The following is a 114,176-nucleotide window of genomic DNA, read 5'->3' as shown; positions in this document are numbered from 1 at the left end:
TACTGGCTATATGCAGTTTGCATAGTGACTCACGTAAAATGGTTACGATTCCATTTTGCTGATCATTTTAGACGAACACTAAAAAATCTTCCGAAACTTAGATATATTCTCCCACTATATTTCTATATATACTATCGTGAGAGCCACGATCATCGACACATTATTGATGTCCTAAGTATTATTTTGCTTCATTTTATTGCTAATAACTTAATCCTATTTGGTAGACATCTGACTCTGGTTAGCATGACGATTTGTTCTTGATAAATTCTCCACGGTGGACTAACTAACCTGACAATACTAATTAACCTGCCATTAAAAAAACCAGCGTATAAAGTAGTGTAGCATTATTTCATTATCCATAAAAAGCAGATATTGAAATTTTCCGCGCGGTTATAGATTAGAATAGAATTTGGTTTTTTCACCTCAGGATGTAAGAAGGGTCTAACGGAATAAAAGTATGAGTAGATCATAGTCAGACAAGAAAACTTCGTGATAAAACATAGCTTCTTTGCCGTAGTGGTAATAGTGGTCTAAATCATGAATGTTATATGAGGCATCTATCGCATTTTTATCTTATCTGCTATGTATATACTTACTTGGCTTTAGAATCTACGTCTGTATGAGTATGTCTTTTTTAATTCAATAATATAAATTATTAGAACATTAAACCTTCTTTTATATAATTTACTAGCGACCCGCCCCGGCTTAGCCTGTGTGCAATACTGATACTAAATATATCTAACTACTACAGAATGTCCTTATATAATGATTATATTAAGATATAGACATATACTATGGACTTATTTGTTGACATTTTTAAAATGTATAATACTGTAGTACATTATTTTGATTTATCTCGTGGGGTTCAGCCAGCTTTTCAATGTAAGCCCAAAAAATGTGTTGTGTGTTGTTTACGACATTACATTAGAAATCTCTAAACTTATCAGTGTTTCTCTACTAGGTTATACATATAAAACTTCCTCTTGAATCACTGTATCTCTATTAAAAAAAAACGCTTCAAATTCCGTTGCGTAGTTTTAAAGATTTAAGCATACATAGCTATTATTTGTTTTTAGAAGTATATATTTTTATATATTCTACTAGCTTACAGATAATAAAGATACATGAAACATTTCATTGATTAAGATTGAGCTAAGACATAAATGTTTTATTAAATATAAGTATATATCTCTGACCTGAATCCTAGGTATATAAAGAGAATGTGCTTCAATGAACATCTAGTCAAGTTTCCATTATGAGTCTCGTCTGTTGTCTGTACCCTCCGGACATAATAATAATTAATTTGATTTCATCTTTCAGACTGGCTTATAAACTTTTATCTTGTCTCAATTATTATTACAGAAGTGAGTCAATATCAAAGTTAAAAGTATTTGGGTTTGATTTGAACGTATCATGACTTTTGTTTAGTATCTATTGATCCCTATGTAGATTTTATACAGGAGTACATATATTTAATGATCATACAATAAAATGTCAACATTATAAATATTCATTATAATTCTACATACTACACGAAAGCATTTCTAAAATCAGTTACTGAGATTTAAATGATATCTGAAATTTATTAAAATTGAAATAGCAAATACTAACAAAGGGCTCTTATAATAAATTTATTTTCGGTAATACGACCTTGAGGCAACTTAAGTATTTTTTAATCTTGTTATTGCATGTTGTGAACGCCACGTCAAACGTTTAATTAATACATACGATGATGGTAGGCTCGCCCCTGCCATATTGGCTTATAATTTATGTAGTCGGTAATTATTTTTCTACCATTTTTCTAACGATTTTAACCATTACAAACAAACACACAGATTGACATAATGGTGAAGTCTGATTACTCTAAAATTATTTAGGTAGAATAGAGTTCTTAATATAAGTAAGTTATAAGGTAATACTGAATACATTTAGCTGTATATTAAATTAATAATACATTGTCGGTGTCTGTATTCACCCGATAAAAGGGATTTGATAATAATAAAGCCATGCCTCGCTGACGTCAGATTCACATACTGACTGACTATATTAAGCCATGTAGAAACTACTTATAAATATATACTACTTTTTGGTAGATAATTAATATTCGTGATACAGTCTCTCGGATTTATGACATGGCTGAAGTTAATTAAATATAATTATTTTATATTATGTTACACACATGTTACGTACACATTATTACTAAAGGTAACTAGCAAAACAAATCGAAAATATGCCCGTGAAAATATTCTAAATATTCTATGCAGTGCTGCCAAGTCACGTAAAATAGATAATAGTACTATCTAACATCATGTTATGAAAAGATAATAAGATAAAATATAATAGGTCGTGAATAAAGTTATAGCAATAGAAATGTATTAATACAACTACATATATGCATGTCCATTGTATATCTATCTCTCTTTATATTGTATTACTCGCGACATGCTTTTTGTGAGACAAAAGATTACCTATATCCGTCCTCGTGATAAGGTCCATTCAGCTGTTTAATCATGAAAAGATATCAGATAGATAAAACGACAAATAGATAGATATATCTATATATATCTATCTATTTGTCGTTTGTCTATACAACACAGCTGTGAATTCAAAACATTACTATGGAAGGATGCATTAAATTAAAACACTATATTCGCAACGAATGAAAATCATAATAAAAAGGAAAGAGGCAGAATAGCTCAGCGAGCCGGCTAATTTGCGGCGGCTTACAAACTTCCCTTTCAGAGTTGAAAATACGTACAAAAAGATCAAAAATCAACCAACCAAGATTTCATTCAGCGGAACGCGGAGAGGTGTTACTCAGTGAATGCAACGCCCGCTCATTCTCCACAATTGAAATGGTAATGCGACCCCGGCTCCTGTTCTAATTGCCATGCAAATGTTCTTGTCGTACCTAGCTGTGTATTTATGCAGTGGTCGTAGAGTTAAGCAGTCGTAAAGGGAGATGATCACACGAGAAACAACGTCTTTACGTCGTTATCACTATTACAGGAACGGAAAAGGATCTCTAGACTTAACAACTCTTGGGTGATAGTTATTTGCTTTTACATTAAGGGTCTAAGCATAGAGTTGATATAGTTTGTTTCAGGAGTATAGTTTCAGAATGAGCAAGTACTCTACCGTCTCGGAGGTACAATTCATATAAATAGACACTTAACGCGGTCAAGGTATATGATATCTACAGTGAAGTAAGTAGAAATAATTTCATGAACTTACGGTACCAATTATTATTTGATTTTGTAAACTTTTCTTCTCGATTTTCGACTTTTCAAAAAATTGTAAGGGTACATAGATACTTCAGTCTTACCTATTTCAGCCGCTTACTGTGTAAGATATGTATGTTTAGGCAGTGAATTTATAAGAAAACGGGCATGACATCTACTAGAATAGCAACGTATGAGTCGTGTAGCGGGTATATAGGCGACATTACCACCAGGTGGGCCTTGGCCTGTTTGTCATTCCAAGACTTAATAATATTAAGATTTATTTAAACATTATGATTATTATAATTCATATTTTTACAGTTGGATATTGTGATAGGAATAGAAAAGGACTAGGTTATTATTAATTGTTAATATTACTATTAATATAGAATTAACTTTGGTAGCGAACATGGTTTACAGCCGTACTTCTTTACGGTTATAACATTTGGTGCCGTTGGTGGCCTAGTTATCGAGGCCGTACCTTGTTTCATATATACCATGGAAAACCAGACGTGCCGTAATATTTTTTATTGAGTCTATAAATCTTCGAACTACATTTATAGACACATTTAATGCAACACACAAATATAACAAGCTAAAATGTAGATAAATCTTAAACCCATTATGATTTTGATTTAGCTACAAAGCATTATACATATATTGTACATACGTACATTGTACGTATATACTACATAGTTTTTACAAAAGTTAAATTCCAAGGTATTCCTAAAAATAACTTGACAGCCACAGCTCAGCTAGTTTTAAACAAATTTATAGAGCGAAGGAGCGATTGATAGATTTGCTTATTACTGTGTTGATTTTATAGAACCATTATGAAACTTGATCCACTTCACGCTAAGTTAAACTATACTAAAGATAAACTAACCAACTTTTCTTTATCTTTATATTGGAATTAAGATAAAGAAGGAAGGTGAAAATAAAACATATTAAAGGATTGTGTTCATAGCTTTTACTGTAATTCTATGTAAAAAAATTTACACTCGTTTCGTGTTATAATTTATCCTCTATAATGTTATTACAAACAGTGGTACACAATTTTATTTATTAATAAATGAAATGTATTATGATATTAAAGAATTTTTTATATATCTTACTGACCAATAGATTGTGGATATGATTAGGCGCTTTCTACGATAGTTTTCATTTATGTATATCATAATGTAGAATAATACGATGACTACAAATTATCATTATTGTGATAATAAAAATGATAAAGGACATTTAATACACTCACCTTGCATTAGTGAGACAACAAAGGACCCGCTCGCTAAATGGGTAACAGGCATCTTTCATCAAACTGTCATGGTCGGACATGGCGTAGGTAATGTGAAGACGGGACAATGTGAATGCCGCGTATTGTTTGAAAACTGCGAAACAAAACGGGAGTGAGGCGAAACACAATAGGAACTTTATCACAAATAAACTATCCAACCTGCTAGTCGTCTGCAGTGATATGAAATCAGACAAAGTTGGTGGCAGCTGCTGGCGTATTTTCTGCGCTTAAAATTTTAATTTGTTTAATTTAAAAGTCAAATATTTTCCCTTCCTTGTAACTTTAGTAATTAATTATCTTTACGGCACTTAACATTCATAGCTACTGATACTGTGGACAGTTAGACAAGGTAATAAATGATTTATGTGTAACAAAAGTGGGTAGCATAAAGTGTAATTATTTGCTATTTAATATTTTATTCTATGCAATGTATTTTTAATTGGATCTCACATTCAGTCACTAGTATAATATTTTGTGATTGCATTAAATAAGTATGTCAGTTAAACTAATAATTTGATTTTTGTAATTGTCGAAGAAGATAATATTTCAAAATGATATATAGAATACGAAAACATATATTAATCAATACAATATATTTTTTAAATTTATCTTAAATAATATTGAGTATATGAATAATATTGTTTCCAAATAATATTGAGCTTTCTATGTCGACCATTCTGCCTGTAGATTAGAAATATAGCTTGTAATATATTTAATATGAGTCAAATCAATGATTTTTTACATACAATTAAATTATATATACTACGATGAAGAATTACAAAAAAAAGTACTCTCTATTACGCGATTAGAAAAGTATTCATACTAAATTAAATTATAGTACCTACATAAATCTTTATAAAATCGTAATACTACGGAAATTAAATCGCGCTTAATAGATATTTCAATGTATAACAGAAAGTTCCATGTTACTCGGTGCAGTAATCCCAGTGCGGATGCATAATATAGAGTGCGTCCCGATGCACAGAATATTATAGTCGGGCTTAATAGAAATTCATATAATATTCGCCGTGTGGATTCTAAAGTGAACATAATTTACTTACCGGTTCCCAGTGAGTAGGTACAAGTACGAGTAGAAGTATAAATTATGTAAAATTTAATTAAAAATTCACTTCGCTATTTTGTTGAATAAAAGCAGGAAAAATCGTGACCGTGATAAAATTCTAAGATTGTAGAATCAAAGGATAAATAAAGATTAGTTTATTAAAGGAAAATCCGTACAAGCGCAGAAATGTGAAAAATTATTTTATTAAATCACGAAAATGTACATGTAATTTTCCATTACAATATTCCCTTCACTAGGTACTCGTGGTTTACTCAAAAACGCCGAATAGTTTTATGTCCGTTAAATGTATTATAGCGTAATATGTAAACTTTTTAAATCTTGACAAAATGGCAATAAAAATTGTTTATAATATTTTTGACAAAACCCGGCTAGAATTTGTTGGTAGCTCATCTAAACTACCAGCAAATTCTAGCCGGGTTTTGTTACTCTATTATAATATATTAATAACAATATTAATTAAATTAAGTTTACACTACACTACACTACACACTACTTTAGTACAAAATGTACTTGTATTAAGTACAATCATATCGTATAGTCATGGAAATTTCAACTATTTATTGTAGATAAGTTATGTAGAAGTAGTGTATAGTAAACTAAATTTGAATAATTGTAAATCTTATTCTGATGCGTTAAATGAAATATACGGGTGTCTGTATTTCACAAAGGTTCTAAACTTATGTACGTCAATTTCCTCACTTTTAGGAATATTTTTGCATATTTCCGCTTTTCACGATGCCTTCGATTTACCGGAGTTACCCCGATTGAATTTTCGCTGACAGTATAAAACGCGTGATTTCAGGTCTCGCTCACTGAAGTGCGGCGAAGCAAGCATCCTAAGCAATATTGAAACTTAATGACGCGTGCCACTGTAGTGAAATAATTCAACAATATACTTTTAGCTTTTTTCATATTATTGCCAATAATAATGATTTTTTTCCATTATGTGAACTGGACATAATGGGCTCAGTAACCAGTAACCAGTAACCAGTCACATGTATATAATAAATTGATACTTGTTGGGCATTTATTAGACTCTTTGGCGCGCGAACAGGACATTTATCTCGAGATTTAAGTGTAGTCGAGACTAAAAAATAACATTTTACTCGTTAAAATATATACTTATGTATATGTAAAATTTGGAAGCTTTAGTAAGCATTTAAAGCTTTTTTTATAATATACATTTTAGTCTAGTTTTTTATAATATGGATACAATATTAGCTTCTTTGAAATCATCTAAAAATAAATTGGACCAGAATTAGAAAAGATACAAACTGTGAAAGAAACATTTTATTTCGAAGTCAGTTGATTAATATAATAAACTCTTGTAGTGAAAGAACTGAAAGTTTAAGGTTATATTTAAAACAGTGCACACGGTCTATTCAGACTGAAACTAGACTAGTTAGTATTTTTATTATTTTTATTCTGAGTTCAGGCACTCCTGTTGGCACTCGTTGCATGGAATTGAAAAGAATAGTTCACTAACTAAGCGCCGAGTTACGGTGTTTTTCAACCTGGGAACCTTAAATGTGAGGGGCTACTATTGAATAAAATAAACAAGTAACAAGTAGTATGCAGTTTCTAGAATGTTTCTTACCTATCTATCTTATTTACCTGTAATTAATCAATAGATAATAAAATTGGAATATATATTGTTGTGAAATATAAAATATCTATATAAAATACGACTTAGTCGTTGAAAATTTACACCGACTAACTTGTTTCTCCGATATGGTAGCAGAGCGCTAAAAATTACGATCCATACACGCTAATCATTTTGTAATATATATTATATAGGTATATTGTTATTATTCTTTCTTTAGTTTCTATATACCTGGTTCTATATTTTAGTTTTTTTTAGTTCTCGATGAAATTTGGTCATATGTCTAAAACCCTAAACGGACGTGTTATATACTCGCCCCTTTATCATATGTAGATATAAGTATAAAAAATCGGATTCTTTCAGTCGTATAATTAAAATGTAATAAACAGATTAACAGACAGACACACTTTGCGTTCATAAAATTTTTAAGGATCTTCCATTATACTGGTTAGTACATCTAAGGTTACTAACATATAGTTAAGTAAAGATATTACGGTTTTAAAGTAACAGTAAAATGTTTGAAGTATAAAAGTCAAATAGACTTATATTAATTATATGTATTTAATTTGAGCAAGACTCACCTCACGCATGATTAGTTTCAATCTTAGATATTGTGTTTAGACTACCTCAAATACTTTGGATACCTTGTATTATATAATCATCAATCATTCATGAGGGCTACCTACATACATGATTGATAACATATATATTTTTTACGTTCATCTACTTAATAATTCAGTGATATTCCATAAGTATTCTTCTTTAGATTAAGTTAATGATTGGTTTGCTCGACCTCCTAGTCTTTGAAATTAAGATGTTATGAATCCTTCGTAAATGGGATACTAGAGCATAACAATATTTAACTTTAAATATTGTCCTTTGTATTGTTTATGTCTATAGATCAATATATTGATGATGATTAATTATAGTATTGACGGCCCCGGTCTAGTACATCGCCTTATTTCTGAAGATCGTGGGTTCTATTCCTTACACGGTACAAACATTACATGCGTTATTATTACTATTATTATGTTAAATAATGTCAGATTACCATCTGCTTGATTCCCATAATTTTCACACCATCATAATAATTTTTCAATATCCATTACTCACGAAAATATTAATTCTAATAAAGTATAGACTTCAAATAGATATACGGGTTATATAAACAATTGAAAGCAATTCCATTTTACTCATGATGATATTGGATAACCAGAGAAAGGGCGCGCATCCCTGAGGCGTTCTACCAACTAAAATATTTATGTTTAAACGGTATCAAAGGAAATCCTATGTGTTTCTCTATTGATATAACCAAAACTTGAGGCAGTTTCTTTTATCAGCCCCTCTTTTGTAGGTCCATTGGAATGAGCTATTAAATAAATAGCTGGTGGCCCTCACCGCACCGTATAAAAGATCACGGCCTTTTATATAGAGGGTAGTATTGTGAATTGAAAAATAAATCGCATTTCTTTAGAACTCAATAAGTTCTGCTTGCCGGCACCGCGGCCCGACTCTCATGTAGGAACTTAAGTTAGGGCTTGTATATATTTAATCTATACAAATGAAAATTCATATTATCATACATATTTTATTTCAGAAATAGAAAAAAAACTACAGAATTGGTAACTCAAAATATATCACATAACGAAACTAAAATCTAAATAAAACAATAACAACAAAAATACAAATAACTTTGTGTAGAAAAATATTAAATTAGGATACTTATAATGGTAATAAGAGGCCATGCATAAATGATGTCATACGAATATCATTCTTTTGTCTCTTGTCACAGTTGTGACATTTATGAGACTCCCACCTTTCTTGTGTCACATATTTTAAAACTGCACACTAGTAAACCAAGTGTAAATTCGTAAAAAACAGATGAAGTTGGAAATATTTTTAAGTTATTCGTTAACAGTTCAAATTTTGTGTTTCAATACTTAGTTATATTTGAAAATGTGACATCATAAAATTTTGTTTAAACTTAGATTTCTTCACAGCTTGTCATATAATGACACACTTTGTCGACACTCTCCCTTCGCCTCAATAAGGGACGTAATTGTGCATGGCCCCTAATATAGTGTTAAGCTCATTGGGAATGTTTCATAATTATTCATTACAATATTCGTATAGTAATTATTATATAGTCGATATTACAATCAGAAGCTCCTGGTTAATTATAGTCGCGTGAGTACATTATTATCACAGTGTTGTTGGGCAATAAAATACAAAATGGTTTTACAATATCGTTAAAATATAATACTACATTGTGATGAAAACTTATATTAAAAATGTATAAAAACTTACATTTAATACTGCAGTTAGTGAAACACTGAACATAACGTTTATTCCGTTATTGAATTTTAAATATAGAAGCAAAGTCATAATATAAAAAATGAATTTCAGTCTAATAGCGATGGTTTATCGAATTGATTTTAATGTTTTGATATGCGTTATTGTAGTTTCACACATGTAAAAATAGTAAAAAATACACAAAAATTACATTAAAAATTTCGCTACATCTAGCTCTATGATATAGGTACTTCGCTTATTTTATTGATATCTGCTATTACATTTTTTTATTAGTAAACGGCAACAAATACGCCCACCTGGTCTGTAATGGTTGTAGATGCCTGAGACAAGCTTACATATTTTGGTATTAGAGTTATGCCTAACTCGTATTTTAACGTAACTCAAAGAGTTTGTATTGAGAATATATGACGTTAGGTTTACAAATTAAGTTCCTGAGAAAAGTAGTTACAGGTTGTGTGTAAGTACATAGATTGCTTTCTAATTTACTGTTTTTATATTTAGTATTTGTTCTCAGTCTGCAATAATGAGGTATTACTGTCATTCATCTTTTACTAGTTCTATGTAATCATCACCTATACAGTCCTTTAGTTGAATTAGTAAATATAGAGCCAAATTATTATAATTGTCATAATATAAAACATCTAGACTGATGTTTTTGTGCAGGCGTTGATGTCACCGATACTCTTCACTCTCCTATGCCGCTTCTGTTTGACACCACTGTCGTCCACAGACTTAGCTGGTAGGGGTGAACTCACACGGTGGGCGTGATCCGCTTTTTGGCCATATCTGGGGAATTTCGGGTCATGTTATGATTGTATAAAGATTGACTACATCAGTATATCATATTTACTAAAGTAGTCTACATAGGTAAAGTATTTTTCGCCTATTTATCAAAACAAGCAGCTTGCTTTGTATGATGTGTTTCAGTCGAATGGTAAGATACGGTAGTGAAATTACCGGATACGCAGTCTCGATATTTTAGTACTCTAAATTGAGAACGCATGAGTGGTATCGCACGTGCCATATCATGACGTGATGTTCGTGCGTAAAGATGACAATTACCCTTTATTATCAGTAACCTCTATTTAACTAATGTTATTTTACAATACATTTTTAAGTAGGACAAAAATTTGTCTAAGACAAAGAATAGCTATTAAGTTCCTGTACTTGGAGAAGATTAAAGGAAAATTTCTGTAATGAACAGTGTAGGCGGTAGCTGAGAGGGTTATAATTATGTTCGGAGCATAAAGGGAATTAATATCTACTTAAATTAATATTTTTTAATAAACATTAATAAATTATATATAATTCACAAATATAGGATAAGAATTCCTTTATCATATTGGTATATAACAGCAGAAAATGGTGAAGAAGTTAATAAAAAATCAGAACAGTAATTGTAATAGATATATTTCATTCTACCAATGGCTTCTTTAACAGTAAAGAAATATGTTTATTGGTTTTTTTTAACAATTATTTATGTAAAACTTCGTGTCAATTATTTTTAGGACGGACTCTCTGGTGAAGGAAATAATAATAAACCAAATCCGAGAGGTGGTGGTAAGGTTCGTCGTCTGCCATAATTAGTTTTATATAATTATTCAAATATACCAAAATTACCGTCGTATATATTGTTGTTATTTTATGTTTATATTTGTATTTCTTCCCATGGTGTCCATGTATTATCTGTTGACAATACGTAGCTAATACTAGTAAACTGTAATTTACTCACCTATGCATAATTCCCGAGTTTTCCTTAATCTCATTCAGTCTTTGTAAACTGTCTCTGGTAGAAACACTAGACTGCGAGTACAAACTTAATGGTGTGTATATTGGTTCGTACTCTTGCAGTGTCGGCGGAGGCGCGTACGTCATACTCAGTTGTGACAACGTTCTCACCGCAATAGGCGGCGAGTATGACATCTGGTATGGTTGTGTTGACAAACTTAGTACGCTCGAACTCTCACTCGAACTTGAAGGTGAGGTCCGGTCGTGCTTTGGTTTCAGCACTCCCAGAGCTCGGGTAATTGAACCCTAAAACATTAATGTGTGTTTGTTATCTGCATCTTCGTCTACTTTTTTTATGACAAAAGCTGGAATGTGGACATATCGTCTTCATGATACAATCTATCTTTACATCATGTTCAAGCGTTTAGTTGTAGTAAGGTAACGAACAGACATACAGATAGACATTATTTTTTACTAGTAGGAATTATTAAAGAACTCTTTTAAAGAATTCTTTATTTACACTTGTTTCATTATAAAAATTTCTTTCATTAAAGATCTAACAAAAGCAAAAGTAATAAATAATATATAACAAGTTTGTCTATATCTGTCCTCATGCGTTGTTCATTCAGTCAGCCGTTTAGAGCCTCAAAATATGAGTATGTCATCTGCTTAATCATTATCAATATATATTTAAGTAAATAAATCTTGGATAAATATATCTCTTCATAACCACGATGAACGAAATCCATTTATTTAATTTTACGCTTTCTGATAGATGAATGATGAGTTGACATAATGTCAAGTTAGCCAACCATCATAATTGCAAAATCAGTGTAAATGACACATGTCGGGACTGACTTACTATTACTTACCCTCAAACTGTGTCTCCTGGAATCACTACTTAGGTCTATTCCAGGTAAACCAGTAGCAACTGATCTCGAAAATGGTCTACCCAACATTCTGATTTGGTGACCAAACATATTCCTGAAAATCATATTTATTCTTATTGTACATATACAGTGAAAATATGCAATATATTAACGAAAGCCAGGCAGAGCGCTGTTTGCTTTTACTTTGATAATAAAATATCTTTTTAGACTAAAACTGTAATATCACATAAAAAGCTCTCATGCAACTTTCGATATTATTTTACATTATGGAGCTCACTTATTACAAGTGCCGTAGTTTTAATATAGACATTTAAGACACTATGCTTGGCATACTCGTATAGTCGTGTCTTTATATTCACAATAAGCTCTTCAAAAACTTGTTGTTGAATAAATTTATTCTTATTTTGCTTAGACATCAAAAGCATGATGCACTTTGCTGGAAAATACAAATCATGCTGACGGTGTATGATAAGTATGTATGATTAGAAAGAAAAGAACGTGGTAGACATTGATTTTGAAACAAAGAAAAGTACTGACTGTAATATAATATCGTGTATAATATTATAAATCAAGGTATAAAGATTTTTATTAGAGCTTGAAAAACAGTACTGTTCTCTGCGAGCTCACATAAATAACAATAATGATAATAATCAAAATGTTGAAACCAAACCAGACAAGCACGACACGTCCGTGATGTGATCGAAATTATTTCCACAAAATAAAATGATTTAAATGGAAGGAGAAACAGTGAACAGAGCCTGATTAAAGTGCGATCTAATGATGATGACAGAGAGGCATTCATGACTTATCGATAAAATGATCGTTACCGTTCTGTCTCGATGCAAGGACGCCAAGTTAGGGGTGATGGATAATAAAAGAATCTGACTCGATGTCCATTGGGCATTATCATTTTTTATCAGGATTTATTCACATTTATATGTCAATCGATCTCGTTACAAGTGAACTAATATACAATGTTATCAACTTTACAATATGAATGTATACAAGTCAAAAACATATTTTATCTTACAGTATGGGTAAATGCTATTATTGTTATAACCCCTAAAGCTATTGTGAATGGTTCTGTTTTTATATCTAATATAAATTATTGTGTAATGGTTTAATCTTCGATTTCTACATATAATTACTTTTCAAATTTAATGAAAATTTTAAAGTAATCCTTTCCGATGAATATAATTACTCAGATATTAAGAATGGGTTATGATTCACCCCCTAAATTTAATACGAAGCATTTTATGCTTTTACGTCGATATAACTAATTGTAAGTTGTATACATTTACTAAATTTATCAAATTTATCGATTTCGAATAAACATTGATGTGACGTATCTATACTACTGCAAGTTGGAACTCTAGGGGGTTACAATGCAGAACATTGAATCTAACATTGACGAAGGCGAAGGGCACAAAAGAATGTTACTGTTCCGATCACTATAACTTTTCCAATTACTTTACATACAAACCACGGTTTCTACAATAACTTATCAGTCTTCACTGCTCGTAAAATTTCCAATCAAAAAGTCCCACAAACGAGCGAGTCACGACGGAAGATCTCTAAATGTCTTTTTGCAAAGAAAATGTTTTGTGTAAAAATAGCAACTTTACAAACATTTTAAATATAGGAAATTTTACATAGATACACAGTTTGACGAAACTGGACGTCGAACGAAGCTAAGACTTATTTTTTGAATGAGAGTTTTTTAATTTTTGTCGATTTATCTTTGTTTTGTGGACAACATGGATGCTCTGGCAGCCTCCACTTGCAGTTCTTCCACCTGGCAAAATATCGTATACCTGCAGGATTGCACCTCATATTATAATCAACTACAGGTTGCTCACCTACTGGGACTGTGAATCTGGTGACAGCTATACATGCAGTGCGCAATTTTCCTTTCAATGTTTTATGTTTGACACTCACATAGTATTTCAGTTAGTATGAGTTATGGGTAAAGTAGATTACATTGGACAGTGCTTTGTCATCAAGACATGACAATAATAGACATGGTTTAATAAGATCACAATTTGAAGTAATTTTGGGAGACTACAAATAGGAAATATAATATTATAATTTTTTTCTGAAATATACCTTACGCAAATATTATATTTCCTTTCGATAAGACGAGTGTATATACGACATTACTTACCTTGCAGGAATTACGAGAGCGTCGAATTCGGCTACCAAATGTCTTCGTATAATACTTTTGGATGGCGGTATTCCAAGAGCGGTTGCCATGGTTTCTCCTGTAAATGATGGCTCTAATACTACCAGTCCACCGTGTACTCCACTGTCTGTTAAGTGTAGAAGGCACGTCAATAATAAGTTAATGCAACCTAATTTAAAGTAGGTAATAATAGCCCAGACCATTGTAATGGTACTTATAAAATAAAACTCACCTTTCAGATTATCAGCAAATTCACCTAAGTCAATATTATGAGCCCATCGCATGAATCTTTGGTTGGTCCAAACCAAAGGATCTGCGTCGACGTTCTCGCACTGGTGACGCCTCACAGCCAAAGCCTACAAAACAGTTCACAGATGTAACTAAGATTGATTTCACTCAGCCAGAAGTAATTTATTACGTTCAGAATAGGGATGTAATAATAAGAGATATTGTTGGCCAAATTTGGATCCAACGACGAATTCGAAGGAATGTACCGGGATGATTAATGGGTGCACATTATAGGGGTCACAGCAATACGATACGAAACATTTTGTAGCGGCTCACTGGATAATCGTTTATTTGTTTCTGTCTTATCTTTCGCCTCTTTATCGTAAAGAACAGGAAAAATTTTTTTTCTTTCCCAGATTATCTTATTTAATATAAAATGCGGAGGAATTCACTGTACCGTGTAGAGGCTCTTTATTGACCCGTCTTGGCAGTTATCCCTAGTCATTACATTTCGTAGATTTATTTACTTCATCAAAATAAAGAGCGTTAACTACAGAACAGGTATATAACTATTTTTTTATGTTTTTCTCAATATTTCTGACGCGTCTACATTTCAAATTATAAAGCAAAGAAAGTCAGTGATATAAACTGTTATTCAATTTTGTTGTCGATACATTCTTTGTCTTTATCAATATTATAAATATACGCTTAATTTCTCTCAGTTGTATTTAACTATAATATAAAGTTACTTACTTGTCTGTCATACTTCATTATCCTAAGCAAGTGAATGCCATGGACTATGGAAGCCTGGTGAAATTTTCTTGTTACGCCTAGATATTTCTCTAATTCTTTCTTGCTAATTGTATCGAGCATTCGAGCATCCACCAAGTTTGCCAAGAAGGACTCTGCGTACTGTTTACAAACAAACATTTATTTATTTCAACACGATTATAAACGTATTTTATTTATAAGACCCAATTGTAAAACCACAGACTTAGAAATATACCATACTAAGTACTAGTATGACTTTTTAAAAATTTATATCATTTATATGGTCAATTATTACAAACATTTCATGGCGAAGACTAAAGGAGGACTTGTAATAAAAAGAAAATGTGATTAAAAGAATAAAGGACTGAATATGTAAATTATTACCTATTTTTATAAAAATTACTCATAAATTAAACAATGATATGACTATGACCTTTTGTCTCCATGAAAAAAAATCTCTTCTTTAATGGTTAATTAATATTTTTAAATATACCTGCGATAAACCCAAGTCAGGCAACCACTCAGCGGCGACCCATGCATGCGTCAGCTGTCCTATACTCGGATTCCTCACGAGGTCAGGTCGTCTTCGTTCTTCTATCGCTAGTCTTAATTTCTTGCGGTGCATTGGCTGCGTGATCCCCAAGCCCACTTCCAAGTCCGCATCCGATAACTCGAGCAGAACCTGCCCATTCAAAGCACGGATCTAGAACCAATCAGAACACAATATTTGACGCTACTATTGCGTCAATTTTGCTACCAGATACTTTAAAAAAAAGGTTGAAACTTGCAAATTTACATAATTGTGTTGGCGCAGTGAATTATCACGTAACACTTAATTTTATTCATTAAATCAGGAACTAATTGAAGTTTTGTTATTGATATCATTTAACGCGAGAATTGCTGGCGCCAAAAATTAATAATCACGCAAATGAGTACCTACGGATAAATCGGAGATCAACGTGTTTTGAATAAACAAATATAGCGATGAATTTATCAAGGGACTCTGTATTGGGGCTTAATTTCCATGGAAATCTAATAAAACGAGCGTATTTCGTGTAATGAATGGATATGGGATAATGAAAATGGATTTTTTGGTTCCATTCGTTACATCCAGAAAGATAAGCCGCATTGTGTTAGACGAGGATTACGACCCGTATAAAAATGTAAACGTCAATTTTTTTCATTTTTTTACATTACGTGCGTTACATTAATTTTAAATATAACCTTAAACCTATGACCTTATATTTTCATTGTTTATCTGGTTAATGGGTACAGAGATTAAAAAAATATTCGTATTTTCTTGATTCAAATGTGAGTTTATACCTTTGATTAAAGAATAATTTCGAAATCAACTTTGTTTATAAAGTTCAATACAAAATATTTACGAAATATGGAACAAGTATTAAGATTTGAAAAAACGTCCTAAATCCTAAAACAATTATTAATATTTCTTTAATAACATTCCATTATTTAAATGCTTTAATAATTAAAAAAATAATCTGTAGTTACGTGAATTAAAATATACTCGAATTATTGTTACTTAATGCATAATCCAAGTGCAATAAATATATTTTTTAATATCTAAAAAACCTAACCTTAATATTAATACACATCAAAAATATTCTTCCGACCGCAATATATTTCTGGTAAGTTACAACATCTGTTCACTTCAATGTATGCTTAGAATTCTTTTTTATGTTCATTTATGCACATTTAATCCTCAATCACAACATACGAATAGTTAACGAATAGGGAAGGTAAAATTCCGGGCCTTAATAGATTATTATAGGACGCTGATTGCATTGTGAGGAAATACCCTAATACTCGAACAGACAGATTAGTTGTTCGGATACGATGTTAGTATCTGATCATTTATCACTATGTCTAGCTTTTGTAACTATCTCTAACTGGAGATAGACGATGTTATTGTAATGATTAGTCTAATCACTTTCTAAGTAATATTAGTAGGCACTTCTAAATTCGAAGTCATTCTACCATTCAACAAAATCTGAAAATAAACTACCATATTTCTAAATTGGATTCAGTATACAGACTTGACTATTTCTTATATTCAAGTCTGTATAATCAAAACGAATAAATATATAATATTTATTTATGACTTGGTTTCATATTCTATTTGCACAGAATGATAATGTCTCCATCTCTTGTTTACTCTTTGTATAATATATATACATTAAGGTACAATACTTAAAAAAATTAAAATGACAAATTAAAATTTTCTGGTTTCAGAATCTTAACTAAAATTCAGAAATCATTCATATAAATGTAGTTAAAACTACTATTAAATGTAGTTGTTACTAGGTTTACGCAGAATTTTACAAATCGATTCGCTAGGAGTTATTTGTCGATTAATTGTAACTACTAAGTACGTATATATATTTAAAAAATAATAATCTAAAATAATAAAGTTTCGAAACATTCTTATTATATAAAAATCGTTACACTAATGTTGGAAATCCTATTAAGTTCCTTAGTATTTCATAAAGAATATAGAGTATTATAAATAATAACATACATTGTCGTATTAAATTGCTAGTTGGTTAATATTGTATGAAGAAAATAGGTAATTATTATAATGACTTAGGCTGGTTCTTGTATTAAATTAATGATTGGTTTGTAGTCTATTGTTTTTTTTTTCTGTAACCGAAATTGCAAACAATCTGTCGGCTCACCTGATGGTAAGTTGAAACCATCGCCTTTATACGTGAACAGCATAAAGGACATCACATCATTATCTCAGTTACTATACAAGCAATACCCTTCATGACGGCTAAAATGTTTTGTCCCTATAATTTCACTATTCATAAAACAGATTATATTTTTATTACACAGAAAATGTAAGAGATTATTACCGCCAAAATCGACTTCGTACAAAGTTGTTTCTCGGTAATATGTAACAAACCTTTCCACTTTTGACGTTGTCGGCTACTGCAGCAGCATACTGAGGCATGCCTAGAGCCAGCTCTAGCCATGCTATGATAGCAGGGGCACGCCATCGCGCTAAAGGTAATGAGGCTGCTTCACGCAGGGCAGCTTCGCTACCAAGTGGAGACCACGCACGCGTCGTGCTTCCTGTTCCAGCGTATACAGGTTCTAGGGGACAATATAGTACATGTTCACCGTATTAATTTGCCTAATAATAATTACTAATTTCATAAATGCGAAAGTAACTCTGTCTGCTGTGTCGCTTTCATGCCTTAAGTAGTTTAAGAAACTTCGATAGAAATTAGTAAGTAATATGAAAGTCTGTTTTGTTGCCGTCTGTCATCTACCCACTATATAATCATCAGAAACAAGAAGTAATGAGCCTAAACTCGATTGAGTTGTTTAGTCTAAAACTACTGAACGCATTTATATTAAATTCGGTACACAGATGGTCTACTTCCTGAGAAAGTACATAGGCTACTTTTTTATGCGAACAAGGGTTGTAAGGGGTTCAAAAGGGAGATGAAAGATTATATGTAAGTATCGTCATTTTAAAAGTTAGAAGCATGCAGTATGCAGTCTGCAGTAGCAGCAAAGCATGAAACTCATTTTAAGGCTGTTGATTAAATATAAATAAATAAGATATTCAAAGTTTGTAAAAATGTTACCTTAAGGGGGGGGGGGGGGGGGGTAAAATAAGGGATATAATTTGTCACAAAAATAGAAAAACACTCAGACCAATACAAACATGATTATGAATATATTCGGGAATATAAATAAGCAGGAAAAATATCAGCGAATTTCCTAAGGGAAGTAGTGCTAAACTAACACTAACAAGGTCATAAATAAAGTTTATTCATTAAATATATCTTTTAGTACCATTCAAAATATCAGTGATATCAGTTCCTACAAATTCTACGGCCCTCACGACGTAGAGAATTGACAATACCTATTTACCTCATCTAGTCGTGAAGCCATATTATTATTGGGAATTCTAACGCGATCATGCTTAGAATAAAAGTTATATAATTAACCTGACCTTCCTCTATATACATATTATTCGTATTAGTCGTTATACATAAAGCGCTAAAATATTTAATGAAACAAAAGTAAACATAGTAAATATTTTTATATTTATTATGTTTCATAATTACACTATAATCCCTAATGGTGGTAAATATCTCTATTACGATTATTTTTATAATATACATAATAATAATGAATATAACAGTTAAGTACCATTCGCCAAACGACTCGCATTTCCCTGAACATATTCAAATGTAACATGCCAAGTGCTTGGTGACATAATAGATTACAAATAGCAATATCCAATTCGATTACTCGACCACTCCATTTGTTGTTGGTAAATGAAGCTATAAATCTTAAAACATGACATTTGCCTAAAGTTGGACCTCAATTTACACATACTTGTAATAACATTGCATCTGTGAATTATTAATTTTAAAATCAAACACATCTTTTTTAAAATTTCATTAAAATCATTCACAGTTTTCTAGAAAAATATCGGAATTTAGATTTTTTTTTCAATTTATATGTTTGCGTGATGCCTTTACAAGGCATCATCATCACGCAAACATATATTTACGTAAAGACTATTGAACGGAGTTTTGAACAGGAATGTATTGTTAGAGGTCAAACTTAAAACATACGTACTTTTAGCGAACAGAAAAATATCTTACACAGTGCGAATGAAGGGCGTGTTGCTAATATACAATAAAAGTTAAAATCAAAACATCTCTTTGTCTCACCGCTCTCGTGTCCGCTGACGACGGCACTACCAGACTTGGTGCGGTGCCTACTTCGAGCAAACACCCGTGATATGGAGCCCCAGGCGGAGCCCCGTCCTCTGCCGCCCTTGCCGGTGGCCCCGCGGGCCCTCAGCCCACCCACGAGGGCCGCCTCGCACTCACCCGGACTCGACAGCTGTTCCACTGACCTGTTTACGTTTATTATTCGTGAATAAGAGTTTTTTTTGTTATAGACCATTAAAAGTTTTGAAATTATTAATATATTGCGTCGAAACCTTTTTTTAATAAAATAATTTAGGCGTTTTGGATTCAGTGATTAGACATTTTTAGTACGTACGTACAATAACGAATGTTACAGCAAGTGCCAATATCATTTTATAAGACAAGACAACACTTACAAATTTTTATTGATGGTTGGTTATTTGTAGGGCGAGGAATTTTAAAAATTCTTCACATTTTTATTAATCCAAACAATGAAAGTAAAACCGCTGGGACGGCTAGTTTGTAGAAGTTATTATAGAATATTAAAAGCAATTATAATTTCGACAATTTAACTAAATGAAATACTCTATTATTCAACCAACAATTCCCCGACTAAAAACTTTTTTCTCTCGGTTTAGGGTTGAGGGGAATTGATTGTGAAAGTATACGCTTCTAAATTTAATTACATGACTGGGTTTTCAGCCAATAGCCTGAAGTCACTATAAAATATAAAGTAAAATGTAAACTATTTTTATGTTATATACCTACATCAACTATATGTTCTTCTATATGTATGTCTATGTGTCGTTTTATGATGACTTTTACGTTGATATGGATTCTACTATGTTCTTCTTTTATACAATGCATAAACTAAAAATAATTAATTAAAAAAATGTGGTTAATAATCACGATTCGGATAATGATGAAGTTTTTTCTATAAAGTTCCATTCATTCAGTCATTCATTAGTTATTTTTATTATCATATAAGTGATAAATAATGGTTGATTTACTAAATATTTTATTCAAACCTTGATAGTGATCCGGCGTCTATAGATCGCGTGAACGGCGAAGCGCTATTGTGTGGCGACAGGGTGGGACTGCAATCCCGCGGCGTGCTCACTACAACAAAATCAATATAATTTACTATAAATATTAAATATATTATTCGAGGATCTCAATCATAAAATAAAGTTGTGGAATGCAAAAAAGAAAACGTAGGTAAGTTTATTTCTTAAAATATAATGTGAATCCAATTATTTCACATTGGCGTATTTTATATAGTATTTTATTTTTGGCCTATTTTATATAATATCAGTGTATTTTTATATTTGATTATTTGAACAAGTCATCTCGTGAACAATCTTTAAATAAAAAATAGTTAGACATGGACATATATTTTCGCATTTATAGTATTAGATATATAGGATTGGTTTAGTGACAACAGGAAATAAAATCAGCTAGAAATTATTTTGTCAAAAATAAAATTACGGTGGTATCACTATTTATATTTCATTCATTGTTAGGAAAACACAAAACAAGGAAAATAGTTTTAGATTTTTCTTGTATTTCTAAAATCAAGAAATACATAATAATAACACAAGAAATAAAGACAAACTTGTTATACCAAAAAAGTCTAGTAAAATCTATTTACTAATTTTAAAATTTAGAAGAACTGGAAAGAGGAAGACTTTTTTTTTAAATATCACCATAATGAATGTATGTCTAAGTCAAATTAAAATTTATGTTAATTTTTACATTGACTTATAATTTTGTAACTGACGAGATAAATGTAATCCGTTTTACATAGCAAATAAATAAATCTGAAATTATGTAGGTTACTTTAACTTTAAAAATGATAAAGTGAAATTATATTAGCAAATGCTATTTTATATTCAGATACCTATAGCGAATCATGTCGAATGTCTTACGAGCCGTTGTATAAATTTTATCCTAATCTTGTATAGTATTAATAAATTTAATATTAGGCATATTGAAATATACCCGAGCCGAGACCGTCATTGAGAGGCGTATAAACGACGCAATCTGATCGTTAAGCAGGGCTTTTGCTGTAATAAAACGGTTGTCGCGTAATCGGAAATTTTTACAGCTCTGTTTTTTACGTTATATATTGTTTGATAAGAGCGGAATGGCGAACCCTCTAATAATTAAACAGATAGGATTTTCCGTGAATAAAGTATTTGCCTCCGAAAAATAGGTTTATCGCTCATAGAAGAGCTTGAAATATCCAATTTACTTTTATGTTTGTATACGGCAAATACAAAATTGGTTTGTTCAGTTCGAAAATATATAGTATCTTGTGAATAATTCGAGATAGATTCTCATGTATATTACATTATTCATTTATACTAGTAACATTTTTCATCTCAATTTATAAAGAATTCACTTATTCCATTTTTTAGACCGCTCAATTGTGTAGGGTTTCAGATATTCTGTGATATTTATTGTATGATATGTAAGTACCTATTATTTAAATTTACTTTGAAGATACAAAACCTTACTAACGTTAACCCATGCAAATTTCTTATTTCTAACATTATTACATGATATCTCATACACGCGGGCTGTATGGTTGTTATCTACAACTTGGAATGGAAAAACTCAAATAAATAACAAACAGTTATCGCCGAAAAATATAACCTATATTATAAATATGGAAATATAACATCTTTTTCCTTAGGAATCGAAACAGCAGAAGGGTATTAAGTTGGCGTCACTTGATGACATGTATGATGTTTTATATAAATTTCTAGTTTTTAACCATTTCATAGAGGTACCAGGATTGCTAACGTTAAAACATTAACCTAATTTGGCTCTTTAAGCTCGTACATTATAGTATTTTCGTAGGTAAAAATCTCGTATCAAACTTAACTTATAAAATCTATTATTTGTGAGGTTTCTTATAGGGCTGACATTCCTGATAGATACGCTGTATTGAAGAACCTTGATTTATAGTATTAGTTTAAAATACGTTACATTGATAAATGTGGTGTGCAGATGATACAAGCGAGGCTGCGTCCGTGTCGTATGCATCAAGGGTTGGGGGTGCGCCCTCCGCTGTGGAGTCTGACAGGTTGCCACCGCAAACTGAGGTAGCGCCACCGTCGCTACTGCCTGTTACTGACACACGTTATTAGGTTACAGTAGGTTCTCTAAATGATTATCTGAAAGATTGGTTTACGATATAACAGGCTTATAATTGCGATTTTGTTATAGTGACTAGTATTACTATAAAAAAAATAACGTTATGGTTTATAAAAGTAGTAGAAATCTAACACAAATACATAATTATTCTGTCTGCTTAATAATGAAATAAACCTGTCAAATAAAACTATACGTTTATATAAATAGTAACATATTAACAACTATATCCAGTTGAATATATTTTTAGCAGATGAATAATTATTATAATATAATGAACAAGTAAAACAACTGCCTGTAGAGATACATTTAGAAATGCTATAAATTTAAATAAAAAATGGCGGTAGTTCTTAAGTTTCTACCTCTGACACCTGAGTCGGCGCTGCAGCTGCCGCGATCTCCGATTAGACCTGATGGTCCACCCAGCATCATGGGTGGCCCTATTCCAAGAGATGCAACGCTCTCGCCCTCTGACAGGCATCCAGCGGCTTGGAGCTGCCTACGCGCCTGTTAAATAAACAAATTTTGAAAAGAATTCAGATTATCTATAAGTAAATAATATAAATTTCTTGACATGATTTATTTGTTGTAGTTTAAAATTATATACATTAAAAATTTTCTAATTCTATTATTCCTTATATTTATTTATACTTTACTATACTTATATTTCTGAGAAAAATAACTAATGTTGTTTTAGTTATGTAATTATTCAAATATTAATTTTATATTCTTTAACTACTATTATTATATTAACTTATGTTACCCGCCATTTAGTTTGCATAAACTTCATAATATTTTTCACTCACTCTTTTTAGATTATGTTTATAATGAAGTGAACAAAATGTATTTATAAGTACAAAACGCAATTTCTTTCTTATTAGAATTAAAAAAATATTATATGTCTATCAAAAAGTGTTCATATATTTGAATAAAAATTTATTGTCTCTATTTCTATGTTTGCCTGCATAATGTTATATACCAATGTCAAATTTTCTTAGACCTATTTCGTCGTCAAACGTCCTTAGTAAAGGTAGGCCAAACTAACAGATGCACTGACCGATTTATAACATTAGTATGGGTGATCATAAATTATTTTACTTGTATTCCATTTTCATTAGGATGATTATCACTAAATATAATTAAATAATAAGTTACTCCTTTGAATATTGCTAACGTGAATTGAATTTTGATTTTGGAAAACGTTATTTTAGATATCTAATATATCACGATTATCAAGTTAAGCAATTATTGTGAAATGGGTATTGTTGGGTTTACTAATTCTGCCAAATTTCTGCCCAGTTTCACGCCTCGATAAATTTAGATTGGGGCTTAATTTGGGCAGGATTTGGCCTTTCGATTGGGTAAGGCTATTTTATCGCTTAATATCGGTGTAATGATGTTACAGCAGTGGTAATATGATTATAATATTATTTAGATTACTGTTAATTAGGTGGCATAGTCGCAAACAGGGTTTTAAAAATAATATGGGTTAACTGATTGAATTTAAAGTCGTATTTACAATCGTACTACAATACTTAGCGTCAGCAATATTCTCGAATTTATTTTATTATCTACAAATACTCTTATACACATGACAGAATGATTTTTAAACAGATATTTTATCTACCGTAGAAGAAATAGACGCATATTGAAAATAGGTTATATCCACGTGATATATTTGAAAAATAATTCTACTTGAATTCGCGATTGCAGTTAATAAAAAAATACTTATTTGATTTCATTGTAAACCAACGAGACAGAAAATCGGCTGCAGTTGAGGTTGAACGTACCACGTTTAATTTTCTCCGCAATTTGGATTTGAAGGAGCAATTTGAAATGGTAATTAACACCGCATGTTTGTGATGGATGGCCGCCGACCGCTCCGCACAACCGATCCATCATAACACTGCCGAATGCTATTTATTGGATGAATGTAGTTTGCAAACTGTATTCCACTCGATCATAATCGTAATAAATATCAAGCAATACACTAGTAAAGTTTATATATATATATATATATTGGTAATGTAGATATTTTACGAGTGTATTAGGTAATTAGTTTCTCCGTACGGGATCTTACATGGAGATAGTTCAAATTATATTTATATTATAAAAACGTCTATACATACTCGTATTATGTCTGTATATCTTATAGTTATATGTATACAGTAAGTCATTCTAAGCAAAACATCTGATTCTTTATTCCATATTTAGTATTTCAAAAATATTTTTTCTGAAATATTAGTGTAAAATTAGTATAATAGATACTCATTTCAAATGTTGTTTCAAACGTACGACGTCTGGAAGAGTCCTCTGGAATACTAAAGCAAGAGTGGTAGAACGAGTTACACATGATAACGTGATATCCTATGTTCATATTACTTCATATACTCTTATATAAGCGACGGTTGCCGCTTAGTAATAAGTAGGCCGTCAGCTTGTTAGCCACTGGAATTATATAAAAAAATACCTCAAATAATTGTTCTCGGGCGTGTCTAAGCTGGGTATCTCGTGCACTGAGCGCAGCAGCAAGTTGCAACGAACGTTCGGCTTCGTCGCGAGCATGACGCAATAACGCAGCCCTCTCTCTTTCCCGTTCTGCTCTCTCTGCACCCAGAGCCGATGATGCACCGCCTCTTGAGCGCATCTGTAGCAAATGGAACCTTATAATATAAAAGTTATGTCACATATTTGTGACATTACCTGGCTTCGCAAGGGTACAATCATTGCAGATATCTCATTTTTTTCACATCTTAATTATTCTATTCCTCACCGTATTTTAGACGGTAAATGTTTTCTTTTTAGTTTATCCATTACAAACATAATAGATATAGATTAATATTGTATAGTATAGATTACTTTAGAAAATTATTGTATTTTTTGTCTATTTTGCCTTATATTATACCATATACTGTCTTTTATATTATTACATTTTGAAGGAATACGATTAAATATAATTACTAAATATTGTAGTACTTATTTATATAATGTTCAAACCTGTTATATTAGTTAATTAATTGACGGCAATTTAATGAACTTACTATGTTGTAGTTTTCCGACAATTGTTGCGAGTTCATCCGGAAGTCTTCATGAGGATGCATACGATGCATTCGCGGCAGCGTCTCTCCTCGCTCGAAAACGATAACATAGTAAGTTCATTTAATTTCAAACAATATGTGTATAAAAAAGCACTGCAATTTAATACAAGTTTCAACCAACCTGTTCATAATTTCGTATAAAGTCTCGCAGTTCTTTCTCCTTATCTTCTAGTGTAGCGTAAAGCTGCTTCATCTGAGTCAGTAAGTCGAACTTTTCAGCTTTCAGCCGCTTTTTATCGGCTTTCAGAGCTAAAAGAAATTTAAATAAATGAAACCACTCATATCTTACATTACCACTTAGATTTTAATAATTATGAAAGATATGAAAATTAATGACAAGAACCTAAATAGAAATTAGAAGACAAACGTCTTTTTGCGGTCACTATATACCATTAGACACGCATTATTCATACAATTTAGTCGTAAAAAAACTGAAATACTTTTTCAATTATGTTTGCAATCGCAAATAGCCCTTTAATGTATTTAAGATTATAATTTTAATATTTCAAATTTGGAACGTCAGGCACAGAACATCGATGTTATTTTATATACAATTTTGCACTCAAAATCAACGTGCAATATATTCAAAATATTTTTTTTATTCAATTTAAAGAAATCAAACACTGCAATATTCCTCCAGCAAACAAATTGTGTAAATAACTTTTGATATAAGTAATGTAATGGAAGTTTTTTATTTAAATTAACGATAAGAGAAAAAATATAGAATAGACTGATATTTGTCATATATATAAAATAGTTATTAACATTCAAATTACGGGGTGATGTATTAATTTTACCATTTGCTAATTAAACAGTATAATTCTAATTTCCTAAATAATTGTTTACTATTCCAATAACGCTAATATTATATTAATAATTTGGATTCATTCATTATTCAGAAGGATTGCCATATTCAATAAATTACTATCTATTACGATGACCCAATGCGATGAGCTAAGAATTTATATATCTGCTGCGAGTATATTTCGCTACGTGTGTTGAATAAATAAATTGGCTCTACACGGAGATTTGAAATAGAAATACGAAATGTTGCCATCCAGAACTAAGTTCCCCACACAATAGTGTTTGCTTTGTGCGATACAATTCAATGCAATACTTCAGCGCTACGTCTGGTACGAATCAAAGTAAGTTTATAGGGAAAGGGTTTCTGTGTACACTACGAAATACTGTGCAATCTCACTCAAGCTCAGCACTCTGTGAGGTTGTTCGTTTTCGGCGCTTTGTCGAATCTATGTAGCATTAGAAAATCTAGCATCTTCACATACAAAATAAAATTGATATTTTGGAATGGATTATAAGTCTACCGTATTCGTAAAGTAAACCGGATATAACACAGTTAAATCTACTATTAAAGTAAGCAGAACTCGTATTATGATTACTCGACATCTTATAAATATTTTAATATATAATATTATGTCTATGCCAGAAATCATCAACACAAACACACAATCGTTTGTATTGTACGATGAAAGAAACCGCATGTGAAATAGATTTAAATGCTAAACCATAACAAAATAAATTAGGTAAATTGAAAACTGTATTAAAAATATAATATGTAATAATATTGAACTTAGCTAAGAATTCATTAGATGTGGTCTAAAAAAATATTGTTTCAGGTAACGGCTTTGATGTAGTACTTAAAATATAAGTACAAATAAAATCTGTCACTCATACTTATATATTATCAACATACATTCAGTTTGCGATGTCGAGTAATTACTTCTCTACTATAATATCTGTATTTATATAGGAAAATATGGTAGTGTAGACAGGTATCGTTTGTTTAAATGATTACTGGGGCTCGCTGTTCAGACGGCAGCCCTTTGATCGATGTTTCATGCAGTGCTTAGCTTTGCATAAGCTCTAGTACGTATCGTACCCTCTTCTATAAATAAATGCCACCTACTTCGCTCTGGGAAACATGGCTTGTTAGTAAAACAATAGAGCGTCTTTGGGCATCCTAACTTTAGAGAGTTTCCTATTACGTATGTAATGTTGAAGTGTGTACATAATATGCTAGCTAGAGAATAATAGGACTATGAATTAGTGAAATAATGTAACATAATTCATAAGTATAAGTGAACAACTTCAGTATCAAACTCAGTCAGTGTCGAAACTCGATTATCAGATATAATTGATATTTTATTGTCGACTTAAACAATTAATTGAATTTTTAATGTGTTTCCGCCATATAATATACAGAATATAATTGAAAATCATAAAATTACGTACTTATTGAATAGCATATTAATGTAAATTATATATCATATCTTCATGCTAGAGGATTCTTGCGAGGTAAGCAGATAGAACCGAATACTAAATAATCTATTTTAATAAGTGAGCATGATTCTTGTAAATAAAACTATATAAAAAGTATCTAGTACCGTTCAGTAGGCTATTTTTATAAAAATGTAAAGAGTAATAAGTAGTAAGTAGTAAACATACGGGTATGAAAAAATTAAAATAAACTCCAAATATACTGATCGCTATTTTCTATTTCTAAGAAAATATAATTAGGCCTTTGTATTCATATGTAGTGATATTACGGCATCGAGTTCGCTTTCGTCAGAGTAATGATGTTAGTGAAAATGTCAGCCAAAGTTACAGTAGCACGCCCTAGAGTACGTGACACGTTTACCGATTTCGCCCTCCTAGGCCCAGGTACTCCGAATGTTATGTCTAGTTTATCAAAATGTCGGCTCACTACTTCTTTCTCATATCATGAACGGCACTCAACAAATTGGCTCCTTTTATAGGTATCATTTGGATTATTATTTGGACTAGCCTCTTTAGTATACAGAATTTATTGAGGGATATACATTTTCTAGTCATTCCAAGCTTATTCATAAATATTTCTTCGTTTATGTTACATCATTTTGCGATACGGTATATTTGAAAAACATTTTGTTAGATAAAGATTATGACTATTAGTGAGTGCCTTAATTTATTACTTATAATATTATGAGCACAGTATTATATGCTTTATATTTCAATACAATGGGAAGGCCAAGATATTAATTTAATAACATAATGTCAAGTCATAAGTCATAGTCGTGATAATTTTTTCCTATGTAATTGGAACGACATATAAGCTAATAGCCCGCCTAATTATAAGTAGTAACTGTCGCCTATATTCGTAAAAAGCACTACAGATATCACGTTATCATGTGATACCCGCGATACCACCCATACATTGTATTCTGGCAATGTACCAATTATATAAAAAATAATACTGCCAATAATCTGTCAATTGTATTAAAAAATATACATCCTTCGTATGTGTATTAAATAACCACCATTTATGTATTAAATAACAAACATCCTCATTAACTAATATGGTACAAAACAGTTGAATATTATACACATAGAAATACAATGAAAGAACTGTCTACAGTTAAAACGTCATACTTACAATTGACAGCTTCTCTAGCGAGTAGCAGCTCTTTTTCTAACTGTTGTGGGTCAAGAGGTGCTGCATCTTGTTCGCCTTCCCCCTTTGCCCGCTCTATTAAGGCCGTACCAGCTTCACCTCGTTCAGCCGCCGCCACTAACAATCGGCGTACTCTTGTTAACTCCGCCTGTGTCGGATGAAAGTAAAGAATTAAATCAGATTTACAGTAGGAATTTTAACTCAAGAATTTGAAGAATTAACAATATCTACATAGAAGTGATTGGTAGAAAAGGCGAGATTTGGTAACAATAAGACGACTCTTATGATTTTAAAGTTAAATTAAAAAAATATATTTGTGATTTTCAAAAGATGTGATGATTGGGAGTTGTGAGTAGCATCAAAATATTATCGCTATATTGTAACCATGTACCAGAGATTTTTCCTAATAAAATATAATACTTACTCGGTTATTTTCTTTTTATAGTTAGTTATAATATAGTTAGTTAGTTTAGTATAAAGATAATCTCATAATTATATATTATGATACAAAAATAAGGATTAAAATATACCGAGCTAAATGGCACGTTTAGTGTTGCGTTCTCCTTAATGTTGATAATTGATAATGATGGGATAGCAGTCGTGTAAACATTATTATTAATAAAATATAAATTATAGGCTAGGTGCTACACTTAACGATCATATAAACGCTATTAATTTTGGCTTATCTCCAAGGACAACAATGTTCAGAAATACCGCAAATTACCTCCTGACGAACTTTAAACGCAGAGCACGTTACCTGTAATCGTTCGTTCTCTAGCCTCAGCCTTCTGGCCAACTGTGCCGCTGTGAGCATCCCAGGAGAGGCCAATACTTCCTCCTGCCGCGATCTGTCAGATCTACCGCCAGGGGACGCCGCTTCTGTTGTTAAAATGTATTACATTGTTGAGTTATTAAGAATGCTATAAATCTGAAACCAACAAGTTAATAAGACCCCAGGAATATGAATTTCGCTCAGGAATTTGAGCTCAGAAAAAATTTAAGTATTTCAAATATTATTCCAATCCATCTAGGCTGAAAGAGTGTTTAATCGTGATATGCAAGAATACAAGATCTCTATAAAAAATCGCAGTGTATGCCGAGTAAATCGTAGTTCGTTTTTCCTATGTAATATTAAAAAAAGAGTAAAAACCTATTTCGAAGAGTTATTCCGCTCTTTGTCTGTAAATATCTACGCCTCGTATATAAATTGAAAAAGAAAACTAGGACCATTCAATAAATTAACGTAACCGGGTGACTTAATCTACGATTTGTTATAACTTTGACTTCCTGTTAATAGCTTAACTTTCAGAATCGTCGTTCCTGTTCAACAATCAAGTCTCGGAATATATTCTTCATTATTAGCATTCTATACTATCAAAAGTTTGGTAAAGTGCGATGTTGCCGCTGTCATAGAAATGAAATTGATTATAGCGACGTAAACATCGTAATAATAACGGGGAAGTTGTTCACGAAAACAGCACCCGGTCCAGACAAATCGATTCCTCGTGTGTAACACGCGCCGGGTAACGGTGGCAGGTGTGCACGACGCCTACTTTATTGTACCATCGTGCATCGCTGACAAAAAGATGTATGATTTCAATAACAGACTAACCAATTAATTACTATAAAAGTAATTAAATTATCTTACTATTATGCTGCCTAATTTTGCTAATGCCCGAAATAAATATCTATAGAAGAAGATAATCATTTCCCTAAAAATCCCTAAAAAGACATAAGAGATTAATAAGCTCATTCGAATGAGAATTTGAAAAACTAAGACGATATACTCTTTTTGCTATGCGCATGAATTGCTTTCCTTGTATTCATGAGTATGTGTGTTGTATTGATCTAGGTATTTTCTATATATATTATTTATGCATTTACAAAAAATAATATATTTAAGTATTTGTATCAGTTGTCTAAAACCCTTAACACAAGCTCTGCTTACATGACGCTGTGTGATAAGTCTCTGGTTATTATTAATATAATATTTTATTATAATCATATTAATACAATAATTTATCCCTTTCGAACTTCGGTTACAAATATTATTTAATGCCATAGCTTATGTTTTAAACATAACAGCGGTTTGAAAATTAAACTGCTCAAATCGGCGACCAATATCTCTATTACACAAGAAAAACAGCAAGACAAAGTTTTATGAAACAAGTACAAAAATAATGTAAAACGTGACAAATAAGCCGACACTGAAGAAATTAGTTGTAGAAGCGTGAAACACTCATTATTATGAGCTGAAGTCCTTTGGGAAGCGGATATATTGAACGAACGCCTCGCAATTCCGGCGCCATTATTCCGCTTGCTTGTAAACTCTGTACAACAAAGGACCTCACATTTCGACGGCGAAAATTAAATTCAAATTAAAGAGTAACTGCAGTTATTACTTTGATGAAAATATTTATGAGTATTAGCTGTTATTTCCTTCCGTAAAATTATAATTTCATATGAAAAGTACAGGTACTTTATAACTCTAAACGGTTTTAAAGCAGTCAAATTAATTTATGGACATAGGTGGCTGAGGACCGTGCTTTATGATATACTAATAGATATGTATAAGGTTATAGTTTTTGCAATTTCAGAACAGTAATCCTATAGACAAACTTAAGTAAATGCAAATGAAAATCTTTTGAGACGAATACTCTGTGTGAAAAATGAAAGAATAAACGAGTCCTAAAAACTACTCATAGAACGTTTTTAAACGTTACATAAATAACTTTTTGGCTCATTCAAGAAACGCTATAGGGACTATCACATTGTAGTATAAAAGTTTCCAGTTTGCTTTGAGTAAATTGAAAACCTAGGAGAGTAATTAAGTGATATATAACAAACAGCTGCAGAAAGTTTCTTGCAAAGTCAGTTGGATGTTCAGTTAGTCCGCAAATGAGTGTTCCCCAAGCTATCTACTGCTCATTAGTACAAGATGCATTCTGCAATCGAAGCAGAATTAACAATGCTTATATTATTATATATACGAGTACCTATATCTATACAAATATTCTATGATGTTATTATAATTGTCAAACATAACCATTAAGATACTGCGTGACATTTTATGTATATATAATAATTTCTTTATCTTTTACATTAGTTACAACTTACATAGTGTTTTTTAACATCTGGTAATGAAGAAGATTTTGTTTGTGTCATTCTCTGATTATGATAGGAGAAAATATTCCCCACTCTCATATTTGTTTTGGTGAAGCTGCCATATTGAAAGAAAAAATGTAAATTCTTGATTAATGTAATAATATATTTACCATTTATTTCTCTATTAATAAAATGCATTGGAGCTTAGATTTAAATAATGGTTTATAATATTAATTGTTTAATGATACTAGATACTAGATCACTAGTATAGTAATACAGACATCCGGCTCAACCTTTTAATAGCAACCGTACACTCTATTTTGTTGTTAGAGAATAAGGAACATTTATAAGACTGACATTAAGTATGTAAATATCTTGATACAGCAACAAGTGTATATTTATTCCCTGTAGAAAACATTCTATCTATTTGTAAAATGTCTGTTCACAATGGAACTTTCCAACTCCAATGTAATTTTGTGTCCAGTAAGTAAGCTCGCTGTTGTACTTGTGTCTAATTCTTAATTTCTTATACGTGCGCGTGTTGAATAATCTGCTCGAACAATAGCAGCAAAACAAACCTCCTCGTCTAGTTGGGATCTATTATCTGGGATTACGAACTTGGAGATAACCACAAGTCGTCCTTCATTCGTATCTATCTATTTCACTACTATGTATGTATTGTATATAAAAGTTTACTTGTATTGTATTAAAGAAAATTAAAAATGTTTTCTATTATTTTGTATATTATTTAAAAACAATTGGTTATTAAATCCGCAAATGTAATTACAATATGTAATGCATTATAGTAAGGTTTTTCATTTGTTATTTATTCTTTAATGAAATTCCATTAGATCTCGAAGTTTAGTTTCTGAATTTTACATATATCAACAAAATATAAACTCACCTCCATCCAAGGTTGCAGTAATATCTGCTCTTGGTTCTGGGCCATCGCTACTTCTTCCTGGTGATGTGGCATCTGGTAATGGAACTTCTTCTTCAGAACTATCCGCCGGGTCCAGGATATTTCTTTCGCTGGTGTTACTGTTGCCTCCAGTTCCTATTTCAGCGTATGTTCCACTATCACTACCGTTTTGTATTGACCATTTAACTGGGGATTCTAATTTGCCATTTGCTTGATTTTCTTTATTGTCATCATCTAAGAAAGAAATCAATGAAATTAGTATACTACGATATTATAAGTAAGCATTGTTGTAATACAATAATAGTTTATGAAATTCATAATTATAATTGTACTCGCTCCAGTTTTGCATGGGTATTTCAGTTAATTTACTCAAGATTTATGAATAGAAATAAATTATACACCTAAATCTTCCACAAAAATCACTCTGCTGATATATGAAAACCGTATGCAAACATATAGACTGACGTATTATTGTGATATAGTTCGATAAAATGTATACGATACGATATGTGTATAAATAAGATGCATGTGTAAATGTATTTTATACACACAATATATTGGTAAATATATGTAGGTAAAAACGTATTGATATGGTATACACTCGCGTGGAAAAATTGTAAATTCATAAAATAGTCGATAATTTAATGAAATGACAGCATATTCATTTAAACATACATACATATGTACGAGTATGTTCAACTTATGACGATGTTCAGTATCTGAGTCTGAGCATGTTAGATATATATAAAAGGATATGATATATGTATTAAAAATGTTAAATTGCTTGTATTAATATATATTTTATGATTAGTATACTTAAGTTGTATTATAATCGTGTCATTGTCGCATTGAGAGGCACCAGTCTCTCCTCACAATATAAACATTTAGTTTACTAAACTGCTGCTACTTGGTTATTTACTTATTTATTTATCTAGTTTTGACAAATATTGGTTTCATATCTTTTTATTGTTTTCTATTCAATTTTCCCTTTCCTTAATTGGTGATATAGTATGTTCTTATCTCTTTAGCACACGGCGTAATAAACTAAAATTACTTGGCAGTAAATCAGACTGTTCAAAATGTCACACTCGTATTTTCATTACCCTGAACGTCGAGTCAGTATGTAAACTATGCATTTCTAATTAAGAAAGTTTATTTAGACAATAAATTAAGAACATCCTCTTAATTAAAGAGCATAACAGTAAAGAGACAGCTCTTGAAATAAATGCAACATTTTCATTAGTAATTTACTTGCAATAGACATATATTTTGTTTATATACATATATAAAGTATTTAGTTACTTGTTAGCACGTAGAAAATCTAACATATGATCGTATCATATTTAATAACTAAAGACACACTAGTCTATTTTAGAAGAGGACTAGGAAAATCATTTATATAATAAAAAAATAAATTAACTAATAAGTAAACATGTTAGTTATGCCATTGTAATTTTCACATATGTATGAGTATTCTGCTTTAAAATTAAACTTTAAAAAATATCTTTTTACACCAAATAGAATCAACATCATCTATTAAGCAAAAATACTAAATGTTGCCATGAAACCACAAATAATCAGGAATCATAATACCTTACATACTAAATTAATGGATTTCAAAATCAATATTAATACATTTTTACTCTACTATTATAGTAGTTTAATAACATAGTAATTTACATACGTACCTAAGAAAGGATTATCTTTTCCATTTCTAATAGAAAGTCTGGTAGTTCTGTTTATAGTTCCATCTTTATCGCCGTTTAAAGATCCATTACGTTTATCTAGAGTACCAATAAGGAGTCGTCGTTCTGGAGGAATTGGTCTAGGGTCCAAGTCGGTTCTTTCGAGGGCGGAGCTGGCTGGCGTGATGAGAGGGTCGGCGGGCTCGGGTTCAGCATCCGCTTCGACCCGTGCGCCCACCGACACTTGCTCATCAACCATCTTACGTAGTTTCGCCTATCACATACAAACGTCAATTAAAAGTTACATTTTTAATCATATTACGTTCTAATAAGTGCTATTTTAAATAATATTTCATGTACAAAATGAAAATTAAATCTAAACATACCGAAAACACATTCTTTTTACAAAATCTGTTTACAAATGTCGAAGATATCACATATTACAGTCACATCAAATTAAGATGGACAAGCTTTATTTTATTGTAACTGTACCATTTTTATTAAATTGTATTATACTTATGCTCGTAAATTGATTATCTTCGTATTTTATGAATTGTTATTATTCAATCATATTAGGGGGGTTTCCAAATCGACAATGGCTAATGGTCACATTAGTTTAACCAGTGGCATATTTTGTTAATTCACCTGCAACCATTTGATTTAATAGTCGTTTTAATCGCCACATTTTAGGGGAGACCGATCCCCTTCCCTCCTAACTTTGTAATTAATGATAATACGGACAGCTTGCGATTTACGGTATTGGGTTTATAGCCTTATCGGTTTGGGATCAGATGTCCAGATATTCGTCTTGTGGCTCGTGAATTTTGGATCTACATCGGTATAAACGAATTGGAATATTTCTTTGTGTTGACTGATTTAATGTGAGATTCAGAAATAATAGGAATACCAGCTGAGGCTGTCCTCAATCCCTCTGGAGAAATAATGCCTCGAGCGGTACTATTCCATTACACTTGTAGTTCTGTTCTAGTTTATATCTGTATATGATGCTAGCTAAATTTCTTTTTCATTTTTCGTGAACCGTGATTATAGTTGCCATATTTAAAGAAAAATAGGGAGAGTACTACTAATAATAACAGCTTTATTGTCCATTAAATCGTAAATATCCAGGTCATTCCATTAGTGTTAACTGATTGGCGTGCAGTCCAGTGGTCGACACTAGCCTTTCAAGCTCCAATCGATTAACCGTCTGATGATGGCTCGTCGAGAGAGGAAACAAGTGTCACAATGTGGCTATATACTTGTTGGTTAGTTCCACACATTTAATGTTATGATCTCACAACTAGAGCGGATTTCAATACAATATTATAAATTGTATAGAAAATGTATGATAGGGTGTTATCGTTTTAAAAAGCACATCAGAATTGAATAGTACGAAAAAATTAATGTGTACTAATTTTACATTAGTCAAAATAATTTATTTTACCTGTCAACGTCTACTACTAAGTAACGTCTATTAATCAGGGTTGTCAACCTTATGAGAATCTTGGTAAAAGTTAGTAGATTTTTGATCTACGATACGAGGTACACTGTATAATGACCGGCGAATGTAGAATTATGTATTATTAAAATAATACAAAATTCAAAATTCCATTAAGTTTCGATTTTTGTGCATCTTTTAGGCAGTAATGTGAAAATAATCGTAAAAGTACCACTAGTAAGTTTGTTGCTTATTTGACCACCCTTGGTTTAAATATGACCATCTAAAGATAATTAAACCAATATACTGAAATTTTACTTGTACAAAATGTCGTAAGATTGGCAACCCTGATGTTAATGTTATTAGTGCTAATATATCCTGCATGTATATAAGATGTGACTGAAACCGTTACCTGGGCGTCGCCTAGTATACGGCGCACTAGCGCCATCAGGCCGCCGTGGCAGGCGCTGTCATGCTATCCTCCCCCACCGTCCCGCCTCATGTTCCCGCAATCCGTGACACCTGCCACTCGTTACTATGACCACTTACAGACCGAATGGAAATGAAACTATTTCCACGTTGATACTTTAGTGTGCACCGGTTGTCTTGCTTTATGAATAATGAATTGCACAACTTTCGCGGTTATTTTCTTTTTAATATTATCTGAAACAATGAAAGGTCTTGTTAATTCACTTACTAAGTACACAGATAAATAAACATTTCTACGTATGTCCATCGTAACAGTATTCTTACTAATAAATTTTGGTACTCCGTTCTGGTGGATGTGGGTATTAAATTTTATTTTATTATATCTATCTACAATATATTTAATTTGATATATGAGATCTAGAGTGTTCCATAGTTAAATATTTATTATTTAAAAATAATATACTGGGAAAATACATACTTCTATATGTATGACACCTTAGCACATACAATGTTATGAAACGTAAATCTCAATGTGTTATTTCTGATTAGGTTCAATGTAATATCAAAAAAACAGAATATAATTAAAGACAATAAAGTAATTAATGATATCTCCGCAACGTAATACTTAAACATATTAGGATTTATTTTCTTATACTGTTAAGTATAGATACTAATATGTTTGAAACGAAGTTACTTCTGAAACTACTACTACTACATACATTCTGAAAAGGAGTTACAACAAAATCTAAATTGTGTTGTGAATTTATAATTTATAAACAGAATCAAAACTGTAAAGTGGAAAAAATAATACTTAACCAACTGAGAAACCACCATCTTGAATATAACTTAAGTTTATTTTTTAATTAACGCAAAAAGAAAACCTCCCTTAGACGTCTTCTCAAATTATTAAAGAAACTAATTATCACGTCCACCAAGAAAAATACTAGAGGCTTTCTTAATTGCCTGCTAAGTAGCTAGGTACTCGTACTAACCGTAATAAAGTTCCGTCAAAATACTCGCAAAGTCATTATACTGGTAGCCGAGGGCGTCTAGCCACAAACGGCTTTGACTTCACAATACTGATTCTTCTTTTTGCCAATTCTTTTTACACGGACACAAAAGAAATAGCAGGAGCATGGCCTAACAGAAATTTCGGATACAATGAAAAGGGCTGTCAACTGCATCTTCAATGCTTCCTGATGTCGTTGATTAAACTATTTGATTACTATTATAGATTTACAATTATTTATACACATTCACAAATATAATCCTGGACTAGGTAATAAGAGGCATTGTCAATTGTCAAAAAGTCACTTGACATGCCCATTTCGTTGGGTAAAAATATTAGTATTCAGCAAGGTAGAAGGCGACTACATTGTTGGATATTAACATTTTTACCCACCGCCATCTCTCACATTGATTTAGTTTGTCATCAGTGTTTCCATCACCGGGTAAAGTCAGGAAGAACACACAAAGTAATTTAGTATATTATGTAGATCTTGCTCTAATACAAGTGTATTAAAGAAGAAGAAGAAGACTTCCGAACGAAGTATAAAAAATTATCGCTAAAGACGAAAGAATTAAGTTCATTAAGTTTCCATACATAAAAATACAGTATAGGTACTATCTGGTTCTGTATCATCTCCAACAAAAATTTTGTTTTCATTGTACAGTAGAAGATAAGATTAGTAATAAGATACGATGGGACTGGCATTATCACATTATGATAAAAGTGTAAAGATATGTAAGAATAAAAAGAAATAAATATAAAATCAAAAAAAGTATTTTAGTGCCACAGGATACGAACTAACGATCTTTAGGATCTAAGTCAGGATAGTAAACTACTAGGCCACGATGCTCTCTGAATAATTCATGACTCTGCCTAATGCGACGCAGTGTGACAAAACGCCATTTTTTAATTTAAGAGTATTATCCTGATGAATATAGTCCAAGAGGATGCTTTAAGGCGGTAATTTGTGAACCGGCTCGTTGGTCCCTCTTCCCCAGATATCGGCCGCAAAATTGATTAAAATTCCAGCTGCGTCAGGGAGTTTTGTCTACTTTTTATATTACATGGCGTAGACACTGTATTTTTAACATTTGAACTGAGTGTCAAGTACAAATATACTGTTTGAATTATAGATTTAAATTAGTTTTTAAATTTGGAATTCATTGCAATTATATATAATTAGTACTTAAATTGTATTATATCTGGCAGTTTCAGATTTATCTGCTGTTTTGAGAAAACAATATCTTGTATCTGTCCTCGTGTTATAATCTATGTCAATGTCTTATTAAGAACCGACGAGCCGTTTAGTCGTGAAAAGGCAAACAGACAGACAAACGCATTTTCATATTTATAATATTAATAATATGAACTCAAATATACCTTCAGATCACGCTTGAATTATATTAATTCTTATTGCCTATAAATATTACAATTAAGTATTTATAAGTACTAGAATAGAATAAAAAATTCTTTATTAAAGTAAACTTACATTATTGAGTAGTCATCACTTATTTTTTGTCATCATTTTGAAAGCTGTCTCAGCTTACAAAATGAATGGTAAATTAAAAAATAAGTGAGAGTAATTGTTACATATGTTATTGCAGTAATGGTTGGATGGATTCATAAATCAAGTTTAGAATTTTAGTCATAACATTGTAATTTCTACTAATCCTTAATCAAAGCTTTGATTTTCATCTATAAAAGTATACACACATTACGTTATCACTTTCCTTTAATAACACTCCCCTGAGATGATGAAGACTTACAAAAAAAAATATTGTACAAATTACCGCGCTCCATTTATCCATATTTTCGCGATAATACCATAACCGGAATTTCATGTGATTTTCATATATAAAATCTAATTCTATTTCCGAAAGAGTTAGGTGTATTTATCGTTAAGATTTTGTAAATTAATTTGAATACTCGTGCAAAGCCAGGGCGGGTTGGTTATATCTAAAGCATAATTGAAATCAATACACCTGACATTTAATTTAACCTTACCACATTTTATACTAAGGGTCGCTACGTCACGAATGCAGTATTCATCAAAGTAATTGCGCAGTTTCATTAAAAACCCCAGCACATCCTTTAAGATTTGCATAAAAGGTCTCGAGGCTTTGAGAACGAAACCCACGTTTTGATAGCATTAAACCATTTTTTAAATGTCACAAACTTCTATCTAAGTTTAATTTGGATGCTGGACAGCAAAGTGTTGAAACTCCAATAAAAATATTTTTATTGGTCATCAAATCTATCCTATCCCAAGTGTATATAAAAGTGTGTGATCCAAATATTTGGTTTTTAAATTTTAATCAGTTTTTGTGAGACATTAAAAAAGATAAACGTGTCCAACTTATTGGTTTTGTTTTAGTGGAATGGTGCACTCCCCTTGGCTAACAGTATACTTTGGCGGGCACCAGTCTTGGATGATAATATCACAGATAACATAATATTACATAATAATATGACCACACCCTCTTACTCGTTAAAATTGTATTTTAGAGCGCGTCTCTAATACCGATATAAACACAAGTCATTTATAAATAGATGAATCTATCTCATCTTTATCTCAGAATTAATTATTTAATGTAATTATGGTAGAATATTATTAAAACAGTAAATCAATTGCTAAGTAATAATAAACTAAACTAATTGACCAAAATGTTGAAATTACGACCATTGCTGTATTTTTTATTAATTATTTGTCAAATATAAATTATATCTTCATCCCATAGATTCTACTCGTAATTTGAAAAATCAGTTAAACGTTACTTCCTTTTTTAAACGAGGAAATAGCGTCCATGTTCTCCGGGCTTATGTATGAGGACCACCCTCTAACCGGAACAACGTCGTAAAAACACCGATATTTCCGCCCATGTGTGATATTAAAAGGTTGGAAAGGCACACTCACACGGACTATTTAATTAGGCAATTCTCGTAATATTTCTTAATGATGATATTTCTACAATGTAATTTATTACGCTGCCAATATGTAGCGCCTGTTACTAGAGATATAACTATGCAATACTAACCTTAACGTTCATTTACTTTATTGAAAATAGTTTTAAAGTTAATTTGTAAAATAATTACATTTGGTATAATAATAATTTATTTATTATCAGATACCATCGATCAATTTCTTAGTAACAATTAATTAACCTATGTTAATAAAGGACAAATGTGGGATAACCTTTTAACGTCTTTTAACTCTGGTCCCAAAGCTGGGCACCGTTAATCAAATAGTTAAATAGAAATCATTTATTCAAATAAACTTACATTGAAGCGTTAATTTTCCATTAATCGATAATCTAATAAAAAAGTTAGTTTCGTTAAATGTTAAAGCGTTACATTTCAGAAGAATTAACGCAAGTTAACGTTAATCGTTAATCCGTTAATATCTGTAAAATTGCATTTTTATATCGTTACATTAGTGAACTTATAAAACCTGTTGGTTAATATACTTGTATAATTCTGTAAAATCGTCGCATTTTTATATCAAGTTCGAAGTTCTCGTCTGACATTCGTTTTGGTGTTAGTGTTAAAGACATTCTATTCTCATGGAAACAGACGTTCAACTGCAGCGCTTGAGTTTATAATATTTGATGAATAGATTTATGAATATCTGTTCGCCGAGGAATGCAGCATCGTTGAATGAGTCTTCATTTCATGTCTTGTTGATTTCATGTCCAGCCACATTTTAACAAGACTTTGCGCTTTACTCTTTGAGGAGCAGGAGCTCTTTGGTTTTTCTATAGACTGAGTGACAGAATTGAAAAAGTCTTCCTCGTCATCATAGTTGTTACTCTCATTGTTTCCTCCGCCAATTAAACTATCTCTGTCCTTCGAATTTTCCACTGCTTCTTGTCGTAAAGCATCTCCTACCTTTTTCCCATGCACTTTTTTAACGATTAACGGACTTCTGCATTATTAACGGAAGTTAACGTGTCCGTTAACTTTTTTAAAAGTTTAACTTAAAAGTTAATCCGTTATTCAAAATGTTAACTTCGTTAATTAACGATTAACGGATTAACGAGTTAATGCCCAGTTATGACTGGTCCTATTATTTTACAGGATATTATCTTCAGGACACTGATGGACCTTGCTCGCACTCTAACAGCATTGCAACTTTCCCATTAGCTTAGATATAACCTATCATACAATATAATAATGTATTAACTTTGTAATAATATAGGAATAGGTAGATTTTGTAAGAAATTATTTGCAATTGAAAATGGGTGAGACTGAAGTACCAAGTCTAATCTATTTAGCCGCCAAGCAACTTGCTTTGTAAATTGTATTTCTGTTGTAGGATAGGAAAAGGCAGTGGAATTGCAGGATAAGAAGCTTAGTCACCCGGACTCGCATCACACAAATGGTATCACGGACATCACATGATAACGTGATATAATAGTGCTGTTTATATAACAAGGCCAACGGGCAACACGCCAAAAAGCCAAATGGTATATTTACCATCAGGTGGGTCGTTAATTTGTTTATAATTCCAATTACATACAAATAAAATCCTGTAGGTATTGTATATGTATGTATAAAGATGAGTAGGCATTGTAGTGCTTTATTTGTTGTAGGAATTATTTTTGTTCTGTTAAATTATAAGTACTGAATATTTCTTTCTTTCCATATTTTATAGACCATGATTGCTGTTGTGAGAATATTTTTATTATACTTAATATTTTATCCTTGTAACTTGTTTTCCGTTATTATTTTCCGTACATTTGCCATAAATCATTGTGAATACAGAATAGAATCCCCAGCATTTCAACCTAGCCGAACGATAACTTATGCACCTAGTTCCAGAACATTGTTATTACAGCCTTTGAATTCATGCTTTAATTAAAACGTACTACTTGATGGGCTTTTATATGTCGTACGCTATATCTCGCCTCTTTCACACATCTAGGTCAATTTGAATAATGTTTTCTGCACATTTCGTACCTAATACATAATTTAACTAGCTGCCCAATCTGGCCTTGTACGGGTGACATGTATTATTTATATAACTATATATAAACCTTCTTTTGAATTAGTCCAGCTTTTGCTGAAAACTGCCTGAAAATCCGGTGCTTAGTTTAAAAGATAAGCATACATACAGCGCTACTTTGTTTTATACTATTAACTAATTCTATTTATAAAAAATATAATATTAAGGCCAGGTTAACAATTACACGGTGTAAGAAGGCATAACACATAAATATGTACATGCATTATTATGTTGGACTAAAGTCCTACATAATAGTATAGTAGCATGAGGGGTATTACGGACTTTACATAATGATGTATGTCGTTTTCACTCCTATGTATATAGTCGACGGTTACCACTTACCACCTGATGGGTCATCAACTCATTTGACATTTTAATTATATAAAAAACGTATTTATTTTATTGTAACTAAATTATGGTAATAAACTGGATAAGTGGAGAGAGACTGTCATGTGAGGACTTTATAGTGATGTTTCTTGTAGACTTGTAGAAGACTTGTAATATTAATATGTGACTATGATAATAATTAAAGTGAAACTTGGTTATTCTTAAGTAAAATAATTACTAGTTTGCTTGCCATTATTAAGTATATTCAAGTAAATGTTCGCGGCACAGGTGACAAGAATTAAGTCAGGGGCTGTATTTACGATGAAACTTACACAACTCGGAAACTCTCAACTGTTGTTCCATTATAATTATCGCATAAATATCAGAAGTTTAATCCCAGTCACTACATCATATATTAATTCATACTGTATGATATTCAGTGTCGCATAACATTAAATTTTAATATGCCATATCTGGGTTACTGTTGATAGTATTAACATTTATTTGTTAAAATATAAAAATATCTATTTATTATGTAAGTAATACATAATCAATAAATATTTTTACGACAATATTATCAATTCCGACGTGACAGATATGTTCCTGTACCGAATTTTTGGTTTGATTTTTATTTAGGAATTAATTAATAGGCTGATAGAATTTTCAATGATAACATTATGTAGTGTTTATGGAGAATGCTAAATGATTAATTATATTAATTATAATTAAAATAAATCTCCGGTTAAATGATTATGACATTCTCTCATTCACCAACTGAAACAACATGAAAACAGCCCATTAATATCACAATCTCGTAGGTATTAAATGTACTCTCTATTATGAATATGCACGGTTATACCATTTCTGGAAATAATGCCGTGGCATTATGTGCTAACCCCTTACCATTGTTTCCGCAAAATAGGTATGTATTGCGCTCGATGGCAGAATACTAATAACTTAGCAAACAAACAGACAGAAATTACTGCGGTCGCAAACAGTTGGAGAAAATTTCATTTGCCATTTTGTGCGTGACTATTAGTTTGTCATCAAAATTTCGTACTATCGGAGAGATCATATTACAGGACAGTGTAAATGCAATGTATAAATGCAATATGATATTTTTATGTAATTGGCAGAAAGTCTAACCCACCTGAAGGTAATAACTTTTAACAGGAAAACATTTTGTTTGGATGTATATTGGATGTCGTTATTTATTAGGAAAGTGCGTTTGATATGGCACTAGCAGACATGTCAGCAGTAAAAGTTGGACGAAGTTCCCTAGAGTCGTACCGACGTAGCGCCGCAAGTTCGCGTGTTGCCACAAACTACTTGAATCTAGAGATGGGTTTGTTTCTTGCAGCTTAACAGCTATCTAGGCAGATTAGAGATAAAGGTAAATTCTTATAGAGTCTAAATATACTTGTGTTCTGTAGGTATATTTTACATTTCATTGTATAAAACGAAATTTTAAAATCGTGACGACAAGGTGAATTCTAGGTCTTTATATTTCTATGTTAAAGTTTCGCGTAAAACCTATTGAAAGAACTACGATTATATTTACAAAATACATATTACTAAATTAAAAAAAATTGCCTGAAGTTGAAGGAAAAATAATTATTTTTATCATTTCACTCTTTATTTCGCTTTACTCTCATATTAGTCTACTACAAACTTTATTACAGTTATTTGAATTATTTTGTGAAATCTTGTAACAGGCCATTTTTTTTAAATCACATTCCTCACTATCGCATCCAAAAATACAAGTTCACTTTCGTCATTTTGTTTTGTGTTCATATAAAATGTTATAAATTTCTCATAACTAAAATTCTACTGTGGAATTTACAATATACATATTAATTTTACATGGCATATAACTTTTGATAAATATATTAATTCGGTGAGCGTCCTTAGCATGACGTCGTTCTTGAACGAGAGTAATTTCCAGGGCATAATATAAAGTTAGAGGATAGTCTCAAGATGGGAGACGTTAATTTCCTACGTAAACGTGTTGGAAGACTAACAGCAGGTGTTCCGTCAAGATATTGCACTAGAGATATTGTAACTAATAATTACACAACCATGATCATGTCATAACTCGAAACCTCACATAATTAATATCTATAATAGGTAGGTATATCTGAATGTGTGTAATAAATCGAAATCGAGCGATATTATTCGTGAAAATAAACTTTTCCGAAGCAACATACGTGTATGTATAAATTATTAATTACGTACTTTCTAGATATTATAATAATGTGTATATTTATGAGTATGTTAGTGTCTTAAAGATATGAACCAGTTACTAGTTAAGCAATTTATTTATTCTGGAAGGGATATAGCCGGATATCATTTTATCCTGATTACAGAATAAATAAAAAAGTCGCAGTACATATACTAAAACCACAATTCCGTGATTTATTATAAATTAGAACAATATTATTAACCCAATTTAACAGTCGCAAATATCAGCAACAAATAACTAAATAATTACCGGTAACTCGAGTGGCTTCACTCACATAGACTGCAATAAGTGGTTCATGAACCGCTAAAAGTTAATCATGTAATATTTTTTTGTTATTAGATTTATCGCTTTAATCTGAGCTGAACTCGCTTTAACAATAAAACTGTAGACGTACATAAGGTACATATATAAGCTGCTGTAAAGAAACACACAATATTGTTAAATTAAAAAAACAAAGACAACACAATGTTGTATTTGTAATAGAGCATGTTCAAATAATTTGATATTGAAACAATATAATGCTTAGTTTTAGTGAAACTCAGTTTTCAATTAGACGGTAAGTACATTGAAGGCACTCCAAACAGTCTCAAGCAGCAATCGACTTGACGCTAGTTTATTGCACTTTGTAGCAAATGATTTTCATTCAGGTTTTCTACAAAATATCATTAAATTACCAGGATAATAGTTGAGTGTTGTGTTAAACATAGTCTATAATCTGAATTATAAAAAAATGAAATAGTTAAATTAGCTAAAGTAGTAGTAAAGTAGTAAATAAATTAAGACAAGGATTCAATTCACTTTGGACCACTGCGGCTAATCTTTACTGTATAGTAATTATAACTTGAACTGTATCACAACTGAACCGATTTGTTACTAAACTACTACTACTACTACTACTAATTATGTAAATGTGACATATATATGAAGTTATTTCTCACTAAAAAATAACAGCCGTATTTAGCCTATTTTTTATAGTAATTTTCGCCTATTTTCTATAGAATATATAAATTAAAGAACTTAAATAAAAATGTACGTTATATAGAAGAGTTCGTTATTTATATTACTTACTTATAAAGTATGGTAAAAACAGATTTAATTAAAAATAAATATAGAAGCGACAAAGATCTCAAGTTTGCTCCCTAGCATCTATACCTATACCTCAATGTAACATTAAAATAAATTGCATAAAGTAATGGAGCTCCCGACGCTTAGCGTGGGTCGAGCTTCGATCAACATCAAGGGCGGAGTTTACGAACCGTAGATATTTGACCCCATAGTTATTTTTATAAAGAGTAATTTTACTTGACCCTTTCAAACTCTTGTTACAACAATAATATTTTAACACCAGGTAAGATTATTTTCGTAGTTTCAAGCCTTTGATTTAAAAATACATTTTGAATAGTACTAATTACAAGAATATAAAAAACTACACACAAATTGATTAGATAAATGCTAAGACATGTTTGTCTGTTTTTTACAACTAAATGACTGAAGAGATTTAATATGAACATTGATTTTGTCCCGAGGACGGACTAGGCTACCTTTTATCTCAAAAATGTCGTCAAAATCTCAAATAAAAGCGAGTTGTTTAATCAAATAATCCTTCATTGAGTATTAAAGCTGGCATTTGGTTAAATTACAATAAATTGTTACTTTCTATTTAGACACAATGTAAACAGTGTCGTTTGCTTAACGAGTAAATTATCTCCACTAATTAATGCTTCACCTTCTTTAAGAACCGTTACAATCTTTGTTGCTGAGCTGGGGTATTCTTTGTATATTTAGTTTTAAATCAATTATATTCTGAACTAGCTATTCCCGCGACTACGACCGCGTGGAATTTAACTTTATTTTCTAAAATAAAAGTAGCCTAAGTTACTCCTTAATACATCAGCTACCTGCCAAAAAAAGTACCGTCAAAATCGGTCCAGCCATTTCAGTGATTAGCCGGAACAAACAGACAGATAGACAGACAAAAATTGTAAGAAATGTTATTTTGAGGTATGTACCGTATTTATATTCATATGCATATAGTAAAAACGGTTATTTCAATATTACAAACAGACACTCCAATTTTATTTATATGTATAGATTATATATAATTATAATAAAAACACAATATTAACCATTTTATATAAACGACGATTGGTACTTGGGGTTGGCCATCTAGTTGCCTTCCAGTGACATAAGAACTAATAATAAAATTTCAATTGGTATGAAGTTTACAGGTTCAGATAAATTGCACAACTACAAGATTACAGATCACAACAGCTTTACAATGATTCGTTTGTATCTCAATTTATTCTTGTTAGTGTCATCTTTTATATGCAAATAACGAGGTGTCTGTTATGTTATTTAACACTTAATAATATCACATGAATCGGCGTTTTCATGATGCTTACATGTTTATTGTGAGGCTACAATAATTATGAAAGGGATATTCATGAATTAGCTACTCGCCCCGACTTCGCACGGGTGTACATGTATTATATATATAAACCTTCCTCTTGAATCACTCTACATATTAAAAAAAACGCATCAAAAACCGTTGCCTAGTTTTAAAGATTTAAGCAGAGGGACAAACAGCTACAGCGACTTTATTTTATACTATGTAGTGATGATAATGGTTGCAAAAACACCGTGTCATTAAAACATTGTTATTCAATTGGTGTTATTTCTATTTATTCACTAGTATAATAATAAGAAGAATACCAGAGGAAAGACGTTTTACATATGAATATAGTGTCTGTATCTAAAATATAAGATCAACAGAATTGGCTATTGAGGTGCGTTATGATTCACCGACAGGTAAATCTACCCTTACGGTATTGATATCGAAGGAATAGGTTTTCTGTTCCCTTTGTTTGAATTCTGCATAATTATTCTTCGTAGTTTTAAATTGTAACATATTATGAGTAAGTAATATACACTTGATTATAATATTTATTATTAATTCTTTTATATTTATTAAAAATAGTGTTAATGAACAATCGTACACACAGCGATGGAAGTATTTTTTTAGAATTTAACCTGAAAAGCTGACTGAACAGAACAGACATTATAACCATTTTACTTAAGGACGAGTAGATAATAGTCATTAGGTATTCGAATAATCAAGATAGACCATTTAACCGACAGACAATTCCGAGCAACGTAGACTTGAGAATTAATAGAGTAACCTTAAACTCTAAACTGAACTATAACTATAGTCCTAAATGACTATTCGTAGTTAAACTTTGAGAAATATTTCCGATTGTGGTGTTTGAATGAGCACTAGACTTGCCAACATTTTCCCAAGTAGTTATCCATTCCTGACGTCAATAAACAAAGACCACGCATTCTGTTGTCTCGCAGGACAGCTACCCTCTATTGATAAAAATGTCAACTCCTTGTTCATAAAAATGTCAAACGTCTAATAAACCTCTAATAGAGATCCACAGGTATATACTGAGTATACGAAATTTAGCAGTTGATATTTATTCTCTCACTAAAACAAACAAAAACAAAACAAACAAATAGTACTCATGAATATCTCTAATTATTGAAATAACTGTTACTGTAATATATGAACAAAAATATAAGTAGACTATATATCTGTGGAAATTACCTTTTATAAAGCTTTATGCATTCATGAAGTTATTATGATCGGTTAGATAAGTAATAAGTGATATTATTCAGTATATTATTCACATTCAGCACACGATGTTTTCTACACACTACCAATAAATTGTTTTTGTGTCAACTTGCCAAAATGTTCGCGAAGTATGGAACAAGTAACTTGTACTGAATCTCCGTTTAGTTCTTTATTACATAAATAGCTTTCGTCCAATTATTTCTTGTTCTGAAACCAATTTCGTTCTTTTCTACCTTATAAATACTTAGATGTTTTGTTTGTATAAACAAAGAACTAAAAATATCATAACCGGAAACAGATACAAGGGCAGTAAAATATTCCGCATAAAACAAAGTATGCGAAACGTGGAAAGAAAACGTATTTTCCGCTGAACAAAAGTAAGACATCAGAAAGCGAAAGTATTTAGGGTTTATTATGTGCGACGTATTACGTGGGTGTTATCTTCACAATATGCTCCAATGTGGGTCGTGTTGCCGTAAAAATATATGAAAGAATCCGTGATAAACCGCCAAGAGTTGATGGGAGGGCAACGTGAAAGGCAAGTAGGTGTCAGTAGGGTATTTCTATTCATTATTGTTATAAGAAGTGACACTATATTACAAAAGGGCATTGAAATTACTTTTAATTTTATTTCCCAATTCTTTGTGAAACGAGATATAAAACAAAACTCTTGAGTAATCTTTTTTATATAGTTAGATAAAATATCAATAATAATACATTAATCGATTGTCAAAACGAAGAGATTCTCAATTCAACAGATTTTTTTTATGTAATGGAATTCAGTTTTCCTTATAATGTTATTTTTAATGGAAATTAATATGTTCCTCTGAGTTGCATTCCGAGCCATCTAAGTTGAGTTAATGTGATTTGATCAACTACTATGTTGATCAAATCACATTAATTTCATTATTTTATTCTGATATACCATTACATATTTCGCTTTAATATACCTTTTAAATTAGATCAATAGTAAATATATTTCAAGATATTTATTTTTCTGTTGCTTTAAAATTTTGTTTAATAATCTTGACATTGACAACTTCATTCAGTAGGTAAATCACTATGTAATAATTCTTTGTATTAAGTTCAACATAATACAAACAATCTATATCCAATTCATAGGTAATAAATCAGTGACTGTCATATAGTAAAACAACAATGATGTATATATAAGTGCCTTATATCTACATGAATATTTAGTATTTGAATTTTGCATTATAAATAATTGCATATCAAGGTGTACTCAAACAATTTGGCCTCCCTTTGGCTGGCTTTACTACGGAGTTTAATTAAAAAGCTCAACGGTCGCAAACATTCGCTAATAGGCATCACAACACTGCACCCTACTACAGGAAGGTCCTTCAAATGAGTGAGTGCTTAGAGGTTTGCCTGCGGCAACGTGTTTACTTGGGGGAAGTTTATACAATCTATGTTTCTGTATATGTACTAGTATACATAGTGCACAAGGCGTATGTCTTGTACATGTATACTCATACTACATGGAATTAAAAAAAATATAAAAAAATATTAAGTACATATTTTTTTATGTAACTGGTATATCTAACAAGCTGGTGGTAAGCCGTAACGTCGTCTTTCTACATGAACACCACTACGGACATTGCAGATTGAAAAATCTATCAAAATCCCTGCATCAGTAAACAGAAGAAATCGAGTAATACACATAAAAACACAGTTGTACTATTTTTTAATTCGTTAATAAGTGCAAATCACGCAGACCATTTCACTATTTGACTTTATTTATGAACAATTTATGCATTCTTTAGAGTTTTAGGGTTTTTCTTTAGAGTTTGTCCATTTCAAATTAATCTAAGTGGTTCTATCTTCCCAGTTAATACTATTTTTGTTCTTTTCTTTCTGTGGTGTTTGGTCTTTTGTCGTAACTCTATTTGATGCGTATATTCTGCAGTAGATAGGTACATCAATGAATAGAAGCGGGGTATCTCGCGTCAGTGAAGTTTCTTGTCACGACGTCGCTATTGGTAATAGAATAATATTAAACAGCGACTGTTACAAACTGATACGTACTATATAAAGATCTGTTTAATGTTAATTTAGTTCTAGTCAGTTAATTTGCTTATCTGCTTCCAAAATCCTATGTATTTGAACTCTATTGAAATGAACAACATAATATTGGTAAATTACATTATATACATTTATATTACAGTATATTATTATATCACATTTAATTGTAGTAATAATAAGTAATACGTAACATATAAAATTCAGAGATACAAAAATCTGCAGTTAATGGCGAAAATAAATAGTGAAATTCAGTATTTAGTAAAATGGAACTATACATACAATCTAAAGGTATCTAAAAGGAGGTTTGAATTATTAATCTCTTTATATCCGTCAAAAATATAATAAAGCAACGTATACTTTCACTTTAAATCATTACAAAAGCATTAATCGTGAAAACGCATGAATTTACGCACCGTAAATTACGTTTTTACGCCACGATTGAATAGGGCACCGTGAGATGCGGGCCCCACACAAAAGCGCTTTTAGCACCTCCATGCAGTAAAACTTGTAGAAAGAGTTTTCTTTGGCCGTAAAAAGAGGCACGCGTGTAAATTCTTCTATTATAATAACTACCAACAGTAAACCCGCCAAAGATTGCTGAATATACAGCTATAACAGATTATACCTTATGTATCCATTATTTACACAGTCATTTTCATTTATTATTTTCGTTCAATAACTGTTCAACATACACTTCCTGCGTGCCGATTCGAATTTACGTACCTACACATTTCATGGTACTTTTAAGTGTTCACTTCATCCTTTTACAGATTATGTAAGTAATATTACTTTTTTTATATATTCTGCTTTTTAAAGTTGTTCTTGAACATATGTATAAGATAAAATCGGGCCAAAAATGAAACCGTATATATTTTCTAAACCCAAATATATCTACAATGGAAATACGGAACTGCATAAAGTAGGTAACTGACTATCAACTGCCGAAACATGAAAGTCACGTAATTTCTTTAATACCTCAACAGACGTAACGGGGAAATTTCCTTTTTAATCAGAGTCCCCTTGCCTCCCAGGATTTAATTAAAGCTTCTAAACACTTTACATTGGTAATAATTGTGCTGGAAGAAAATTACAAATCTGTTTGTGCCAATTAATTGAAAATACTCACTGTTATTTTATGCGTTCCCTTTTTGATAAAATCATTAACCGTCAAAGTTAACCTTTTCACGTAGGTACTTGATACGGTAATTAAACTAACTTTGGTGCCCTGCGGTGCTCCCGTTGTTTCAAGTCTTTGATACACCCGCAATGTAACGGACCCGAACAATGAACTTTTAATTTCAATTAATCGGTATATTTACATGTAAACTGCAATAAAAGTTTATATTAAAGATGACAACGATAATTAAAATTAAAAGCAAATTACTTGTTATCTACAAGTAATTTGCTTTTAATTTTCACTAAACACTGCGTAGAATATTGAGCAATAATTATGAATATTAATTGATTTCAAGTTAGAATACTCTGAGTTATTGGACATTGGACAAGCACAAGCAACATGTGTGTAATATTTGATCTTGTATCTCTGGCCAGAGAAACAAGATCAAATATATTGAAGTAAAGGAGAGCTCATTGTCAGTAATACCACAGATAACATAATATTACGTAGTAATACAGACTAGCTCCACTGATAATAATATATTGTAATACATTAGGTTAGAGTGGAAACCATCCTGCTCGAGTCTTGATGAATTCCGGGCTAACTTCGTTCTCATACTATAATATATTGCATTCCACTGAAATTCCGTTATCATAGCAATAGAGCTGGCAGGACATTATTCAATATTTATCCATTAAAAAGACAACACAGTAAAGTCGCTTTAATTTTAATATAATTAGTCTTAGTACTCTTTTAAAATATCGGGATCTCACAAGCAATGTTATTATGTTATCAGTGTTATCGTATCCGATACTGACATAATAATACAATTCTAACTTGGTAAGTTCAATTAACTTACAAGTTACACTATTCTATTATATTCTTAATTATACCTGGTCATACAGCGTCAGTATTGTTTGAATTTCCGGCATAATAACATGAATATTCTTAAGACTCAGTCAAATCTGTACCAACCTACTATATTTTCTATATAGCCATAATAATAACATATAATATACTTAATTCGAAGTGAGCAATGAAAGCCATGCAAGGCCCAAGGGGAAATGTACATCGACTTAGGAACCAATAATGAGATAGATCAGAATAATATTAATAGTAAGGACTATATGAACGTCATTTCTTTTTGTAGATAACGTAAGAGATACTAACGTAATGGCTTGGCGTGAATCCTTAAGAACCAATTATGGTAGGATAAATTAATCTTACGAAACAAATATTCTTTGAATTGCGAAAGACATTAAATTTTGAATCAGATATAGTAGGTACTTTAGTATTAATGTTCGATATATGTTCTCATATATCGAATATATAGTTAGGTTACGTTAGTCATTGTTTATAATAGCCGTTACATGCAACTTTTTCTGCTTTTTGGAGTAATAAAAGCATATGTTCCACCTATTATTAATTTGGATTATACAATATATTTCCCTTGACTTCGCCTGGTTTAGAAAAGATGCCTACGGGCATGTTTTCTAAATATATTCGCGACAAAATATATTTTCTCATTATAATATTAGTATGAATATTATCTAACCTTCAAAATTTCACAACATATCCTGAAAAATAAATAAATGTAGTTACATTAATTTTCCTGATAAATAGCAACTACAGTACTTATATATTTATGCATTTTAATGGACTTCAGTTTCTTCTTCAAGAGCAACCCTCACTTGAATATTGATTGAAGCTAACGAGCAAATAACTTTGTTAGTAAGCAATCTTGTTAGCGAATGTATGTTCAATATATTAGATACTCAATTACTGAGAACTAATATAATTAATAATGTCACTGGCAGGTGAACGTTATCTATATTAACTAAAAGCCCACACGTAAAGTTCAAAGGCACATCAAATACTCTCATCACTTTCATTCACAAGCTCAATAAACCAAAGTAAGGAAACCAGGAACTACGTTAAAATGAAAGTGTCACGATTGTTCCTAGTACCTTAAGTAAGACGCAAATTAAGTAAGATTTATTACTTTCTCTCCATTTTTGTAAGGGTTTGCAGAACTTATAGCCCAACAAGCAAACGAAATCACTGAGAAATATTTGTCTTCTGAAATATATTTCTTTATATTTTACTACGTATTTTAGTTATCAATATTTTATACAAACAATTCTAAAATGTTTCCGAAAGTACGAATATGTTATAAATTAGAATGAGTCTCTTCGTCTGTCTATTCGTTTATTTTATTCCGCCAAACGGTTGAATGTATCTTAATCAAATTTAATGCAGAGAATATACATTGTATTATGAGAACGGATATATAATATACTATATTTCATCTAAAGAGCAAAGACAATCGCAGGTAGCAACTAGTAATAAATAGACCTTATTAATAATGAATAAATTTCAAATCTTGACTTATTTAAATATATATTTATTTGCATTGCGAATAATCATTTTGTAATATACAAATAAGCACTGGTAGCAAAACGAACTGTCTAACTGAAGTACAGAATAAACACGTAATAAATCTAAAATGTAATAAAATCTTGTATTAAGTTACGATCCGCCGCCTACAGTATTGATCCTCGCTTCCAGTAAACTCATTTATGGGGTATAATTATTTACTTTATACAATTTACCTCGATGAATATACAGATTAAAACGGGAAAAAAGATTTTTGAAAGTAGCAAACAGTTTTGCTGAATGAGATGATATGAGATTCGCTCTTGGGTAACACTACCTATACCTACATACTACAAATACAAACAATTTTATTGATGCATTTATCCTTAATCAGATAATTTTATTCTAATAATTTTACACCAAAAGTAAATTACGTGCTTCATTTTATCTTAAAAATTTGCATTTCATGCTATATCTAAATAGAAAATGAATATTCATTCGCATTGAAGTTTTGAATACTAGTGAATAATAAATGAGTTTAGTTTATCGTGTAGTTTATATATTAATCATAACTTTAACTGATTACATTAGACTTGTAGATTCAAATAGTTATAAACTGAAAATGCATAAAATAAGACGTTTACTGATACTATGACATAGGACTCCAGAATTGAAGCAAAACAGTGGCATATTCTAGTGGTTAAGTTCATAACTATACTTTAGATAAAATAAAAGTAAACCTAACTTCCTACCAACAGTTTACACTACATTTAGTAAGTTTTGATAATTCAGGATCCGCAGCTATCTCTATGTTAGACTACATATATTAGATATAATATAAAATCATTAAAATCAATTCACGAACTTACAGTCTCAATGGGTATATTTAAATTTCATAACGAAAGTAGAAGATACTTAAATGAAACTTTCTTCGAAGTTGCATTGCCATCTGGTGGCTATTAGGAACGATGCCAAAATATACTAACAGTTGCAAGTTCTCATAAAACTCTATAGGAACTTGCGGACCAATGTATTTATAATGTAAATAAATTAAAACTTTTTAGAAACACTAACCAAGGCCACTAGATTATTAATCGATCACTCAAATCACTCAATAAACGATTAATCATGACGGCATTCCCTATAAATTTACGGCACAATATCGATCAAAAGTATAACTATCATGTTTTGTGGGCACGAAAATGTACTTAGCTTTAATTGTTAATGTGTGAAATTTTAATTTTAATTTTACATATAATGAATGACATATACATCCAAAGGGATACATATAATAATAATACAATACTTTGCCTAAAGGGACTCCTTTTAATAATATATTTTAGTTATTATATTATATTTTTTAAGCTTTTTAATTTTAGGTTTTTAGCTGTACAATTAAGTTATGTAAATAAAATAAATAATTTTTTGTACTTACATCCAAATAAGTAAATAATGTTAATAGCTTAAGTTTAAAATAAATTATATTAAAATTTTCTTGTTATTAGGTATATCCTACATGACTAAATGCTTATGAATTTCTATTTGTAAAAATACTAATAGCAATTAAATTTATTGAATCACATCCGGTTTGGTTAGTAAAGGAGAATTAGTTCGAAATTTATCAAAGCCGAAGAGCAATACAAGTTTTCTACAAAGCGAATCGTTCAACCAGCATTCATATAGACCCAAAAGTTATATTACACCCATATCAAGTTTATAGGGACATGGAAACTTTGGGGGGGACTGGTGTCACTCGTGTTGAATGATTTGCTTTGCCTTGAAAGCTTAGATTGTCATTACCAGAATTTGATATAGGTACATATATATCATATAATAATGCTCTTAAAAATAATGATCTCGTCTAATACTTTCCACTAAATGTTTGGTATTTTTTTCTGTATTACGTACTTATATTTAATTTTGTTAAAGAAGCGCTACACGAGAATAAGAATAATATTTTTTATATATATACATATAAAAATTATGCAGCAAAATTCAGTTTTTTTGTCAGTTAATAAAACATCGTCTAATAACATAAAGTTCGACCAAAAATGACACCATACAATATACATGTCAGATTAAATTATATAAAAATAAAATATTGATTCCAATGAACGCAGATATATAAAAATATTTAGTTCAATTAAGATTTAGTCACAATTACGGACAACAGTTACATTGCAAACATTGTTTAAATGTACTATATCCACATCAGTTATCAAACGATACAGACGACAAACGAGATATCTGGATCATCTCTGCACACACAGCAGACATCTGAATAATAGCTGACATTGTACTCATAATTAAACTGGAATTAAATTAAACCGAACACTCTCAACCTGATGAGGATATAGTCTCAAAATCAATAAGCCGTCGACGCCGGGAGATTTGATTAAGCTTAGTCTCTTAAATGAGATTTCTTGTGTTAAGTCTTGGAGGTTGCTTCATTTGACTTTGCAGTTTATATACACATATTACGTGAGTGGTAATAGTTGACTTTACATATACATGAACAGCACAAAAGTGATGGCCAATCCCTATCATGGTACCGCCGTGATATGCTACTCATATGTTACCATTTCTGAGTATTTCGAAATCATGCCTTTTATTCTGTAATTTCAGCACCTTATTATTATTATGAAAGGAAAAAAAAGAATGAAGAGCCTATTCGGGAATTTTATAAAAAGTAATCGAGTACTTAATCAGTTACCAATCCATCCCATTAGAGTATTGAGTTGTAGTAGGAGATATTAGTGCATAAGAAAACTAAAAAATAATTTCTTACACTATTAAATAAATAACATAGATATCATATAATATATACATACTCTTAATACCCCTAAATTCAATGTTCTTAATAACTTTATTTCGTTTATTAATACTCATTGTAGTTGAAATATCATAGGTAAATCAAACGAAAATAAAGATGAGCTAGGTATATATTATTTTACGTAGAAATCTTTCTCCTACACATAGAAATATTATATTATTAAAAATAATTCAATGTTTTTATTACAAAAAATATATACATTATTTTTTATTTAAAAGAATTTTTATGAATATCAAGACTAAATGAACATACGTCCTGACAGGAGGAAAGTCCGGACCTGCTTAGTTTTCGACGAAACTCCTCGTAAATTTTGTTCAGCGCACGGAGTGTCAGAACAAAGTTGTGCGAAAAGCGTAAATTTTAAGTTACAATGATTGCCATGCAAAGCCGAGTGTACATCAAACTCTAATAATAGCAACTTTTCACATTTAATTTATAATTAATACTATTATAAAGACCGATAAGCTACTCCTTTATATGTAAGAATGGCAAGTATGCTCGGCTGCATTCAATGAAACAATTGTTTTAAGAAATATTCAGTTATAGTTATATATTGACTTTTAGTCCAGAAGTCTTTCTTAATATATTATACTTTACATTGCAAAAGTTAATGCCTCAGTTTAAGATGTAAATGACATACAGAAACTCAAACAAAGAGAAAGGATATAAGTTTTATGGTGTGAATTGGTATGTGTAAGAATCTATATACATACATAGTATCTATTATGGTTTGTCGCTTCCCTGTAGGTTCTAAGGTTCAGTTCGGAAATTCGTTCTATATAGTGACACTGACCTATAGTCTATTTATATAACATAGAGGTACTAAACAAGTATCTACATTTCCAGGAAAGGTAACTAATGTATCTACTTTCATCAATATTTACAAAGAAAAGAAAATAGCCCGATGGAATTATTAACACGTCGTTAGCTTCTGTTGAAATGTTTTGTCTCGAACTAAAATAAAGAACAGCTATTTATTTACTTTAGATATATCTACAGCTAGTCCTTACTAATATTATAAATGCGAAAGTAACTCTGTCTGTCTGTCTGTCTGTCTGTCTGTCTGTCTCGCTTTCACGCCAAAACTACTGAACTGATTTAAATGAAATTTGTACCCATATAGTCTAGATAGGCTACTTTTTAATGCGAAAAGAGGGTTGTAAGGGGTTGAAAATGGTAATGCAAGGTTATCTTTATGCGGTTGAATACACACTTATTATAATAATGGCTTAACTAAAAAATTAGATATTTTGGAAAGTCTACTTCATAATTGTGTTATTAAGTCTACTTTCAAAAATTTTTAATTTCTGAATTACACCAGTATTGTACTAGATATGCGACTTATTAACGCTCATATGTCATAAATAAACAATAAACATATATGTCATTTGTATAAGCAGCGCGCATGCGCTCTGTTGCGCGCGCAACTGATTATTGTCAATCCGTTGTCTCCTTATGAATTTAAATGAATAAACGTTTGCTCTGCAATTTTATTTTATAAATACATAAATATAATCCTGGTATAGCCTATAACTGATGACCCTGCTCTTGGACAAGAGCGTAAGAACATATTATTAATATTTTTGAAGAATAAATCAACATATAATATTAAAAATGTTGTCAATACATATGAACAACATTTCCTTGGAAGAAACAACATCTACCGTTCCATCCGAGCTATTCAGGTTCGGAATACGCGTTTCTCCATTCTGGCCAGTAGAGTCAGAGATATGGTTCGCGCAAGTAGAGGGATAAATTTAGAATATCACATCTATTATTTTGATTTAACAAAATTTTATTATGTTTTTGGCCAACTACCACCAATTTTCAAAAGAATTTAAAGAAATGTTTAAACTGTTTATTAAATATAAATAAATATGACATTTAAATTTGTAAATATCACATTGTCACCATTCAAGGGGTAAAATAAAATAGCAGATAAAAGTTTTTATGGAAATTCGTCATATTTGAAGCTGTGTGAAACGCTTTTTTGGGTCAGTTGTATACTAATATTATGAAAGTGAAAGTGATTATGGTTTGTCTTAAAAGCCAAAACTTCTGAACTGATTTAAATGAAATTTAAAGTCTAGATCTTGAGATAGAATAGGTTACTTTTTAATGCTAAAAAGGATTATAAGAGACTGAAAGAGGAATTTTTTAAAAGTTTAAGCTTCATTCTTATTTTTTTGCATATTGATTAAATATAATTAACGAAAATAAGGGTCAAAAGAGTTAAAATGTTGTATGCATGTATTTTCATTTTTTAAAGCTAGAAACTTGAAACCCATTTTTTAGGCTGTTGAGAAAATATCAGTACCTACCGCCACAGGACTCAGCCATAAATGGTTACAGTATAGCGACATCTTATCATTGGTACATGATGACACTAATATAAGTAGCATTAAAAAAAACAAGAAAAAGGGTTATAAGGGGTTGAAAGGGGAGATGTAATGTATGTATGGTATGTATGGAAGTATCTTCATTTTAAAGATAGTAGTTTGAAACTTAGTTTTTGGCTGTTGATTGAATTGTATGGAATTATGTATGGAAATTTCATTTTTGAAGCTAGAACGATGAAACTTTTTTATTGGGTTAGATTATTAATATATATTTTTTATTATTTGCTCAAGGTCACTATTTTACGCGGACGAAGTCGCGGGTACAGCTAGTAGTATATAAAAAAGTAATATAAATACTTAAGTACAATAATATAAAATCTGTTCTGATATTCAAATTTGTTATTTAAATTACATCACTAAAAACTGGTCATAAATACTTATAAATTAATGATTTGTCTACGTAAAATATTTACTGACGTCTTGTCTATTCCAACAAGAAACATACACAAAATTTTCAGTTGAAGCTAAATACAAGGAGCAAGAAAGTTAAATGTTTACCATTTGTCCGTGTCGAGACGCTAACAACGTCTGCCTGGAGAGCTCAAGTTTAGCAAATACTCTGAGGGCTTATTCACAACAGATTTAATTCAAAAAACTCAAAACAAAAGAGATATTTTCCTTTCTTCACCCTTTTACTCAACTAAATAAAGACCAAGATGGCTTCCACACAATTTTGCTGTCGTCTTTAATCAAAGACCTCTCGAACTTTTGTTTTGTTTTCCTGTTTGTTTTTGCTTTAATAGAAAAGTTTTAATTGCTACCTTTCTTCTTTCTCCGATGTACTTATCTTCAAATACTGAATTGTAATCAATAGATTATATTGATAGATTAAATTCATTTTTGTATGTAATTGAAATTGCAAATAAGAACCTGATTGTAAAAGGTAACCGTCTCCTGAACATATAATACGTACCAGGGATATCACTTCATCATGTGACACCCGTGATACCTTAAGTCCTGGGCAATAACAATGAATTAGGACCCATGCATTGCTATTGCGGAGGGGTCATGCCTTCATACCCAACAACTTCACTGTCGTATTAACCCTTCAACCGACACGTAGCTTACAAAGCAAGCTGCTTAGCGGCTAAAATAGATAAATGGCCACGTAAACAACTTCGTACAAAGTCAAGCTCCATAAAAATTGTACAGTATTCCTTTAAATTCAACTATTACTGAACTGAAGACTTTAATACTAAATTGGTTTTGCGATAGAGATCGTATTCTTAATACATAGTAATAAAAGAATAGTATGGACCTTTTGTACGTTCGCAGCTTATTCAATATTCAGTAAGCACTTTAAAAGTTTGTTGGAAATATTCAATGAGTCTCGGTTCATATGTAGAATACATGGCAACAAAACTTGAGTCTGTTTTGTGTCGCAGACATACCTTGTTGGTTTTACTACTCAACCCTTCTCAACCAACTATTTAGGTAACGATTCTATTGTATTCTGTTGTATATTTTTCTTTTCAATATGTAGTTATTATGAAAATGTAAATAATACCTGTTTACCTATGAAAGAACATGAGACCGTAATCCGTTTTAAGAGTTATTTCAAAGAAAGACCCCTGTCAATTCAATTCAACAACTTGTAATTTTAGGGTTCTGAAAAATATTGTTACGTACAAGTATATACTTTTGATATACAAGTTGAGTTCGCGACTTCATACCAGTAGGTATTCCTTTTTTCTTTGTAAACCACATTAAATTTTAAATCAGACTTAGCAATGCATTAGCGAATGCACAGATAAACGCACATATATTAATAAATTACAGTAATAAAATTTCTCAATAATACTTTTTTATATATGTATCTATAACTCTCATGTACAGTATTGTACAGTAATCACTTATATTTTATTATATGTATCAAACATATGTATTTCTATTATATTATAAAATGTAAGTTATATTTTACGAGCCTTCATATTTTTAAGAATGATTTAATGGGTCACAAAAAAATAAGATCAATTAAATATTTATAAGTACTACTTTCAATATGAAAAGACTATACCTACTCTAAAAATACCAAACAAAAATTATATGCTTATTTAACTTTTATACGAACCTACAAACAAGCCGCGATTTGAAGTTCTTCTGCAAAGAGATTTATGTAATTCTTAATAATATTATATATAATTATGTACTGTGTGTATCTTAATATTTGGTACGTGGTGATGCGGCTCGAATGCTCAGATGGTAGGTGAGGTTGTCTTCAGCAGATTACGGGGTGAATAAATGATAGATTTCGCTTGATAGTCTCGAATTTAATGGCAAATATACTATTTATTACAAATTTGGTGAAGTGAACAAAATGTACGTTAGATCGATCGGTTGATATTTTAAGTCTGTTACATTACGTTGCGTATTTGAATTGGATGGGTGTGCGCTCCAATCAGAACGCTCCTTTTGTGTTGCGTTTTGTTTCTGCTTGTACGCGACATGCCCCCGGCCTTGGAAGCTCTTGAGTGGTTCCAAATTGAACTGCGGTTGAGTCTTCTCTTATTTCCCGTTCCTAGCTGTGATTCCTTGGCCGCCGCAATTAGAAGTGATGTTGATTCTGCTCCAGTCTTTGATAGGCCTCAGCAAATGTCTCAGTTCTCATGTACTAATATACTAGCGCTGTAAACGGACGACCAACCAGGGAGTGTACAGGACTTAAGGGTAGAAGGTCATTAGGATAGGATGCTATTGTGGAAAGTGGCAGATGAATTAGGACTACTTAGCCATATACTCACATATTGTGCGTATTCCACCATCCAAAAGCTCACCAAATGAGGAGAACAGAGGGGGAATAAAACTTGATTTAATTGCTTAATTGATATCTCTTTCAATAATTAGATGAAAGTTTGAAATTCCGTGTATAGCGTCTACGAAATTTAATTTTGTTATGTTGAATGATTTGGCCGGTTTACCACGGCGCGAAATAAATCGTTTCAGAGCGAGGATGTATGCTTCAGTGGATAGATCCCTTAAAAGTTACTGTGCATGTTATGAAACATAGAAGTAAACATTTATTTTTATATTTATATGATTTAACAATTTTAGCGCCCATTCCTTTACGATTCAATGTTAACACCGGTCCCACATAATCAACACCATAGGTCATAGACGAATAAGTAGCATTCAACTGTTCCCTAAGCCTAAGATTACCCATGAGAGGTTGCAAGGTTTTACCGAGTATACGCTTGCGTAGAATACACTCATGTGAAATCTTTCTTGCAAGCTTTCTACTTGCAATAGGCCACCACTGCTCCCGTATGGTATATCGAAGCGCCTGTGGTGCTGCATAAGGTAAACGTTTGCGTTTGTGGCTCATTAATAGTAGCCTATTAATTTTAAAATTTCGTTCGTAGTGTATAAATTGACGTATACATATAAATATATTCTTCATACGGTATAATTGAGAAAATGTAGAAAAGAAAAATAATTTGACCCTTTGTCCCGAAAATAAGCATTTAAATTTGAGTAGATATTTATTAATAAAATTGCAGTATAGAAATTTGTAATAATCATGTTTTTGTAATCGCCTTTCTAACGATGAAAATCGCTTTAGGGTTTGAGGATATGATTCGCCTAATTCATGTGGTGATGACTTGAGAGGAATGCGAATGCAAAACCTTCCATCATTATTGCGCATCGTAGTTGTAATGAAAGGATTTTCGCACACTCTTCTTCGTACAAGCAGAAACAAAACGCAACACAAAAGGAGCGTTCTGATTGGAGCGCACATATTAAATACAAGCGATTTTCCTAACATATTTTATTAGCGGTTATTGTGGATTTATATATATAATTTTATGCCTTAAGATCCTATAGTTCCATCTTACAAACAAATTTAGTTTGCGAAGCAAATATTTATAAGCAATTTATATAAACCCGACTAAATTATACTAATATATATATACTTATTTGTGAGAGAGTTCATTTCAATAAACTTCCTAAAGTAAGGTTTTATAGTATTACACTACAGAACATACATTTAGAAAAGGTTTCAAATTATTTACAGTTTGAACACGTTCGTTATGCCGTGCAGGCATCATCTACCAACTCAACGACTATCCTATTGAAAAAGTAATACGTGTTTTTAGATATTCATATATAGATTGCAGGTAGGTACAATTTTTTCATAATTACTACCTACTGTATACTATCATGTACGCATAAGATCATAGAAGAAGCCTCATATCTAGTGCCTACTGAAGATCATAAATACTGCCTTATTTATTTATTTAAAAAAAATTACAGTATTTATAACAAATAATATTTTAGTAAAATTAAAAAAAATCATTTATTCTCTACGCACTTTATACATAACCAAAAATATTTTCATCTTTGGTTAAGTAGTAGTAGATAAGTGCGTAGAGCATGAACATTTTTTTAAAAGTAAAGGTTTCGAGTAATATAAAAAATACCTTTTAGAAGCATATTCTTTACAAAATCTGTATGTAACCGAAAAATATGTTTATTAACATATTTTCCTTTTACGAGTAAACAGAAGTGACGGCTGAAGAGGAAGAAAGCGTCTCGTGTTACGTTAACATAATGGGACAAGTAAGCATTGTTTCTTATTGTATTAAGGATTTTGTGCCCTATATACAAGTTATAATGTACAGGTACGTAAAACATTTTTCTTTCTTTATTTGTCTACGACAAATAATGATTTAATTTAAGAATATGTAATTTAATTAAATTATTGATTTTCCATGCGAGTGCCATGAAACTAGAAGTTCATTGAACTGTATAAACACTTTGCGATATGGTCGGTCGGAGCGGCCTGGGCGTGAAGCGACAACATTAACACTGCCAATCGATCACAGGTGGGACAAAAGCAGGCAACTAGCATTCAAATTGTACGGATACATTTCTACAATGAAGATTTTTTTATTTAATAATTTATTTCACTTATAAAATTATACAATTTGGCGAGCTTAATGCCATATGATATTCTCTACTAGTTAACCATTAGGTAAAAACAGAAAGCGGTTGATGGGCAGTGGTGGGAAAGGACAAAAATACTTGTAAATATAAATACATAACCTAATAAAATGTATAAAATATATAAAACTTATTAAAAAATCTACCTAAATGATTGCTGGGCTTCTGAATTTTGTAATTCTTGATGCTTGCAATTATACCTCTGATAACAAATCTTATATTTTATTATACTGGAAAAGCAATTAGAAATGTGAATCACATGGATACATTTTATTTGGATATGTTTTTTGGATAAAATGTTCACTACACGGAAAATCTATAATATACAATATATAAATCTTCTAAAATCTGTGCTAAAATTATAAGGTTGAAGTGGGTTTTTTTCGTTCTATCGCTCTAATCTCAGGAATTATCAGTTTAAATAGAAATTGTCGTTAGTGTTAGATAGCCGAAGAAGGCTATATATAATATATAACATCTCGCTACAGTTAATAGGAGCGGAGCATCAATGAAGAATGTGGAATAATTCCTAATAATAATAATTCCTAGACTAAGTTGCACGGGTCAGCTAGTTTAAAACTAATAAGTAAGTAGTAAGTGTTTTTATAAATTTAACGTAGCAAGAGCGAGCTTTGAAAGTTTTCGTAACATTTTTTATGTTTTTCCCTTTAAAATGTCACGGCAGTCGAGAGTCGTTCCATTCCATTTATTCGATTAACCCACTCTTATATCGAACAAGATCCCAGAACTTTCTTTCAAATCTATAGCATTTCCGTAAGTTTACGATTTGTAGCGCCAAAGTTTTAGTGTTGAAATTCAATTTAAATAAATAGAAAGAAGTAAATAGAAAGTGCCACTAAAGAAAAGACCTTTTTTAAATAACACCATAATACTAGACTCTAATAACTACTTTTTACATTCAAATATAATAGGAATTGGTGAATATTGATTCGACATGTCGATTTGAAGTTAAAGAGTATGGTTTTAATAAATTGGTTGTTATGGACGAACACGCTTAGTTTCCTAAAAATTAAGGTATAGGTACTTGCGGGGTTGGTTTTCATTCATCTAATATGTATATGCAAAAATCTGTCTGCCTATTTGTTACCTTTTCACGACTAAACGGCTGAACAAATCTTATTGTTTGACTTAAAGAGATTGAATTACAAGGACGGACATAGACAATCTTTTACTTTGAAAAACATGAAGGCGAGAGTAACAGTCAGTTTTATTCATAAACTATATCCGTTGTAGACATGAATTTAAAAATATTATGTGTGGAATAAGGAAGGTAGAAAAATAGCGGTAGGTCATTACCTACTATTGATAATTACCCATTGGTAAATCGATAGATTAGATATTTGATTTCATTACAGTATGATGTACTTACTAAGTTTAGAAGTGACTTAATCCGACTAGAAGTATTAAAATATGTACCTGCAAATAAAAAAAAATAATGCATTAGACAGATATTAAATTTATTACTTATTAAGTTATATAATAACAGACTTTAAAAACTAAATATCGATGATTACTATAGGTATCATAAGTCAGCACTTTACCCATTCATAAATCCCTACTAAAAAACTAACCCTTTAGTATTTCTTATAGGTACTATTTTTATATAGGTACTACTATATATATATATATACTAACAATATTATAAAGGCGAGTGTCTACTTGTCTGTTTATCACTTTTTAAACAATTATACCTGCTATCCTATTGAAATTTGATGTGAAGAAAGATTCTATCACGAGGCTACGTATTATTTCCGAAAAGCAGACGAAGTCGGGTCCAACAGCTGACAGCTTGTAATTTTTATTTATATTCCTTTTTACAATGTTTCAAATAAGACGTTAAAAAAATATTATATACATACATATTTTGCAGTCACAGAAAGCAAAATAATATTATTTTTCTTTATCTGTATGCACCACACAATACTGTTCCAGCGTGCCGATTTTAAATTTGGTATGTATACCATAATACCAACGGGAATGCGGGTGGAATTGAAAAAATGAGATTAATAAAATTTATTCAAATTCGCCGCGAACGAAATGGGTAAGGATGGGCAAGGACGTACATAAAAATAAAAAAGACTGATATAAAGATAGGCTGAGTAACTCAAGATAAGACTTAAGGTGGAGAATTACATTTCAAGCCAGGTAGGTATCATTTTGGCGCTTTCAGCGTTTTGTTTCTACGTGTAATATTCTTTTATCTACTATTTTTACATTACAGTAACCGAAAACTGATAATTACTGCATAACATACTAGTGTAATTGTAGTTAAAACATTTGTCTCTACAATATATTTACAGTCAGGACAACTTTTTTGGTTATATATGTTATTCAATATGTGTTTAATTTATTTTACTAGAAACTTATTTCAAATCTGTACCACCATATCAGCCAAAAAATGTATAATTATGTATTTTCCTACTTTTATGTTCTATAATTTACTAAATAATTATAATAAAAAGAGACCTAACGGAGTTGGTTCTGTCTTAAGCCAAGGAATTAATTAGGAATCTGCATTTTGAAGTCGTTTGAAATGATGTGCAATCATATTCGCAGCATAGTTGCTGCATAATAAGCGAATATAAGTCACTCCAATCTATCATATCCACATATCAATCCGTTGTCACCAGCGAGTCGCTATAACAACAGTTATTAATACTTTGAAACAAGTCATGTCAGTGCTGTCCTGTTTAAATGTGACAGGCTGTAATTAATCTACTCGGGTTTTATAAGCTGTTTTAATAGAAAGCTTGTTATGAATTTTGATGTAAAAGTTTAAGTTACGTAGGCACCCTGTAATTAATTTACAATAGAATATATGTTTTGAACATAATTATTAGAACGTTAAGGCCTTACCAGGAAGAAAGAATATATATACTATTGGTCCCATATTCAAATTTACTTTACTGCATTATTTTAAGTAATGGCTTTTATTTCAAAATTTTAATTTATGTCGAGTTATAAATAGTGATAGTAGCGTAGCGGCCGTTACCATAGATCATAACTTGTTAATTAATCAATTTAAGTAAGCGTACTTACATCCGGTAGCACCATAACCGCATATGGTATCTTCCTCAAAATCTTAATAAGCTAGTTAAATAAAGTAACATACTTCATATAAAACAAACGATTACGAAATATCGTAATATTTTATAGGGTCTTAAAACTCGAGTTGATGGGCACCAGGGAACAGTCCATAAAAGTTATCAAGCCGGCTTGCGTGTCAATAATGAGAAATATGATAATGATGATGACGGCAGATGACAAAAGCATAAAGTTGAAAGACTTGTACACATCAAATAAATTATACTACCTACTACTTTTAACTTCACAAATATTTCTACTCTTTATTGTACTTGTAACTTCAATATTATATGAATATCAAGAATAATGTGAGTAAATAATAAAACAGACACTGAAAAATATCGGCCGTCAATATTTTAGCCGACTACGTTGCAGCAACGTTACGATTATGCTAGGATTTGGCAAATTATTTATCCTTAGAAGCGTTTTGCTTGTCCACTGGTTATAAGCTATGTGACAATGGTGCTTTCTAGAGGATTAAAAATCATTATAAATACAAAATAAGTAGTAAATCATACTGTGATGTGAAATTCATTTATTTGGTTGGATCTACGTCAACTTTCTACAACTTCTGTATCATCTTTTGTCCAATAATCAGTTGAATTTTCTCTCATTTTTTGTACACTATTAAGCAGATCATCCATTAATGCGACGGAATACGAAATTAATATATATAATGTATATTACCTCAGTCTAACCTATTTCAGCCGCCAAGCACTTACTTTGTATTGTATTGTGTGTTTCAGTTGTAGGGTGCAGATTAGGCAGTGAAATTATAGGATTAGAGTAATTATGAGTGGTATCATATCTGTGACATGATAATGTTCTTAGTCCTGTTCATGTATGTAGGCGATGGTTACCGCTTACTATGAGCTTGTTAGCCTTCCAATTACATAAAAAAGCCATTCACAACAAGTCTCTTTATATATATATACATATATATATATATATACCGAAGATAAAGATGGTATACAAGCACCGATATAGGAAAATATAAAACTTCTAACTAGGGTGAAATTTATGCGTATAAAATTTCCCTTCCATTATAAGGCATCGAGCCCCTCAATCACCAGGCTTTCGCGAACTGCCACAACTTTCCTACACGTTGTTAAGTCACGTAGTTAATTTTTGCACGTACTTTGTTTTTAATAGGATTAACTTAAATAACGTACAAGTGCTAAACTTTAAGGATATGAACCTAGTATATGTAGTTAAGCTTTTATAATTTACAAGACAGTTTAATTGTAAAGTGAATTAACTCAATTGATAAACTGGGAAATCGACTCTAAAGTAAAAACGATGTAATTATTTTATTGAACCTTCGTACAAAAAACTGCAAGAAAAAGAAGAAAGTTAACAGATATAAAAAAAACACATATAGCAACTAAAATAGCAGTGAGAAGGAAACGTTTTCAGAATAATAGGTGTACTAAACGAGGAACCAATGGAATATAAATCAAAACAAAGACCTAAAAGACCATGTTGAGATATTTTTACACATCTAAACTGAAATGGAATCGATGACGAAAGCACGGGAAAGGGACATATAAAGAAGTTTAGGTAAGGTCCTAGGGTCAACTATTGCTGAGGATGTACGATTAACATAAACCTACTCGCAAAAATGAAAATAACAAATGAAATAAGAAAGCACAAATGAATGTAATTAATAAAATTTAGACTCAAATGTAAAGTAATAACTGACATTGTACATTGCTAGCAATAGGGTCAATATACTGATCGCTCCCCCTCACCTCTTTACTTGAAGGTGTTGCGCATACTCATAGACATGGCATGGCGTGTTCATTGTACGATAATGAAAATTATCGAATAGTGCAGGTACAGTAATGAATAGCAGTCAGTCAGGCGTACCACCACAGCCATGTTAAATTTTACGATCCCATCAAACGGCAACGTGCAGTGAACTATAAACTGTGGTAAATGTAACACTGTCTATGTGGTAGTCTATCAAACATCGTACCTAAGTCAGTGGTACTTTTACGGTGCCTAACGGTTTATTACTGACTAGATGTTTGCCAAAGGAAACTATTAAAATGTGATTAGATACAATGTAAGAAAATGTTGCGATGAACTAAGTCGCTGTACTATACTTTACGGCTTAAGGTAATAGGTCCATGAAAAATATATTTACATAGTGTAATATTAAAATACTCGTGGTCTCAGACGATAACAGAAATTACTTTAAAATCGACATATGGAAATGTAGGTACAGTGTTAGAAAAACATAAGAGCTTCTATGTTCAATTTATGTAACGTCAAAAAGAGCTCCTACTTTTTTTGGAATCGGTAAAAAATGATCACATTTACAGAGTGTTATGAACACTGGCCGTTTATAAAAGTCGTGCTAGTCAACTAAACCTAATTAAGTAAACTTTTTATTACTAAATTATTCATTAAAATATGATTGAAGTTAGAATCGACACCGGTATCGGTCGTTCGGAGCATTCGTAATATTTCAATTTCGCAGAAGGTAATAAAGCTTAAACAGGCACTACCGCAGTCGTTTAAGATACTAATATAAATCTTAAAAGCCTCATCGCGCAATGGAATTTTCCCATTAGATTTTATGGATTTCACTCTTGTCCGCACATTAAATTATAACCGGAGGGAAAACCGTACCAAGAATTGAAATTTAATTTCAAAACTCTGTTTGGAAACACCATTTCTCTCAATATATAAAGATATTAGGTGTCTGAAGAGATTTACAATTCCGTAGAGTTGTTGTTAATTTCTCAAATTCAAAGTTTTCTATCGAAAATTAATGAGACGCCCACAGAAAGGAAGATTTATTATTCACTATTTAAAAGTAACTTTATAATTGTAAACTGTTGCTAATGTATTTTTAGCCCTAAATAATTTTGTATAAAAATTATGATTTATGGTTAAGGTATGTTATTGTTATTTGTACGTGTGTGGAAAAATATTTTAGTACAAATACTCGATAGTACATTGCATTATTTTTAAGTACCTAATAAAAATACTTATATTATTTATTACACTTTGACATACAGTAACAATCTTATTTGTAGACAATATGAGCAAGGTATTGTATTATAATTTCAAACACAACTCACTATTATGTTAATTTTACTCTGTTATTTACTAAAAGCCTAGACGAACTATTAATAACGATTGTAGAATCTTATGAAAATGGAACTGAATTAACCTATGAAAATGAAAATAATGTATAAATTGCAATAATTGAATTAACATACCTTACGTAGGTAAGTACTTTTTATTATGCAGGTTCCAATTTTGAACAACTTGACGATAACAAAACGGGACAAAGGTGCTATCAATAATACAAAATCTGCTTCATTCACGTAAAGCCTATTTCGCATAACAAAAGAATTTATTTATTTACGGCAGCACTCACCCGTAATTGCATAATAAACAGAATAGACCTGAATGCCAGGAAAAAGTGTCAGATAAAATGCTCAATATCTGATTAACATCCTATATCTATAGCTTACTGTATTGTCATATTTGTGTGATTTTTAATTTCAATCACAGAAGACATCTCAATACCTACTATGACGGATATTAGTTTATACATATATTAGTTATTCCGACTATTGTATTAGGTTTTACATGGTATCATCATTATGTTCTTTGCCCTACCCTTGTTATAATGTAGTCTATACAAGAAAAATGAAAGTTATTTTATACGTTAATAAAAACATGTATTTATTTGGTTATAATATATGTACTATTGGTATATCCCACAGTATTACCTACGTGAAATACAGCAATTCTCACTGATAATATAACTATCCACATAGACCATTTTTTTATTATCAAATAGCTATTTGTATATATATTTTATATCAAACAAATTAACCATCGCACAAAACTTTTGTTTCTTTTTGTAATATTCGTGTAGACTAGTCTTCTTGTCCCACAGTTTTTATTATTAATTTTTATTTCAAACAGCATAATTTGTAATAATAGGTCTGGCTGTTTATGTGTGTTGTATGTATTTACAAAAAAATAATACCCATACTTTTATATGTAGCTTGGGACTAAATGCGCTGTGCGAATTGTTAATCATACTATTCACGAGTACGAATATTTACTTATACCGTGCGAGTAATAGCGGTAAGGCGGTGTGTGACCACAGAAGCCGTTTACCTAAAGCTTATTCATTTGATAAAAATCGAAACAGCAGAATTCATACCCTAATTGATAACATAGTTTGAGCATCTTGCAAGTCTTTATTACAAAAACTTAAGTAGGCTCCACACAATATTTGTATATTTTTATCTCACAGAGGGACGCAGCTAATGTTAATAAAAATAAATTTGGATTTATACGGCTAAGTGTCAGTCGTAAACAGAGTTGATTCGGTCATTTACTGGATTTTTATCCTCGTATTCTTACAATATTTATGTCTCTTTATTTCAATATGGTTGCAATTTATAAAGGTCTAAATTTTGTTCATGGAGTCTCATAACTGACATATTTTTTACGGAAAGTCTTTTATATATATATACATATAAAGAGCCTTAATATGTTTGTTGTAAAAATAAGTCAAAACAATTCTAAAGATATTAATATAGTTTGTGTAACTTCCTAATATTACTTATTTAGTATAAAATAGATTTATTTAGTATAAAGTGAAAAGATTCGCATGATAGGTAAAGTTAGGCATTGCTTTATATTTCCATTCCTCTAACATGAATTGGGTATACTCGTCAATTAAAATAGCACCTTTTTTAAATAAAAAAAAATTTCCGCGAATTGTCTCTATTGCACAATTTCATTTTCTCGATAAATTCTTTTTTTTATACATAGTATAGTAACTCTTCATTTGAAACTTTTTATACTGTATCTTCTAATTTATGTAGTTGCGTTTGCAATGTCTCTCGTATTAATGAATACTTATTTTGAATCAAATTACCAGCCTATTGTTCGCATTAAAAATACCCTAAATAAGGTGAATATATTTTTTATTCTTGAACAAAGAAATAATTAAATATATTTATATATTTACATTACAGTTACATTAAAAAAAGAAATACTCTTAAGGTAACTGTAATAACATTTGCTTATTAGGTTCATTTATTAATATTTTATTTTGTCGTTTCCTGTTACTCATAAAAATGTCAAACAATCGTACAACATATCTACATTAATATAATAAACCAACCTTTGTTAGCATAAGCAAAATTTTTAAGTAAAGTACGCGCTTCAACGTAACTTCAACCCAATTTCCTATGTAAATAGGTTACACAAAGTTCGTATACGAAAGTTGAACTCATTAAAAATGCCAAGACCATTGAAACCTGCAATACAGAGACTTTAAAAGCTACATTCATCGTACATTTGTATCATCACACCTGCACTTCTGTAATGCACTCAACAAACAAGGTAAGTGTTTCTTTATTATGGCTGAATTTCAAATATTATACGTACATAATAATAAAATTGTTTATTGTACAGTAAAAAGTATAAAAAAGAACACTTTGTACGAGTAGCAATCTCTTATACCTTTGTGCAACAAATTATATGCAACGTTTTAATAGTAAAATAAATTATAAAAATATCCTTTCTACCTTGTACACGTGTAAGGAGGATTTGTTTTGATCAACCGACATTTTGATGTAGAAACTTGAAGTATTTAATATAAATTTCTAGATATAGGTAGGTATTTTATCAAAATGAAAGAATATTTTGAAAAACTGACCGGAATGAGAGACAGCGGATATCATTCAGGGTGAGATGTTTTAAACACAAACTGTAGTTTATAAATGGAAACCTGTTTTTATATAAATACGAAATAATAATTTATACGTAAATAAATAAGTAAAATAAAAATTATAAGTAAATTTTAGTCGGATAAAAATACCGGAAACTTTTTTAAATCAGAACCCTTATCGGCTTGATAGTAGCTGTCCTTCGCAACGGATAGACCTTTTTTTCGGGCTTCACTATAGTAATATCCACTGTTCTGCAACTTTCGCATATTTACAACCACATTGCCGACTGTCAGCAGTATTTCTAGCAAGTAACTTACTTTGTACGGTACCGTAAATGACTTATTTTCTGTTTTTATTCAAAGTTTTTTAAAAAGTTTATTTCTAATGTTTTTCTAGTTTGTATATAGAAAAATGTCGACTACACATCTATAATTTAAATGATTTTGTTATTATTACGGTATTATTTATACTTGTATTGTAAAAAATATTGTTAATAGTACCTTCTCTGGGAACTATAATGATTATTTTCTGGTGAATTCGTCAAAGTGCAATAACTGGACTTGAATTCATCCTAATGATTCACTAAAAAGGCGCGTGTACCGTTACATATTCATCCATGTAAACTTAAAAACTATATACGCATCGTTTGGTTGTTTCCATCTTGTGCACCGTCAACTTGTTTGCACAAAACAATGATTGTTAGAATTTATGTTAGTTTATCCGTGCATTTGTGCGCTAATGGCTTAAACGTTATGTGGTAAGGTTTACACTAATGTATTGTGGTAAGCTTCACATAAAATTTTATGTTTGGTTTACAATCGAAATACAAACTACTGTTTTTCGGAATACAACGGCATACGAAAATCGTGAACTCTGTTAGTATAGGTATAAAACTAGTGACAAAAATTGAATAGGAGTATTACTAAAGAAGCCCACAAAGCTCTATCGATAGTAATAAAATAACCCGATACAAAAGCAGTTAATTGACCGGTTGGCCGAATCAATAGCGGGCTACGTGGTCACTGCGATGCCCGGACGTGATACGAAATAATGATGCCGTTCAACAATGCATTGATAAGCTTACCATATACGTATTTATTTAGTTCAAACTATGTAATATTATTTTTCAATTCGAAACATTAATTTCAGAGATTAGTGTGTTCAAACTAAAAAGCTCTTCAGACACTTTAATATCACAAAAGTCTTTTCACTGGCTGAAAATTTCCATTATGTATATGTTCTAATCCGCTTTGGACTAAAACCTATATCAATGAAGGTTAGAGCGTATATAACATCATGCTACGATTAATAGTAACGGAGCATCAGTGAAAAATGTTATAAAAACTGTGAAAATGTGATATTTACAAAGTTGCGCTGGTCCATTCAATTCTTGTATTAGTCATGGTATAATAGGACAAAAAATTGTTAACAATATGTATATCATCGTATATATATGTTTACATAATAATAAAATTACTATAGAAGTATTTTTAGTACTTGTATATTTTATGTTACTAGAATGTCAAATAAACTTATGACTCACTTAATGGTACTTATATATAATGAGTTACTAAGTAATAACACGGACATCATGTCGTCATGCAACGTCCTTAATTCGTTTCTATTCCTGAGGTGTTGATACATATATATATACTTAGTCAATACTTAGTAATTATTAATATATAAGTATAATTACAATATCTCGCACACCTCGTACAATAACTCGTAATATAGAAGTTTTTAAAATTAGACTTTATCACTAAAATTTTAATGTGGATTTTCCAAAGTTTATAATTTTTAAGTTATTCCTTACTAATACTAAATATTAACATGAGTACTAAGTTTACATTTCTTAAGTTATAGACTGTAATGTTTGTTCTAAATTAAAGTGTACTTAATTCACAAATATGGATCCGAAATGGTATTAGGATAAAATTTTAAATTAAGCAGTTACGTAGCTATTAATAAGTATATTATAACGATGTATAAAATTGAATAACAATCAATTAACATTATGATAAAATCCGCCATTTAAGTGTAATAACAACAGCGCATGGTAACACATGGCCTGATCAAGTTTAGGTTAGCGAAGTTTGGAAGTGAGCGGGAGTTCTTTGGCATTTTAGAAAAGCATTTAGAAGCAGTGAAGTCTCCTTTAATATTAAAATAAACTACTTACTGCAAATTCCAAAAAAAATATTAATATTCAATAGTAGTTCAGTATTACGAAGCCAATATTTAATGTAAAATGTTACCAATATTGGCTCCAGTGGGTAATGTAAAAATCACTTGGAATATTTTACTAGAGGTCGGAGGTACAGAGCCGACCGTAATTATTTATAGAGAGGTCAGTAATAGTGTTCGATCGGGTAAAACATCAATATCCCACACTATTGCAAAAGAAAGACTCGATCTAGAAATATTTCCTTACAAATGTTTTTACGTTCCATTCTAAATATATATTTCATTGATGTTTTTTCTGCGGGTTTCTATGCATTGTACTGGTTGTTTTGTGAGTCTTTAAATGAAAATATTACTAATATAACTTCGAGGTTCTTATTGTGGAATAGTCATAAACAAGCTAATTACTCACCTGATAGTAAGTGTTAACCACATATATGTACGTGTCCTGGTACTGCACTATGGACATCAAGTCATCATGTGACGTTCTAGTACCACTAGTGCATTGCTATTTTAGAGGATTAAATTGTCATGCCTTCATAGTCAGGAATTGCAGTGTCATATCTCAACTTTTAAACTTAATACGGCTTATAAAGTAAGCGGCTTAGCAGCTAAAATAGCTGAAACACAAGTATCCGTTCAGACAACTTCACACAAAGTCAATCGTGGTAGATCTAATCGATATAAAACAGATTATGAGAATCTTACTGTCGCATTCTCGTATTTATAAACATACCTATGTCTTTTAACAAATAATTTCACTGTACCAATTTACATCTGTTCCAATCAAGAGCAGAATATAATGATAATGATTATGATATGAATTTTAATATTTTAGAATTACGTAATTAGTAATTATAGTTTCTTATAATGTATTCTTTGTTAACATCATCTGTATGTTTAAACTGAAAACATAAGCTGCCGACTCTATAAAACTGTACAATATAGTCTCTGGGCAATAAGATCATATTTCAAATTTCATAATGGCAGATCCAGAGGATGGTATCGCATTATTTATATCCATTGCACGTTCGCCACTAACAGTTGGCGTTATGACTCTCGAAACAGTCTGTATGTTTCACAGCAGTGTAATCCTTGTAATAACTTTGCTGCATGTTTAATGTAACACTGTACAAGAATAATATAAAAAATCTACAAGAGCTTTATTAAAGTTCTTAGCTTTCAATTCGTATAAAAATTGAATAGACTATATACAGGTAGAATAGTATGTTAGTAGTTACTACTACTATAATCTAACTGCCACTATATCTGCCAATAGTAGTACTAGAAAGTAATTTACTAAAATATATTATACAGAAGAAAGATTACTTTTTTATTTGTATCACAAAAACAAAATAATTGGCCGATTTTAATGATTATTTCACTTCCTGAAAACTACAATATTGACAATAAATATCGATTGAATTTATAAAACAAAAATATAGATACTTTAAATAATTGTTACGATCAGCGATAAAAAAATAGTGATACTAAAAATAATTGCTGCCATACGAAGTCAAGGAGGATCATTAGTAGGTAGAATAGTACTGTGAAATTCACAATAATTATAGATTTATATTGTGATCCTCATGGAATCTCTTATATCATGCATTGTCATCTCTGAGCACATGGTGTTGTACAACGTTACTCCGTTTTACTGTTGTTCCTTTCTTCAAAATTTTAGTCTAGTCTTTCTAATATTGGTATAGAAAATACATTTGAGTGGGTATATCTCATTCTCACCTATTTAAATAACCACGTCGCTTCCTTTGTAAGCTCTGTTTCGGTTGTAAGATCAGAAAAAGAAATTAAATTACAGAACTACAGACTAGTAATGTATGGTGCTGTTCTAATGTTAACATTTACCGCTTACCATCGAGTGAGCTGGAGGTGGCTGAAAGGACCTGACAACCCTTTGTCAATATATACACATTCCATTAAAAAAAATAACTTGAAGTTTGGCTACAAATTTATCAATAAATTTATTCGAACAAACATATGCAAGTGTAAATAGTCATCGTGATAAAATTACATTCGGTGCTATGTTATAATATAGACATAACTGTACTATGACCTGATATATATAAAGCGCCCCCAGTAATTATTTACGTGTGTCTGAACAGTGACCGCCTGCCAGACGGCCCTCGGAAATCAATGATCCAATCATTCATGCACGTACACGAATATATTCGTTGTGACTTGGATGAATAACAACGACAGCTATCAATTTGGACACTGTTGTTTTTTTAAAATTCGTTTTAATATATATCTAATAATAATAAAGCCTTTATTCATATATTAGTTATTTTTAGATTTACATTTTACATTTTCTACCATATATACAGATGTAGCAATATCTGTTTCTCCTTTCAACTGTCTACAGTGGTCTCTGTTGTTAGCAGGTCTATAATATGGTGATGTATAAATAAATAGCTATTATTGAAAATGTATATAAATACTTTAATTTAAATGGCAGCTAACCACAGTTTCGGTCTGTCGCGTCACATAACATTAGTAGCCCGCTTTATTACCTGTGTTTTAGCATTAGCATTTTTTCTGTCTTTTAACTCTAGAAACCGTAGCGTGACCTTTAATAGCCTTAAGCCTTAGCCTTAAGCGTTGTTGAACTATAAAATATAAAATAAAATTTTATAACCGATTTCAAAAGTTAATGCATTTAATTAAACAAACCCTTTGGCTTTATATGTTAGCATAGATAAAACTATGAGTGCATTCACATAATTAAATGTTTAATGTACGCTTATAATATTATATTTCAAATTTATTAATATTTCAAATTTTCTTTCGATTATAATTAAGCATCGTATCGTTGTCTTTATTTATATTCATTGCATGTTTGCTACGTCTACACAAAAAAATGAAATTAATTTTACAATACTTAATTACTATACTAAAGGACGAAAACAAAACTTCTAGCAGTAAATAAAATGTTTCGCTGTAATTTACAGTAAACGTTACTGTTAGAGGCGTTAATGTCGCACCTAAAACGTACGTTGATACGTTAGAGCTGCATAAGTACATTTAAAGCGCAACTTTTAGAATATCTCCTGTATGTTGTCTAAAGTTACAATTTTCGCGCTCACTCAACCTTGGGCAGGGCGGGGCAGGCGGACATTAGCGGGGGAAAAATTAGATTTAACCCCGACACCGCGCTCCATTGCGAGAGAGGTTTTACCCACACGTCCATGTCCCTTTTAGCCACTCCACCCACCAGTTTATCCATTTTATATTTTCTCTCGCCCGCGAACAATAAAGTATAAGTCTTAATTTAAGATAAAACAAGGTAGCAAATCTTTTATCTATTTATATCTCAATGCCTTTTTAACTATAGTCTATTTGTTTATTTTATATACTTGATAATGATAGAGTTGCAATAACTAAACTAAACATATAATACTGTATATAATTAGCAGTATTCATATTTATTTATATTATATATATATATATATATATATATATATATATATATTATATATAAATTTATTTATATATATAAATATATATATATATATATATATATATATATAACAATATATAGTAATATATATATAATTGATATATTTTTAAAGTATTAAAAATAGATACTTCAGAATTAGATCTAGTAACACAGTACAACATTTTAGATTAACAATCAGCCAAAGGTTGTCTCGAAGAGATCGCTTAAGGGATAAGACCACCTTTTGTATCTACGTAATTTTATAAGGTGCAATAAATAATAATGAATACATTATATATTGATTCAAAATATTTCATAGGCATTCCACACATGATATTGAAAATAATTAGTTGCGCCATACCAACATTGTGTAAGTCTACCTCTATCGCCTCTCCCACAGAAAAAGGAACACCGCGTGGCTATGCCACCGGCAATTCAATTATATTGCAGAATGTCGTCAGTGGACTTCAAAATTAAAATTTGCAAGTGTAAAGAAAACAATTTGGAAACAAAATTAACATTTACACAATGACAAGCTCCCGGTTGCAAGCGGGGCACGGGGCACAACACCACCGCGCCTATCCTTTGTTCGCAAACTAAAAGGGTTAACTTAAACGCCACACTACTTAACCATACCACTACGACTTCACACGTCGGTACGTGCGAACATATGTTGAACAATATTTTCCCTACTTTTAACGACGGCGACGAAAACTAACTTTTTCTAGTATGCTATAACAGTGTCACCTAAGATTAAATAATTATTGGTGTACACATGTAAGGCATATAAATATGTGAATGTATATTTTATAAAAAATAATGACATGACAATCTATATCTATACTAATATTATAAAAATAGAGCAGATTTTATTATCAGTAAAAGAAATTCCTGCCCGCTCATTGATTTGAGATTATCATTCACTGTATTTCTCATTCTAGATCTAGAGAATAGAAAGAGACGAGTGAAAGATAATTTCTACTGTTTCACATTGATTTTTTCTTTCTCTACTTTCGTTTTTCGGAAATGGAATGGCAACTAACAAATTGATGGCTTACGTGATGGTAAGTGGTAATATAAACAGCAACTTTAGGCGCTGAAATGAGTGAAACTCAGGTACGCTGACAACTTTGTACAAAGTCCACCCCAGTCACAGTTTCATTGTTGAAGAGTGATTATGTTAATACATAAAAAATCCATAAAGTTATGAGGAAGAGCCACTAAATTTATATTACATACAAGATTTCAAAAGTAGCAGCACTTAATTTAATATTTGACATATCCTATGGCGCATTTTCTTGGTCTTCTAACCTTGGATTCATCAAACGTCGGATGTATACATTTAATAAACAGACATACTGCTGCAAAATATTTTGTTTGGTTTACTCCAGTTTTCGTTTCGTACACATTTGTATTTATTGTATTGTAAGGATAGGTTGCTTTTTTGCGGTACGAAATATACTAAATAGTAAGAATTAAATAATAAATACTACATCAGTATTATAATAAGTTTTTATTATAATACTGCACTAAATAACCGTATTCAAATTAATCTGGTACATACTTCGTTAGGGGCGCTCGAAAGTTAATCTAGTGTAAATGTAGGAAAATACATTACAGCGACGAAGGTTTTGGGTTAGGAATTAAACAGCCTATCACCTTGTACATCTACTAAAGGGATTACTTACTTATTTAATTTCACGGTTCAAAGAACGCGGCTGAAGAACAAGACGGTCGATTGAGTGGCTAATATTTTAGCTTTATAATACTGGATATTAAAATTAAATTCACATTCGTTTCGTTTTATACTAAATTTAAATTAATATTAATCTGAAATAAATGTGGCAATGGCAACCAAACTTCATATCATCGCAAATGAACTTAATAAATTATAACATTTTATAAAATATCTACCATGAAATGTAAATGTCGGGTAGCAAATGTAGGGGCTTGTTAATATTAATCTACACAAATAAATAAAATTTATGTGTCTGTTTGCAATATCAAATTAACAGCTTTTTCAGTATGTATATGAAAGTATAAATGGTACTGACATAAAAAAACAGACAGACAATAATGTAATAAATTTTTGTCTTACTAATCTCTGAATCAGCTGAACCGATTTTGACAGCAATTTCACTAATTTAATACTAGGAGTAACTTAGGCCAACGCTTATTACTATATAAATTTTAAAACTATAGTCTATTAATAATACTATACAAAGAGGAATTATATATTTTTTTATTTAATAATGAATAAATGAAAAGTACTCAACCTATTTTATTAATTATAATTCACCACTATTGCTATTATTTCAGATGAAACATTTTCCAATTACAAGTTAACATCAAGTGTTCAAAATATGGCAACAAAAGGTAAATGGATCTAATTAGAAAATACGACTTTCAATGTGCCATAATCTAGAACTCCCAGCGGTATTATTATTGTTATTTATTTGATACAGCTACATTGACCGAGTCGTAGTTATTACACGAATAAAGTAACACTATTTATATCCACTGTAGAACACTCCGCTTCATATTGTAAAAATGTCGGTAAGTACAGGCTAGAAATAGAAATAACATTTTATAAGTATTTAATATTTGGTTACAAAGAAGTTGTTTGTAGTAAGTTCTAAATTAACTCTAAAGACTGTTATTTTTAGTAATATTTGTTATTAAATTATGGACATTTAATGTATATTTACATGAAATATTATGAGGGACGATATAGTTGTACTTATGTAATGCGCCTCATTATTATATACTTATGAGTATATAGTCGTCACACTTCAGTGTGTTCTAATCAAGAAATATATATGTTGTCCAAAATATTTGTTTACGATAACTAAATTTTTTCATACATATTTTGTTTTAAGGATTATAATGGAATGGTGCACTCGCTGCGATAACGGTATGCGTTGCCGGGGTACCAGTGGAGGATGATCAGATAAGTATGAGATCAAGTCAGTTAACACATCATGTTAAATGTATCAGGAATTTGTCACGATCGTTTCCAGGGGGAACCACGTGTAGGTCAACCTATCATAGTACATTGCTAGCAAATGGGGTTATTAATCCACAATTACTAACAATCCCCTTGCTAACATATTTAAAGACGTATAGTGTTTACGTAATATAGACAAGTCGTCTGCGTGAACACCTCAGTCTCAGCTGTCTCAGCGACCAAGCAGCTTGCTTTATGTTTCAGTTGAAGTGTAAGACTATACAGTGAAATTACAGTATAAGAAGCCTGACATCTTAGTTCCCTGAAGTGGCAGCGCCAATGATATCTCGGGTGTCACATATAAACGTAATCTGTTTATATAAACGAAGGTCGTCAACTTGTTTGCCAATTATATAGAAAACAGTCTGTCCGATATTCATTTTTTTTATTATATAAGAAACCATATTATATTATTAATTAAATTCATTACCTACTTCTGACTGCAATAATACATATGTTAAGAACCGCTTAACTTGAAGGCCATATTATTGGATTAAAGGAACTAATACATTGACCACAAAAAAAAACAGTCTACCTTGATAATTTACTTCTGATGCTATTTCTAATGAAATTGTAAAACTTATCTTGTAATAAATTTGTTATGTATTATATATGTATATGAGAATCCTATCTATTGTTATCGTCTAGATAATAGTAAAGATAAATCTTAAATAGATTCGTTATATAAACCTATTGTTACCTTTAGTTACCTATAACTATATTCTCTATAGTTACTTTTATGTAGGTAATGTCATGCACCCACTCATGTAAACTATTTCACCTATCTGACGAATTGGCTTTATCGACGACTTAAGTGGTGTAAGGGTTTCAGATAATGCTACCTTTTTTACAAGTTCAATCATTCGATTTGTGTCTTATTATGTGTTTCTATCATTTAAACAAATATTGTAGTAAATTTATATATACGGTGTAGTTAAATTGCAAGTATCTTATGATCATTTGTCCTATCTGCCTATAATTATCTTATCCATTCATACATATTTTGTTGTAAATGAAAGTATATAAAATTATATGAGTTGTTGACAAATTAATAGATATAAAGAGCCTATAATAATAAATATTTGTAGTCATGATTGTAACCTGCTAATATTAATATTCTATTGGAATTTGGGTATTTTTATTTATATTCACAAAAAATGTAGTAAAATTATGGTATCAGTTGTCTAGTACTCATAATACAAACATTTAAAGTATATTTTGTTATTATTTAATTAACTATTTACTCCAATAATTATAAAAAAAAATAATCTACTTTGGAATAGAATAATATAACGCGAAAAACTAACACAGTTCTTCGAGTTAATGATCTGGTGTCTAACGTGAAATACTATATACATTATTTAAAAATTATTTACAATGGAATCAACAATGTTATTCGAGATGTACTAAGTTTTCATTTATTTGTTTCAATATTTCATATTTCATTTCATTGTTTTCAATATTTCCCTATTGACTAAGGTACTAAACCTTAGTCAATAGGGCGACTATAAACTAACTATAAACCCTTAAATTTACACTTAAATTCAGCGGCAAGCAAACGTTTCCCGCTTCACTAACTTACAAGGAAACTATAGAGACGTCAGTCCCCTTTAAACAATCTAACTTTAGTATACATAAGTTTACCTTTGGTTTCAAAGCTACAAGATACGCAAAATTCAATTTATTCCCAGGTAGATACTTGAACCATGTTTGTACTTGAGTGACGTATTGACAGTGGAGTAGGCGGTACTTGACTATATTAATAACAAACAGCTTCCCGCGGCTTTGCTCGCCGGAGAGCATTAATCTATGTACTGAAAAAAGTGTTTGTGTGTATTTAATTTATTATAATATTAAAAAAATTAACGGTAATATGAAAAAAAATAACTAAATAAATAGCTAAACTATTTTCAAATAGTAAAACTAGTTTATGCGTCACTATTTTTCATAAATACTTATCAATATTGTAGTGTTTATTACTATGTTTGGTAATTATTTTATTAAAGTTATTTTCAGGGTACATATTTTAAATTTTATTACCAGTGAGCTATTATAAAATATTAAGTTATGCATTTAAATATTTAATACCATTAGTGGTACATAGTAGAAAATAAAATTACTTAATCTCAGCAATAAAAAAGACTATTTAAAAACTGGCATCTGCACTCGCAGCTATTATTTTCATTCCGAAAAAATACCCATCCGTCCCGTCTGCGATTCAAAGAAAAACCTTTGTTACAGACAATTAACTACAGTAACAATGAATTAATATATAGGTATCTCTCAGCGCTGGATGTCCAATACCAATAATTAAATTACTTTCTTCTCAAAATACTATACTTAAATCCCTATTTTCAGCATCAATAATTAACTGTTTAAATATTTTGTAGTAAATAATGATTGAGCTTTACTTTTAGTAATTAAGGTTTACTGTATACCTTAATTGCTAAAAGTAAAGCTTAATATGAATACAGAAATAAATCCAATATTTATTGTGATATTTAATTTTCGATGCTTTGAGGATTTATGGAACGCATCATATCGTCTATATATGACAGAACTGCACAACAAATAATACGGATTGATTTTTATTATACACCAAAAACTAATAAATTTAATAAGTAAAGATAATAATTTAAGGTCATATATAATTATATAAACAAAACAACTATTTTTTAATTAATTCCATGATACCTGCAACTATACCTGCGTTTAATAGTTATACCTAAACAATATAATGTACAAGAAATAACAATAAATTAAGGCAGTTAAACATTTTTATCCAAAATAGCAATCAAAGAATAGTTACGTTTAAAAAAATCATTAACCACACCGTTTACTCTTCTTACATAGATTTGGTTATCTGTTTTACGGTCACAAGCAGATTCATCAGATATTTCGTATCTCATTTCTGACATCTTAATAGCATCCTCAGGCAACGCAGTAATTATTTTCATTGATATTAATGCTTCTAATAAACCTAGAACGGAATATTCTCGTAGGTCTTGTTGAAACACTCCAATCGGATATATTTTCTCCACATCTAGGTTGCATTGTTTTAGAACTGCAGACAGTGTCTTGTAATATAAAGTAATTACTCTATCATATTGTGTGGATAAAAAGTATTCATCACCGAACATATATAAGAAGTAAGATATATCCGTGACGGGAGATGCATATCTACTTAGTTGGTAGTCAATCAATAACAAATTCACTGGTCTCTTTCCCTGTGAATAAGAAAAACAAAATATAATACACCTAAATGACAAATTTCCTTCCAATAGCATTTTTGTACATATATCTAGTAGTAACAAGCTGAGTAGGTTTACTAGCAACCGTTATAAAATTCCGTTAACTGACGGTCTTCGTACAATTGTAGGTACCGTAAGTGAGCTTTGTAATCAGAATTACATCCATGCACATTTGCAATTCAAAATGCATAAGTGTAAAATGCATAATGAATACTATCAAAATATATAAACAGCCTTAAGTAACAGCAATTATTCTCCCATATTCCTTTCTCACTTTTTATGTTAAGTATTTTTAGCTGTGTATTGTTCAAAATCTTGTTGTCAATTACATATTTCTTACTCCTTTTTTATATACAGATATTAAGAATACTGATAAAATTTAACAGAACATTATTTAAACAATATTTCTGCTAAATTATGCCTATTGGATAAAATTTTAAATACAAATGAACAAAAACATCTACGTGTTAGCTAAAATGGCAAAACAAAACAACGAACACATGAGTTGAAATACATTGCCTAATATTTAAAGAGTACATTATTATTCCAACAATCTCCGTGACAAATTGTGCTATATTTTGATGTATGTGTAACACATTTTTTTAGGATTGTTATAATGTGCGGTACAATTTCTTTTAATTTACTTTTGTGAATTGAATCTGTTACAACATTTACTGATTCATTGTAGAAACTAATCATAGGTTTCGGAACAGATTTAATATCAGAATATTGTACATTATTCCTGTATAATCCACAAACTGTTTCAAAATAATTCTTGTTTGTATTTATGTAATGCAAATGATAATGCATGCAATTTTGCTAATTCCTTTATAATAAGGGAACAGTGTTCTAAGTCCGTTTTACAAAGTCTATTACGTAGACGATAATTATCACTCGACATCGCACTTGAAAAAACAATATATTCATTATCATATATAAGACTGGCGTCAACGCAATTCAGGAATTTCATTTTCAGTCCCTCTATTAATTTATAAATTATTTTGGATTTCTAATAATTTAGGTACGACGTAGTAAAAAAAAGTGACTTCACTATTGAACAAATGTCTAAACGCTGTACGCTTCTTTGGATGAGAGTTCCACTTTATAATAAAAACACGTCGAACTCTTTGACTATCACTGTGTCCTTTAATAATCACTTTATGCATGTCACCCAGAAGAAAATCCGTTTCATCATTGCCAGCAGCAGAATATCTCTCATATTCAATATCTACAATATTTACTATGTTTTAAAGATTATATCAATTAACTCTTGTGGATATCGCGATATCTTTCTTTGTGGTATCATATACGTTTAAATACAAATGTGTAATGTGCAAGACTGAGATATATTTGATTCAATCAGTTTATTCTATGACTAAGCAATTGACTTTATCTGAACAATGTAAAGTCATGTTGAAATAGATATGAATGAAAATAGAACTACCTACCTGTATTTATGAGAATACAAAAAAAATTGTTGTTATGTCTCTATTCTTATAAAGTATTCTTACTAATTACTACTCTTATATAAATAAAAAATAATAAACTAAATTATACATGAACAACGACTAAATAGAATATCTAATAATCAATTTTTAGTATTCCCTTCAAAGAGTAAAAAACATGCGTTTATCATACTAATATTATAAATGTGAAAATTTGTATATTTGTTACTTAACAAGTTAACGGTAATATGAAATCGAATAAAATTTTGGTCCAAAGATAAACCATACTCTGGATATCCTGAGCAATGTCGCGTATTACTATACAGCTTGGCAATGTAAATTTTTTACGTAAGTTATTAATTAGATTTTTTTTCGGACTACACTAATTCTGTTGGCCGCACCTGGCCTCTACAGCTTCACCGGACTATAGGGGGCTAGTGCAGATGGCACTCCAAACCCCCGGAAGAACTTACGTAGCGGCTGCAGGTCAACTCCCGCCTGAAATTAATTTGATGTTTTACCTAAGAATCAGAATCCGTAATGTATATTTAATGTGTTATAAAAGTTATATCCGTAGGGTAGCTACTCACGAAATAATGTTATAATATCAATATTATTTATGTACAGCAATAAATCAGTATGCAATTACAAAAATGGTGAAATGTGTCAAATATTTAGATGGCACTATATTCTTGTCTTGACAAATATACGTAGCAGCGGCCGCAGCCCAGATAAACTCGATCTATTTTATCAGTAATGTGATACTTGACAACGACACGACTCGTCCCCAACCGTATCAGGGCAGAACCAGACACGAATAGATACCAGATAAACTACTCCTGGCTCGCACACAATACCTTTTGTAATGGCTCTCAATAGGCTGCCACAGTTCGTGATACGTTCTACGCAAACATATGTGGTACCACTGGTTTTATGCATTCAGCAATGCTTTGTGTGCAATGTGAACGGACTACGGATCTATTCTTGGCGCTTATGAATGCTATTGAAATTGCACGTAAGTTTTTATAATTGTATGGATTTTATATTCAATTCTACAGAGTACAGGTTCTCTATATTTGTAAACAATGATATGAATACTCAATCATCATCGTTATAAATATTTATTGTAATAAATACGAAATGTTTGTCTGTTCTTTACCTTTTCATGAAACCTTAATTGAGACTCATTAACTCTCAGTTAAGTTTGAGGTGTAGATGAATTATAGCACAAGAACTGACACAGGCTTTATCTAAAAATCTAAAAAAATCACATAAAGTCGAGTGCAACAATTAGTAGTTTTATGTAAGTTTCATTAAAAAAATCTAAATAGTTCATTGTCATATTTATGTTATAAAAGAATGGCAGTGGTAATCACTATATGCAAGTTTCAGACAAAGTGTATTTTTAAAACTATATTGTAAAAACAGTGTTCTTGTATGTGAAAGTATGTAATATATATGGTGGTATGGTATGTATATACCATTGAAATGCTTTTAACAAACCATATCGCAGTTACAAACATTTAGCCAAATGGATTCTGGCAACAAAAATTATGTAGTTATAATTTAAATAAAAAAATGTAATATACGTACTTTTAATTCCATATAATAAAAAAAGATTTAGTCAGCGAGATTAGATAAATTAATAGTGTAGGCTAGAGTTTGGACGCTACAAAATTTACAACGATCGGTAAGTATTTATCTGCTGTTCCTACCAAAGTTTAAAGGGCAATTTTATAAATAAGTTTATACCTATAATGTTTCAACCGCCATTGGTGATCATAGAGCAATTATTTTACAAACTAAGAATTTAGTATGTACCTTTCGTTTTTATTCCCATGATATTGTAACAGACAACTAAGAAAAAATAGTACAATATACAAAACAAGAGAGGAAAAAACTGTCGAAAAAGAAATATCAATGCAGTGTATTAAACCACCGAGGCCGACAAACACCTGTCGATATTAACTAAATAACATGTAGAGAGTTATCAAAAACAGATTACTGAATGAAACGCTCTTAGTTCTCTAAATAAAAGAATGTTACAGACCGACAAGAGCACGGGGCGACAGAAAACTGGAAAGCGAGCTCCCTTAGCAACGAATAATTATGATAGAATATGTAGCGGCTAAAACAAGTCTAAAAAATATACAAATAACCCACTTTTTATACACACCTTTTATGTACGTTTAATATTTTCCACCAGCAAGAATAGATAACTACAAAACCACAATATTTTTGTTCACTATAATAAAGTGAATACAGGTAACATATTATATAAAATCAATTTTAATTATGTTATTATAAATAAGTTAACGGAAAAAATAACTATTTTAATTTTTATTTATATTACGTAAAATTTAGATTTTTTATATAGATAAATAAATATATAATAATTATTATTATATATAATATTAAACTATTATTTTTGTTATAGTATTCGGTAACCTATAAATGTAATGATATATAACATATAAAAATAATATGAAACTAAAGTTACTTATAATATTAAAGTCACTGGAAGATACTTCAGGGAAGATTGGGGCCATGTTTCTGTGCTAAGTGCCTTCAAGTCGGCATTTATTTTGAATGGAAATTGAAAAAGTTTATCCCTCTGCGGATATAAAAAAGTATTTTAGACATTTTATTTTATCCACGTAATTATTTATTGACTTTTAATCATGAATTGAATAAACTTCACATAACACAATTCAGGTTATTGCAATTTTTTATAGTTTATTCATTGTATCTATATATTTATTTATATAAAATACTGTACTGAGCCAAATACAAAAAAGAATTATAATATAATTGCCAAATACAAAAAAAACAAACAACACCACTAATAATCTATTAAATAAGTTTTTTTTATATCTAATACAAAGTTGTCTACAAGATAAAACTACATTTTAATACAGATTAAAACTATAAAATTATGCGAACCCATTTTCTCAAATTAAACATGGTTCTCATAATACTTAGTGTAGATATCTCCACTCAGAAATTTAGAACTGCTGATACTGTACCTGCAACAAAGAAAATTGGCAAATTTACAAAATGCTAAGCGGACGTATAATTTTGCATTTAAGTAAGATAAGCAATCAATCAAGCATGTCATGGGGGCGAGGGTTCCGTCTGGGGTATTCAGGGGTACGGCGAGCACAACAGGTAAGCAGCAATCAATACTCCGGACGCCCTCGCACGCCGTAAACAGACACTCGAATTTTTAGACATGACACAAGCTTTCCAATTGTAGAAGGGAGAGGAATCCCTGTCCCTCCCACCATAAACATATTTCCAAAGTGTTACAACATTTTATTAATCAGTGATTAAACAATAAATATAAAACTACTATTCGCACGCTTCTGCAAGTAAGATTACGAGATACAAACAGTAACAACAATACAAACAAGTGCAGTTTTTCTGATCATTAACAATTCTATAAAATACTTTAATTTGACATTATTTTAGTAAAGAAGTATGCATAATTTACTATTGTACTTATGTATATATCTAAGCATTTAAGTATTCTATTTATATTTAGGTATTCAATAACCACTAATTACATATAGAAATAAAAAGTAATTAAATTTGTATTCATTACAATTAATACATGTAAATTTAATTCATGTTAGTTATTTGCTTGGTAACTAAGAGTCTACCTTAGTTTCCGATAGTCACGATTTTACGTTTCTATAATGTCAAGATATAGAAAATAGGCATTAAGGCACGTCAATAACCGCACCATAATAGAATATAATTGAGTCCATTATCCTGTAACCTTTCAACGTTGATAACCGAGTCTTTCGCTCGTGCGGTAATCCGACCAAAGAGAACTCTCATTGGAGGGTCTTAGGAAAAATACGCGTATGTAGGTAACAGGGTTGCCAACCTTAAAATATGCAACCTAGTACGATAAAAAAATATAAAATATTGTATTAATTTGGTCAACTGACCTCATACATTAGCAGAATTTTGTCCAATTTCCGTAGTCTAAAAATCATATACGCAGATGAAATATTCCTCGTACCGAAAGCCAAAAATCTGATATTTGTACGAGGATCCTCGTACTGTTGGCATCCCTTGTAGGTACCTACCCAACGGAGAGGGTTCATAACTCGTAGGGACAAGGGTAACATTTACTTATCGACATGGAAAAGGTACTATAATACATTTTGCCGCTTTCCACGTCACGCTGTAAATAGCAAACTTTTTATTTGTTCTCCAGATGTGAGCAGGAAATTTAAATTTTACCGAAACGTTTTACGTTACCTATATTTTATACATTTATTTGTTTAAACGGAAGAATCAAAGCATTTTGTTGTTATACAAATATTATGTATTTTTTTTAACAATATCTTCAAATAACTGTGATTACTGATTACAGATCGTCTCGTACTAATATTCTGAAACTGTATTAATTAATTAAGATTAAACTAGATCAAAAACTTAGTAGTTTTTGACCTAGTAGTTAATCCGTTTATTAATGGTTTTCATTCATTAACAGAATGATTTCTGAGAAAGGTTTAAGTGTAAAATATCTGTGCAAAACCAGAGCGGTTGCTAGCCAAAAATAAAAAACAGTAGACAAATCACGAAATCGTCTCAGAATTTTCAGGTGTCCAATGCCCGTTGGTTTATTTTGTTTATAGTAACTTTCTTAATTAGAGACCTTTGTTGAATTTACGAAATTAGTATTTAGTTATATTTGAGATAGGGCTATTCTATTTATGCTTATTAAAGGTTTATTCATGAAACGGTTAATAACAAGGTTAATATCGGTTAATTAGTTTGATAATTTACTTTGATTGTTGTTTTAAATGTAATTACAACGAAAATTGAAGCTCTCTCTCTCAAATTTCCTGTATTACTTCAAACCGACGCGAGTAGTCAAGAAAATTGAGTGACAATTTATTATTTGGTGCTGCTCCTAATTATTTTGTTTGCAAGAAGAAAATACAACTTCATACATCGTAGTATGCAGAAATATATGTATGTAAATCATGGCGCAAGAAAAGTTCGAAGTACTTTTAGAGCACAAATATGTCAGTAAGAAGTTACTGCTATTGTCAAAGTTTCTGTAAAACGCCTAAAGTTGCATAGTTATAAATAGTTAAGAAGCGTTTATGACACAGGGGGTATTTTGCGAAACTTGTTTTCACGTGGTAAATATTTGTATGAATCGTCTTAGTAGTTATAATCTAGATATATATAGTATGTAATAGGTATTATTTCTTGTAATAATAGTTCTTCATGACAACGTTATATTTTAGTTTTTTCAATCCATAGCTTCGTTCTGAGCGTTTGTGTATGGTAAACTGTCAAATGTAATTTCGAATCACAAAGTTGAGTATAACAAAAGTTAGAGGTAAAAGAAAAATTAGTTGTAACGAATCAGTACTTATAAATATTATAGGATAAAATGGTTATTGATTATTGGTTCCAGAGTGTTTATTGGTATTATAAATGCATATGTTTGTTTGTTACCTTTCCACGGCCCAAAGCCTCATAATATTTCAATGAAATTTAAGGACATAGGATATGTTTTAGCCAAATAACAAACTAAGTTAGGCATAACAGTTATCCACGGTGTCAGTAACTAAACAAATAAATACATGAGTGACAATTTATTGGTGTCAGAAAGTCATCGGGCAACGAGTGTAGCGGGAGGCCCGCCGCGCCGGCCGGAATTACGGAACAAAGCCATTCAACCAATTGTATGTGGCATTGTCGAGCAAATTGTATCTGATAGCCCGCATCTTGTAGTTAAAGTCAGATTTCATTTTGTCGTCTGCTTTCTTGCACTACCTATATTCTATTATGGCGATAATCAATTTACTGTCCGAGCCACATTTTGTATATTAATATGGCACTGCTGAACAAATTCATGCGATAAAAACGTTAATTTTCATTTAAATTAATATATTTAGACATCGTCTGTTAAACTATTTTTTTAAACTGATATCATAGTATTTTTTTATTGGGGGTTTTAGTCCATTATCTATGCAGGTCACAGGGTTAAGACCTGTTAACACTGCGATCTGCATAGAGGTATTGTGCTCGCCCTTTAAAAACACCCAGGCATGTACTTCATAACACCTGTCCTGGTCATGGATGTAGCATTTTCATCAGAAGAAGCACCAGATTAATAGATATTCCAACTCTACAAAAAAAGTTAGTATTTCTAATTTAAAACTGTATTAGATAGTATAAAACTGTATTATATAGTAAGATAGTAGAATCCAAATATTAGACAGTTACTTCATTTAACAATTAGTTGAATAAACCCAAGGTATATTTTGAACTCTGCGACCCCATGTAGAGCGGAGTTCACGATTGTTCTGTAATTGCGTGTAGGTACGTACATACCTATTCATACAAATTTAGCCGTAGGGTACTGTTATTCTATTCTGTTTTCATTTGTTATGTTTATTTGTATTTTTCTTGCCGCACATTTATTAATATTTACGTACCGATTTAAATTCGTGCCCAAGCACATTTATAATTTACTAGAGACCCGTCCCGACTTCACTCAGATCCGTTACAAATCTTTTAATTTCTCGGCTTGTTCTATAGTATAACATGCCATGCCACATTATGTCTAGTGCTAGAAACTTCAATATTCGTTCCGTAATTTGAAAGATATAAGCGAACAGACAGCGGCGTCAACTTCATTTTATACTATGTAAAGATTTGACAATACAAGCTACGATAAGTAAAAATTATGCCGAAAGAAATAGATTACAATATCTTAAATTGAGGAATCCAAGTAGGTCTAGTAAAAAAGTACCTAATAAAAACTCTGTTTCCTATACAAATGAAGCAAACTTAAAATGTCATATACTCAAAAATCATTTCCGTGACCACAACGCGCCGGACAGAGTTGAAATGTTCTAGATTAACGACGGTGGACCACTGTTCACGTGTTCAATTGAACACAAATTAAAAACATATAGATATATTACAGTAGTTCAATAAAATGAATGATATGAATACCAACAATAAAGTAATAGTTAAATTTCAATAATATACAGTTATTGAAATTTAAATAATTACTATTATCAATTAAAATCCAACTACCTCATCCAATCTTTTCTATACAAATGAAGGAAATGTAAAATGTGATAGTCCAAAATCATGTTCAGTGGTGACCACAACGCGGCGGACATAGCGTTGAAATGTCCTAGATTAACGATGCCGGAACCGCTGTCCACGTCAACGCTGCTCTGAGTTCTTGTTAGTTTGACCACACGGGAAATGAATATAGGATTTGTATACCTATATAGATAGACAGAAACTATGTAAACTGTGAAGTATGTCTGCTTAGATTTCAATACAGTGAAATTAAAATAAGAACTTCAAACAAGCGAGCATGAAGTTTTAATTCAATTAATATATTTAAAAAATGTATTCGAGCATGTTATGATAACATAATCATTTGTAACAAGTACTTTTGCTCTATAGGTATAGATATATGGCTGGAGTTTGAATCGATGTGATGATGGAAACCGCAAGGTATGAACAGAACAACAAAAATACGCTATATAGGTGAAGGACCGAGTTAAAGAGATATTAGTAATTTGAGTTAGATATTAGTAATCTTTTCTTCTGTGGGGAGATAAGATTCTAGATTGCCAATTGAATTGCCATGTGAATGCAAATTAGGAAAATCCCACAAGACAGAGCGACGAACCCAAAAACTGCACGTGCCCAGTCGATGTATGTAGGTGATTTAGAAGTTCGTATAACGAATGGATAATACTCTCGCTAGAGATTTTATATCATAGTTAAACTTTAACAGAGAGAATTTTCACAGAACATAAAAAACGGTTCTAAAATAATAATATAAAGAAATTGTGTACTCACTTCTCTAAAAACTTTTAGTTTCTAAAAACATTTAGTTAAGTATAGGTAGTAGTAGATACGAAATATAAACAAATCAGAAGAAAATAATTTTCGATTGTTAAATACACAACAAACGATACTTTAAGTTGCAATACCTTAAAAGTGAGTAGATATCACAATTCGCCTGCAGATGAATCAGACTCCCCATTCCGACTACTTTGTACAGTCGTCTCCCTCTGATTCCATAAACGAATTAATTGCTTTAAATGCACGCCTCGGGGCTCGTGACAGTGTATATATTCAGAGATATGCCTTGTTATTTAGGTCCGCTGTCGACAACTGACCAGTTATTCGCAAAAATACTTTTCTGTGTTTCTGAACTGTGTAAGTTTAAAATTAATAATAAATAATCCTGAACAATTAACGCAGCGCCATCTAGTTTAATGATTAGCAGAGCTTCTGTTATGGATACTAGACAATTGATATGAATACTAAGATTTTTTTTAAGATTTTTATTAAATATATGCATAGGAAACACATACAAAAAATAATACATACAAACAATCATACCCATCAATATAAATGTTAGCACCGTACGAGTTATCAAACCCGCGATCAACGGAAGTAAATCGGTGTGCTAAACCATTAAACCACCGAGACCGTCAAATATAATCACTTAACTATTAATTTAGTACTTGCATGTGATAACATTTGTATTCTGGAAATATAAGTACAAACTGTAAATATAAAATATATCTTAGAAACATTTCCTTGTTCTCATTTGATATTTTTCCCGAAGTTTATAGGAGGAAATAGATATAGTATAGTGACCATCGGATGTTTAAATATTTTAGAACAATAATTTCGCCAGGGCTCGCAATTGTAACGGAGGGTTGCAAAGTAATATCGTATAGTAGCCAGGGGAGGAGCGAGGGGGCATCAATCGATACGCACCCCTGTTCTATACGAGGCCTAATGCACCCCAAACATGAGCATAGTTCACAAGTAAAAACAAGTGCATGGTAACACAAATACAAATATATGATTCATAAAACAAATTCCAAAATGCCACGTACATAACATAAGGTTTGTTTGTTTCTAGATATTCAAGAATAATATGGACTAGAAACTAGCATTTCCTCAAAACTCTTAATTGGAAACCTTTGCCAATCTAGATGTCTTATGATGATTTCTATATAGTACAGAAATATATGGTAGATAACTTGATATGGTAACTATGGTAGATTTTTTTTAACTAACGTTAAATTCAATTTATATCGGTTTAATAAAGTAATGAGTACGTGACCTCAAGTCAATACTATATAATATAAAAACTTATAATTACGATGGAGTGTGTCGGACATGCTTTCGTTGTATTTTTTACTTCTATTTCATCGCCCATTGTTAACAAGCATCAAACAAGAATAATTTAATTTAAGTAAAAATATTGAAGAATTTAAAATGCGAGATATAATGTAACGTAAGTCCTTGTTCCTGTAAAAAATATATTTATCTGAACTACCTCGGCACAATCGATTATTTAATAATTAAAATATCATTATTTAAAATTTAAATTAACTTAGCACTAAGTGCTTTCCGCGACTTCATCTGCTTTTTTACATAAAGGGTAGCCTATGTGCGCCCTCGGGGTACACTCTTCCGGTAACCATTCATCAGCCATTTTGCAGTGAAAAGATAACAAACAGACCGGACAAAAACACTTACGCGTTAATGAATGATATGAATAATATTAATATTACAAAAATACTTAAAAACATTGAGTCTCTTCGTAGAAAAGAATCTATTGAATTTTTGTAACTAATGGCTTCTAATTTTAGGTGCACTTTAAAAGTGTCTTACGAAGATGCTTCCCCAGGAAAAGCTTAAGCCTTAAATCTGTGATGTTCCATTAAAAGTAATCCTCCGTAATGTCTACCACTCGAAATGTAATTTTGGGCCCCAGGAACGCGTCTAGACGTGCAGGAAATCAATTTTCCGTTGATATTACCATTGACGCCGGTACTAGAGTTCAATTCAGGATTTTTGTTAGTTAATTCAAAGATGGCGTAGTTTTATAAAATATAATAATATTTTCAAGACAAGAGGAATTAGGATACAATATTCATATAATATTTTGTTAAGAATGGGTGAAATAAAAATGAAAAAAATTTTTTTTAAATCTCAAAGCATTTAAGTTTTGTCACCTGCTTAGTTTAAATGGCCTTGAATAGGTGATCTAAAAATATAGTCGCGGGTTTTATAGTTAATATTTCTTCTCTTATTGTTGTGTTATAAATATCATAATAAATAATAATAAAATTCAAAACCCTACGCAGGTACTGTTTAATAAGAATGTATAAGTAATGTTACGCGGATTCAAACAAAATAAAAAAACCAAGAATATCACATTTGAATAAAAATATGTTGTTATCTAATTCCACTAATAGTGTAGTGTACAAGTAGTAGTAATACTGTATTATAAGACTAATAATTTTCGGATTATAAAAAATGTTGATGACTCGAATCATAATTACATAGTTGCAAATGAAGTTTGTTCATAAATTGATTTTAGTTCTAATGAAGAGGGTTATAGTGGACAGTAAAGTTCCAAGTGAACGAACGAGGTTTAATTTGTAATATAAAGTTGAATACGGCGAAAGCCAGGTGCACGTACCCTCGTCATAATAATATGAAACTAACTTTTACGAGTGTTCCCTACAACGTTCTGTACGACGATGATTAATCGTATTACCGGGAAGTTTCCGCAGTTTTGGCACTTCCTTTTAAATGTCCGATTTGAAACATGTCCTTTCTACCCCTTTGTAAATTTTGTTCTTTGTCTACGTCTGGTAATGTTTTATATAATCTCACTAATATTAATTAAATGCAATTTGTGACTAAGCTTGGATATTTATTACTTAATCATGCTTAAGTTGTTGAACGGATTTTATTGTGGCAGATAAGTGTAGTCATAATTAAAACCAAAGATGCATCAAACTCCACTAATAATAATTTTACCTTTAAACTTTTACTTGCATAAAAAGATTATTTCTACAGTATTATGCCATTGATAAAATCGGAAAACTACCCATAGGTATTACTCTACTTTTAAAACATAAAATCCATAAATATATAATATTATTACTTAACTTTTAATAAATAAAACAACCGAAAATAGAAGTACCAAACGAAATCAAGGAAACCGTTTCGATTCAAATGGAATAATGTTTAATAACTGTACCACAGTAACTAAGATTGGCGTCACTCGACTCAGCGGAATACAATGCTTGTAAATGCTTCTAATAATACGGGTAATAACCAGAATGGATCATATTAAAAGAAAATAATGTCGCTCCACATAGAATGGGTGGCGTCGAGGAAAATGTTATAGCTAAAAGAGATTCGCAAGAGTTTAAATACTACCACAAACATCTTCAATGGTTTTATCAAGCTTATAAATTTTCTTAACAACTTAAATTTTGCTAAGGCCGTGAACACTTCAAAAGAAAAAGCAGAGGGAACATGAAGAATGTTTTAATAACTGCGTCGTTTAAAGTAATTTATTTTTTACGTTGCGTAAGAACTTGGACACTGTATTGGTGGCGTGGTTTGAATACTCGAAAAATATTTTTGATTATGAAATTGAAATACCACAATTAACGAAATTAATATCCATATGCTGAATCCAGATTACTATATATATACCTAGTTTAAAGCTATATATAGAGTTTAAGGGACTACCTAAATCTGGAAAGAGTCTATCTAAAACATAAATAATTCAATCAGTAATTTTCATATTCACGTGTATATTCATGTATTCATATGTTGCATATACAATTTTCTTTACAGTGTATGTTTTGGAGGTTCGATAATGAAACCGTCGTTACTATATTTTTAATAATCTTCAAATCCTTAAAAAAAAACTTGATCAAATAAAAACTATCTTAGTCTTATTTTTTAGTTGCATGATTTGATGAAACGGTTTTAATATACTCGTAGTATGTAAATCTTATTTAATTATGGACGCAAGCTGCCGTTGGCGGTGCATCGGGGACATCTACGATGCAACAATGTTTTATTTCGCATTCAGGCTTTGGGGAACGCTTTTAAAAGGCTTGTTTAATATTTACTCACTGGCGATGCAGATTGTATTGTATTCCATTTGAAACTAAACTAGAAAAAGTATTAAGTAAGAGTACTGTCGAAGCATCGAACTGTTTTCATAAAGTAAATAAGCTATAGTCGTTTGTATAAAGAAAAAACTTAAATATTTGAGTGCGTTATGAAAAACAAGCAGAAATGATAATGATATACACCGTTATGTCCTTAAGAAGTACTTTTTAAAGAAATAGTTATTATATATATATTTACATATTTTAGATATATATATATATTTATTATAATAATTAAATTTATATATACATACCAAATTTGAAGATTTGAGTAAAAGAAATTAAAGACATACCTATTAAACAATAATAGGTATGTCAATTAAACATACCTACATACCATATTAAATACAGAAGCTGCATAGCAATTAAATAAATAGTAGGTTAGTATACATGAGATATGCAAAAGAAAAATTGAAACCGCACATTCTTTTATTCTAAGATAATGATACCTAGTGGATGTATTAAATGATTAGACTATGTGCTTTTGCAATAGCATATGCTGGTGGTCACTCTATTCTCCCAAATTTGAATTAAAAAATGAATCTGTATTATTGTAAGCATGTATAACATTTATTTGAAAAGAATACGAGCTGAGCTTCTTGTCAGTTCTTCTCATCTCGAAATCATTCCGAACTGACGGTAGATTTGACATATCATAAGAGTCTGTAATAGATCTACATGAATAAGGATATTTTGAATTTGAAAAAAATGCGATGAATCAAAGTAGCGTGGCGTATTCATTAAATATTTATGAAATAAAAAGGAAAACTTAAATTTGTACACATGTTTTTTGTCAACAACAGCAAAATTAGTGTGCTACAGCACTAACTTTTTACGGCTTAAGTGTCTCAAAACAGGGATCTCAAAACCCGCCATTGGTGATCCCTGTTTCTTATTAGTAATATATTTTTTAACAGTAAATTGTATTTGTAATATAGAGAACTAGTTGTGAATGAGATGCTTGGATGTGTACATAAATGTCATTTATTTCGTGATATTCAAACAACAGCAATAAAGAAAACATCAATACGAAAACATCTATTATCATATTAATAAATTTAATAATGAAGTTGAATAATAGTTACAACAATAATAATTTCTTCCTTTGGAGTTTTGTTCTACTAGGCAATTTTTACATAAAACTTTAACAGTCAAAGTGACAGTTGCGGTACGTTTCATTATATTTTGAAATAAAAATAGAGATTCGAACGATTTTTTATCAAGATTTGTACATTTTTACGCAAAAAAATGAACAATAAAGTATTTAGGTTATGAATTTAAATTAGTTGCTCTTAGCATATTATGAAATATAATATTTTCCTGAATGTAAACAACAAAAAATGACTGTAGCAAATGTAGAAGTACTGTACTCAGGGCCGCAGGGCTCTACGGCCGCATATTAATATTAATGATAATATTATTCTTTTTTTAGCCTTTATTATCCCATGACGCTCGTTTTAAGTAGGCACTGTTTACATATTACCCTCTTAAGTTTGTATGTGTTTTTCATTCATTATTATGAACTGAACTAGAAAAAACTTCCATATACAACAATATGCAATATTTGAGTGAAAATTAATTGTACTGTCAGGGCATCCATATTAATTCTATTATTGTGATAAATATGAGAAGAATACAACTTATAGAAATTGGTACTGTATCAATCAAACCGTTCAAGTTCTCGGATATTCTTTGTATATATCTCTATCATTTATTCATATAGCATGTTACAATACTGTAATTATAGAAACAATTTACATAACAGCATTGTATATGTAACATCATGTTCTGTCTGTGATACAATTGCAATATTGAATTACTAAATATTTTTACATCGTACATTTACATTTGATGTAAGTATATAATTAATTCAAAGTGCTCATAGGCGCAAGTAACCCGTTACCAACGAATATTTCCTGAACAAATAGTCTTGTATACCTAACGTCAAAGCCTTGCCGTGTGGTATACGAGTATATAGGGTCATGTACGAGCGAATGTTAGCCGGACTACGGTTTTCGATTTAGGTTTACCTGTGTAAACTGAATGCTGCTCTCTAAACTTTGCACGGAAATAACCTGCCCGGTTTTAATCTCACTTTATGCTGATATGGTGTGGTAAACCAGTTATAATGTACGTAAAAATGAGCATTATCTCATTACTAGCGATAACTTTTGTGATAGTCTAGTGATGGAGTAACACTATATGTCTTATTTTAGTTAGATAGATAATTACTTTTATTTCCAACATTAAAAGACCTACACAAGAAAAAAATAACACAAGCTTGGTAAAAGGAGCTGCCTCAGCTTTTGTTGATATAAGAACAACCTCAGTGAGCTGTACCTAAATGTTATTTAAGGGTGAAAATAATATAAAGGACCTAAACCGAAAATCGGACTGAATAAAATTCGTATATCGGTAGTTCTCGTGAGGCATCTAACGTAAACATTCTTGTTAACAGAATTACAAAGGCTACGTTAAATCCATTCGTAACCCACGTACACGAATGCGAGTGTATGTTCTCATACACCAAGTAGTATTGGATTTCGCCCAAAGCAAAGACGAGCTTGCAATAGGCTTGTGGAATCACGCAAGATTACTGCACAACTGCCGAATAACGGAGGGATAAATCGGTAAATTAGTCTAATAAAAATACATAATTTTTCTCATTAAAACTTTACATCCAAAGACATAAAGTATGATATATATGTAGTACAACATAGAATATGACTAATGTTAATGTTAACTAATTACACTTATAGTTTTATATATGTTATGTACAATGACAAACAAAATATACTTAACATATTTTATATAAATATGGGTATAATAGAGAATGTCGAAAGTGGACAGTAAATAACTCTCAATAATAATTATTAATGCAAATATTTTTTAATTATTAATGTGAATAAATATAATTTAAGTTCAGAAAAATATCCACTGCGTAAGTACTTTTAAATATTAAATTAGATTTTCGCTTGGCTACTTCCAAACTGTTAAAGAATTAGTAAAACCTAAATTAGTAAGCGTAACGAATTTATAACTATATCCAAAAAAATAACTTATAATTTAAAATACATATATTAAAAATGGAGGGATGTTTGTATTGAATTGTACGTTTGAAAGATCTCAAATTTGTTTCCAGTAATTTATAAACGTGATTTGTTAAATATAGAAAAATCATAGCTGACTGACATTATCAACGCTCTAAACTAAGTTGACATTTCTGTATTTATATAAACCTAAAAAAGGTTTTCACAGGAAAAGGAGGCGAGGTTATCAGCTAGTGTAACAATATGTCTCGTCTATCGTAACTATCAACAGCTATATTTACTATCTCCGTCTCTTGCCGGCAATAAACTATAAAGTATCTCATTTAAACCCTCAGGTAACTGTTACTGCTTTGTTATAACATCTCGCGTAGTGAGTACCTGACTTAATACTGATTTAGAAGGCACCAAAGCGAGGCAGGTCCCTTTATTTGCTGGAGCCCTGCGTGTCACCCCACGTTGGCGCACCCTTGCTCTGTAGGGTAAGATAAATTGAAGTCATTGGATATGGTAATGCATTGCCTTTCGCCGTACAATATTGTGTTATTCTATACACGTACGGCAACTTTTCAAATGTAAGTCTTATTGCGCTGGATATAAAATGTAATATCGGTGCGATAGATAGAAACCATTACTTCGAACGGAGTTGACCGCGCAATAAATACGAGTAGTTGCTATCGATATTTTTATTACTTTCGTTTCAAATTATTACACATTTGTAAATTAATTTGTGTACGGTCTTGTATATGTTGTAGAGTCTTGTGACCTACCTCTGAATATACTCGTATAGCCACAATACTACAATAACTTTTATTTCCATTTTTAATTGTAATTTATGACTTAAATAATCCCCGTATCAAAACAAAGATTCTCACATTCGGTTAATTCGTTAGGAGCTACGTCATCACTGACAGACACACAGACACGCTAACGTATATCATCCCACTTTGGGACAGGGATTAAAATAACCGTAATTTAATGTCATCAGGATTGGAATTTGTTTCTAATCAAGAGTAATAGAACGATCTTACTTGTGTGTCTATGAAAATATAGATAGTTCTAAAAAATAGCATTATTATTATATTATTACAAAGTGGGCAATTAAGCCTGATAATAAATACATTATTATTATTATTATTATTATTAGTATCCATTCAATGGACCATAGCAATAAACTAGCAACAAATATCTATCTCTTACTATCGATTGACAATCATGATGAAATTATTATTTATTTTATTCAATATATGTAATCATTTTAGTCGGTCATCCAATTACAGTTTTAAGATTAACCGGTGTAAATAATTGAACATACAGCACCAAATTAAATGACAAATCAAACAAAAACACATATCGAACAAAAAAAAAATATAAATGGCATAACAAAAATAAATAATAATAACTTTAGATGCCAGTCCATCTAAGGTAAGGATATGCCTTCATATACATGACCATAACATGACAATCATGACCTAACGTCGCAAACGGCGAGTTTATCAAAGTCTCTCAGATTAATTTTGACTACTTGATGTTTCCTTTACCTGAAAGTAATTCAATTTTAAATTGACATATTAAAATTTTTAGACTTAGATAGATTCGTACTCACGACCTCCGGGTCCAAGTCGGGGAAGCAAATAAGTAGGTTACAACGCTCTGGTAAGTTTTTAGTTGTTTAAACTACACATCATTTCTTAGATGGATCTATAAAGCATGTTACATTTTGCAATACCCTCTATTGCTTTCTAGAACCATACGTGGTTAAGTTTGTTTTTGACGTAAGCCAACGCATCGTATTTCATGGAGGTTTGACTCAAGTAAAGCATTTTCGGAATATGATCTGCAAGCTGACATACTATATAGCAAGGTTAAAATTGGAAATAAATCGAAAAGACCATATTTATTCGATGGTCCTTGTCTTTTGAGTAGTGTTATCGGAAATTTATTTACTCCATATTTTTATTTTTATTATATTTAATTCTCATGTTATTTTATTTCAATGATTTGCATTCGATTAGAGCACGTCGATTAATAGCCTGCTGGATCTGGAGTAGTACATATGTATATGTAGATAGTTATATACAATATAAATTTATACGAAATTAGAGACACGTAATGGCAATAAATAATTAGCTATATGTAACACAATATCTACCTACTCATTAATTTTGTACCAATTTACCGTACCTATAAGTAATCGGACTAAATTATAATTTAGCCAATATTTTGGTATAATTGTACGACTTAAATTGATATCTAGCCATCAAATATATACAAATGTAGGCCATAAAAATACAGCCATCCTATTCTAAATAATTGCACCAATCTTTTTAAATAAATTGAAAAAGCCAATAGCAATTATTTGTATACACCGACCGACATTTGTAATGAAAGACATCCATTAGATCTGTGATAAATAGGTAATGAAAATAAAATAAATGCTTCCGAACCTGTTACATGGAAGAGTACTTTCAAATTAGTTACAAACTTTAATGTGTATCTAATTTCGAAGCACTCAATAATTACTTATAATTGTATAATTACGTTAATAACTATCCATGCAGATTTTATTCTACAAAATATAAGCTTTGAAGTCGTATATTATATATAGATACTCAACATAGAAGTTAACTCTACCGGTGGTAAATTACGATGGTCACATGGCTTAAGATAAACATATAAATATCAGTAGCGAGGAATTAACAAACTCCTTTTAGAAGTTGTCTTTTACTAAATTGTTATTAACCGATCAATAACGCCAGATAGCGCTATTGATTATTTCCAATTGACTAATTTCCAATTACTAAAAACTATAAAACTATCATTGAATCCTTTTCTGTTCCAGATCCTTTGAAATCCCTTAGAAGCATACATGAACTACGTATGCTTCTAAAGGACTGATACTGCAAATGGAAATGCAATATCTTATCAAAGACCTTTCACATTATTATTAGAGCGAGCAGTTTTTTTATGAAATCGGAATGATTGTCGCTTATGTACATAAATAGCACTACAGATATCTGTAACGCAAGTGGTATCACATGAAATAGTGATCTCATGATTTCATGTTATTCCAGAGGACTAAATTGTCATGCCTCTTATCCGGTAATTTCAGTTACACGGAGTCAATCCCCATGGCAAACTTTGTTTTGTTACTATTATACTATATATAAGACTAGCTAGTAACGTGACTTTACCCGCAAACCCGGCATATAATGCCCTCGCAGCGTATTATATTCCGTTCCCTCTATTTTTAACCTTGGTCGTCACTGAAGTCTCAACCGGATATAAAAGTCAGGCGACCTCCATTTCACGCGATCTTACCATGGCCTGGGCTAAACGACTATCGCATTATTCTAAATATATAAAATATGCTTATCCGTTCGGGCGATAATATTTCATATTATAATAAAAAGTAATTCAATAAAGATACCAAATTTCATTGAAATCCGTTAAGACTTTAGTCGTAAAAACATAACAAATAAACAAATACATCGTATTCGTATTTATCATATTAGTATAGGAAGTATGGGTTTACCTCTATATTCAGTCTGTGCTTTATCACAATATTATAGAATGTATCTTATTAATACAAGTAACATACATGATGTATGTTACTTGTATCAATAAGATAAATCAGAGTACATATAAAAATGAAAGTATTGGCATGGTATAAGAAAGTCCTTACAATATATGCACTAGTATACACTTCTAATAATAACTTCCACACATCTCAAGCCAGTCATATAAATCTATGCATAAATGCTTCTTTTACTATTTTCGAATTCTTACTTCACATAATAACGTAATTCATGTACCTACTAATAGTAAGTGCACATAGTGATTTTGTATATTCGAAAAGCTTTCTAAATATATAAAATGACTTTCAAGCACAGAAACACGATTAGGATTTATCTGCGGTGCACTGAATCACAGGTGAATACAGAAATATGGGTCGACTGCATTTTATAGTCGTACAGGTAAATTTATTTATAATAAAACTTGGATCTGCCTTTAATTCAATCTTATAAGCTCTAATAGTTTGTTCAATTTATAAATATATATATACGAGTAAGTTTTATATTATATAATAGACTGCCATTCTTGCTTTGTCCGATTTTGTAATTGGTCTCATGTACGTTCTCTGTCTATGGAGAATTAATATTTATTTTATGATAGTATTCAATATTTTTTAAATGTAATTCGGAATAAAATGCAAAGAGTGGTAACAAAGCTGCTCTTTCAGAATAAAATAAGGTATAGATATATAAATTAATTTTATATCTGTGAAATAAACGTTTAATGATGTGGCAGACTATGGAAATGTGGTCATACGACAGGATATTACAAGTCTATCAAAAGTTACTCTCTCTTAGTTTTGAGCAATATGAACCTGGTGTAGATTTCGTTACCAAAAACATCTAATATTTCAAAATGATAGAGATATTACATGAAATATTCAAAACAATTTTATACGTTCTTTTTATTTCGTTACCCAGAGCAACAAGTCTTTTCGTGAATTGATATAAAATAAAGGTGAAAGGTTCCAAACAAAAAAGCATTTCGCGTTTAATATTCTAATGGCATTGTTTCCTCCGGGGCAAAGAAAACAATTATTGTGAACAATCCATTATAAGTATTAATATATCTTCACTCGTTCTGGGTTTATGAAAGTATTTTTGTTTGTGCTCTTGTTCAAACGTAGATGTTGGGATAAGTACAACATAACACCAGACCACAGATTTGAGAATACATATTAGATAAACCGACGAAAACATAACTTAACGGTTGTATTTTTTTTACAAATTTCTGTTATCTGTATACTGATCGCAGTGTAATTTTAATGCTGAGAATGGTTGAGATATGGCATTGAGGGTCATAAACTATATTAATTAAAAACAGTAGCTTAAAATGTAAAGTTTTCTCAACTGAAATAGCTAGCCGAACTGGAATTACGGTCTCACTGTCGGAAAGTGTTGAAAAATTAAGAATTTCGTAAAAAGGGCCCAAAATGAATAAATAACTCTGACTCATAATAGTTATTCATATAGGAAGCGAGAAAGATTAGGAAACTGCCGTTATAACTTAAGCTTTTGTAAACAATCTTTCATACAATTTTTTTGTCACACCTACTGAAACTGGGTTTACAACAAAACTCGTTACTTGTCTACTGCTGTCTAAAAGTTAAGATATACGTAGCTTATAATCGATCCCAGTCCTTATGTACATTGGTCTTTCTTTGAACCAATCTGTTGTCAAAAAATAACATATGGTCCGGCAGATAAATAGTCAGATTGATTCACTCAAGCATTTGTATTAGTAGATATTTAAACTTTGCAATCCAAATATGTATTATTTATATCTATTAGTAACATAAAGGTTGTTCATTCTCTAAGTATTATTAGTGAGCATTGCATGTTTACTTTGCGTTAAGAGTACCAACAGGGAGTTAAGCTTTGTGCTATTATTCGATACGTCCCAGTTACTATTCACCTTGAGGTATAAAACATGTCGGTAATGACTATTAATGGCTACTATAAACCTTCACTTAGAAGTTGTTCAACTTTTATTTAAATGGAAATAGTTTCTAAACCGCATGAATAGGAAAACAAGCTCTTTTAATATGAAAATAGATGGTGCGTACCCGTAACGTAGAAACTTTTAAGTCTCTCTCCTTTAGTTTGGCAATTACATCAGGATATGTGATAAATACCAAATAACAAGGTCACCATGAGATGCCCAAGTACCATACCAGTATGTATTAATATTTAGTGGACTCATCATCATTCAGAGGAGGATCATGCCTCCGTAACTTATAATTTCACTGCCATATCCCACCCTTCAGCCGAAACACAACTTTCAAGCAAGTCGGTGGCTATAATAACTAACTGATAGTATATCTGTTAGTCACATCTCGTTTCTATATTTTTTAATTCTGTGCGTACTTATGTACGTTATATTGTATGTAAACTATGTACTGAGTCTACTGTTATGCTACTATTAAAGGTATATTTGGATATTATGGCTTTACTATAAAACTAAAATGTTTCCAACAGGACAAGTCATGTCATAGCCTTGTTTTGGATGTAATGAAATGAACGGTACAAACATTAGATGCTTGTGATTGATGATCATTAATGACGTCGGCTGTGTCAAAATGTTGTACACATTTTTTCTGATTCCGACACTGAATTTTCCCTCTAAGCATTATATTGTTATTTCGTCCTGTGTTTTTTCTTGGTTACTTCAGTTTCTAATTTCACTATTTATGACTATGCTATTGCTATCTATGTACATATTGTATAAGTATATTATCCGAGTAATTCATATCGAATTCATAACACTACATGTGTTATTTATTAGCATTCATAACGTATCCTTGATGATAAATATAAAAATAAAGAAAATCAAACTCAGCAACTAACAAGTCTTTGTCTTTCATAATAATCTCAATATATCCATTCTATAATATATACGATATAGATTTTGATATAAAGAAACTAGAACTACATATTACTAAGAACCATGTAGTAAGAAAAGAAACAAGTTTTGATATAAAATAGCCTAATCAACCATCTCTCCGAGACAATAAAATTAGGCCTACGGCACGACATAAAGCACAAAGAATATATAAATAATATTGTACAAAAAAATAATTAGCCTTTTTGGGATTACAAACTTGAACTTATATACTTATGTTATTATATAGACATTTATTATATTTATATAACAAATACAAATAAAGGGACGATAAATATATGTTTATTGAGAAGAAAATTCAATAACAGTGGAAGTAAATTCAATTGAACTACAAATTATGACTTACAAAAATATAATATAAGAGAGTATACCTTGAAGAAATAGTAAGGGAACAAGGCCGCCATCTAAAATCGAATTGTGGCGCATGCAAATGTTCATTTTAGCATAAAGATAGGATCACAGCGGGCTCATTGACGGTTCAGTTCCTGGTATGGCCTCGTGATTGCCAGATAATGTTAATGATGCTTAGCTTTGTGGCGGAATTCAGTAGGTAGCATTGAAATGTTAATGGAAGATTAGGGACTTCAATGCAGAAGGACTCCTATCATATTGCATATTCGGCAACGTACCGTATGTTTAATTTTTACAAGAAATCAAAAAAACTAATTTATGTGAAAATATCAAAATACCAAATTTAAGACTCTTACAAAGGGTGCCACAACAATATCAAAATTAGGAAGATGGGGAGATGCAAAACATTTCACCGATTTATTCATTTTCTACGGAGATTATAAGAACCGGAAATCTCTTTTTATATTTCCGGAAATATTATATCAGAGAATTTAGATTCTCATAATGCATGATGTATATATAAGTTTAATTTTTTTTTTGTTTTATTTATTATTAGCTGTGTAATGAAGTAATTCTTTTTAATTCAATTCCCCAGCTTTAAAAATTAATCAGAAACTATAAAAAAATATAATTTTCCATACAAACTGGTTAGGCAAATCCGCAAGAGAAGATATGTTTAATTAATGCAATAAAATTAACTAACTACCCAAAAATCCCGATTAGCTAATTAGAATAAAACAACTAAAATTTTATTTAAATTTCCAACACATAATATAATCTATATACTATCCTCCATATAATCCAAAAACCTGACATGAAATCAATAAAGTTACTGACGCCCAAAACACTGTTTAAGTAATTAATCAAAACAAAATGAACGAGAAATTCTGTCAAGGAGGCTTATTTGCAAAACTTTGAAATCATAATGTCTTCATCGGATTTGATTGCTTATCCAATACCTAACCGTACTGGGAAACTTTCTTTTAGTGCTTCTAAAATGAAGCTTGTCGGTGAATATCTGGAAAATCTCGTAATAAAACATTTTTTATGTGCAATATATATTGCTATGCGCAATAAGGGTTTCTGTCCACGATCCCCTTCCACAAAGACCTCCTCTTAAGTACCACTTATATACTACTAGCCTATTTTCCGCATATTAGACTGCGTGGCCCTTTAATGTAAATAGACCAAATAATGAGCATACCTATTACCGAAATGAAAGCATCTACTACAAAGTTCCATAAATATCTTTTGCAGTTATATGGTATTAAAATCATTTCTTTTCCAAACCAGAAATCAATTTTCATTAAGCACTAACAGGATCACGAATAAAATAAAAATATGAGCATTTTGGTATAGTCTTTCCTTATATAACCATTATTTTCCAATGTGTATAATCACCAGTAAAAGTTTTAGTTTAGATGAAATTAACATTAAAGGCATGGCAACTTAGTACATTGGAGTGGCAATATATGAATAGTATCCCGGCATGATAACGTGTAATCCTTAGTGCTGTGTAAGCAACGGTTACCGTAAGTACATGAGGTGGGTGCTCAACTTATTTGGCACTGTAATTACATAAAAAAAGTACAGAGTACTCTATAACAAAGACTATACCAAAACTACGGTCACATAGAAGCAGTTCATATATTGTTCAAACAAAAAGCAGTTAACTATTCAAAATCATTCAGATTTAATGTTTAACGGCGGAACCAGGCAGGTTTTAGCAAAATTTGTTGCGGTAACATTTTCAATTCATGAAGCTCCTAACCCAAGGTAGCACCTCATCTTATAAATTATTCGTCATCACTTCAAATACCATTCCTTTGTCGCGTATCGTTTTATAAAAGCAAAAAATACATTTCTAACATTGTATTGCTGAGAGTAACTTAAAACTATTGCTAAGTGTATCAAATAATAAACTGTAGAGGTAGGAGAACAAACAATGCGAATAGTGTAAACATCGCTGGAACAGACTCCACACATCTGCTTGATCAATAAAACGTGTCCTTGACATTAGATTTTGTTAGTATCTAATAGTGTTATATATTTTTATAATATGCACCCACCTTACTCCAATAGTGTTGTTGCTATTCACATACGCTATGTCACAGATTACGCGTACACACTGAACAAATTAAGGTATCGTACACAGTCACAGATATTTCGGAAGGTCGCGACGCGCCGTAGCGGCGTAGTTACGCTACGTACTGTAGAGTGGCGTAGTGGTGTAGAGTGGCGTAGATCGCGATCGTAGCTATACGCGCGGTCTAGTCGACTGGTCGCCCCGCTGCCGACGCGAACACGGATTGCCGTGCACAGTCCATCTTTGCGATACAGATAAAACATGTATATTTTTTATTAACTTAATATACATTTTAATTTTGTACAACATTATATCAATCATGACATCCGTAGATAAATAGTTTGTTCTTTAAAATAATATTTAGATTACATAAAAATACATTTATGATTTATATATTTTATTATAGCTTGTACTGTAATAAAGTAATAGTTGGAAACTGTATAAATGAAAATTTTATTTATATAGAAGAAATAATTTGAACAATCCTTTCTCAATTTATACTTGCTATATTATTTAATATAACAAATACAATATTCTGTTCTAAGACAATTTAAAATATTACAGATATAAAATATAAAATTATTGTAATAACATATTTTAATCGCAAAGTTTAATAAAACAATGTTATATATACGACGCGTATTGATTGATTCGATTTCAGCATAATTGTAAACGTCAAACAACACCTTCATGTAAAACGCAAAATATCTGTATTCTATGCTTGCTCTACGCAACAAGGAGTCTGGTATTGCGCTTGCGCGCGGTGACGTCAGCATATCTCACCCCGCTTACCGCTCGCCGCCCACGCGTCGTGCGCTCGCTTACGCCGTCCGTCTCAGCCACGCCATCCACTCCATCCGGCTCGCCACAAATCATCCCAGCTGGAATTATTGAACCGTTTATAATTTAATTATATCTTGATTGAGATTAACATATTATAAATTACTACATTTTACGAGGAATTTAGTGTTAAGACGTTACAATCTCACATAGTAATATATTTGTTACGTCTAAACGTACGTCTCTATGTAAGGCCGATACAAAATCCAAATGATGTATTACTTCATAGCTACATTGTTCTGATTACACAGATTACAATAATCGTTAGATTTTTTAATCTAATCAAGAGTCACATAGAATGTATAGATGAACTTGCTTCCCACATATTCCTACACATAAAATTAATCATATAATTGTGTGTTTTCCAACCAGAATTCCACAATAATATCTTTAAATAAATGTAATAAAACTAATTAGTGGTACTACTAAGTCATATATTCTAAAAGTTCTATAACTTTTTGGTTAGAAATATAATGGAAAGTTCGTAGTATTAAGGACCAAGTTATTATTTAATTTCATCTTCTTATTAGTATACTTGGAGAGAATTAATTATATTTTTGATAAGTTTCATTTACCAGGTATTGGCAAAATACACCACCTTCATATACGTAATATTAAAAAAAAACAGTAGGTACATGCTCAGGACCAGGTATTGCTGTTGTCCTAATCCTAAAAAGGGTAGACAGAAGTGCCTGTCTACTGTTATGATGTGGATATATATGAGTATGTAAATAAAAATATATTGTCCAACCATGCATCCGTTTACTTCATTAGTGCGAAGTTGGAGTATGTAGTTAGTGAAATCAAAATATTGCCATATAACACATACTTTTACATGTATAAGATATAAACGTTGATATTTACACCTACACTTATCTGAAAGGCACCAACTCGACAGAACTGTTACAAGTGGCGACACTTGACATAATTCCTAACATAATGCTGTGGGACAGGTAAATCGCGGCCTATTTTCTTTAAGCCTTAATCCTTATTTAGAAATGTAACGTAATTTTATTAAAAATGTTACAATTTGAACAACTTTGCTTCGGATGGCCTAGTCTGTATTCAAAATACATTTTTTTTTCTTAGACAAGAGTACTTCGCATTATTAAACGACTTATAAATAACGAAGTCTTTAATTAATTAAGATTTAATTACACAAAAACTTTTTGAATTTACGACCACTTTTGATAATTCCTTTTGAAGTGAATGCAGGTTGGTTGTTCTTCATATAATTCAAGTCAGATTTATATTTGAGAACAAAACCTTTTAAAAATAAATATTTTGGTCACAATTTTTTCTGAATATAATATTGTGTTACAAGCATCACATATATGTGTTATTTTATCTCTACTTCTCTGAGCCTAATAAAAATATGAAAATTAAATGCGAATAGATATTTTATTACAATAATTTTTATAGGTATTATGCACTAATACAGATACAGAGTGTAGTCTATCTGCATTTAATATCATCATCATCAATATCAGTGCAGTCAATGCGGTTCCAATGTTTTTTTTAACGATTTCGTCTAACTTTGCGACATGAATCTAACTGTTTGATATAGTTTTTTATTTCAACTTTACTTTCTTCTATACCGATACATTTGTGCTTTAATCTCTAGGGTCAGCTCACTACATTCTCGAGACTAAATAGAAGTTATGACAGTATTTATGGATAATACAGATTTATTGAGATAACCGTTTTCAACTTATAATTGTAGTGCTAATATAATATAATTGTATTTCCGATGGTCGCAGGTCGAATCCTCACACGATGTAAATATTTGTATTCATGAGTATAATTGTTTGTATTGGTCTGGATAATTATAATTTCATAGTTCTACATTCATAGTACTTTTTGGCAACAGAATTACAAAAACAGGAAAATTCATGTAACTTTATATTTAATTCTATTCATACCAATAATATAGTTATAGTTAACAAAAAAGTAGAAAAAGAATAAAAATACATA

At 30.9% G+C, this 114,176-nt stretch overlaps 1 protein-coding gene and 1 pseudogene across 9 annotated transcripts; both read right to left on the bottom strand.

Moving 5' to 3' along the window:
• Nucleotides 1-9,832: 9,832 nt before the first annotated feature.
• LOC131847321 (kazrin) lies at nt 9,833-112,218 on the bottom strand. Of its 9 annotated transcripts, none has more exons than XM_059196874.1 (21): nt 112,146-112,218; nt 37,282-37,532; nt 35,435-35,705; nt 33,729-33,980; nt 30,477-30,598; nt 29,702-29,867; nt 26,390-26,517; nt 26,212-26,301; nt 25,641-25,817; nt 23,533-23,677; nt 23,006-23,149; nt 21,040-21,130; nt 20,030-20,217; nt 18,238-18,428; nt 15,808-16,017; nt 15,297-15,455; nt 14,548-14,671; nt 14,298-14,442; nt 12,116-12,227; nt 11,248-11,549; nt 9,833-10,301 (listed from the first exon to the last, which is right to left on the bottom strand). In XM_059196874.1, exons 2-21 carry the CDS (start codon nt 37,315-37,317, stop codon nt 10,157-10,159), a joined length of 3,198 nt encoding a protein of 1,065 aa, XP_059052857.1. In that variant the 5' UTR covers nt 37,318-37,532; nt 112,146-112,218; the 3' UTR covers nt 9,833-10,156. The 9 variants fall into 9 exon arrangements, with proteins under 9 accessions (XP_059052857.1, XP_059052856.1, XP_059052859.1 ...); XM_059196873.1 differs by lacking the exon at nt 112,146-112,218 and adding an exon at nt 111,346-111,538; XM_059196876.1 differs by lacking the exon at nt 112,146-112,218 and adding an exon at nt 111,346-111,538 and having other exon boundaries at nt 15,808-15,996.
• Nucleotides 85,457-87,245, bottom strand: LOC131847333 (uncharacterized; annotated as a pseudogene).
• Nucleotides 112,219-114,176: the final 1,958 nt, after the last annotated feature.

Source organism: Achroia grisella, unplaced genomic scaffold, assembly GCF_030625045.1.
Source record: "Achroia grisella isolate CSIRO2021 unplaced genomic scaffold, CSIRO_AGI_Agris_v1 utg5201, whole genome shotgun sequence".
Classification (NCBI taxonomy): Eukaryota; Metazoa; Arthropoda; class Insecta; order Lepidoptera; family Pyralidae; genus Achroia; species Achroia grisella.
This window is presented reverse-complemented; position numbering and strand designations above follow the sequence as displayed.

Coding starts and splice junctions, on each gene's coding strand:
- LOC131847321 (XM_059196874.1), bottom strand. CDS start 37,317: ATGGCGCTAGTGCGCCGTATACTAGGCGACGCCCAG. Junction 26,518..29,701: donor CGCTAGAGAAGCTGTCAATT/GTAAGTATGACG, acceptor AATTTCTTTTAG/CTCTGAAAGCCGATAAAAAG. Junction 11,550..12,115: donor CCAGGAGACACAGTTTGAGG/GTAAGTAATAGT, acceptor TTAATGTTTTAG/GGTTCAATTACCCGAGCTCT.